Source organism: Manis javanica, chromosome 16 (genome assembly GCF_040802235.1).
Source record: "Manis javanica isolate MJ-LG chromosome 16, MJ_LKY, whole genome shotgun sequence".
Classification (NCBI taxonomy): Eukaryota; Metazoa; Chordata; class Mammalia; order Pholidota; family Manidae; genus Manis; species Manis javanica.
In genome coordinates this window covers 48988554-49098788 of record NC_133171.1, presented here as the reverse complement: position 1 = coordinate 49098788, position 110235 = coordinate 48988554, and the positions used below count along the sequence as shown (strand labels likewise).

The 110235-nt window shown below is 43.3% G+C and overlaps 2 protein-coding genes across 13 annotated transcripts; one reads left to right on the top strand and one right to left on the bottom strand.

Moving 5' to 3' along the window:
* Nucleotides 1-30841: 30841 nt before the first annotated feature.
* On the bottom strand, nt 30842-76872 carry LOC140846882 (anthrax toxin receptor-like). 10 transcript variants are annotated; one of them, XM_073225035.1, is made up of 17 exons: nt 69482-69931; nt 56283-56553; nt 53389-54198; nt 51463-51534; nt 50217-50288; nt 48919-49000; nt 48773-48806; nt 47698-47777; nt 47547-47615; nt 47096-47176; nt 46945-47005; nt 42539-42631; nt 41719-41788; nt 41063-41153; nt 39365-39583; nt 37022-37096; nt 30842-33971 (listed from the first exon to the last, which is right to left on the bottom strand). In XM_073225035.1, exons 3-17 carry the CDS (start codon nt 53586-53588, stop codon nt 33840-33842), a joined length of 1431 nt encoding a protein of 476 aa, XP_073081136.1. In that variant the 5' UTR covers nt 53589-54198; nt 56283-56553; nt 69482-69931; the 3' UTR covers nt 30842-33839. The 10 variants fall into 10 exon arrangements, with proteins under 10 accessions (XP_073081136.1, XP_073081138.1, XP_073081135.1 ...); XM_073225037.1 differs by having other exon boundaries at nt 53389-53723; XM_073225034.1 differs by having other exon boundaries at nt 53389-53577; nt 56288-56553.
* A 34-nt stretch (nt 76873-76906) lies between these two features.
* On the top strand, nt 76907-99201 carry LOC140846883 (ankyrin repeat domain-containing protein 66-like). 3 transcript variants are annotated; one of them, XM_073225045.1, is made up of 4 exons: nt 76907-77139; nt 82844-82920; nt 84641-84869; nt 88899-89471. In XM_073225045.1, the coding sequence occupies exons 1-4, from the start codon at nt 76907-76909 to the stop codon at nt 89095-89097; spliced, it is 738 nt and encodes a 245-aa protein (XP_073081146.1). In that variant the 3' UTR covers nt 89098-89471. The 3 variants fall into 3 exon arrangements, 2 of the variants coding, with proteins under 2 accessions (XP_073081146.1, XP_073081145.1); XM_073225044.1 differs by having other exon boundaries at nt 82841-82920; XR_012126378.1 differs by lacking the exons at nt 84641-84869; nt 88899-89471 and adding an exon at nt 96560-99201 and having other exon boundaries at nt 76999-77139; nt 82841-83014.
* Nucleotides 99202-110235: the final 11034 nt, after the last annotated feature.

Sequence of the window (110235 nt, the reverse complement as noted above, 5' to 3'; positions counted from 1 at the left end):
TCAAGCTACGTAAGACTTTGGGTTGTCTTTCCTGCCATCAGAAAAAGCTCTGGAACTGGTTGGCAATGAGCCAGCAGACATTAGATGAAATTTATTTTTAACAATTTACGTGCCATAAAATGTTTTCATTTTAAGTGTACAATTTGGTGACTTTTAGGAAACTTACAGAGTTGTGCAACTATCACCACTACCCAATTTTAGAACATTTTTATCACACCCAAGAGATCCCTCTTGCACATTAGACAGTCATTCCCCTTTCCCACACTCAGCCCCTGGCAACCATTAATCTACTTTCTTTCTCTGTAGATTTACCTCTTCTAGAAAATGTATACAAGTGGATAGATGGGTTCTTCACAGTAAAATCATATCTCTACTACTCATAAATATGATCAAACACTTAATGAATACATATTAAGCACACGTTGTGTCAGGCATTGTACTAGGAATTTGCCCTAAAGTTAGCAAACAGAATAGTTCTGGTCCAGCTAGGAAGGCAGGAAGTTCAATAACCAAAACCAAGAAAAGGTGGTGGTCTGTGAAAGGGGAGGCCCAGGACTCTCTGGGAACCCTTATCTGGAGCTCATAAAGTAGTCTGAAGAAGTCAAAGGAGGTTTCTGGAGGAAATGGCATTTCAAGGGGAAATTGAAGGGTGGGCTGGAAATAAGCAGGACTGTTGGGGAGAGGACTCTGTAGGCAAGGGAACTGCTTTATGAAGGCCCAGACATAGGAGTGTTGAGTTTGAGGGTCCAAAACAAGGGACCCAAATAAGCTAAAGCTGGAGTGTAGTGTGTGTACAGGAGCAGAGAAGGGCAGGGGAGATGGTAACATGGGGGGTTAATGACCTTGGAGGGTAAATGAAGCCAGGTCACAGTGGGCCATGGCATGATACTTGGATGGTGTCCTGAGGGAAACACGAAGCCTCTGAGAGGCTGTAGGCAGGGTTGGTTGTGGCATAATGGCATTGCAAGCAGATTGGAGCTGGGCAAGAATTCGGACAGGAAGACCAGCTAGAAAAGTGTTGGAGTAACTCAGAAGAGAAATGCTCCTGGGAGGCAGCATAGCTTAGTGGTGAAAACTCAGATTCAACATTTTTCCAAAGACATACAGACAGCCAAGAGGCACATGAAAAGGTGCTCAGCATCACTAATCATCAGGGAAATGCAAATCAAAACCACAATGAGATACCTCCTCACAGAAATCAGAGTGGCTACTGTCCAAAAGACAGAAATAACAAGTCCTGCAGAGGATGGGTGGAGAAAAGAATCCTTATGCAGTGTTGGTGGGAATGTAAATTTGTGCAGCCATTATGGAAAGCAGGATGGAAGTTCCTCAAAGAATTCAAAATGGAACAACCATATGATCCAGCAATTCCATTTCCCAAGGGTGGTCAGGCAGGAAAATTCTCTCTTATTTGGGGGACAGCCTTTTGTCCTCCTCAAGCCTTCAACTGATTGGATGAGGCCCACCATGTTACAGAGAGCAATTTGCTTACTCAGTCTATTGCTTTAAATGCTAATCTCATCTAAAAACACCCTTACAGAAAGACCCAGAATAATGTTCGACCAAACATCTGGACAAATTCACACATAAAATTAACTATCATCTGGGTCAAGAGGAAAGACAATAACTGGGGGTGGGGGAGCCGTTTTAAAAAGTGGAGTGAGGGTGGGAATCTCCGATAGAGGCCATTTGAACACTACTCTAAATGAAGCAAAAGCAAGAAGCTTTGGAGGAGGATCATTGCAAGTGGAGATCCAGCAAGTACAAACCGCTGTACCTGGGATAGGCTCAGGATATCTGAGCTCCAGGAAGAAGCCCTATGGCTGGAGCATGGGGCTGATGGGGGCATGTCAGGGAAGGAGCCGAGGCTAGAGAGGTGGACAGCCGCTGGTTCATGTAGACCTTGTGGGCCAAGGTGAGAACGGGGCATTTCATTTTAAGGGTCACAGAAAATGACTAGGGTGATTTAGCCACATCTCTCTGGCTGCTGAGTAGAACATAGGCTGGAGAGGGGCCGGGTGGAAGCAGGGACACCAGTCATGAAGCTTATTGCTGTCATCAGGCTAGAGACCCTGGTGGCCTGGGCGGCAGTGGCTGCAGGGAAGGTCGTGAGAAGTGGCCAGATTACAGATATTCTGGAGGGAGTGCAGAGGACCCAGTTGTAGGGTGGATAGGTGAGTTACTGGACACATTAATAGAATATAGACAAATGCGCAGGCTTTGTTGTGCCCCATCAACCCTTTCCACAGACCCTGATGATGCCTGATGACAAGCCAGCTTTCACAGAGGGACCCTTTTGCTGACGTGGTCTTTGTCAGATGCCTGTTTTTCTGAATGGCTACGGGTGTGCCCACTCTTCTGGAAAGTTGCTCTTGGTTTATTCATCACTGTGTGCTTCTGTCTGTGTGCCAGGGAAGGCATCTCTGTCCATGCTGCCTTCATATTTCTTGGTAGCTCCACTTGGCTTTGTGATTTCTTTGTGGCTAGTTAAACATCATGGTTTTATTTGTTTTGTTTTCTCTTATTTTAACAAAGGACTACAGTGTTATTAGGATATAATTTACATACATCAAATGCACAAAGCTTAATTGAACAGCTTAATCTGTTTACCTGTGAAATCTACATCCTAAACAGGATTAGAGCATTCCCATTGCCCAGGAGAGTTCCCCCAGGCCCCTTTCCAGTCCATCTTTACCACTCTAGTTCCTGTTCCCCCAACCTCTGTTTTGATTTCTGTCACCGTAACTTAGTTTGGCCTATTCTTGAATTGCATATAAACAAATCATTAGTATGCTTTATTTTGAATCTGGTTTCTTTTACTCAACATGACGTATTTGAGATTCATCTATGTTACTGATTTTGTTGGTAGTTTGTCCACTGGATGAATATAACACAATTTGTTTATTAATTCACCACTTGATGGACATTTGCGTTGCTTACAGTTTGAAGTGATTATACTTAAACTGCAGTGAAACATTATTCACAATAGCCAAGATGAGGAAATAACCTAAATGTCCATCAACAGATAAATGGATAAAGAAAATGTGGTCTGTATACACAATGGAATATTATTCAGTCTTAAAAAGGAAGAAAATCCTGCCATTTGTGACAACATGCATGGACCTGGAGACATGGTGCTAAGCGAAATAAGCCAGTCACAGAAGGACAGATACTGCATGATTGCGCTCATGTGAGGGGCTAAACTAGCTGAACTCACAGAAACAGAGAGTAGAATGGTGACTGCCAGGGGCTGGGGCGAGAGGGAAATGCGAGTTGCTGTTCAATGGGAATAAAGTTTCAGTTATGCAAGATGAAAAGTTCTGGAGATCTGCTGTACAACGTGACAGTTGTGATTAACAATATTGTATTTTACACTTAAAATTTTATTTAATGTTCCTAAGGTCAGTCCAAACCATATTGAAAAAGCTCATGTTTTTTCTACTAATTCTACAACCTCATATAAGAAGTCCTTGTGGACCTCATTTTTCATGTTTTATCAGGATGCCCTGACCAGCCTGCTAGGTGGCTGCTTTGTTTTTTATGAGACATTTTGGGTGTCCTCATCATGTTCTGTCTGCTTGACAGCTGCCCTACGGTGTCTGAAGTGCTGACCTAATGTCTGTGTGGGTGTCCCTACAAGGTCTCTTTGGTATTCATTTGTTTGTCCCGCCTCCATCTCTACCCTCCCAGAGTCTCCCAACTCCTTTCTCTCCCCTTCCCTTGTCCCTGTAACTTTGCCCCCACTTCACATCACCACTATCTCCATCACCAAACCCCATCAAAATTTACCTAACCCTCATCAGTGTGCATCCCTGAATCAACTTCTCTCCATGGTTAGAAGTACCTTCCCTCAAAACTACCTAGTTGCTCTCCAAAATATTCAACCTATTTTTGGAGATACTCTTTCTTTAAAATTAAAATAAAAAAGGTACTAACAATGATCTTTTGAACTATCTAAACAAGTTATAAATGTAGTTTAAATTGTTTACAATCCTGTGATCCCTGAAATGTCTCTGAAATTTAAGTGACGATTTCTGTAAAACCAAAACTGTCGTGTGCAGTTTTTTAGAAAGTGGCTGCCCTCTTGTGGACCATATCATACCAAAGACAGATTTCAGTCAGGAAGTATTAAACAGTCTAAACACAGCAGAGCTCACCAATGTACACACGGAATTCCTAGTATTGAATTATAAAAGCAAATGAAATCTTAGAGGTAGATAGTAAGGCTACTCATGACCTCAAAGAACTTAGAATTTGAGGTGGTACATCATCAAGGTGTGACATCATTTTACAGATAAGGAAACCAAAGCTCAAAGTGAAGTGGCTTGTCCTCAAACCATAAAACAATACAAATCTGAGGTCCTGCCAAGAATTTAAGACCTTTCATGAAAACAATGTTAACCCGCTGAGTAATCACATAGGGCTACATGTCGAGATAAATACATAGTATGGCAAATACATAGACTTTTAGTAATACCTGTTCTGCATTCCTTAAGCATTCTTGAAGTTTCTTGCCTCTGGAGAGTGACTTTGTGGGGAGGCTAGTTAGGCTCGTTAGGAGGCTGATGCCACAGAAGGGAGTGGCGTTACAGATCTGAGATGGGGCACTACTGGGAAGTGGGGGAGCAGATGGTTTTGCCAGTTGGTTATGAAGTGAACCCACAGACCTTCCTGAGATTAATTGCTGTGAGAGGGAAAAGGCAAGGACAGCTCCTAAATTTCTAGTTTGGATGGCAACTGAGAGTGAGTAAGTGATGGCTGAACAAGTGAATAGCTGGAGTGTCTACATGCTTTTTTAGGATTCAGCCACAGAGTTGGAAAGCTTGTGAGTGTGCATGTCCACATGGGTGTTTAACCGATAGCGGGGGAATTAGAGAGGCCATGGCTGGCTTGGGAGTATTAATGAGAGGCTGCTGCTGTTACTTAATAAAAGGCATGTAAACATTTTAGAAGTGACTAACCACTCTAATCTCCAAGCTTTCTGGTTTTAATAATCCCCAGTTTTCTGGGTTAAAGCTGTTGTGAAAAATAGAGGAGTAATGTATTTGTGAAATGCGTAACACTGTGCCTAGCACAGAGCAAGCACCGCATAAACATTAGTGATCTTATTGTTTTTGTCATAATGGATTCACAGAATTCAAAGTAATTTAAGTTTAATTTTCATTTATTGGTTTCTTTCATACTTACAGTGTAAGTGGTTATAACACAAAGTATATATATATCTCATGAAAAATCCTATAGATGTATTTCATTCTTTGGTATGATATTCTGTAGTACAGCCTTAATTTTAAATGAAAATACTGGTTTAATAGATATCTAGTATAACATGGTGAAATCACCACATTTTATGTTTACGGTGTGAGAAAATGTGTGTGTGATTTAAAAAAAAGATCTTCTCCTAGTCTTCTGCTTAACTAGGCCATTGAAATTTACTTATGAAATAGAAGGCAACAGAATCTTTTATTTCCTTCTTAGCCCATGTTAAAAAAATATGTGGGTCTAAAAACTCAGTATGAACACTGGTGGAAAACGGTAGTGATACATTAAAAATGAAGTTAAATTGTTCCTGAATGTTCAAACTGAATTCTGTCCCCAAATCTTAAACATTGGATTAGCTTCAGCAAAATTGAAATTCGTCTTTATTTCAATAAGGAGTTGAAGTACCTGTGATTAAAAATGCCTCATTTCTTCAGAGTAAAAAAATTAAATAAATGTTATTTAGTAGTATTGTCAGTAGGGAGTTTTAGCTGGGGCATTAAAAACCTGATTTTCTAGGCCCATAGATTATAGATCTATTGGATGCAGCTTTTTACACATGTGGCTTTACCCTTAAATCCTGGAAAATAATGCAAATAAAAATGTGTGTTTGAGTCTGTTTACAAAATGGAATCCTTAATAAAACAAAGCGTGTCAATGGAGGTAATTCCACTATAGCTTTCTACTCCCTGTATTCAGGAGGGAGATACTTAGCGTTCACATACTCCTTTTTTCCTAAAGCAATTTTGCTCTCCAGTGTTAAGCAGCGTTGTCTGTAATGACTCTTGCTATACTAACTATAGCAAACAAACAAAAACATTTGCTACCATCTTTAAGTACTAAAAACCTCAAGTGTTTCAGTGATAAGAATAATGGTAAACTCTTGTGTAAGTCCTTATTAAGTTGTAAATGATGCTACCGTATGTCTAGGGTCCACACGTAAAGAATCACAGATCCAGGACACTTGGGATGCTGATTGCCAGGGCCTTGTTTTTTAGATTATACTATGCTACCTTCTTGTTCTTGAAGAGAGAAGCAATTATTGGCAGTGGCCTCAAGAACAAAATCTACTTTGTAGAGCTTTATTATTCTTGCCTAATTTTCCATAACTCCTACCTATTGCTGTTGGCAGAACCAACTGTACAACATATAATCAATAAAAAAAACCTTACAACTGTTTTATTTGTTGTCTGTAGCCTTGTTTTTTTCTTATACAGAAGAGGATTAATACCTACTTCACTGTTTTGAGGATATAATCACAAAATCATGTATGTAAGTGTCCAATACAGTACTTGGAACAAAAAATGGTATCTAGTTAATCTCATGATTTTAGCAAAAACACATTTTTAACAATTTTAATTGATTCGTGTTATCTAATACATTTTAGTAAAAAAAAAAATCTAAGGAATACGTACCATGGAATTATCTTTTGTGGATTTGTGTGTTTTTATTTCTGGAATGTTTTTCTCAAGAAATGATAGAAACCACTTTTTGGATTTTGTCCAGTTTCTAGTGAGAAAAAAATTTGTATATAAAGTAATCTGAAAGCACTTGAGGAGTAATAAGTCACAGCATAAAAATAGGAATGCTTATATAATTATTTCTGCAAATTTCTTCATTTTCAGCTAGAACTTTAACTGACTTACTAGTTCACCAGGAAAATTGAGGGGGCAGAGCAGCCACATTTTAGTTGCTCCTGCAAGTAAATCTTTGGCCGCCTGTAGGATTAGCATTGAATAAGAAAACAGGACCCACGGCTTGCTTGGTCTATTTTTACTCTGGCTGTTGTTAGTTGTAGGAAGATAAAAAACTAGCACAGTGACCCATTGCTGGGTTAAGCCAGGTAAAGCAAACTGGCTATGATCTTTCTAATCTTCTCAGATCAGTCAGCACTGTAGACCAACTGCTGCTTATAAATGAAAAAATTATGTGTTACTTTGCATTTGAACCATTTTATGAACATTTATCTGAGCCAGTGATGAGAAATACATTTGGCCAAACCTACTTTGTCTCAGAGGGAATAAGGACAACCATGTCTGATTCTGAGACGGGTGACTTGATGATTTAGCACAGTTCCAGACTGTCACAATCAATGTGATAAGAATAAGCTATGAATGGAATAAAAGGCCTCAAAATAAATTTATTTCATTTTAATTTTCTCTCTCTCATTTTTGCTCCTCAAAATAAGTAAAAAAGGAAATAATGTACCTCTCTTCTTCTTCCTCCCTCAATTCCCACACATACCAAAAACAAAGTGGTCATAAGAAATAGCTTCTGTCTCTTCCACTTAAATTATTGTTATATTTACCTAAAACAGAGAAATAAGAGAAATGTATGAGTTGCAGAGAGGAGCTTGGTCAAAGAATTAATTATAAGAAACAACTTTCTACCTTAGGAGATATTCTGGTATCTGGGATGCATACTCAAAACCTTCATCATAAACTTGAAAATGTTGATGGAACTCCCTGATTTTCTTTTCATTTATGGGAAACAAACCTTTTTTAAAGAGTGCATTCACTGTGACTGGATAAAGGAGATGTCTGCAAAGAGAAACACATAAAAATTCCGACCCAATGACCAAAGAAGAGAGGCACAGGGTACAGAAGAGGGCATTATTAGTAGTCATGTATTAGATGTAGGTAAGGCCATGTGACATATATTCTTTTGGGAAAAAGTCACTCTTAAGAGGTTTTAATATTTGCTTACTGTGGACAAGTGTGAGATGACACACAGAAATATATTGATTCAATATAATTTCAACAAGGATTTATTTAGCAAATAGTAACAACCAGAACTAAGATGAAGACTATGCCTTTAGACAGCAACAAAAAATGATCAAAGAATCAAGGGTAATATTACTCACCAAATTTCCTAATATCTCACAGGACCCTATAAGCCTGAACTATCATGTATTTTTTATTGAAGTATTATCGATATTGTACTATTGCATATTGAAATATAGTGCCTATCATCAATAAGTATGTGACTAAAATGATCACTGTGGTATATTTAAGTAAAAGAGTATTAAAGAATGTTAATATGCTCTAGATTAGTAACACTAATACTGTTTATTTCATTTTTATTTACCATCCCTTCCTCACTAGAAAGTTTTCAGGATGTCCTTCCCCCAAAGACATCCGAGAACTTGCTGCATTTTGCTGTACGCTGGGCATGCTAACAGTTTAGTTGCTTGTTTGTTTTCATTTTTGCGTTTTCCTCTCTTTCTGGACCTCTAACAACACATTCAATGTAGTTCTGTTTTATGAGTCTGAACCGTGAAACCCTGCTTTCAGCGGCCCAGTATCCCACTGACATGGATCAGTTTACCAAACCTCCTTCTGCATATGGAGTTTTTTTCAGTGCTCTATGCCCAGCCCTTACCTTTGCCAGAAAGCCTCAGAAGGTGGCAGAGTGCTCCCAGGATCCCTCCACTGCGCTTGCCTGTCTCACCTGTCTCTCGGCATCTGCCTCTAGGAGGATGCTGGCTCAGTCTTGAGGCCCACACTGACGTGAGTTAGCCGCCTTGTCAAGTCTTACGAACACCACCTGGCCCCTTGTTATCTACGTTATGATACTTTCCTCACCGATGCCCTTTCAATGTCCATTTGTCCTAATAATCACAGATTACACAGAACTGTGATATTGAACACAATATAAAATTCTGACAGATGCTTGACAATTGAGAGGTAAATCTGTGTAAAGCTTACACAATTGTATGGAGTGACTAAGGAGAAATTACTGTAAATGTATTAAAATGATTGCCTTGGTGTATTTGCTTGCTTTAAAATTGGAGTGCTAACTGAAAATTGTCCATTTATTAGAATTTAAAAGATCAATATAATCTTTCAATTGCCTAGTTAGGTAGACCTCATTAATCCACTAGATAATTTTTGCAATCCAAGGTACAGGCCTTAAGTTTTTTATTCCATAAAAACCCAAAAAAACAAAAAAATAGAGGTCAAATAATATGAATTGTACCTATTTACCTTACTAAATTGTTCAGGTCCATCGTCCCATGAGCACCTAAATTCTCCAGTTGTTCATGTAATCCTTCAGACAGTTGTTCAGTGAATTGATATAGGTTGAAAGCCCCCATTTTCCCTTTCATCACAATATAAAGTTTTTCATGCAGTTTTAAAAATGTATTTTTTGGAATTGATGCTGTAAACAGAGAAAGTTATTTTCAAAAGAAGCGACAATTCTTTAGAACAAAGAGTCAATATACCTTTACTGTTACTTAGTCAGTAGAGACTACAGCCAAAGTCCTTCTAGTACATAAAATCACCTCCTGCAAAAAAGCAGGTGAAGATTCAACCTATACTGTGAGCTACTAAAAATCTGTAGAATGATTCACTTTAAGGGATGATCTATAAGTGGATGACAAAGAGGGCCTCTGGGAAACACAAATCTAGTGATCTTATTTCCATATTTAAAAACCTTCCACGGCTTCTTACCTCTAACAGTTTACAAGGCCTTCTACCATCTTTCTAGATCTCCAATGACATTTCCAGTCCCTTTTCCCTCCCCTCCAAATCTATACTCCATACATGTTTGAAAATACAATCTTTTATATATCCCAGCGTTTTATTGAGCTGTTTTATCTGCTCAGGGCATTCTCTACTTGACCAACCTCACTCCTCCCCCTATACACCCACATCTGAAAGCTATACATTTCTCCTGCTAATTGTTATTTCTCCTTCAAGTGTCTTCTCAAATATCACTTCTACCAGGAGATCTTTCCTAACACCATGAATACCTTTGGTTCCAGAGTTTCTTTTATATTTGTGTTCATGTTCCTTCCAAGATACACATTCCTTGTTGGGTTTAAGGTGGTAAGAGCATATATGAGTTTATAAACCCATTACTCCTTTATATATTTTTTCCATTCTGTTTTATTGTCTTCAAAGCAACTTTTTCAAAAATAATTTTTAATTTTATATTTCATTATCTTATTATGTTGTAGGTTATATTTTGTGTAAGTTAATTAAAAATAGTTTCTACATTTCCTGAGCATACATCTTCTCTGTGGTAGGGGAATATATGAGAGGAATGTGGAGCTACCTTGAGTAAATCCTAACATATTTCATCTGTTAAATCTGTTAAATAGAAATGTTTAAACATGAAAATGCCTAGACAAGTAGAGGTAATGAAACTTAATCACTTCCATATGCCTCTGATAGATGAATAAGTTGGTGTATTTTTATGAAGAGATATGTGAACTTACAGATAAAAAGCCTTCAAAATATTTATATCTTTGGATGTGGGACTCGACGATTATCAAGAAGCACTAGTTAAAGAATTAACCAACATGCTGTGACTTCCATGTAAACAAAAAGAAATAATCGTGTTATTGATCACTGACAGCTTTTATTTTTATCTATTTTTTTTATTAAGGTATCACTGATACACACTCTTATGAAGGTTTCACAAGAAAAACAATGTGGTTACTACATTCACCCTTATTATTGTGTCCTCCCCCTCATACGCCATTGCAGTCACTGTCCATCAGTGTAGTAAGATGTCACAGAGTCCAAACTTGTCTTCTCTGGATCACTGACAGCTTTTAAAACAAACTTTCTGTCTTAATGGCAAGAAAGGCATGAGAGGCTACATGAAAAAGAAACTAAGACAGAAGCAAAAAAAGAAAATAAAGAGGAAGAAGCCATAGGCCATAGAAGCAAGCACAGATACTGTGAAAGCAGAGAAAAGAACCAAGCACAAAATGAACTGCCTCTGCCTCCTCAGGAGGACAAATGGCATCAGCACTCACGTTTGCAGCCTGGGAAGAAATAAAGGCAGACAGACAGTCACACTGGAAGCATGCTGAGGGGTGCAATCCAGCAGTGTCTGAGGATGGAGAATGAAAGGGCATATGAAGCCAAGCCCCACTTACCTTAATAGCCCTCTGGAATATGTCAGAAAAGGCCATGTTAAAGAGCTCACTGAGCAGTGGAATTCTACTTTCAGGGAGCAGAGTAGCAACATGTGATTAAGACAAGAGCTAAAGCCTGTAGAACATGGTACACAAAGCAGCATGACACAGTTAACCACATCTTGGGAGCTATAACAGGATACAGATTTCAAATACTTTCCAGTAAACATCAGTAAGGTAACCTCATCTCTAATACGTGTCTACTTGAGATTTAAATGTATTAGGCTGCCAATAATTTGACCTTCAATAACCAAACTCATCATACACTCTTCTCTCCTATCTCTACTCTAAAGAATAAAATAATGGGCCCTCATCATTCTTGATAAGTGAGACTGTAATTACTACCTAAACTACTCTTGGATTCCAATGTTGTATTTCAAATGAACTATCTGAAACACTCTTTACCTGTACGGTAGACAGGATTTTGCACTGCTAGTTCAAAATCTACATCTTTGGATTTGAGAAGCATGTTAATTCCCTCTTCTTCAGTAACAAAGGTCATTCAGATACCCATAGCAAAGACAGTGAATATTGGTCCATACTGAAAGAAAACACATAAATATAGATTAGCAAGCATTTCTGATGTTACTGGGCCATGGGTTATGCCAGAACACTAATACTGAAATTACAGTCAAGATACAAATTATTATGGTTATATATCTTAATTACAAATGTTGACTGATACTGCCAAATCTAAATTATAGAAATCCTTATTTATTCTGTCCTAAATACTTCCTTAAGTATCATGCCATGGCCCACTGTGACCTGGCTTCATTTACCCTCCAAGGTCATTAACCCCCCATGTTACCATCTCCCCTGCCCTTCTCTGCTCCTGTACACACACTACACTCCAGCTATAGCTTGTTTGGGTCCCTTGCTCTGGACCCTCAAACTCAACACTCCTATGTCTGGGCCTTCATACAGCAGTTCCCTTGCCTACAGAGTCCTCTCCCCAACAGTCCTGCTTATTTCCAGCCCACCCTTCAATTTCCCCTTGAAATGCCATTTCCTCCAGAAACCTCCTTTGACTTCTTCAGACTACTTTATGAGCTCCAGATAAGGGTTCCCAGAGAGTCCTGGGCCTCCCCTTTCACAGACCACCACCTTTTCTTGGTTTTGGTTGTTGAACCTCCTGCCTTCCTAGCTGGACCAGAACTATTCTGTTTGCTAACTTTAGGGCAAATCCCTAGTACAATGCCTGATACAACATGTGCTTAATATGTATTCATTAAGTGTTTGATCATATTTATGAGTAGTAGACATATGATTTTACTGTGAAGAACCCATCTATCCACTTGTATACATTTTTTAGAAGAGGTAAATCTACAGAGAAAGAAAGTAGATTAATGGTTGCCAGAGGCTGAGGGAATGACTGCCTAACGCGCAAGAGGATCTCTTTGGTGTGTAAAAATGTTCTAAAATTGGGTAGTGGTGATAGTTGCACAACTCTGTAAGTTTCAACATTTTTCCAAAGACATACAGACAGTCAAGAGGCTGTGAAGAGCAGCAGGTGCTCCCAGAGGACGCTGGTGAAAGTATAAATTGATACAAGTTCTAGTGATCAAGTCTAGACTATCATATTTAAACACACATCTGAACTGATCATTTAATTGCAGTTTAATTCTGACCACAGGGGAATAAAAACAGCATAGATGCTGTAGTCAATCTAATACTTTTCTAGCTGGTCTTGCCCAGCTCCAATCTGCTTGCAATGCCATTATGCCACAACCAACCCTGCCTACAGCCTCTCAGGACACCATTCATAGGACTTTGTAACTGATTATATGTAGAGGGTGAAGGTGGGAAAGAAGGAAAAAGGGCTTTTATGTTTCTCGTGTGGGAGACGATGAGGATGGGTGAGAGCACTGATGAAGAATAAAATCAGGGCCAGGAAGGGTGACGCGCAGGGAGATCATCCAAGCACAAGGGAATACTGAGACCAATTCTCTTTATACATGGGAATCAGGAAGTGTAAATGACAAAAAAAAAGTACTTAATATGTGACAAATGCTATGTTAAACTCTTTACACACATTTTTGAAGTCTTACAAGAACTTAGTAAAACAGGTGGTGTCATCATTTTTCACATGATAAAAATATGGCTCGAAGTATAAGAAACTTGCTCAAGTTCATAGAGTGGCAGAGCTGGGAAATCTGGCCAGATCTGGTCCATTCTAAACCCTGTTCCTGACTAATAATGAATTGTCTTCCTCAAGATCCTGCAGTAAGTTATAAAAATGTTAAAAAGAAAAGAGACAGTGTATGGTGATGGGGAGATGTTACCAGAGAAAGGCTGGCTAACCATCAAAGATCACCAGGGTGGCATTGCCTTGTTGATTAGCCACAGTACAGGACCCTGAGCTAAGAAGCCTGGCTCATGGGCACTTTCAAGCAAAGTGGCCTTGCAAATGCCAGCCTCTCCTCAGCTGAATTCACTGAAATTAATGATTGGACAACATTATCGGTTCATTCACATTGAGAAATACACTTGGCAAGTGATCCAGATGCTGAAGTCCTCTCGTCAGCATGCTTCCTCCTGAACTCAAGCTACAGGGGAACTAAATTATTATCAGAACGTTGCTTGCTGAACACAGAATAATAACAGGAAGAGCTTGTTTGTAAACTTAATATTTAAGAATATGAACCCAAGAGCCTTTATGTGTTTAGCTCGACAGTAGTAGGCATGGAGAAGGACTCTTTCCAGCAGTTATGGCAACAGGCAGACCAGAGAAGACAACATGGGTTCACATATACTTGAATGATTCCAGTGGTACAACTATGCCAGTGAGGAAAAAACAAGTCAGCATTCAGTGCCCACACATGCTCCTGCCCAGAGGCTCAGCATATCCCATCTCAGTATATGATATGCTACCCATGTCATACAGCTGTATGATCTCCCCCTTTAACTTCTATTCAAAACCCAGCTAAATTCAGTCCCAATCCCTTCTGCTGGGTAGGGTTAGTATGGCCTTTACTTTGTTCAGTCACTGACTAACACGTATTCCACTTGCATATGGTTTGGTTGGCTACGTCATTAACATGAGGAAAACGTCTGGCTGCCAGATCAATTAGAAATGAGTCCATCGTCCCTTCTTAACTAAGACCTCTGCTCCCTCTTCTTACTGCAGTTATATCATTAGCTTCTTTATTTTTGTTTTCACAAGAATATGGCATGGTCATAGTTTCATATTCTTTATTTTGTCTGTGTCTTCACACATTTAATGGACCATGATGTGTTCTCCTGAATCCACTAGTAGATTCTCAGTCTGCCAATATAACATGCTCAGTATTTGCAAACACATATGACATAAATACCGCTTCACAGACTCTCTAACCAAATGCATGTTACACTCTAATTGCTTAAGCTTATTTCTCTAGTCTGATAGAGTTACTGATCATTATTACCCATCTCCTGTAAACCAAGCCAGACAGGAACTGGATCCAAGCCACCCTTTCTTTGATGGTTACTTCCAGTGTTCCCTCTGTGACTTCCCTCTGTGATTTGTTAGCATTTGTATCTTCCATTGCTGATTAACTCTCATCACTTTGGTATTCTTTTTGGTACTGTTACACCTTCATTCAAGTTACTCAGGTCCTTCCGAGCTAGAAGCTCTTTTCTCCATTTAATGTGAAATTTTATGATACATCAGGTATCATACATCTTACGACCTAACTCTCAAAGGACAATCTTTCATCATCACTTTCAAGTTCTTACATGCCGCCTTGTCATACTCCACATACAAACTACACATAAAGGGACCCAGAATTCAGGCATGCTGAGTCCCAACCTTTTAGTTAGTAATGGTTCAGTACAAATGGGAGCCAGAAGCCTGTGGTCTAGCTTCACAACATGCTAGTAGGCATTTGGTTGTAAGCTTCAGTGTCCTCATCTATAAAATATGGGTATCAGTACCTTTCCTTTCTATTATAAATTATTCAGAGAAATCTGTGAGACATAAGACATAAAATGTTTTGTATGTTACAAAGTGCTCTGCAGGGATCAAATACCAAAATACTTGTTTCAGCCTAAGTGGATTCAAAATGATGCTCATTCAAAGATGTGTATGCATATATGTAGAATATTTATATAATTGCTTTGAAATATGTACTACCTTCTTTGGTTAATCTTTCAGACCCCTTGGTCACTGGTATTCTGGCTTACTTATGAAAAAATCAGAGAGATGAGTGGAGTCAGTCTATTTTAAGCCCTTACAGATGCAGCCCTTAAAGATACAGTGTTCAGTATCATTGAAAAATGGTCATCTGCAACACACACCCCCTATCATTCCTACCTCGTTAGGAAGACCTTACTTCACAGAGACTGTGATTTATAGGGAGCAGCACTTTATTTGTCTCTGGAAACCCAAGTTCTTTTTGACTCCTCTTTTTGTTCAAAAGCAATCTGATTGGATCACAGAAGGCCACCAAGTGAGACCCAACACTGCACTTTCTAAAGAAGAATTGATCCTGATCACTTACTTTGGGCAAGAAGATTCGACCTTCTAGATGCTATTCTATTCTGAGGAGCCTGCTTAGAGGAGACTTGCCAGGAGGGAGACAGCATCTCAGATCTGAAGTAGACAATAGGGATGTGGAAGAATATATACATTCATAGTGATTAAGAAATGTATTTAGCCTGTAATGTCTATTTTCAATTGAAATTTGATAATTCATTTTTTCTGTTGTGGAAGTGTAAATACTGTAAATTATAGGGAAGTAAATGAAAATCCACGAATAAACAGTTTGAATTTCCCTTGTGTTGAAGGAAGTTGATATACCTTTTCTTGCCAAGAGAATGAAAAAAATCAAGTTGAGATGATATTTGGATTTTAAGGAAGGAAGCTTCTTTCTGTCAGTTTCCCATTGTTAGATTTATGTGAATTGGTTAGCATTTCACTGCACATGCTGAGGACCTCCAGACAGCCACAGACTGAATCTTGACAAAAACAGAGAAGTGTTTGCTTTGTTACATATCGCATTGCAACTTGAATTTGTTGCTAGCTCTCAAGAATCTCAATATGTTTTTAAAAATTCTAACTTATTTGATTAAAGCTCAGATGGATAGGTCCTTTTTATTAAGTGACTTCTGTTACCAGCCTTTCGGTGGCATTTTAAAAACAAGGCTGAGATGAAGTTGGCCCATTCTGACATGCATCCTTTCTTATCTCTTTTCTAGCACTAAAGGCTCTAAAGAGAGAGAGAGAACTCAGAAATCACACTAAAGTTGTCTCTAGCCTGAATCTTGATCAGTTTGACAAAACTTCCTCCCTTTAAAAAGTGATAAATATAAACTGCCTGTGGTATAGTTATGTCTCCAGTCGCTGAATCCAATCCCTTTTCTTATTTTAGAAAGGTGAGAGATTTCAGATTCACCTGTGTACTACCTGCCCCAAACTCTGGACCGGAGGCATTTCTGGATGGATGCCACAGTTATGGATAGAGGCTGTAACTGTCAAAATAGGAAAACTCAAAAACCTCAGACCCAAGAAAGACCTTAGAGCTGACCAAACAGAATTTGTCATCATGGACATGAATGATGTTGAACAGAAAAACATTTACAAGTGCTCTGTGATTGCACTGATGTTTAATCACTTCCATTTAGGAGGGGAAATATACTTCAATATATATTTTAATATGATGTACTAATACGCAGTGGCTCATTGTTTTCCTATAGAATTTGTAAAATGTGGGGTTTAATCTCTTAAAAATCTTTAGGCAACCTAAGACAGGCACAGTCGCAGGGGGGCCATCAGGTGAGAAATTGGGGATCAACAGAGGTGAGGCTCAGAACCTCACCCCCCCCCCTGTTTTGAGAGAAATCTTCTGCATCCGTGGATGTTTTGTTGCCCTTGTCTAGCCTGGATTAATACTTAGTCTATAGGCACAGACCTGATCATCTACATTTGCCCTCTTACAGCACTAAATCATGTTTTCTACCTTTATCTTGCATCTACCTACCACTTTAGCATTTCATTAAAAAAAAGGGGGGAGAAATGTGGGATTCACATATAAATCAAGTATAAGAATCAAATGAATAATCATATCTGACTTGATTGTTTATAGTTCATGATGCGTGATCAAAACTGAAAGTTTCTGTGATGACTGCCCTTGCACTGTTCACCATGTAAGAACTTACTCACTATGTAAGAACTTGTTCACCATCTAAGAACTTGTTCGTTATGCTTCAGAAGATTGGAGACTGTTGAGAATTAGGCTTGGGGTTGATTAATGATTGTGCATTGAGTCCCCCTATACAGAATTTTATTGTTGTTAACAACCATTTGATCAATAAATATGAGAGATGCCCTCTCAGAAAACTAAATTAATTAATTAATTAATTTAAAAAAATCTTTAGGTGGTCTGTTTTTCCATTGTGTTTGTGTGTCTGTATGAATTGAGTTGTTAAATATGTTTAAACTATGTACTTAAGAGTCCCAAGTGTTCTGCATTGGAACCACTGTAAGGAACTTCTGCTTTTTATGTTTTATAATTTTTTAATTAAGTAAAGACTCTATCAGAATACTTAACATTCATGCTGGACCACGAAAAAAAATATTAAGTTTTATTCTTTGAGGGGCTTGGAGTGAGAACATTGCTTAAGTATTAAAACTGTTCTTGGTATCTGGACTCAATATGAATAATTGGAAGTTTTTAACCTGAAATGAATGACCCCTTTGGATCACCTAGTTTAACCCTCTCATTTTACATATTAGGAAACTGATAAGCTTCTTAGTAGCAGAGCCAGGATACAAAAATACAGGTTTCCTACTTACTATTACAGTTGACAGTTATTGTACACCAATCAGGTACTGAGTAAATGCTTTATGTCATTTTCACAACAACCCAGTCCAGTGATCTTGAATCTTCCAAAAACAGATTTTTTCTTTATGGCATTTTTGTCTTATACATTTTAAATTAATTTGAGCACAAATTTTAGAATGGGCTCACCATGCATTAGCTGAACATTAAGACCCTGCATAGTCTGATCAAAGCCTGTTACCCAACACATATATCCCATCACATTCATACTATCCCAGTGAAATCATATTCATTCATGTACCTTGGAACTTTCATTTATTTTTAACAACTTAAATCACCTTGTTCCTCTCCAAAACAGTCCACAGTAAATAGGAATTAAAATTTCATAAGTTTGTGTCCATACTAAGAGACTTAACTGTTTGAAGCTCATTTTCTTACTATACTACTGTTATATGTGGTATTTATCTTCAGCTCAGCATTGATAATACTTAGATCAACTTCTCTTTTGCTTAACTTCCACATTTTTTCTTTTCCCAAATGACTTTTTTCTTATTGAAATTTCTTTTTGGTTCTATACAGTTCTTTGCTGTTTACATGCAGAAGTGAATTAGCAGGTATATCTAAATAGAGATAACACTTTTAAAATATGTTTTTAGTGCAAAATAGTCTATCTTTATCAAGTACTCCAAATCCTATTTGATTATAAGCCACTAATGGGAGGACTGTATCTTGTTTTTATTATAAATCTCTACTTTCAGTAGCATTTCTTTGCTGTTAGGTACTCAACAAAAGTTGATTATAGTTACATGTAATGTGAATCAATTAATTTTGTCTTCATTATTTTAATCTGTGATCATCGTAAAACTAGTCTGAAATTTCACTTTGCTAAGAAAAAAGGCAACAAATTCAGGGAGATTTTAAATATAAAAAAGAATTTGCTGTCTGTCATCTTCAAATTTTTAAGCACAACCATTTATTTAAATTGAAATACATGTTCTTCCCTTAATTATACATGTAATTCTCTTAACAGTTAGTGAAAACAGATTTCCTCAGGACCTCCACTGGAAAATGTTTTATTTTAATGCTTGATGGTTCAAAAAATTAGGGGAGTCTTCAATTCTCTTCTCCTTAATGAAACCATGACTCTTTAAGAATGATTACCAAATATATATCATTTTTAATGCCAGGTAATGTGGATGAAAGACTGAACCTGGATTCTAAAGACCTTTATCCAGTTTGGGTTCTACTTCTGGAAGAGTGGTATTATAAGCAAGTCCTTCTGCTTCTCCTGGTTTCCATTATTCCATTTCCTTTAAAAGATGAGGTGATTAAACTCTTGAATCTTAACTTGCATTTACTTGAAGGAGGCCATTATACTTTATGTCCTGTGAAAACAATAGGATTTTTAAAAATTTTTACTGGGATTTGTGTTTTCCTGTATTTAATTAGTATCTTACATTTCAAGATCAGGAAAGGCTTATTCAGGCCTTAAAGTATAATACAAACTTTATATGGCTGGAGGTCTTACACAGAAACCTTCCTTCCGAGTAGCAGATTCATCTGCCTTCAGACAACTCTGAGCATGTTACTCCTATTCTAACCTTCAAATGACCCTTTATACACACGAATACTGTATCTAAGACCCGTCAATCTGACTCCAACCTGTTTTTCTAACCTCTGCATTTCACCGCATACCTGCATTCCACCTCCTTGCAAATGTATGGCTCCACTTATTTTTCTGGAGATGCTCTTCACTTGGCTGCTTCTCATGCAGTGTTCCTGCTGTGCTTCTGCCCAACTTTCCTCCCACTGCCACCACTCATTCTTCATTTTCATTGTTTAAATCCTACTTTAATATGTAGAATGATCTCTGAAGACTTCAACATTTCTACACCTCCACGTCTCATTCCTTGTCCCACTGTGGCTGTATTTCTGTATGTGGTATGCCTGCTGCTCCTATACAGAATGAGCTGCTTGCAAGGAAGGACCATGTAACACATCTTGGTTCCTCTTATAAACTTCAAATAGAGGCCAGTTAGGTATTTGTTGAATTCAGAGATGTTTTGGGGGATGGAGAGAGAAAAACATTTGTGCACACATGATTTAAGTCGTTATGTTCTTTTTCTGCTACTTTCAGAATAATTACGTTGGGTCAGTAACACGATTTCATGAGATTATCATGTTAAGTGCTTACCTGCATTTTCAAAAGACTGTGTTTCAACATATGCAGTTATAATTTTTTGAGAAGTACTCATCAGTTTAACAGCTATTCCACAAAAGTCTAGAATTTGGTAGTTCTAAATAATATAAAATATTTGATTAGTTGATTAATAATGGTTAATAAGTAAGTGATGAGTTTGTATTCTCCATTTTAGAGTGTGTATGGAAATTGCATCACTATTTTGGCCATCATCAACACCCTACAAATGCACATTTTACCCACTCAAGTATTTTATTATTTCTGAATTTTGAAGAATACATGATTATTTTTCTCTCCCCATACTTTACCCCCAACAGGCTGCTGTGATAGTCAACAGCAGCAGGAGCCACTTTGAAGGTTTGATAAAAGCAGATGAAGATGCTTAAAGATGTCTGTTTGCTGAAAATATCTCGTAACAGGAATATATGTGAGTAAATATAGTGTGTTATTTTGCTTTTTTTTTTTTTTGAGAGGGCATCTCTCATATTTATTGATCAAATGGTTGTTAACAACAATAAAATTCTGTATAGGGGGGTCAATGCTCAATGCACAATCATTAATCCATCTCAAGCCTAATTCTCGTCAGTCTCCAATCTTCTGAAGCATAAAGAACAAGTTCTTACATGGTGAACGAATTCTTACATAGTGAATAAGGTCTTACATGGTGAACAGTACAAGGGCAGTCATCACAGAAACTTTCAGTTTTGATCACGCATTATGAACTATAAACAATCTGGTCAAATATGAATATTCGTTTGATTTTTATACTTGATTTATATGTGGATCCCACATTTCTCAGTTTACTATTATTATTATTATTATTATTATTTTTAATAAAATGCTGAAGTGGTAGGTAGATGCAAGATAAAGGTAGAAAACATAGTTTAGTGCTGTAAGAGGGCAAATGTAGATGATCTGGTGTGTGCCTATGAACTAAGTATTAATCCAAGCTAGACAAGGGCAGCAAAACATCCATGGATGCAGAAGATTTCTCTCAAAACAGGGGGGGTGAGGTCCTGAGCCTCACCTCTGTTGATCCCCAATTTCTCACCTGATGGTCCCCCTGCGACTGTGCCTGTCTTAGGTTGTTCCTCCCTTGAGGAATCTTACCCGTCTCTGGCTAACCAGTCATCTTCCGGGGCCATACAGGGAAATGTAAAGTTGGTAAGTGAGAGAGAAGCCATATTGTTTGAAAAGGTTAGCTTTTTACTTCTTTGCAGATTTATGCCCTGTGGCTTCTATGCCCAGCACTTGTCTCGAGGTATCTTTACCACCTGGAGGAATTATGATACTCGGTAACTTCGATATGAGGCACGAATTCTATTTAAGGGTTGTAATTAGGAAGGAAGAAGAAAAGCTATAGAGGTAGCATATGGAAGAAAACATGGGAGGATTATTTCTTTGACATATCTTCTTGTAGAGTACCTTAAGCATGTATAGGTTTTAAACTACTAACTAACTTGCGCACACATATTAACATAATAGGAATATGGTGACATAAACTAAGCAAATCTATAATTACCAGTCATCTCCAGTGAAGCCAAGAAACCCAGTTATGCATCCTAGGCATTTGTGAAAATTTGTCTATGATATGATGGATATTGTCCAACTGTACTTGAACAGTCTGAGAGAAATCAGACAAATTAAAGCAACCCATTTCTGGGATCTGTTCACATCCCATATGTTCTTTTAACCGTAGATAGTCTATAGTCATAAGATTTTGGAGCGCTACAACTTGCACCCCTCCCAACTCCTGATTGAGTTCCAACAGTACAGATCCGGTCAAATTCGTTGTCTCACTGTATGCACATGCCAGCCTAGACATCTCCCTCCTCATTCCAATGGCAAGTCCAGGAAACGGTGGGGTGGATGCAGCCACAACTGCAGCATCGTCCGGATCCCTGTGGAGGCTTTTTGATGATCGTCCCACGGCACAAGTCCTCCAGAGAGTGCTGATGCCGGAAGCTCCTCCTCATATCGTATCTTAGTTCATTTTCTGGGTAGCCAAGCTAGGCCTTGATCTTCTGCATAGAAACAAACAGACCCTTTGCCCACACTTTGACATGCCCTCTATACCACTGTGCAGAACTCATTGGAGGTCAGCACACAGGAACAGATTTTTTTTTTTTTATTAAGAGAAAGGAATATTATCAGAAAAGAGTACCTCCATAGCTGATCATCTGACACCCTTTAAGTGATCAACATTAAGGATGTTTAAAGCATGCGTTGATCTTTGATTTACCAATAGTTTTATCCTATGAAGGAGTAATCCCCCTTTTCTTTCTTCCTTTCTTTTTTTTTTAATCTTTAATCTACGCTTACATGAAGGATACTATGTTTACTATGCTCTCCCCTATATCAGGTCCCCCCTAAAAACCACATTATGGTTACTGTCCATCAGCTTAGCAAAATGTTGTAGAATCCCTACTTGTCCTCTCTGTGTTGTACAGCCCACCCTCCCCTTTCTCCCTCCTCCCCATCCATGCTAATCTTAATACCCCCCTTCTTCTTCCCCCCTTATCCCTCCCTGCCCACCCATCCTCCCCAGTTCCTTTCCCTTTGGTACCTGTTAGTCCATTTTTGGGTTCTGTAGTTCCGCTGCTGTTTTGTTCCTTCAGTTTTTCCTTTGTTCTTATACTCCTCAGATGAGTGAAATCATTTGGTATTTCTCTTTCTTCGCTTGGCTTATTTCACTGAGCATAATACTCTCCAGCTCCATCCATGTTGCTGCAAATGGTTGGATTTTTCCACTTCTTATGGCTGCGTAGTATTCCGTTGTGTATATGTACCACATCTTCTTTATCCATTCATCTATCAATGGACATTTAGGTTGCTTCCAATTCTTGGCTATTGTAAATAGTGCTGCGATAAACATAGGGGTGCATCTGTCTTTCTCAAACTTGATTGCTGCATTCTTAGGGTAAATTCCTAGGAGTGGAATTCCTGGGTCAAATGGTAGGTCTGTTTTGAGCATTTTGATGAACCTCCATACTGCTTTCCACAATGGTTGAACTAATTTACATTCCCACCAGCAGTGTAGGAGGGTTCCCCTTTCTCCACAGCCTCGCCAACATTTGTTGTTGTTTGTCTTTTGGATGGCAGCTATCCTTACTGGTGTGAGGTGATACCTCATTGTAGTTTTAATTTGCATTTCTCTGATAATTAGCGATGTGGAGCATCTTTTCATGTGTCTCTTGGCCATCTGTATTTCTTTTTTAGAGAACTGTCTGTTCAGTTCCTCTGCCCATTTTTTAATTGGGTTATTTGTTTTTTGTTTGTTGGGGCGTGTGAGCTCTTTATATATTCTGGACGTCAAGTCTTTATCGGATCTGTCATTTTCAAATATATTCTCCCATACTGTAGGGTTCCTTTTTGTTCTATTGATGGTGTCTTTCGCCGTACAGAAGCTTTTCAGCTTAATGTAGTCCCACTTGCTCATTTTTGCTGTTGTTTTCCTTGCCCGGGGAGATATGTTCAAGAAGAGGTCACTCATGTTTATGTCTAAGAGGTTTTTGCCTATGTTTTTTTCCAAGAGTTTAATGGTTTCATGACTTACATTCAGGTCTTTGATCCATTTTGAGTTTACCTTTGTATATGGGGTTAGACAATGGTCCAGTTTCATTCTCCTACATGTAGCTGTACAGTTTTGCCAGCACCATCTGTTGAAGAGACTGTCATTTTGCCATTGTATGTCCATGGCTCCTTTATCAAATATTAATTGGCCTTATATGTTTGGGTTAATTTCTGGAGTCTCTAATCTGTTCCACTGGTCTATGGCTCTGTTCTTGTGCCAGTACCAAATTGTCTTGATTACTATGGCTTTGTAGTAGAGCTTGAAGTTGGGGAGTGAGATCCCCCCTACTTCATTCTTCTTTCTCAGGATTGCTTTGGCTATTCGGGGTCTTTGGTGTTTCCATATGAATTTTTGAATTATTTGTTCCAATTCATTGAAGAATGTTGCTGGTAATTTGAGAGGGATTGCATCAAATCTGTATATTGCTTTGGGCAGGATGGCCATTTTGACGATATTAATTCTTCCTAGCCATGAGCATGGGATGAGTTTCCATTTATTAGTGTCCCCTTTAGTTTCTCTTAAGAGTGACTTGTAGTTTTCAGAGTATAAGTCTTTCACTTCTTTGGTTAGGTTTATTCCTAGGTATTTTATTCTTTTTGATGCAATGGTGAATGGAATTGTTTTCCTGATTTCTCTTTCTATTGGTTCATTGTTAGTGTATAGGAAAGCTACAGGTTTCTGTGTGTTAATTTTGTATCCTGCAACTTTGCTGTATTCCAATATCAGTTCTAGTAGTTTTGGAGTGGAGTCTTTAGGGCTTTTTATATACAGTATCATATCATCTGCAAATAGTGACAGTTTAACTTCTTCTTTACCAATCTGGATTCCTTGTATTTCTTTGTTGTCTGATTGCCGTGGCTAGGACCTCCAGTACTATGTTAAATAACAGTGGGGAGAGTGGGCATCCCTGTCTGGTTCCCGATCTCAGAGGAAATGCTTTCAGCTTCTCGCTGTTCAGTATAATGCTGGCTGTGGGTTTATCATATATGGCCTTTATTATGTTGAGGTACTTGCCCTCTATTCCCATTTTGCTGAGAGTTTTTATCATGAATGGATGTTGCATTTTGTCAAATGCTTTTTCAGCATCTATGGAGATGATCATGTGGTTTTTGTCTTTCTTTTTGTTGATGTGGTGGATGATGTTGATCGATTTTCAAATGTTGTACCATCCTTACATCCCTGGGATGAATCCCACTTGGTCATGGTGTATGATCCTTTTGATATACTGTTGAATTCTGTTTGCTAATATTTTATTGAGTATTTTTGCATCTACATTCATCAGGGATATTGGTCTGTAGTTTTCTTTTTTGGTGGGGTCTTTGCCTGGTTTTGGTATTAGGCTGATGTTGGCTTCATAGAATGAGTTTGGGAGTATTCCCTCTTCTTCTATTTTTTGGAACACTTTAAGGAGAATGGGTATTATGTCTTCTCTGTGTGTCTGATAAAATTCCGAGGTAAATCCGTCCAGCCCCGGGGTTTTGTTCTTGGGTAGTTTTTTTATTACCATTTCAATTTCTTTGCTCGTAATTGGTTTGTTTAACTTTTGTGTTTCTTCCTTGGTCAGTCTTGGGAGGTTGTATTTTTCTAGGAAGTTGTCCATTTCTTCTAGGTTTTCCAGCTTGTTGACATATAGGTTTTCATAGTAGTCTTTAATAATTCTTTGTATTTCTGTCGAGTCTGTCGTGATTTTTCCATTCTCACTTCTGATTATGTTGATTTGTGTTGATTCTCTTTTTCTCTTAATAAGTTTGGCTAGAGGCTTATCTATTTTGTTTATTTTCTCAAAGATCCAGCTCTTGGTTTCATTGATTTTTGCTATTGTTTTATTTTCTCAATTTTGTTTATTTCTTCTCTGATCTTTATTATGTCCCTCCTTCTGCTGACTTTAGGCCTCATTTGTTCTTCTTTTTCCAGTTTTGATAATTGTGATATTAGACTATTTATTTGGGATTGTTCTCCCTTCTTCAAGTGTGCCTGGATTGCTATATACTTTCCTCTTAAGACTGCTTTTGCTGCATCCCACAGAAGTTGGGGCTTTGTGTCGTTGTTGTCATTTGTTTCTATATATTCCTTGATCTCTATTTTGATTTGTTCATTGATCCATTGATTATTTAGTAGCATGTTGTTAAGCCTCCATGTGTTTGTGAGCCTTTTTGTTTTCTTTGTAGAATTTATTTCTACTTTTATACCTTTGTGGTCTGAAAAATGGGTTGGTAGAATTTCAATATTTTGGAATTTACTGAGGCTCTTTTTGTGAGCTAGTATGTGGTCTATTCTGGAGAATGCACTTGAGAAGAATGTATATCCTGTTGCTTTTGGATGTAGAGTTCTATAGATGTCTATTAGGTCCATCTGTTCTAGTGTGTTGTTCAGTGCCTGTGTGTCCTTACTTATTTTCTGCCCGGTGGATCTATCCTTCGGGGTGAGTGGTGTGTTGAAGTCTCCTAAAATGAATGCATTGCAGTCTATTTCCCTCTTTAGATCTGTTAGTATTTGTTTCACGTATGCTGGTGCTCCTGTATTGGGTGCACATATATTTAGAATGGTTATATCCTCTTGTTGGACTGAGCCCTTAATCATTATGTAGTGGCTTTCTTTATCTCTTGTTACTTTCTTTGTTTTGAAGTCTATTTTGTCTGATATTAGTACTGCAACCCCTGCTTTCTTCTCACTGTTGTTTGCCTGAAATATGTTTTTCCATCCCTTAACTTTTAGTCTGTGCTTGTCTTTGGGTTTAAGGTGAGTTTCTTGTAAGCAGCATATAGATGGGTCTTGCTTTTTTATCCATTCTATTACTCTGTGTCATTTGATTGGTGCATTAAGTCCATTTACATTTAGGGTGACTATTGAGAGATATGTACTTATTGCCATTGCAGGCTTTAGATTCATGGTTACCAAAGGTTCAAGGTTAGCTTCTTTAGTATCTTACTGCCTAACTTAGCTCGCTTATTGAGCTGTTATATACACTGTCTAGAGATTCTTTTCTTCTCTCCCTTCTTATTCCTCCTTCTCTATTCTTCATATGTTGGGTGTTTTGTTCTGTGCTCTTTTTAGGAGTGCTCCCATCTAGAGCAGTCCCTGTAGGATGCCCTGTAGAGGTGGTTTGTGGGAAACAAATTCCCTCAGCTTTTGCTTGTCTGGGAATTGTTTAATCCCGCCATCATATTTAAATGATAGTCGTGCTGGATACAGTATCCTCGGTTCAAGGCCCTACTGTTTCATTGCATTAAATATGTCATGCCATTCTCTTCTGGCCTGTAGGGTTTCGGTCAAGAAGTCTGATGTTAGCCTGATGGGTTTTCCTTTATAGGTGACCTTTTTCTCTCTAGCTGCCTTTAAAACTCTTTCCTTGTCCTTGATCCTTGCCATTTTAATTATTATGTGTCTTGGTGTTTTCCTCCTTGGATCCTTTCTGTTGGGGGTTCTGTGTAATTCTGTGGTCTGTTCGATTATTTCCTCCCCCAGTTTGGGGAAGTTTTCAGCAATTATTTCTTCTCTATCCCTTTTCCTCTTTCTTCTTCTTCTGGTATCCCTATAATATGAATATTATTCCTTTTGGATTGGTCACATAGTTCTCTTAGTGTTGTTTCATTCCTGGAGATCCTTTTATCTCTCTCTATGTCAGCTTCTATATGTTCCTGTTCTCTGGTTTCTATTCCTTCAATGGCCTCTTGCATCTTATCCATTCTGCTTATAAATCCTTCCAGGGATTGTTTCACTTCTGTGATCTCCTTCCTGTCATCTTTGATCTCCCTCCGGACTTCATCCCACTGCTCTTACATTTTTCACTGCATCTCAACCCATTGCTCTTGCATTTTTCTCTGCATCTCTGTCAGCATGTTCATGATTTTTATTTTGAATTCTTTTTCAGGAGGACTGGTTAGGTCTGTCTCCTTCTCAGGTGTTGTCTCTGTGATCTTTGTCTGCCTGTAGTTTTGCCTTTTCATGGTGATAGAGATAGTTTGCAGAGCTGGTACGAGTGACCGCTGGAAGAGCTTCCCTTCTTGTTGGTTTGTGGCCTTCCTCTCCTGGGAGAATAGCGACCTCTAATGGCTTATGCTTGTCAGCTGTGCGCAGACAGGGCTTCTGCTACCTGCCAGTTTGCTATGGAGTTTATCTCCGCTGTTGCTGTGGGCGTGGCCTGGCTGGGGCTGCTCCTCCAAAGTGGTGGAGCCCCGTTGGAGGGGGAGCGGCCGGGAAGCTATTTATCTCCGTAAGGGGCCTCTGTGCTCCCTGTTGCCCAGGGGGTTAGAGTGCCCAGAGATCCCCAGATTCCCTGCCTCTGGTCTAAGTGTCCTGTCCTGCCCCTAAGACTTCCAAAAAGCACTCTCCAAACCAAAACAACAACAGCAACAACAAAAGAGAAAAAGGAAAAACGCACGATTTTCTTTGTCCTCAGGCGCCAGTCCCAGGCACCTGCTCACCGGTCCTGCTGCCCTGCCTCCCTAGCACCGGGGTCCCTGTCGCTTCAAGGCTTCCAAAAAGCACCCGCCAAAAAAAAAAAGTGAAAAACGCGCGATATTGTTTGTCCTCAGGGGCCGGTCCCAGGCACCCGCCCACCGGTCCTGCCGCCCTGCCTCCCTAGCACTGGGGTCCCCGTCCCTCCAAGGTCTCCAAAAAGCACTCACCAAAAAAAAGAGGGAAAAACGCGTGACCCTCTCCGTCCCCAGGCGCCGGTCCCAGGCACCCGCTCACCGGCCCTGCCGCCCTGCCTCCCTGGCACTTGGGTCTCTGTCCCCCTAAGGCATCCAAAAAGTACTCGCCAAAAGAAAAAAAAAAGGGAGAAACGCGCGATTTTCTTTATCCTCAGGTGCGGTCCCAGGCACCCGCCCACTGGTCTTGCTGCCCTGCCTCCCTGGTATTGAGGTCCCTGTCCCTCCAAGGCTTCCAAAAACACTCGCCAAAAAAAAAGGTGAAAATGCACGATTTTCTTTGTCCTCAGGCGCCGGCCCCAGGCCCCCGCCCACTGGTCCCACCACCCTGCTCCCGAGTATTGGGAAAAATGCGCGATTTTCTTTGTCCCCAGGCACCGGTCTCAGGCACCCATTCACCAGTCTTGCTGCCCTGTTTCGCTGGTATTGGGGTCCCTGTCCCTTTAAGGCTTCCAAAAAGCACTCGCCAAAAAGAAAAAAAAGGGGGGGGGAAACGCGCGATTTTCTACATCCTCAGGCGCCAGTCTCAGGCACCCACCAACCAGTCCCGCCACCCTGCCTCCCTGGCATCCAGGTCCCTGTCCCTTTAAGGCTTCCAAAAAGCACTCGCCAAAAAAAAAAAAAAAAAGGGAAAAACGCGTGATATTCTTTGTCCTCAGGAGCTGATCCCAGGCACCCGCTCACCAGTCCTGCTGCCCTGCTTCCCTAGCACTGGGGTCCCTGTCCCTTTAAGGCTTCCAAGAAGCACTCGCCAAAAAAACAAAAACCGCTCCGGTTTCTTTCCAACAGCCGGGAGCTGGGGGGAGGGTCGCTCGGGTCCGGCCGGGCCAGGGCTTGTATCTTTCCCCCTTCGCAAGGCGATGGGTTCTTGCAGGTGTGGATGTGGTCTGGATGTTGTCCTGTGTCCTCTGGTCTCTATTTTAGGAAGAGTTTTCTGTTATATTTTCATAGATCTATGTGTTTTGGGGAGGAGATTTCCACTGCTCTACTCACGCCGCCATCCTGGCTCTGCCCCTCTATTTTGCTTTTTAAAATAAATGTTTTAAAACATCTAATTGGTTAAGGGTTTTGTTTTCTGTTGCATTTTTTTAAATGATGGCAAATGTAGAGATGAGTTTTAAATCTTAATCTTTTCACAACTGAAATAGAAACAGGCTTAATTTAGGATGTCAGATTTGAAAAATTTATTTTAGCAAAAAAATGCTCATACCTTGTTTCTGTAAATATACTTATTTATAATAAACCCAGTTCTGCTATTAATCCCATTTTCCCTATTAATCCAGTTTTGCTCTGACTAAAAGAAATAGATAACTAATAATTAGAGTGGTGAACATGTTCACTGGCTGAGGATAGAACAGGAAAATAAAATGGAGTTTTTTAAACACTGACAAATTATTCTTTTTTTTTAACACCATGTTCTATTTGATTTCCATGATACTATTTATTCCTTCCTGTCACTTATATTTTTTCAGTCTCTATTCACTGTTTCTTTGCTAACAAAAAATAGAATACTGATTATCCGTCCTTCAAATTTTGTGTTCTTCAAAGTTCTGTTCTTGACCCTCTTCTCAATTTTTGCTTTTTCTAGGAAGAACCACACATTCTGTGATTTCAGTTACTACATTTAGGTTGGTAATTCCCAAGCATGGAATAGGCTCTCAATAAATAAATGGTGGATCTTACCACTATCTGTTTCTGCTCCTACTCATTTCTCAAACATTAGTCATGTTTTTTCAATTGCTTACTGTATATTTCCACCAAGATGACCCACAGTCTTTGTGAGCTCAAATTCCCCAACATTAAATCAGTATATTTTGTCTGAATCCTTCCTATTTTGCTTGTAAAATCTGCTCTTCCTCCAGGATTCTGTGTTGCACTGCACACCCACTATTGCAGCCAAGAAATCACAGGTCATCCTTGACTTCCCATTTCTTTCCTTATTATCAAAATGCTTAAATCCTTTTATAAAAAAGAAACTACAGACTAATGTATCTTATGAACATAGATGCAAAAATCCATGAGCACCACTTCATACTCATCAGGATGACTGTTATTAAAAAAAGGATTAATAAGTGTTTGTGAGGATGTGGAGAAATTAGAACCCTTGTGCATTGCTGGTGAGAATATAAAATGGCTAAACTACTAAATGAAACAGTATGGAGGTTCCTTAAAAAAATAAGCATAGAATTATCATATGATCCAGCAATTCCCCTTCTAGGTATATACCCAAAGAATTGAAGCAAGGACTTGAGTAGATATTTGTACACCAATGTCCGTAGGGTTTTTACATAGCCAAAAGTGGAAACAATCCCATTACCCATTGACAGATGAATGTATGAATGGATAAATAAAATGTGGTATGTACACACCATGTAATATTATTCAGCCTTAAAAAGGAAGGAAATTCTGAGACATGCTACAACATGGATGAATTTTGAAAACATCATGCGAAGTAAAATAAGGCAGACACAAGTGGGCACATATTTTATGATTCTACTTACATGAAATACCTAGAATAATCAAGTTCATAAAAAGAGGAAGCAGAATACTGGTTACCAGGGACTAGAGTGGAAGAGAATGAGAAATTAGTTTTTAATGGGTGCAGACTTTCAGTTTGGGATGATGAAGAAGTTCTAGAGATGGACAATGGTGATGGTTGCACAACAATGTGAATGTACTTGATGCCACTGAGCTATGCACTTAGAAATTGTTAAAATGGTAAGTCATGAATATTTTACTACCACAAAAAAATATGAAAAAAATGTCCATGGGTACAGATGTGAAAAAATTTAACAAATTGAATTAAGCATTATAAAAAGAATATACCTAAGTGGGTTTTTTTCTTCCAGAAATAAAAGATGGATTCAACATTCAAATATCAGTCACTATAATTCACCTTATTAATGAACAAAAAATCATCTCAATGGAATATGGAAGAGCATATGATAAAATACAATATCTATTCATGACAAAGGTCTCAACAAACTAGGAAATGAAGGGAATTTGCTCAACCTGGTAAAGATCTAAGTAAAACCCATGGCTAACATTAAACTGGTGAAAAACTGATGAATTTCTCCCTAAATCAGGAGCAAGACAAGGCTATCCATTCTCACCATTTCTATTCAAAGCTGTACTGGAGTTCTTCCCCATTATAGAGAGGCAAGAAGAGAAATAAAAGGCATATATATTAGTAAGGAAGGCATAAGACATGATACCATGTAGAAAATCTAAAGGAATCCATAGATGCAGATTTTTTACATGCACGTGTGTGTGTGTGTGTGTGTGTGTGTGTGTGTGTGTGTGTGTGTGTGTGTAGTTCTATGCAATTTTATCACCTTTGTGAGCATCTGTAATCACCACCACATTCAAGATCCAGAACAGTCTGATCACGAGGCTGGGTTCCCTGGAAGTAGCTTGAATGGACTCACCAACTTACTGAATTCTCATCAAAATTCTGAAAAAGAGCAGACGCCATTTGCTGCTGGCATCTCCATGAGTTGATGAAGCAGATGAATTGGCCCAGCTATGCTGGCAAGAAGGAAAGCCTGACTCTGATGTGGCCCAATGGTTAAAAAAATGTTTGTTGCATCTAGTGGAAAAGACAATGTGGGCTGTAGCCCTTCAGCAGGGCCTGGACTGATGAGCCCAGCTGGAGTGCACTGTCTGCTCTAAAAGGGACTTAACACCAAGGGAAACAAAAGCAAAAATGAACACATGGAACTACAGCAAGCTAAAAAGATTCTGTACAGCAAAGGACACCATCAGCAGAACAGAAAGGCATCCTACAGTATGGGAGAATATATTTGTAAATGACAGAAGGGGTTAACATCCAAAATATATAAAGAACTCACATGCCTCATCAAACAAAAGCAAATAACCCAATTAAAAAATGAGGAAAGGATCTGAACAGACACTTCTCCAAGGAAGAAATCCAGATGGCCAGCAGGCACATGAAAAGATGCTCCACATTGCTCACTATGAGAGAAATGCAAATTAAAACCACAATGAGGTATCACCTCACACCAGTTAGGATGGCCACCACAGAAAAGACTAAGAAGAAGAAATGCTGGTGAGGATGCGGAGAAAGGGGAACTCCTACACTGCTTGTGGGGATGTAAGCTAGTTCAATGACTGTGGAAAGCAATATGGAGGTTCCTCAATAAACTAAAAATATAAATATCCCACTTCTAGAAATTTTCCCAAAGAAAACAAGTTCTCAGATTCAAAAAGAGATACGCACGCCTACGTTTATCACAGCACTATTTACAACAGCCAAGATGTGGAAGCATCGTGTCCATCAGTAGATGAATGGATAAAGAAGAGGTGGTACATATACACAATGGAATATTATTCAGCCATGAGAAAGAAGCAAATCCTACCATTTGCACCAACATGGATGGAGTTGGAGGATATTATGCTCAGTGAAATAAGCCAGGCGGAGGACAAGTACCAAATGATTTCCCTCATCTGTGGGGCATAACAACGAAACAAAACTGAAGGAACAAAATAGCAGCAGACTCACAGCTCCAAGAAGGGACTAGTGGTTACCAAAGGGGAGGGGTGGGGGCGGGTGGATGGGGAGGGAGGGAGATGATTGAGGGCTATCATGATTGGCACACGTAGTGTGGGGGGGATCATGGGGTAGACAGTGGAGCACAGAGAAGGCAAATAGTGACTCTGTGGCATCTTACTACACTGACAGCCAGTGACGGCAATGGAGTATAGGGGGGACTCGATAATAGGGGTGAATGTAGTAACCACACTGTTTTTCATGTGAAACCTTCACAAGAGTGTATGTATCAATCATACCTTCATAAAAATATAAAATAAAATAAATAAAAGGGACTTACACCAAGTCCCACTGCAACATGGGATGATACCTCAAGTGGCGGGTAACAAATCCTACCATTTGCAACAACATGGAGGAGCTAGAGGGTGTTCTGCTCAGTGAAATAAGCAAGCTAGAGAAAGTAGAAGTATGAAATGATTTCACGCATCTGTGGAGTATAAGAACAAAGCAAGAACTGAAGGAACAAAACAGCAGCAGAATCACAGAACCCAAGAATGGACTAACAGTTGCCAAAGGGAAAGGGACTGGGGAGGATGGGTGGGAAGAGAGGGAGAAGGGGGAAAAGGAGCATTACGATCAGCACACATAATGTAGGGGGTGGGCATGGGGAAGGCAGTACATCACAGAGAAGACAAGCAGTGACTCCATAGCATATTACTATGCTGATGGACAGTGACAGTAATGGGGTATGTGGTGCGGACTTGATAATGGGGGGGAATCTAGTAACCACAATGTTGCTCATTTAAGTGTATATGAATCATACCAAAATTTAAAACAATAACACACAATCGAAAAACAATATTGGAGTTTTGGTGCTGTACAGATCGTGTTATGGGGTGAGAGTTGCAGAGTGGCTTTCCAGAGCGTCCAGGCTGCAGCAGGTATGAGTGGCATCATTCATCTGGTCCGGTTGGGCACCCTGGCACCATGAGCAGGTGCTGAGGATGAAGCAATGGCAGCTGGGTTGATGCTGTGTGCGGCAGGATGATCCACGACGGGCGTCAGTAGGGGGACAGCAGAATCACCTGTCTGTGGGGAAGAGGAGAGAGGGAGAAAGTCACTGAGAAGGTCTCCCTCAGCCCAGCCTGGGGTATCAGCACCTGTCTAGGGCCCTTCTCACCTGCGCTGTCGTTTCGCCTTTCTTACAACACAACATAATCACCGTAAGGCACTTCTTTCCCAGTGACCCCGGAATCTACTCCGCAACTTCCAGCGGGGGCTGAAGGCTGTAGTTTCCCTCACTCATGGGGTTGGCCAAGTTCCTTGTCTTCTCAAGCCCACCCTTGTCCTGCTGGCCTGAATCCCACTGATCCCCCTGTCAGGTCTACCTAGGGGCACCATGGAGCGTGCTAACATCAGGCTTCCGAGAACCTGTCTTTCCTGCATCAAGCCTCAGAGCACACTCTGCCCATATCCTGTCCTAGGCTCCTCCGTCTCTGGCAGGAAGTCCACTCTCACCTTCCTGTGTATCTACTTCCTGGCCAGGCCCTTGGCCTCCCTTCTCAGACCTACTCGAGTGTCTCCTCTCCCCTGGGCACCTGGCTCTGATCCACCCTATTGCAGGCCTCACAAAATCACCTTCCCCGAGAAGCAGCTCCTGCCAGCTGCCACCTTCAGCTGTGCTTCCCCTCTGCCTGGGAATCCAGCTCCAGGGCCCAGCTGCCTTGCTAGACTCCTCACCGCCAAGCCCCTCACTGGTCACCAGCCTGGCCTGCATGCATGCAAAGCCTGTGACCTGCCCTGTGTGTCCCTAAGTTCCCACTCTGCCCCTGGTGCTTTTCCGCTTGAGAGCTGTCCACTCCCCTGGCCTAGCCCCTGACCTTTTTGCGAGAGCAGAACAAACAAGGCTGCCTATGTTAGTGCATGAAAGGCCACAAGGGGCCCGGTGACACCCCGACCTCTCAAGCCCACTGCACATTTGCAGACTCTACTCACCCCCCCCACTACCTTGTCCGTCATGCCACATTCCTAAGGCCAAACTGGGGCACTCTGGCCCTACAGCCCCAGAACACTGGACCTGGATCTCCCTTCTCAGCACTGACGTCAGCCTTCTTGTGCCCACGGGGAGGTCCCAAAGAGATTAACTGTTTCTCTTGGGCATATTCTTAACTGTCTATTTTTTCAAGTCAACTTCAGAATCATTCTGATCAAATTCCCTAAATGTGTGTAAGCAACAACTTATACAATGACACCCATTTTGTCTAAAAAGGACCTCGAGAGGGGGTGGCATGGGTCACCCTTGCTGGGAGCCCTTCTGTTGCCTGGGGCGCCCATTCAGTGAGAGGGTAAGATTCCATCCTGAACCTGACTCTCATGATGGATCCACGAGGGTCGTTTCCCATGAACTGTGGGCCGCCGTGGGCTCAGGCAATGGGGAAGAGAATCGCGCACGCGCGCGCGCGTGTGTGTGTGTGTGTGTCTAGGAGGGTGTATGTGTGTGTGTGTGTCTAGGAGGGTGTGTGTGTGTGTGTGTGTGTGTGTGTGTATGTCTAGGAGGGTGTGTGTGTGTGTGTGTGTGTCTAGGAGGGATGCTCTATAAGGGAGCATTAGGAGAGAAACGCCTCTGGGATTTGAAGGCAGTGGGGCAGAGACACAGCCTGTTTGCCAGAGCAGAAGTGAACAAGGCTGCCGCTGTTAGTAGGTACAAGGCCACAAGGCCACTCCTTGGTAACATGCCCCCAGGCACACTGGGCTGGCTGGCTGGCACTGAGATCAGGCTGGGATGGGGCCCTTCCTGCTCTGCAGAAACTGCAGGGCCCAGTGACACCGAAGCCTCTCAGCCCATCATTACCTTGAGGCCTAGACTCTAACACTGAAGGCTTAAAGAGCAGGAGCCAAAACCCCAGCACCTGTGAGAGGGTCCGGATGTCCAGCTGGAACACTACAGTCCTGGGGTCTCTAGTGCTGTGGCAGGGGAGATGGGGGGAGCCCATGCACAGGGCACAGCTCTCCTCAGCACGAGCTCAGGTCATTTAAGAAATCCTGTGTGCTGCCACGTACTGTTGGGGTGACCTCGCCCACTTTCCTGACCTCTGGGAAAGAAGTGATCACCTGGGGCTCACAGCACTGCTGGGACGACTTCAGAGGTGGTCCTGAGGGGCCTGGCCAATCCCTGGGCAGCTGTACATGCCCAGAACCCATCACTCTGCTACCCTCCTCGCCTGAGCTGGGCCCTTGGAAAGGTGACCATTTCAGACAGTTGCTCAGGGTCCACACCCTCACCTTGCTGGGCACGAAGGCCATCCTAGCAGCTTGCTCTTCTCCACCCTCTGGTCGCTTGCCTCCCCTTGCTTGAACTCTCTATCTGGCCCTGTTGTACCTGCCCCTGTCCCTGCATGGTGTCTCCGGGTTGTGACTCCACTGGTCAGAACCTAGAGCCCACCTTCCACAGGAGACCTGAACCTCTGATGCCAGGCAGTGGCCCTGCTGGTCTCATCAGCCATGTGCAGAGGCTTCTGGGGCTTCCCAGAACTTCTTCCTGGGGGATGGGGGTCCTTCAGGCCCCTCCTCCAGGTGCCTGTCACCCTTTCCCAGTGGGTCACAGGGACCCTGCAGTTCTCTCCCTCACTCTGTGGAGGGGACCTCTGCAAGAGCAGCAGCTGACACTCACATTTCCGGGGAGTGTTAATGGCAGAAAGAACTTGGCACAGACCTTCCCCGGCTGTCCCTGCCCTGTGCGGGCTCGTGCCGTTCAGTTTGTTCTCCCAGATCCACCTGAGGGCCACTGAAGCCCAAGCTTTGCTGGGGCGGACAACAAGCTCTGCCAGAACCGCGGACTGGCACCTGTCGAGCAGCCACCCGCACCCAGAAGCCTGCGCCCGTGCCAAGGGGGAGCCCCGGGGGCTGGGACCAGCCTGGTTGGGGGGAATATGAGCCCTCGTGCCTTTTCTCTCTCCCAGGCCTCTAGGCCGGGACGGTGTCTTGTACTGTGGCGCCAGGTGATCGAAGCCCAGCACCCATAACCTCACCACCACAGAAGCCCGGCCTTCTGGGCCCGTGTCTGTGGGGCAGGAGCCGGCTGCCCCTGTCCTCCCTCAGCCCAGCCTGGGGTATCAGCACCTGTCTAGGGCCCTTCTCACCTGCGCTGTCGTTTCGCCTTTCTTACAACACGACATAATCACCGTAAGGCACTTCTTTCCCAGTGACCCCGGAATCTAGAAAGGGAAAACAGTGTCTGCTTCCTTGCAGGCAGCTCCTGGGGCAGGGACGCTGTAGCTGCTGCCCTGCACCTGTCACTTCCTGGCCACTCTGCAATGTTTGCTGGCAGAACTCAAGGACCAAGGAGTCGCACCCTGTCCCTTAGGAGAGAGCCGTCCTAGGGAAAAGCCAGCAAGCTCTTAGTTTGCAAATACGGCTGTTCCCCAAAAGGGCAAGAAATTCTGTCACATCCCCTTCACTCCCTGAGGCAGCTCCCTTAGACAGACCTGGTCCTGGGAGTCTGTGACTTAGAGGGTGGCCAGGGTTTGCAAGGACAGGGCTGTGCTCACGTGACCCTGGTAGATTGGTCTCCCCAGGCCACCTGCGTCCATACAGGGTTCTGACCCGGACAGGGAGGCCCACCTTCCACTAACCCCAGGCCCTCATTTCCTGCCCCGGGACACCCACCTGAGGTGAGCCATGCCTGCTCACCTGATACTTGGGCTCTGTGCACACCTGGGCTGTGCCTCCCTCACAGCCTAATGCACATAAGATGCCCTCCACTCTCCCTAGCCCTGCTGCCCTGAAAGGCCAACCCTACCAGAGCCCCTCTCTCAGTCAGGATTCAGGGATGAAGGCCTGTGAAATGCAGCGCCACATACATGAGAGCCCAGAGGAGGGGACCAGGTCGTGAAACCCAAGCCTCTTAACCATAACTCAGCGAGTCCTATGGAAGAGCCTCCTACACACAGGCCCTTGGGGATTGAACAAATGCCTCTTTGTTTCAGTGGGAATCATAGCAGTTGTTGAAACAGGCCCGAGTTGCTAATTCAGTGACAGAGGCCTTTGGTCAGGCTCTGATGGGAGCACGAGAAGGGTATCCTCTGTGTGTCACTGTGAGTCCCACATCTTACAGGGGGCCCCTCTCTCTCTGCTCAGGGCATGAGAGCTGCAGGGTGCGGGGGGATCTCCCTAGGCTGAGGGGGACCTCATTGTGAAGGCCAGTGTGCCCTCAGGCTCTGGCAACACCACAACCAAACATGACCTACCGTGTCTGGTTTTGGTGGCGGCTTCTGGGAAATAGAAAGATGGAGTGCTAAACACAGGGTGAGAAGGGCTCTGGCTCAGCCATGCACCCAGGAGGGGACCTGCTCTGCAGCACAGGGACAGAACAGGGCTTTGGGTGTCCATCTGGGTGCTCGCTGCGTGCGGGTCTGTGGCCAGCTGGCTCCACCTGCCTGAGCTGAGCCCACACTTCCCTGTGCGTCCCCGGGGGGACATTCAGCCTGGGATGCCTGGTGCTGGTACAGGTGTCTAACCAGGTGGTTTTCATCAGCAGCCTTTAGGTCGTATGAAGACAAGAGCTCCTCCCCTTCCCCTCCTGCTCCTCCCTCCCCTTCCTTTGCACACCCTGAACCGCCCCTGTGCCCAGAACTCAGGGAAATCCACCCAGCACCCTGGCTTCCTGTCCTCATGCTCCCACTTTGCAGATCTCAGACCTGCAGGTGTCTTGCTGGTGCTGCCCTCTCACACCTCTGGGGGTCCCTCCTCCCCAAGAGCCCCCACACCTGTCCTGGGGAGCCCAGCTAGCCAGGCCTCTGCGCCCGCCCTCCCCGGGGCCCGCCTCTGCCCTTTGCTGTTGCTCTCATTAGGCAGGACACTGGCCACATGCCATGAAGGTGACATTTTTTCCCCCAGTACCCCAGGGACCAAGGCCAGTCGAGACACCAGACGTGGAGCTGCCATGGCAGGACTGGGGCCACTTCATTTCTGCCCCCTGCCCAGCACGGGGCCCAGCACAACATGGTCCTGAGTAGTGACTGGGAGGGAAGGACAGGGCTCCAGAGATGGGCAGAGGCCATGTCTGTTTGTAAAGGCACAGCTGCCCCCGGAGAGGAATCCTGGGGCACCTGGCCCTCCCTGTGGGGTCATCATTGCAGGAGGAATCTGTGTTTTCTCCAATCCACAGTAGAGGTCTCTCCCTGGCCTTTGTCCCTTTGAGTCCTTCAGAAGCCTGAGTCAGGGCCTGGGGTCACTTCTCCTCAGGGGGAGGGCAGTCCACAGGTCCCCTCTCTGAGGGAAGCCTGAGGCACAAAGCTCCTTAGAGGCCAGGCTGTGTGCCCAGGAATGGGAGGGCAGCTCTGAGCCTCCATATGCTCAGTTGATGACCTCGGAACTGATGGGACCTTCCCACAGGTGGAATTCTGGGGCAGCCAGGAATCCCAATACTTTGGGGGGCTGGGGAGGGCCTGGGCCACAGGGCTGTGTAGTCAGGGGTCACTCACACATGCAGTGCACCGTCGCCCGATACAACAGCAGAGCAGCACGAGAAAGGGCAGCACCATGAGAGGCACAGCCCAGTAGAGAGGTTTGAAACTGAAGACTGGACTGGAAGACTTTTCATCCGGGTTAATATGTCGTATGACAACCGGCACAGCATGTGGAATGGTATGTCGTTGGGCAGCTGGTGATACGGCATCCAGTAGGGCATGTGGGGTCCTCTCCTGAAGAAAGCACACGTTAAGTCCTCGGTGCACCTGTGGTGCCTATCACTTGGCATCCCACCCCACACATCCAAATCCACCTTTACACTCAGATTGTCCCACTCTGAGAGGGCCCAGCGGGCCAAGGAGCCCAGGGCTGGACCCTGAGGGCCCCTGAAGAGCCCTGGGCCACAGACCCTGCTCAGAGGCTCTTCCCCAGAGCCTTGTCAGGGAGTCCGGCATCCTCCGTGCTGGGCCACAGGCAGCCCCCACTGCACGCCTGGGCTGACAGCACAGGGGCCTGGGGAGGAGCACACCAGTGAAGGCACACAGGGGGTGCAGGGGGCGCTGCTGAGGCCAGGATGAAGGGGTCTGCAGGATCAGGGCAGGACCCTGGGTCTATCTCCCCATACCCTTGCCCTCACTGCCCCCTTCCACAGAGCCACTCAGCCCCTCTGAAACTGCACTTCCACATCTGTAGGAGCGAGTGAGTGGACACCTGTGAGGTTTAGAGTTCATAGCCTGTCCTAGAACAGGGCAGACCCATAAGGAATGGGGGCTCCTGTCCTGTTGTTACTCATGGCCAAGGAGAAGCTCACTGCATCTGTGCACTCAGGTGCTGCAAGTGCTGAACCGTTGAACCAAGTGAGATGCTTCAGAGAAGTGTGAGAGGGACAGGGCGAGACTGACTCAGTGCCCAGGAGGCACGGCAGAGGAAAGGAGAGGCCAGGCCAAGGCTGGGGGAGAAGCCACTGTGCTGGGAGTAGACACCAGCTGGCTCCTGAGTTCTTTTCCCAATGTGCCTGTTGAAGGGCGGTTGTCACTGGGTGGCACTCCTGATGGGCAAATGGGTCAGTTCTGTCTGCTGATCTGTGAGCAGACACCCAGGGATAAGTATAAACAGACATGCACAGGAGTGTCAGGGCTGTTGGAAGCCAGGCTTGGGGGCAGGGGCTGTACCCACAGCTGGGCCGGAGCACCAGTGCTGTGGAAATTCACCTCAACTATGCAGGGCCAAAGGTGGTCCCAGCCTCCAGGGCTCCTGGGTCTGGGACCCCAGTTTTGAGGGCCTGGACTCTAGCTCCCTGCACACAGCCTCCAGCCTACACCCCTCACCTAAGCCAGACCCAGATGGAGCTCTGAACTCCCCACCAGGAGAACCAGGCCAGGGAGGTGGCAAGGTGGGAGTCAGGGGGCCGGTCTCAGCATTGTTCCGGAGTCCGCTTGGAGTTCCAAGTGGTCGGTGCCATGTGCCTTCAGGGTGGACAGCCCCAGACACTTTTACAGAGGGACTCCCAGGGCACTTCTGAGAGTCGGGGCACAGCTCCCCAGTGAAGGGCTAAGGGGCTGTAGTGGCTGTGACGTGCTGCACAGGTGCCCAGCTGCACAGGCTGCTTGCTGGGCCTGCCTTGGGCATTCCTCCTGCCTTGTGCTTCCCAGTGTGTCTGTCCGTCCAGTGAATGGACTGAGCATAGTCCCAGAGGGAGGCTGCAGTCTTACCCTGGAAGTCACACAGCTCCTATTGCTGACATCGAAATCGGTCTTGATAAAGGACAAGCCATTATTCAGGCTGATATCAATGAAGACGGCCCTAAAGCACAGAAAGGGCAGACGGTGACCAGCAGCCCAGATGGCACAGTGCGTGCACTTGGCTCAACCTGCAGCCTGACAGTGGTCCTCGTTGTAATGGCTCTGATCAGTGGGCATTCAGGACACCAGATAGGAGGCAGCACGGGACAGGAGAGCCCACCCCAGGCAAGATGAGGTGAACCTCTGCAATGAAGGCTGAGCGGGCCGTGAGGAGCCCTGCATGGCCCAGATGCCCTCGTGGCCATGGGCTCAGTGGCCGGGCGGGCTGTTTGCTGTCCCCTTCCAAACTCTTTCCTATGAACAGGGTATGCTGGCTTGGCCCTGAAAGGCTGCCTGGGCCAAAGGTACCATCCCTGGGGCCTATCCCCTCCTGCATCCTGTCCTCCTTAACAGAACCTGGGTGACAGGGGATCACAGCCCCTCAGGGGACCACCCGCACAGGTGGGTGCAGAGGAAGCTCTGAGCCCTCCCGGAACAGGTGTGAGCAGCTTGGCCAGAGGAGGCACCCCCCCCGCTGGTCTCGCCATAGTGCCAAATCTGACCCGTTCCCTGAGCTTTTCACTTACTGGCCCTGATTATTTAACTTCGGTCCTGGGCATGTAATGGAGGTGTCTTGCACAGATAGAGCCTCTATTCCTGGAAGAAATTTACATGCAAATAATGTGAATGGACATGTCCCCACATCCCCGTCTCCCCTCCTGTGGCCCTTGGCAAGCAGAGCCCACCCTTTGGCAGATGTCGGCTTCTGTTCTCTGCCTTCCTCAGAGCACCTACCTCACACCAAGTACCGTGCTGCTGACTCAACTGTCAGATTAGCTACGACCTTCTGAACATTCTTACCCCTTTGTTGGAGCTCATAATGAAAACTAAACGCTAAGTATGGTTGTGGGAAACATTTCTGTGTACTAGTTTTGTATACTGCAACTTTGCTGAATTCAGATACTAGTTCTGGTAGTTTTGGAGTGGATTCTTTAGGATTTTTTATGGCATCATCTTTCAATCTCAAGTGAACACACCATGCAGGGAGACCTGGCAGAGACTCAGAGCCCTGGGGCTGCCTCGACTTCCCTCCCACAGACTAATGGACTCGAGTCCTTGCCTCTCAAGGGAAGTGAGAGCCCAGGAAAGGGAGGGGGATGCAGCTCTTAGGGCACACCCCACCCCACACCCAGCCTGCAGGAGAGGCTGCTCCCAGGTGTGTGATGGTTCTGGGGATCGATTAAGTCCTGGGCACGAGTGGCAGGTGCTCAGGCTCCCAACCACTTACCCCTTCAACTGTCCATGTTGCTTATTTTTACTGTGTACATAGCAAATGGTCAGCACGGGCTTTGAAGGTTTGGTTTGCTGTGGGACAGCTGTCACTGGAGGAAAGGAGGGGCTACTTACTTGCCGTTTCCTTTCCAAGTCGAAACTGACACACAACTTCATCCTTCTGTATGTTTTTAAAACCTTTTCCAATAACCTTGACTTCATTTGTATCTGCAAGAGTAATATCCAAATGTCTCTGTGAGGAAGCGCTGAGGTATTTTCCTCAGATCACAACTATGGCAGGCCGCCCCAAAACAGAATCCCCATGAACTCTAGGTGGGAGGATGCAGCTGTAGCTGAACCAACATCTGGGCAAACCCCTGGCCAAATCCTCTCCTTTTGCTCACTGAGGGCCCACGCTCAGGAGCCTGGGCTGGGCCTAGAGCACTCAGGGGCCCCTCCCCACTTCCCATGACCCACGAAGTCCATCCATTAAAGTCACCCAGCCTAGTTCCCTCTATAGGGGTAAACCCAGCCACAGGTTTCTGCTCTGAAATACCAAGGTGCCCCGAATGGGCACAGGCAGGGACCAGGCAACCCTTATATAATTGAGAGAGGAGCCAACACATCCTGGTGAGTCAGCCCTGTGTCATGTCTGAGCTGTACATGCACACCTAGGGGCCTGGGGACTTTCTGCCACCTGGAGTCAATTCTCTATTGACCCCCCCCCTCTTTCTGGGGGCCTATGGAAGAATGGAAACCAGAGAAGTCAGGCCCATTCTTGTGGAAACAGAATGTGGGGTTTCAATAGGATACGTGGCTTTCCCCAACACCTGGCTGTCAGAGGGTCAGGATCTGCTGTCAGTGCCCAATCCAGGACCATAGAGGATGCCACCTCTGCTCTAGACCCAGCTGAAAAGCTATCACGCAGCTCCTCTGGAACACCCTGGGCTCTGGTTTTCAACTCATGGTGCTATGACTGCTGAGCCTGCAACCCTAGAGGGGACCTAGCTGGCCTGAGCCTTGTGGGAAAATTTGGCAACAGCCTCTACTCCCGTGTCTGTGACACGCAGGGAGTGTGGCAGCTCCGGGCAGGGCTGAGAGCCCAGAGCATGGCAGGTGCCGGCATCCCTGGGAACGGTGCACAGCACCCCTCTGCACCATGCGTCGTACCCTGCCTTGTGTCCCTGCTGCCCTTCAGGCCCTGCTCTTGGCCACTTGCCCTCTTGCAGGAACTACAGCTCTCAGGGGTCTGATTTACTCTGGGAATTGTAGACATGTGGAGCCAGTATGAGGTTTCAGGGTTTTGAGCAGAAGAGATGTTGAGTTAAAGGACTGTGCTCTGCCCAGACAGCTGCCCCTTTTACGTTCTACCTGCCCTCACCCTGTTCCTCCAACAGCAAAAACCCCAAGAAGAAAGTGAATCCAAGAGTGAGCACAGCCAGCTTGCAGGGAGCTGTACTTTCCCCGCTACACTCCCGCTGCCCACCAGCTCTGAGAGCGCAGAGGGACCTTCAGTCCCAGGACGGGAGACAGATCCTTTGTGGAAGAGAGGGCATTCTTTCTGGGAGAAAAGTTATACACCACTCTACCCGGGATCCAAGGATAGGGGGTGGAAGGCAGCTTCCTGGGAAGGCCAGGTGGAACTGGGCGGTGAGGAAGGGTGGCTGACCGCCAGGACTGGCAGGGGCACAGCGGGAGCTGACTGCCCTGGGGCGGCCAGGTAGGGGCTGGGATACCACGTGCTGCCCGGCACAGTCTCGTGGAGAGAATTCCCACACTGCTCACCCACTGTTCACCTGTATGTCCCCTGCCTGCAGCTATTCTACTGCTGGTACTGATCCCAGGAGAACCCTGCCCCATGCCCACAGAGAGGGATGCTTGGGAAGACCCCACAGGGAGGCTTGTAGTAGCATCTCCTTCAGAACAATCTTACTGTTGAACAAGGGAGACTAATTAAATTAATTTGGTCCTTCAATGCTGTGCAGATGGCTGGAAAATATTATGTAGTGCATGATCCCAATAATATGGAAATATCCTTTTCAAGTTTGCTGAGATAGATGTGCACACGTGTAATCAAGTTCTCATTATACAGGTATGTAACATATGTATAGTTAAGTAGTCACAGTAGTTCTCTCTGGGAGAGAGTGGGATGGGACCAACGGGGACTCTCAACATAGTGGAGGGACAGTGGCTACCCAGGCTGGTGGCAGGAGGGTCCCTTACTGCACAGAAGGCCCTGCAATGGCCAGTCTCATAAGGAAAACAATTCGAGGCCCCTCCTCCAGCATGGCCCCCTGAGGGTGAAAAGCCCCAGCATCCCCAGCAAATACACAGGCAGGATGAATGTCAGACCGCTGTGCCCAGTGCACCAGGCCAGAGCCAGCATTCAAAGCACATGGGCCCACCGAGGAGAAGTGCAAAGCAGAGGACTGCCTGGAGGAAATGCCAGGAGGGAGCTGCTCCCAGGGGCGGGGCTGGAGGCAATTGCCTGGGAGGGCATCCAGGGGGGTTTCCTGAGCAGCGCTAAATTCTGTATGTCCGTCTGACTCACACAGGGTCCTGTGCAATTCCCAGCCTTGTCAGATGGCACCGTTACCATTTCTGCATTTCAGAAAGAGAACTCTCAACGATCATTAGTCCCTAGTTTGAGATATGCAGACTGAAGGGTTTCATGGGAGGTAGCCTGATGTCGGTATTTCACTGTGACATGCTTCAGAAATCAGATGGATCACTGAAGGAGAGAGCGAGAGCCAGCAAGGACTGGTTCCACACGTGACCAGACAATATGGTCACACAGGAATTCTGAGGACCAGTTAGCGGAGATGGGGGCTCGTCGTACAATTGTTTCCAATGCTGAACATTTTAAGCTTTGCATAACACAAGATTGGAAACAGAAAGCTGCATGATAGAAATAATATCATGGACAGAGCCCAGCAGAAGTCATTGTGCAGCTTGGATGACAAGTGCCTAATGAGAGGCAGAGACCAAAGGCAGAGGGAGGCAGAGGGGGCGGCCCACCAGGAGCAGCTTTGAGGGTGAGACTCCTGTGCGGTGGGCCTCAGAGGATGGGTGGGAAACTGAGGCAGGGCTTACAGTAGCCTAGCTGCCCAACCCCACCTCTGCAGCAAATGAGGTTTAGAGCAGAGGGGTGCTTGCCTTGCAGGGTGTCAGCCAGTGACCTCAGATTCCGTGGTCAGCCTGGGGTGGGTAAGTCCCCTTTCTGAGCACTTGTACCTGTGACAGGCTGGGGCACAGGCTTAGGGGCAGGGAGGAGCCCTTGAGACTCATGCCCAGCCCCTGCCTGCTTCCTCAGGGCAGCCTGTTCTTCTACTTCCTTTGGGGGGCCAGGTTTCTGCTTTGTACTTTCAAGTGACTGTCACTCTCTGTAGTGGCCTTTGACAAGAAGGCAGCAGTATAACAGATCAGAGCCACAACTCTGGGCCACACTGGTAGAAGGCATGTGGCAGGCACCTGTCACTTCATCTTGGCTGCCATGGGGGATGAATGGTGACTGGCACCCTCACTGGTCACTGACAATTGTGGCTTGTCATGTTAGTCAGATACCATGGCCTGTGTGTACAGCAGACATAATCACAGAAATGTAGATGTCAAACTGGCTGCACAGATGGGCGCTTAACCCAGGAGGAGCAGGGAGGGCCCTCATGTGTGGGGTTGCTAGGCCACCTCCACACTTTGGCAACCTTTGGGTTCTTCCTACAGAACTGTCACTTCTACCAGATGGTACACCTTTGCCCTGAAAGGCAAGTCCAGCAATTTCACAGGATAAGCATCAGCCTTCCAGATGAGCAAAAGCAGGAGTGGGCACACCTACTGTGCAAGACTCCCGCAGGTCCATGGAGGCCTGTTCCAGCACGATGATGGGGAGTCAGACAGCTGCCCCCAACAGCTGGCTCCGTTGGAAGCCATCATCCCGGAGGTCCCTTACCCACTCAAATTACATTTCAAATACTAATCAGACTTGGATTTCTGGGGTGGTTTCTAAATAGTTTGACGTATTGTCCTGGTTATATGTGGTTGGGTCCCATTTGGTAGTGTCATTTAGGTTTTTTAAAACAGTTTTTTATATTTCCTAATTAATCTTCTGGTTGTGAGATTAAAGAAAGTAATTACACTAAACTTATGTGGCAGTCATTTTGCAGTACGGTCACCCAGCCACTGTTCAGTGCGCTCTAAAGTGATAGGGAGCCCATTACAAACCTGAGCAAAGATGCCGTCACATGCCCAACCCCAGCACACCCCAGGCACCATACCTCACACACACTTACATACGTACCTGACACAAACGTTCTATGGATCCAATGCACATTCCAAACCACAATCCCCCCACAGACAGCACATTCACACACACACAGCACATTATACACATTCACATCACACTCAACACACACACACACACACAGTACACTCAAACACACCGCACAGACTGGAACCACGTACACCACTCCCACCACACACATGGCACATTCACAAAAAATACACACACGCACTTCTGTGTTTACAACAGTGACTCCAGTAATTACCTCTGTTGCAGATAGCGGAGAAATCCACAGACGTAATCTGCACACATGACCTTGCTATGAGCTGAAATAGAGTGAGGGGAGTGGCAGAGTCATGGGAGTGAACAAGGGTGGGGGGCATGGCGTGCAGCCCCCTTCATCCAACCTCACTCACTGGGTCAACGATGTCTTCCAGTCCAGGGTATCCACTGTCCACTTGAAACAGATGATCCTCTTCACCAGCAATTTCCAACAGCTGAAAGGGATAGGAGATGACCTGAGCCCACAGCCAGGGGTGATGACCCAGAGGTCCCCATCCCAGGAGACAGACACCGGGGGCTAGACCCTGGCATCCACCAGCAGCCCACCCTCAGGGAAGGGAAAGCTCTTCCACCCTTGCCTCTGCTGTGCAGGTCTTACACAACACTTGTTATTCATTCTGAACGGCCACCTTGCACATCTTTCAACTCCCTGGGCCCAGTCTAAGTGGAGAGGGCCCCAACCCCACTCCCCAGGCACATTTTGGTGGGTACAGGCCCATCCTCTGGGTGACCCTGAGAGAGCCATCTTTGAAGCTTTCCCCAGCTAGACTCACAAGTGACCCCTCGTTACCTGCTCAGAATTACCTGGGATAGCTGATAATTTTGCACACCTACGAAATACAGAGTTGCCCCCAACTGCTTGGATTTTGCAGCCTGAGAAAGAGGAAGTGTTGGGTATAATAAATTTGGTCCAAATATGTGGACCAAAAGGCTGGTAACAATGGGCTTGACTCACTTCAACTTGTGTCTCTGCAAACGATTCTGGCAGCAGTTGTTCACCTGTCAGCACGATGATGAGGCTGGGTACCTTTGCTCCTGTGGGAGAGGCAGGGCATGTCTGGGTCTATGAGAGCAACTGTCACAGGCTTCCAAGACCCGAGCACTGCTCGCCACACCTCACCCTCCTGGGGAAAGGCCACCCCGACCTGAGCACCTGCCTCCCACATGCCTGGAAGGCTTTGCAGCTTATCATGCAACAAGAAGGGCCCCTAGCCCAGGACCCACTTTGCAGATGAGGAAATTAGGCCCAGCTTAGGGTTCTTCCTACAGAACTGTCACTTCTACCAGACAGTACAACCTTTGCCCTGAAAGGCAAGTCCAGCAATTTCACAGGATAAGCATCAGCCTTCCAGATGAGCAAAGGCAGGAGTGGGCACACCTACTGTGCAAGACTCCCGCAGGTCCATGCAGGCCTGTTCCAGCTCTGGACCTCACGCACAGCTCTCCCACGGGCACTTGTAGACCCAGCCTCAGGGCTTGAGGTCAGAGGCAGGTGAGCAGTAGACCCCCTCCCCAGCTCAATGCCTCTCCCTGGGCCCCACATCTTTCCTAGACCCTACAGCCAAGATGCAGATGTTTCTGGCAAGCACAAGACTTTTACACTACGGGAGACACAGAGCAGGAGCATCAACCCAAGGGAAGGAGCTGAAGGGAGAAGGAGTCAGGGAGGAATGTGTGCTCAGCAAGGGGGAAGGTCAGGCTCCCTTCTTACACGGAGGCCCCGCCACTCTGGGACCCGCTGGGTTTCCCCCTTTCTTCTTCAGGCAGCCCAGCTCCAGGGCCAGTGCCTCACATTTCCTAGAACCGCGAAGTCGCACACGCGACCCTTTGCTGTGCAGCGGAACATCACGGGGTGGTTTTCATCCCCACTGCTCGGAGCAGGAGGCTGCCGCTCAGAGAGGGCACGCAGCTGGCTCCACGAGTCAGAGCTTGGATGCGGCCAGGGACGGTCTGCACCGACCTCACTGAGGCCCAGGCCTGGCTCTTTCCCCGGACACCATCGCCAAGAAGGCAGGAAGCAGCTCACTTACCTGCAGCTCGTGTTCTTTCGATCTGCTCATTGGCCTGCAACAAAATGAAGGAAAAAGTGTTTCGGGGGTACAGTGAGATGACCCAATGATGACCCTCTGAGAACTTGATAAAGCACAGCCACATCTCAGAAATCTAGGTTCTGTACCTTTTCCAATCCGTGCTGCATATTTATGGCTCCGGAAGGTCGTATATTGAGCAATTCAACAAGCGCATTGTTTATTTTTTTTCTGGGAAAAAAAAAAAAGTCAGAGGAGGTGGGAGATGGAATGAGGGGTTGCCTATTACAAGCAGCCCCAGGCTGTCCTTGTCCATCTGCACTGCATGCAGCCCTGCCGGGACGGGAGACGGCCAAGCCAAGGAGCCCTGCCCCGGCCCTCTGTCCTGTGCCTTTGGCATTGGCTGGCCTGCTTCCCACCTTCCCAGTCCCTATCGGGTGAGCAGGGTGGTGAGGGGACGCTGCTTTCCAGGCCCGTAGGTGAGGCCTGGCCTTCTCTGTGCTCAGATCTGTCTAAGCCGTGCAGAACTGTGGGCCTCCCCCAGGGGTCCACCCTGACTGCCATGGTGAGTACGGGGTGATCCCAGCTGCGATTCATCACAGTGTGACTGGCAGCACGACCGCCCCCCGGGGGCCCTGCTGAGGGCACCTGTACGCGCACACTTAAGGCAGAGCTTGGCAAGGTCACCGTGCTCACCCTGGCCCCTCCTGTCCACAGGCCCTGGGACCCTCCAGTGCAGGGTCCTCAGGCTCTGTCTGGTGCTCCTCCCACTCTCAGGGGGGTTCCAGTCATTTTCCTCCATGAGAATCTTAACCTACCTGCTACTCAGAAGCTCCATAACATCCCACCTCCCACCTAGACCCTCCTGGGATGCAGGCCCACGGGGCCTTCCTCCAGCACCCTGTCTCAGCCTGGTGTTCAGGACCCACTCCTGGGCTCACGTGACCAGACTCTCTGGGAATGTGCTCCCCTCCTGAAGCACCCACACTTGGATGATACCCATCCCTTCCTCCCTGCTTCTGATTGTCTCCCTCTTTCCCCAGCGGCCCAGGACAGAAACTGACAAACAACAGCAGGTGCCAGGCTCTGTCCTAAAAGGCCCCCCACATCTGCTCCACCTGATTAGGGAATCTCCAGTCAGCCTGTTCTAGGGAAAGCATAGAGCATGGAGGGAAGGACTAGGGTCAGGTGGCAGGATGGGCTCTGAGGGGAGGAGTCTGTCTACTAGCACAGGATCCAGCCAGTGCCAGTGCCAGTGCAGAAGTGGCAGTGGGGCCCAGGGGGGCCAGGGCTGAAGGTCACGGAGGGCAGTGAGGGGAGGGTCCAGGGCAGCCGTGCCTGCACACCAGTGGGTTCCTCAGTGTGGGCTCAGGGGCCCCCTCTGCTCCCTGGCCCTCCCTGTGGCCTGATTGCTGGGTCGGCTCTGGGGGATCAATGAAACACTTACCTGTTCGAGGTCAGCTTCATGTTGATGCGGCCGTGTGTCGAGTAGGTAATGAACGACATACGCTGTTTGGGGCTTGGGAGGAAACATGGGCTTGTGAGCAACTATACACACAGGCTGAAAGTGATGCTATATGCAACAGGGAGGGGGTGCCCACCAAGCTCCCTGTTCTCCATTCTGTCTCTTTTAGTGTGGAGTCTATTTCCTGGACTCCAGAAGTTCTCATCACTTTAGTGAAGGATTATGAGGCCTGGAAGGCGTGCAGCCCTCTTGTCAGAGTGCGGCATAGCACCCTGTAGACCCAAATCCCAAAAGTCTTGTTTGCTCTCTCTGCCTCTCTCTCTCTCACACACACACATGCACACAGGGCTGCTGCATGCACAAGGAGACAGACAGCTTCATACTCTTCCACGAGGGCCCTCCCAAGCTGGCCTCTCCTCTCCTGTCAAATTCTTGGTACTTTCACTTCTCCTCCTCCCTGGACCATCTTCCCCAACTCCCTCCCCCTCATCTCAAAGAAATTATCCTCCCTCATCAGCCATTCATATTCTCCTCTCCCTTTTCACCTTCTGGCCCCTCTCTTCTGATCGCCTGGCCCTCATTATCCTTTAGTTACATTGTTCCCACAGGTCCCTATATGAGCTCCCCACTGGTCCTGGCTCTTGCCCACAATTATGAGACTTCTCTGCCTGGAGTACAGCTGGAGTCCTGCCTTTCTGGAGTCCCACCAGCGTCTCTGATCACGCATCATCCAGAGCTCCCTATGGCTCACAGCAGGAAATCCAAGCCCTGCTTCCTGGCATTATTGGCCTCTTTTGCCTTGGTCACAAGTTGACCTCTCGCTTCATCTCCCAGCCTTCCCATGTTAATCATGTTCAGCCAAACAGACCTCTTACTGCTCAAATGACCTTCATGGTTCTTGTTACCCTGTATTTCTCATCCTTCAAGATCTAGATAAAATTTCCACATCCAGATGTTTAGTTACAGTGTTAAGTAGTTTGCCTAGTTCCTAATCTATGAGGTCCTCCAGGGAAGACTGTGCCCCTGAAAACAAGGCCTGACTCCCAGGAAGGAACCAAGCAAGGCTGCAGAGATCTTAGAAAACAAATGGGATCTGTCCTTCTCTCCTGCTTCAGAACACTGCCCTGAGCTTTGCGACCTGAGGTAGTCCCATGTCCACTGCATCTAAATACCAATGTACTCAGTTAGAGAGGAAAACGCCCTGCAACACAGAGCTGAAAAGCCATACTTTTTAAATCTGTTCACCAAATCCTGCACAAAGCTCTGTGTGAACTCCCAGTTGTCATTTACACTGCGTGATCTGAAAAAGAAGAAGACATGAGTCAGAGATGGAGGTGCATGTATCACGTGAGCATGGTTTCTGCCTTCCCTGCCTTCCTGCAGGCCCTTAGCAAGCTCCTCCACGAGAGCCCCCAGCTCCTGAAATAGCTAAAGCCAGCACAGCTCCTGGAGTGAGGTCAGCGGGTTACCTTCGTGGTGACTTTAGTCAGTGTGAGTGGCAGCAACTGACTCATTAGACCTGTGTGGTAGGGGATGGGGGACTTCTCCGATGAGGGGCTTTCGGTGGCAAACACGGATGGTTGATCATGCTACATGGGAATGTTAGGAAATGAGGTAGGATGCATTGGTCTGTAAAGCCTCCCGAAATTCTGATACGCTGTCTCTCCTGGTCCCCCATTTTCCCTTGGGAATCACCATTCCCAGCTCTCTGCTCCTCTTCCAGCCCTCGAACACGGAGGTGGGTCATGGCTCTCCGCTCTTCCTCCCCACCATTCCTTCTGCCTACAAGGCTACATCTAAAACCGTCAGCAAACAGTGAGGAAACTAAGGACAGATGACCCCAATATCAAGATTATCCAGGGAGAACGTGTCTATCAGGCACTTTACGTACATGATTTCTGATTCCAGAACAACCCTATGATAGTACAATTATTCCCACTTTTCAGATGAGAAAACAGGATTCCACAGGTCATAGAATGTGACACAATTTCAATAGCTAGCATGGATGTGAACCCAGCTCTGGCTGCAAAGCCCACACTCTACCCATCGCACTTGGCAGGTCAGGGTGACACTGAGGCAGACAACTGCTGGGTAGCAAAGTCCTTCCCCGAGACAGTGAGGAGGGACTTTTCCTCCTTGGCAGGGGAGGCTCCCAGCTCTGCGGGTTCAGCTGGGCTTGCATCCCCCTATCAGCAGTCTCCATGGAGACTAGGGGGAGTCAGAGGCAGTCCCCCCTGGGATGGAATGAGGCAGCTCAGGGATCCTGGGTCCTGCAGCCCCTCCAGCCTCCAGGAGCTGCCCTCCTTTTCAGGAGACTGCACATCACATGCCTGCCCTGCTCTCCCTCCAGGATGGTTTTAAAGACAACAGAAAGGCCAAGAAAGCCCTTGGACACCAGAGACTCCTTTAAATATATTGACAGTCATACCACTGTCAACACTGAATAAGTAGCATTTATTCCCAGCCCACACAGGAGGTGAAAATGGAAGCAAGGTCACCTCCCCCAAAGACTGACACCCCCAAACCCCTTCCTTCTTTGAGGGCTTGCAGGGGCCTAACCCACAGCCTAGCTCCCCTGGGCTCTGGACAAACCAAAGTGTCCTGGAAGTGCACACACACACTGCAACTTGGGTCTCCAAGGTGTCCGAGAAAGAAGCAAAACACTGGCAGCAAGAAAGCCAAGGGCTTTCTAAGTAGTGACACTGGGGATGCCCAAAAGCCACCTGGCCATCTCCCTGGGGCCCATTTACACAATAGTCATCGGTGTGAAAAACAAAATAAAACAAAACATGCCAACAGACAAAAACCAAAAGCCAAAGCCAGAGGGCGCTAACTGCTGAGAAGTTTGCTCCCAGTAATTTCCTCGCCAGCTGACTAAGGGGCCTGCAGGTCACAGATCTGGGCCATGTGGTCGGAGGGACTGAGTCATCTAGAAACCAGATGGGGGCCTTTAATCCTTTTTAGGAGAAAAAGTCCCAGGGAACAAATGCCTGGGGCATTCTTTCTGCCCCAGGAACAGGGAGGCCACAGAGAGTCTGTTCCTTGAATGTGACCAAGACAGTCCCTGCTTCCCTCTCTCAGAGCCTGGCGCCCCGTACTGACCCCAGGGACAGCACTGTTCTATGGCACTGACTAGAGCAGGAGGGCCACTCACGAGTCCAAGACGAAGTACAGGTCGTCAGTGCTCCAGCAGGATTCCCCATCTGCTGGGCTCTCCTGGAGCCTGGAGCTGGGGTGGTGACCTTGGTCCTGGGTGAAGTAGCGGTGGAGGGTGCTCCGGGTGGTCAGGAACAGAGATGGCAGCAGCAGCAGCAGGAGGATGACAAACATGGGTCCCAGCATCCTGGGGCCCATAAACTTCAGGCCACCTCAAGCCAACACCTCCTCTGCTTCCTCCCGTGCTCAGGGTCCTCGGCACTCCCAACCTCAGCTCTACTCACGCTCTGATCAATATACCTTGCACCTGCAAGCAGCCACCTGATACCTGCCCTGTGGGTCCAAGTAGCAAGTGGTTGGCTGTGGGGTGATGGCCCCACTACTTATGCACCTTCACCCCACCCTGCTGAGGTATGTCCATTATGATGGACAACAGGTTGCCATGGTGACCTTGTGACCTGCAGCTCTGCTCAGTGTTCTCCCTGTGGGCAACCCCAGGCAGGAGTTTGAAGGGGTGGTCAGATGAGGCCTCTATTTGTCCCTTATCCAAAACCCTCCCAGGGTCTTTACAATTTCAAGGAAACCCAGCCCTTTGGTAAACTGACAGAGGGCAGCTGAGGGGGCCTACATAAGGACATCACTGAGTGTGAGCAGGTGGAGACAAGAGTGCTGTAAAGTTTATCTGTGGGGACACTGAAGTCACCCAAGGAATAGAAGGATCTGGAAGACGGTTGTGAAAGCAGGCTAGTGTCCTTTGCGAATGAGGGACATTCCAGTTATCTGCTCTGTGTATTGAACCATCCCAGTCCTAAGGACAAAAAACACAACAATTCCATATGCTCACAGGTTCTGCGGATTAGAAATTCAGAGATGTCTGAGCGGGCATGGGCTGACTTTCCTCCATGGAAACCCACTTGCCCTTTCATGTAAATTTTGGAATCATATCAGAAACTCTCCACCACCTAAACCTCTCTTAATATTTTACCAAAATAAAGTTAAATATGTAGATACATTTGGAGGGATTTGAATCTGCTATCTGGATTCTCCTACCAGTGCACATCAGGCACCAGGCCTACTTCCCTCCTTAGGGGCAAAACCACCCATGGGTTTCTGATCTGAAATGCCAAGGTGCCCCCTAATGGGTGCAGGCAGGGGCACGCAGAGGGGGACACAGCTCTGAGGGCACACCCTGCCTCAAACCCAGCGTGGGCTGCAGGAAAGGCTACTCCCAGGTGCGTGGTGGTGCTGGGGATGGATTAATTCCTGGGTGTCACCAGCAGGTGTCCAGGCTGGGCTCACTGTGGGGAGGCAGCCTGATGTGGGACGGTTGTCACTGGAGGAAAGGAGGGCCTACTTACATGGGGATTTCTTGTTACCCAATCTGAATTGACAAATAACTTCCTCTGTGTTGTCTACATTTTGAAAGCCTTTTCTAATAACCTTCAATTTCTTCTTAACTGCGAGAGTATCATCAATATGTCTGTGTGAGGAAGGGCTGAGGTATTTTCCTCAGATCACAACTATGGCAGGCCGCCCCCAAAACAGAATCCCCATGAACTCTTGGGAGGAGGCAGCTGTAGCTGAACCAACATTTGGGCAACGTCCTCGCCAGATTCTCCCCAGGGGTCACTGACGGCCCACTCTCAGGAGCATGGGCTGGGCCTAGCCTTAGGTGCTGCTCCCCACCTCCAGTGACCCACGAAGTCCATTCATTAAAGGCACCCAGCCTAGTTCCCTCTATAGGGGAAAACCAGCCATGGGTTTCTGCTCTGAAATACCAAGGTGCCCCCTAATGGGCACAGGCAGGGACCAGGCAACCCTTACGTAGTTGAGAGAGGAGCCAACACATCCTGGTGAGTCAGCCCTGTGTCATGTCCGAGCTGCACACATACACCTTGGTGCCTGTGGGACTTTCTGGAACCTGGAGTCAATTCTCTATCGCCCGCCCCCCTTCCTGGGGGCTTATCACAGAATGAAAACCAGAGAAGCCAGGCCCGTTCTTATGGAAACAGATTGTGGGGTTTCAATAGGGTACGTGGCTTCCCCCAACACCTGGCAGTCAGAGGGTCAGGATCTGCTGTCAGTACCCAATCCAGGACCACAGAGGATGCCACCTCTGCTCTAGACCCAGCCGAATAGCTATCATGCAGCTCCTCTGGAACACTCTGGGCTCTGGTTTTCAACTCATGGGGCTGTGAATGCTGAGCCTGAAACCCTAGAGGGGACCTAGCTGGCCTGAGCCTTGTGGGGAAATTTGGCAACAGCCTCTACTTCCATGTCTGTGACACGCAGGGAGTGTGGAGCCCAGGGCAGGGCTGAGAGCCCGGAGCACGGCAGGTGCCGGCACCCCTGGGAACGGTGCACAGCGCCCCTCTGCACCATGTGTCGTACCCTGCCTTGTGTCCCTGCTGCCCTTCAGGCCCTGCTCTTGGCCACTTGTCCTCTTGCAGGAACTACAGCTCTCAGGGGTCTGCTTCACTCTGGGAATTGTAGGCATGTGGAGCCAGGATGAGGTTTCAGGGTTTTGAGCAGAAGAGATGTTGAGTTAAAGGACTGTGCTCTGCCCAGACTGCTGCTCCATTTACATTCTATCTGTCCTCACCCTGTTCCTCCAACAGCAAAAACCCCAAGAAGAAAGTGAATCCAAGAGTGAGCACAGCCAGCTTGCAGGCAGCTGTACTACCCCCGCTACACTCCCGCTGCCCACCAGCTCTGAGAGCGCAGAGGGACCTGCAGCCCCAGGACGGGAGGCAGATCCTTTCTGGAAGGGAGGGCATTCTTTCTGGGAGAAAAGTTATACGCCAGGCTTCCTGGGATCCAAGGACAGGGGATGGAAGGCAGGCACCTCCCTGGGAAGATTTTTTAACAAATCTTTTACTTCCTCCACAGCACCTTACAGCTTGCATTCTCGAGCTGCCTCCTCTCGTATCAATGCCATTTTATTCTTCAGTAAATCCACAGTCCTTCACAGTTCAAGTTCTTGTGCTGCCATTTCTCATGTCTCTTGCAGAAGCACATTCCTCTCATCTGTAGATATTTTGAATACTGTGAGAAACAGCCAAACCATGGTTCCCACTGCCCAATGGCCACTCTTTTTTCTTCAAGAAGCTCCTTAATATGCTGTGGGCTCCACCTTCCTCAAGTCCTGGGACAGGGTTGAGTCCTGTAGCAGACAAGCCACCTCAGATCAGATGCCCACTGGGGGCCACTCAAATGTCTCCCCTTTATAGGGGTATCCCGCTGAAGTAACCCTCCTATGAGGGTAGCCTTTTCCATTCTTTGGTCTACAATGAATCCTGCTGGCTAAGCCAGTTGTCTTGACTGAGTGTTTCAGTCCCATACAAGCTCACAATGGATTCAGTGAGACCAAGAAATGACAATGGAACATTCTTGGGATAAAAGGGTTACACCCAGCTCTATTCTCCTGGTGATAGGTTGAGCACTAGAATCACATCTGCATCCAACTGTCTCCAGGTCCATAATCCTCCTCCATCTCTGCCTCCACCCAGGGCACGGGGCAGAGCTCTTTAGATCATGACTCAGTCAATATTAGCTCATTGCCTATGGATGCGCAAGCACTAGCCTAGCAGTAGGCCAATTAGATCAAGAAGTTTGGGGCCGGTGAGCATCTTGGCCACAGGAGCTTGCATTTCCCCACACTGAGATCGTGTTCCTGAGAGACACTGTGGAGAAGGTAAAGGATGTAGCAGAGGACATGCTCTGTGGAGCAAAACAGCTGCCGTCAGCTCCAGAAATGGAGGAGGGTACACTGAAGGGGAATGAGGAGGTAGAGGTGGTGCTGGAGGCCCCAACGCTCCTCTGTTGAAAGCCTGCCCAGCTGTAAGTCAAGTAAATAAAGAGATAGCAACTGCAGGTTCCTCCAGGAGAGGTACAGCCCGCTCTCCAGGGCACAGTGCACTCTATGTTCCCCTAAACACAGGCAGAGCTGGTGGATTTGGGCTTCCAGTCTCAGCAGAAACCCTCAGAATCCATATCAGCCTGGCTCCTGTTCATAGAGGTGGAGAGTATCCTCCTGTCTGAATCAGAGATGGGAAAGCTGGCTTCCCTGACAACTCATCCTGTCTTGCAACAGCCAGTGCAGAATGAACACCAGACCCCTGGGACCCATTCCCTACTCAAATGGCTGATGGCCACACTTCTCACTGTACAGCCCAATCCGGTGACTTACCATCTTCCCCACTAGATGGCAGCTGCATGCCAAGCTCTTAACAGGTGTTAACAGAATTTGGGCATGAAAAATACCATTTATAACCCAGTAAATTATGACCCAAACGGGGAGCTGTTTACAGTGGAGATAAGGGTATGGTGCTGCAAATGGCTCCCTGAACCCTCTTTGGGCCCTTAGTAGCCATTCTTGCCCCTCATGTAGGGCAGCCAATAAATGAGGTTACCCATATTGTGGCAGATTTGGAGGAAGCTGAAGTGCTGAAGGCACAGAAGGGAGTGCAGTCCCCTACTGAGAGGAAGGGCTTAAAGGGCCCCGTGAAGGTCATGAGGACCCAAATATGGATTGATTTGAGAGGGGCAGGAGCGGACAGAGAGAACTTGGATGGGAAGTTCAACAGAATTTTATTGGAGCTGTGGTAACAACTGAAGCCAGAGCAGTGGTTCCAGCAGCTGGGGATCAAGAAATGGAGACAAAGCCACAGTCTTGGCCTGTGAGCCTGCAAGACTTCCTGCTGGACAGTGAGCCATCCTCACCTGAACGCACACACGAAGGTGAGTGGGCTATAGTTTTACTGAGTGGAGGGTCAAGGCACCCACCCGCCTTGGGGCACCAGGTGGGGACCAGAGGCCACATGCTCAAACATCAATTCATTGGTACCCAGTGAATGTTCAACACATGCCAGCTCTGGCAGACACAGGAGCTGAATGTTCACTGACTTATGGCAACCCTGAGCGGTTTCAGGGACCCCCAATGTTATAGTTGGATACAGAGGTAAGGCCACCAGACTTAAACAAGCCTGAATCCCGTTGGGAATAGGGCATCTATACCCAAAGAAATATACTCTGTACATCTCTCCAATCTTTAAATATATTTTGGAGATTGATATCCTCCGGGGCCTATGGTTGCAGACCACTGCAGCTGAGTTCAGACTGAGCATATGTGTGGTAAAGGCAGTTCTGAGTGGACATGCTAAGCACCTGCCTGTATCTATTCTTGTGCATCAGCACGTGTCTAATGCCAAGCAATACAAATTCCCTGGAGGGCATAGAGGAATTGGAGAACCCCTCCCAGGAACTGAAAAGTGGGCATTATAAAACCTACTCAAAGCCCTTTTAATCCCCTGGTGTGGCTGGTAAAAAATCTAGATGGCTGCTGGCATATGACCGTGGGTTACAGAGTACTGAGTAAGTCACACCCCCTCTGCAGGCTGCTGTCCCCTCTAGTACAGCCCTCATGAATACCCTAAGTCATGAACTAGGGACATATTATGTTGTGGATCTTGCTAATGCTTTCTTCTCCATAAACATACCACAGGACAGTCAGGAACAGTTTTCCTTCACCGGGGAAGGATGGCACTGGCCTGTCACTGTCCTTCCACGAGAGCACCTCCACAGTCCCACTGTCTGTCATGGACTTGGAGCCCAGGGTTTGCAGCATGGGAGAACCTGCCAATGGTGCAGCTGTACCATTATATTGATGATATCATGCTTACTGTTTATTTTCTTACCAGAAGTCCTGCATGCAACAAACATTGTGCAGCACCTAGACTGCTGCAACACGTACAGGAGAAAGGGTGGGCTGTGAACAGCACCAAGTTTCAGGGTCCTGGTTTGTCAGTCAAATTCCTGGGGGTTTTCTGGTCGGGTAAGACTGAAGTTACCCCAGAAGCAGTGATTATAGATGAAGTTCAGGCTTTTCCTACCCCCAGAACTGTCACACTATTGCAAGAGTTTTTGGGTCCTTTAGGCTACTGGAGAGTGTTTATCCCACACTTGGCACTAATGATGAAGCCCTTATACCATGTGTTATGAGTGGGCATCAGGTGGGCCTAGGAGGAGACGTGCATTTTCTTTCACTGCTGAAAAATGGGCCAAGGCCTTCTAGGCCTTGAGTGTGATAGACCTGTCAAGACCCTGTAACATGGGTGTCCATGTGACCATAGACAGTTATGGCTGGGTTCCCTGGAAGTAGCTTGAATGGACTCACCAACTTACTGAATTCTCGTGAAAATTCTGAAAAAGAGCAGACGCCATTTGCTGCTGGCATCTCCATGAGTTGATGAAGCAGATCTAATTGGCCCAGGTATGTTGGCTGGAAGGAAAGCGTGACTCTGATGTGACCCGATGGTTACAAAAATGTTTGTTGCATCTGGGCCAAAAGACAATGTGGGTTGTTGCCCTTCAGCAGGGCCTGGACTTTAACCTTTGAGGAAGTCATCAGAGCCCTGCAGGAGTGCACTGTATGCTCTGAAAGGGACTTAACACCAAGGGAAACAAAAGCGAAAAGGAACAAATGGGACTACATCAAGCTAAAAAGATTCTGTACAGCAAAGGACACCATCAGCAGAACAAAAATACATCCTACAGTATGGGAGAATGTATTTATTTGTAAATGACATATCTGACAAGGAGGTAACATCCAAAATACATAAAGAACTCACACACCTCATCAACCAAAAAGGAAATAACCCAATTAAAAAATGGGCAGAGGATCTGAACAGACACTTCTCCAAAGAAAAAATTCAGATGACCAGCAGGCACATGAAAAGATGCTCCACATCGCTAATCACAATGGAAATGTAAATTAAAACCACAATGAGATATCACCTCACACCAGTTAGGATGGCCACCATAGAAAAGACTAAGAACAAGAAATGCTGGCGAGGATGTGGAGAAAGGGGAACCCTCCTACATTGCTGGTGGGAATGTAAACTAGTTCAACCATTGTGGAAAGCAATATAGAGGTTCCTCAAAAAACTAAAAATAGAAATACAATTTGACCCGGGAATCCCACTTCTAGGAATTTGCCCAGGAAAACAAGTTCTCAGATTCAAAAAGAGATATGCACCCCTTTTTTTATCACAGCACTATTTACAATAGCCAAGACTGGAAGCATCGAGTAGATGAGTGGATAAAGAAGAGGTCGTACATATACACAATGGAATATTATTCAGCCATAGGAAAGAAACAAATCCTACCATTTGCAACAACATGGATGGAGCTGGAGGATATTATGCTCAGTAAAATAAGCTAGGCGAAGAAGGACACGTACCAAATGAGTTCCCTCATTTGTGGGCTATAACAACAAAGCAAAACTGAAGGATCAAAACAGCAGCAGACCACAGCTCCAAGAAGGGACTAGTGGTTACCAAGGGGAGGTGTGGGGGCGGGTGGATGGGGAGGGAGGGAGAAGAGGCTGAGGGGTATTATGATTGGCACACATGATGTGGGGAGGATCACGGGGTAGACAGTATAGCACAGAGAAGGCAAATAGTGACTCTGTGGCATCTTACTTCACTGATAGACAGTAACTGCAATGGAGTATGGGGGGCTCGATAATATGGGTGAATGTAGTAACCAAAATGTTTTTCATGTGAAACCTTCATAAGAGTGTATATCAATCATACCTTAATAAAAATATAAAATAAAAAAATAAATGGGACTCAGACCAAGTCGCACAGCAACCTGGGATGATACCTAAGGGACTGATACTCCTCAAGTGGCAGGTAACAAATCCTACCATTTACAACAACATGGATGGAGTTAGAGGGTGTTACATTCAGTGAAATAAGCCAGGCAGAGAAAGCCAAGTATCAAATGATTTCACTCATCTGTGGAGTATAAGAACAAAGCAAAAACTGAAGGAACAAAACAGCAGGAGAATCACAGAACCCAAGAATGGACTAACAATTACCAAAGGGAAAAGGACTGGGGAGGAAAGGTGGGAAGGGAGGGAGAAGGGGAATAAGGGGCATTACGATTAGCACACATAATGTGTGTGGGGGGCACGGGGAAGGCAGTATAGCACAGAGAAGACAAGCAGTGACTCTATAGCATCTTACTACGCTGATGGACAGTGACTGTAATGGGGTATGTGGGGGGGACTTGATAATGGGGGGAATCTAGTAACCACAATGTTGTTCATGTAAGTGTATATTAATGATACCAAAAAATAAAAATAAATAAATAAATAAGAAGGAACAAGCTAGAACTAGTACTCCTAAATCACGTGATGTCACCAATACTGATCTAGGAACATGGCCTCGGGTACACACACCATCCATAACACTGGGCATGGATACTCTTCCTGTCACTAAAACTGCAGACACAGCCCATCAACTCACTGAACACAAGGGCCCTAAAATACCACCATCAGGACTACTGGTGGCTATGCCCAGATGTGGGATGAGTTTATGTGGCTTACCCCAGGTTATGGACATTTGAGCCCTGGGTCACCCTTATGTTAGATGTTCAAAAATTAAAAAATCACTCTAAACAAAACCGGCACAACTGTACCAAGAATCTGGGATGGATATCGCTGAACCTAGGCAGTCATTCTGCCACATTAAGGTATGGCAACTGGTTTGGGGCTGACTCATTGTACTGCCCAGGTATATACTAGGTAGCCCCAAACGGGACCCATGGTTATGTGGCACAGATCTTTGCCCGTGGCCTCCACCCAGGTGGTTCGGCTGCTGTACCCTGGGTTTTCCCTGGGCATAGGGGAGAATCAACCCCAGTGTAACCACACCTGCCCAAGTCCCTCTCTTTTAAGCTAGATGAGCACAATCCATCTTTCACTGGTATGTATGATCATTTGGCCTCTTTGCCCCACACATTGGCCTGGAGTATGTTATAGCATATATAAAAGCTCTTATGAAATTTATTCAACAAGCCTTAAGTGAGAGCCAAGAAGGCCTGTCCTTATTGAACACCGATGTGTCCCTAAGAGATAAGCTGTCCTCCAAAATGGGATGGATTTGCATATTATTAGGGCATCCCAAGGAGACACCTGTGCCATTATCCAAGCAGAATGTTATGTATTTATACCTGATGAGTCTACTTTATCATCTTTATTAAGGACATTTACTGAGGACACAGTTGAATGACCTAAGTGATCCAACACCCAGCCTAAGGGATTTAATAGATCAGTAGTTTGGATTATGGGGCTCCAAGTGGAAAAAATCGTAGTTGATTTTGGGAGTCATTGTCCTAATCTGGGTTTTCTTCTTGCACACACCCGTGCTGTTGCTGCAGCATATGTCTCCAATACAGCCAGACGGCTGTCAAAGGAGCCCCCTCTGTGCTGGTGAAACTCTTTGTTGACCACTCAGGGCACAATGCAAGGGGCAGGGGAGGGGAGGGAGCATATGAGATTATAACAACCAATCACAAGGGATGGAGGGTAGAAGGAAATCATCAAGAAGACATGACCACCAATTGACCTGTGACCCAAGCAACTGGAGGCTCCTCACCCCTGCCCTGTCCTTAAAATGTGGGCTCTGCCTGCCTTCTCTGCTCCTAGAAGCTGCCTGAGGCTATAACCTTGAGATAGCAATGCGGGTTTGATACCATCTGGACTGTATACATGACCAAACCCAGTTACAGCTTCTGTGTAAACTTTAAGATTTGGTGGGTGGGTATGAAGATCTACTCATTTTGTGGCTGCCCAAGACAAGTCTCATCTGTAAATTCCTTTGCTTACTAACTTTGCTACCTATCATTCTGGAATGGCCTGCGTCTTTGTAGGTCTTTCCCTGCCCTCCAAGTATGGGACCATTTTCAGATTATACCTGAGAAGATCCCAAAGAGCTTGTGAACCAGCATACTTATGTGTGGAATCAAAACAAAAAACAAAAAGCAGAACTCATACATACAGAGAACAGGTTGGTGGTTGCCAGAGACAAGGATGGAGGGGGCAGTGAAATGGGTGAAGGTGGGCAATAGGCATAAATTTCCAGCTATTTATAAATAAGTCCTGGGGGGTAATGTACAGCATAGTGACTATAGTTAACAATATTGTATTATATATTTGAAAGTCACAAAGAAAGTAAATCTTAAAAATTCTCATCATCAAAAAAAATTGTAACTCTGTGTGGTGATAGATGTTAATTAACTTACTAAAGTAATGATTTATAGAGAGAGAGAAAGAGATACTATATCGTAAATATACATTATGTATACAGTAAAAAATATGTGCATGTATATATATCTACCCACTATATACATATATATATATATCATCATTATGTTGTACATCGGAAACTAATACAATGTTATAGGTTAACTATGTCTCAATAAAAATCTCCCAACAAAGAAAAGTTCTGGATCTTACTGCTTCACTGGTAAATGCTACCAAACATTTAAACAAAAGCTAATACCAAACCTTCTCAGATTCTTCCAAAAAAAGTAAAAAAGGAACTCTTCCTAACTCATTGTCTGAAGCCAGCACAACACTAATACCAAAGCTAGATAAAAACACCACAAAAAACTACACACCAATATCTCTTATGAACCCTGATGCAAAAGCCTCAAAAAATACTAGCATACAGAATTCAACAGTATATTTAAAGGATTATACACCATGAGCAAGTGGGATTTATTCAGGAATGCAAGGATGGCTGAACATATGAAAAGTGATCAATATAATATGCCACATTAACAAAATGAAGGAAAATAACCTCATGACCATCTCAGTTAATGTAGGAAAAAGTGTCAGTGCCTCCCTGCTTCTGACCCGCAGGTAAGGGAGGAGATACGATGAGTTATGGAAGATCTGAAAGGACCAGCCAGGGGACTCGAGACTTAACAGCGCAAGAGTGGTGCCGAGAGGGCACCCTTCATATTTACTGAGCAAATACATGTTAACAACAGTAGAATTCTTTGGGGGAAGTTAGTACACAATCATTAACTAACTCGAAACTTAATCCTCAGCAGTCTCCAGTCTCCTGGAGTGCGACGTCTTACATGTTATTGAAACAATAGCAAGGGCAATTAGGTCACAGAAACTGTTTTGGTCCTGTTTGTTCTGTTCTTGATTACATATCAGGAATTGCAGGAAAAATAATCAAGTCATATATGATTATACATTTGATTTTTATACTTGATTTCTATATTAACCCCACATCTCCCCCTTATTTTGTGATAAAATGTTTAAGTAGTAGGTAGACATAATAAAGATTACAGTTTCTAATAGAAAGCTTTTTAACACAGTTTACCTTTTCATAAAAGATAACCTATCTTTTAAATCTTGTGATGTAAAATAAAGATGGTAAGTAGAGTTTAGTGCAGTAGGAAGGCAAGTGTAGGTGGTCAGGTGCCTACAGACTAGGTATTGATCTGAGTTAGACAAGGGCAACAAAACAGCCATGGGTGCAGAAGATTTCTCTCAAAACTGGGGGGGTGAGGTTCTAAGCCTCACCTCTGTTGACCGCCAATTTCTCACCTGATGGCCCCTCTGTGACTGTGCCTGTCTTAGGCTGTTCCTCCCTTGAGGAATCTTACCCGTCTCTGGCTAACCAGCCATCTTCCAGGGCCATACAAGGAGATGTAAATTAAAGTTGGTAAGGGAGAGAGAAGCAATATTCTTTGAAAAGGTTAGCTTTTTACTTCTCTGCAGATTTATGCCCCAGGGCTCCTATGCCTAGCACTTGTCTAGAGGTATCTTTACCAGCTGGAAGGATTAAGATACACGGTAATTTTAAATATGAGGTATGAATTATAGTAAAGGGCTGTATTTAGGAAGGAAAAAGAAAAGCTTTAGAAGCAGCAAAGGAAGAAAATATGAGAAGATTGATTATTTCTGACATAACTTCTTGTAGAGTAATGTAAGCATGTACAGTTTTAACAAATTACTAATTAAATTATGTACACACCTTAACAGAACAGGAATACAGATACATAACAAAAGCAGACCTACAATTACTGGCCATATCCAATGAAACCAAGAAAACCAGTTAGGTAACCCAGGCATTTGTGAAAACTTATTAATAATATGATGAATATTGTCCAATTGATTTTGAATAGTTTGAGAAAAATCAGACAAATTACAACAACACATTCCTGGAAACTGTTCACATCCCACATTTTCTTTTAACAGCACAATTAGGGAGCAACTTGCACTTCTTCTAGCTCTTGATTGAGTTCAGATAATATAGAAGCAGTCAGATTTGTTGTCTTACTATATGCACAGGCCAGCTTACATATCTCTTTTTGCATTCCACTGACCAAGTCCAGGAACTGGCAGGATGAATGCCGCTGCAACTGCAACAGAGGTGGGACCTACAAGTTTCAAGCTGTCGTCACAATCAGACGGCAGAGCTTGGAGAAATCTTTTGTGACTATTTCCGGGATAATCCATTAGAGTAGGAAGGATGCATCCCACGCCACACATACTTTGATAATGTGAGGAGAGGGCTTAGGGTGTGGACTTGTACCACCTGCCCGACCCCTCAGGTGGGCTGGGTTGTGTCTGTTTGCTAGGGTTGTTTACAGTGAGGTCACGGGTTATGCTGAGCTACCCTTCTTTATTTGCGGAACACTCAAACATTCCAGGCCAAGTTTCTCCTGGCCTTTTGAGCTTTAACTGATCTCACTGAAAAATGACTCTAGAGCTTAATGTTTAACACAGAGTTTTGGTAGGGGGTTTCCTTGCATGTAGTTATTACAATTGCTCTGACTGCAAATATCCTGCCTTGCTTTTTCCGGAGGCCCTCACCTTATTCTGTCTAAGCTCACGGTCCCTGTCTCATTCCCCCCTCTACAGATAGAGACCCTAGCTGCTGCTAGGGAAAAGAGGCCATGACTGCTCTGGTTGCTTCATGCTGAGAGGGGGCGCAGTAAGGGGTGCAGCTAGGTCTCCATCACTGGTCAGTTGAGAGGGCCTCGGAAGATTGGCGCTTCTATTTCGGGTTCCATTTCTATTACTATTTGCAGTTTTATGGCTTCTAGGCAAGATACAACAAATCGTGTTATTAGGTTAAGTAGCAACATCTGAAGCTGGATTTTCTTTTTTGGAACAACTTGACAAGATTAAGAATGCATGGCTGAATATGAGAACTAGAAATAGTAAAACTTTAACTGAAATGATGGGAGAAAACTAAAACATCTGGAGAATCATAGCTAGATATTTTGGGGAAACTAGAATTCTGGATCTAGTCTACGTCTCAATGACTAGTATTAGGATTTAGTATAAATAAGGCTGCATTATTGAAACAATACTTTTCTCTAAAATCACCCCCATTTTTATTAGAAGTAACTAGATTAAGAAAATAATTAACACTTGGCTTGACTATTTGCATAAGTGCATCAAGAAGACCAACTGATTACATAGGATCCTTTAAATGTGCTTTGAAGGAACTTTTTATAAGGAATTTCAGATTGGACATTTAAAGGCCTCTGGAGGCTAGAAAGCCAAGCCAGACTTGCCTTCAGGTTTTGCCTGCAGTACCTGTACATTTGGGTGAATTCTTCTCTTCCCAAGGTCCCCAAGCCATCGTGAGGTTCTTGCACTTGCCAGGAAGTGACCTTCCTTACGCACCTGGTAAGGCTGCTGGGAACCCTGTAACCAAGGTACCAGGCCAGTTCTTCGATGGAGCTTTGTTGGCTCCATAAAGTCAACCTTAGTTCCTTAAAGCTGCTCATACCTGAGTTTATGCACGTGTCTCTCAGGCATGACATTCCAGTCAAAGCCTTGGTAATATAACCTGTGTTTTTAATTGATCCTCTTACAAGGAAAGCAGACTCTTAATGAACTTATGCAAATAAACATACTGCTGTAAAATATGAAAATAGTCACTGAGAGTTTTTAAATTCTGGAGGGATTAGGTAGAGAGAAAGATAAATGTTTCGATCCTGCCTATAAAGATATTGTCATTTACTAAACTGTTGTCAGTTTAAGAGAAAAAGCTTAAAACACTTTATCAGCAACATTTGAAACATAAAGCCACAAAATCATTTTCCTTAGTTTATTTAATCCTATGTAACCAATACCTGTTCTTCTGAAATCTAGTTCTTTACTAGTTTAGGAGTAATAAAACAGTTACTATAAGTGACAAAAGATTTACAAATGACAATGGTGAAAGATCTGATGAGAGCTTACTATAAGACAGTTGACATAAGAAAATTTGGATATTTCTGTAACACAAAACATTCAGTAACAAAGTTTAGCATCATTCCCTTTGACAGTGCTTTCCAGGTAAATATTTATCAGTTAAATAAGCCAAATTAGCCAACTATTTTCCCCGATGAGGAGAAAAAATTCCTCTGACATGTTCCAGGGGCCCTCTACAAAATATCAGAGTTAACTAGAGGTAAAAGCACCTTTCTGAATTTGATTTTGGGAAGTTGTCAAAAGAAACTCTCTTTGGCACTTGCTTACATAAGATTATAGGATGACATGAAGTAATACTTATCCATTTAACTAGAATGACAACAAAACACTTCAAAGGCAGACACAGAAGGGTACACAGTTGTTAGCAAAGTTTAGCTTTTAGTCCTTCTAATATTGAGATCTCATTTTCTTAAATACTCAGACAATTCATTGAGACTTTAAGCATGAGAAATTGCTTTGATAAAACAATTAGAAAACTTCCTACAATTTTTCAGCATTAACTGCAGACTAAGAGTTTAAGAAAACTTGTCCTTTTCACTGAAAACAAAATTCTAATTTGCTGTTAATGCTGAAAAATTGGATTCTACAATTTTTTTTTACATTTAGAGTTCTTCCTCTTTAAATAAACAGCTGTACGTTAGAACAATTACTTTCTTTTACCCTCAACAAAACAAATTTCCATTCCTTATACTTTCTCTTATTAAAACACACATCTTCATTTTTCTTCTCAAGAGGCGGCATGAGTAGAGCGGCGGAAATCTCCTCCTGAAACCATATATATTTTGAAAATACAGCAAATACAAAGGTGGGGGAATGACAGCCTCTTCAACAGCTGGTGTTGGCTAAACTTGGACAGCTACGTGTAAGAGAATGAAACTGGACCATTGTCTAACCCCACACACAACAGTACACTCGAAATGGATCAAAGACCTGAACGTAAGTCATGAAACCATAAAACTCTTAGAAAAAAACATAGGCAAAAATCTCTTGGACATAAACATGAGCGACTTCTTCATGAACATATCTCCCCGGGGCAAGGGAAACAAAAGTAAAAATGAACAAGTGGGACTATATCAAGCAGAAAAGCTTCTGTACAGCAAAGGACACCATCAATAGAACAAAAAGGCATCCTACAGTATGGGAGAATATATTCATAAATGACGGATCCGATAAGGGGTTGAGATCCAAATTATATACACAGTTCACGCAGCACAACAAACAAAAAGCAAATAATTCAATTAAAAACTGGGCAGAGTATCTGAACAGACACTTTTCCAAAGAAGAAATTCAGACGGTCCACAGGCACATGAAAAGATGCTCCACCTCGCTAATTATCAGGGAAATTAAAATTAAAACCACAATGAGGTATCACCTCATGCCAGTTAGGATGGTCAACATCCAAAAGACTAGGAACAACAAATGCTGGCAAGGATGCGAAGAAAAGGGAGCCCTCCTACACTGCTGGTGGGGATGTAAACTAGTTCAACCATTGTGGAAAGCAGTATGGAGGTTCCTCAAAAAACTAAAAATAGAAATACTATTTGACCCGGGAATTCCACTCCTAGGAATCTGCCCAAAGAAAACTTCTGAGATTCAAAAAGACATGTGCACCCGTATGTTTACTGCAGCACTATTTACAAGAGCGAGATATGGAAGCAACCCAAGTTTCCATCAGTAGATGAATGAATGAAGAAGAGGTGGTACATATACAGAATGTAATACTATCCAGCCATAAGAAACAAATCCTATCATTTGCAACAACATGCATGGAGCTGGAGGGTATGATGCTCAGTGAAATAAGCCAGGCAGAGACAGACAAGTACCGAATGATTTCCCTCATTTGTGAAGTATAACAACAAAGAAAAAATGAAGGAACAAAGCAGCAGCAGACTCACAGAAACCCCCGCCTGGCGGCCACGTCCCAGTAAACCCACCAGCCCGCACCTCAGGGGACTCCTGCGCACCACCGGCCCGCTCCTCAGGGGAACCCCGCGCCCGCGCCCCGTCCTACCTTGAACCAGCGCCTGGTGCAGGTGCAGCTGGAGCGTCAGGGGCGGCCGCCAACCGCGCCGCCAGCCTGCGCTCAACTTTGGAGTCGGCAGCCCTCCGCGCAGCCCCGCGTCCTGGCCGGGGCTCTCGGGAGCCGCGCGGACTCCGCGGTGCAGACGCCGCTGCCGCCACAGCTCGGGGCAGAGCAGGGCGCGGGCCACACTGAGGGGCCGCCCCCGCCTGCCCCCGCCCTGGGGCCCTCACGCGCTCGCAGAGCGGCCCATTAACGGGAGGCGGCGGGTCTTGAGGGGCACGGTGGCGGCGGTGAGATTGTCAGCACGGAAATGCCCGTCAGACCGCCTTCAGCGGCCCCGCAGCCAGAGCGCCCGGGCCGCGGCAGCTCCCGAGGAGTCCGGCTGGAGCTGAGGAGACGCCACTTCCAACTTCCTCACCACCCGGCGCAGACGAGAAAGTGCGGCCCCACAGGCGCCCGCTGCGGCCGCCGATTGGCCGAAGGGAGGGGCTCGTGGGCCGCCGCGCCCCGCCCCCACCCCCGCGCCCGTTTTCCAACTTTGTGCTTTTTCGGACAGACCTGCGAGCCCAGGCGGCTTCCCGCACCGCCTCGCCCCCTAGGGACGTGCAGCACGCCCTGCAGGTAGTGCTGCCCTTGAATCTATGGTAACCACAAATCCAAACCCTGCAATACGCGTTAGCATTAGTAAGTACGCATCTAACGATAATCACCCTAAATGTAAATGAACTGAATCCACCAACCAAAAGACAGAGTTACAGAGTGGATAAAAAAGCAAGACCCATCTATATGCTGCCTACAAGAGACTCACTTCAAACCCAAAACATACAGACCAAAAGTGAAGGGATGGAAAAAGATATTTCTGTGGGACCCCCAGAAAGTCAGCTTGACCTAACTCACTCCATTTTGTAAAGCCTAGCCTAACTAACTCCATTTTGTATTAAAACCCCATCCTAAGCAAATAGGAAAGAGGAAGTACCCTGCTCCTGGAAAAATAACAAGCTAGAAATAATCAGCAATGAGCTTAAAAGTTTTAATAAACTTGGGAAAGCCCCTAAACTGTTTTACTACATCTGCTAACTGTTTTGATACATCTGCTAACTGCTTTTACTGCATGTGCTACATTCTAAAAGTATAAAAGCAAAAAGGGAACTTTGTTCAGGGTCTCAGATTGTGTCCTGTGTTCTGACGGGCTGCTGAGACCCTAGTTCGAACTAGCAATAAAGACTTGTTTTGTTTTTGCATCTCGCGACTGAGCTTGGTGACTGCAACTCCGCACAGGGACTCAAGGAAATGGGGCACATTTCATGCAAACAATAGGGAGAAAACAATCAGGTGTTCGAGTACCTGTATCAGACAAAATAGACTTCAAAACAAAGAAAGTAACAAGAGATAAAGAAGGACATAACATAATGATAAAGGAGTCAGTCCAACAAGAGGATATAACCATTATAAATATATATGCACCCAGCACAGGAGCACCTACATATGTGAAATAAATACTAACAGAATTAAAAGGGGAAATCGAATGCAATGCATTCATTTTAGGAGACTTCAACACACCACTCAAACAACAGATCAACCAGACAGAAAATAAGTAAGGACACAGAGGTACTGAATGACACCCTAGACTAAAACAGATGGATCTAACACACATCTACAGAACTCTACACCCAAAACTGCAGGATACACATTCTTCTCAAGTGCACATGGAACATTGTCAAGAATACATCGTATAGTAGGCAACAAAAAGAGTAAATTCAAAAAGATTGAACTTGTACCAACCACCTTCTCAGACCACAAAGGTATGAAACAAGAAATAAATTATGCAAAGAAAACGAAAAAGCCCACAAATACATGGAGGCTTAACAACATGCTCCTAAATAACCAATGAATCAATGACCAAATAAAAACAGAGAACAAGCAATATATGGAGACAAATGACAACAATTCAACAATGCAAAAATCTGTGGGATACAGTGAGGGCTGTGCTAAGAGGGAAGTATACTGTAATACAGTCATACCTCAGGAAAAAACAATAATCCCTTATGAACAGTCTAAACTCACAATTAATGAAACTAAAAGAGAAGAAAAATTGAGGCCCAAAGTCACAAGAAGGAGGGACATGATAAAGATTAGAGCAGAAAAAAATAAAATCGAGAAAAATAAAACAATAGAAAGTAATCGATGAAAGCAGGAGCTAGTTCTTTGATAAAATAAATAAAGTCCTAGCCAGACTTCTCAAGAAAAAAAGAGAGTCTACACACATACACAAAATCAGAAATGAGAAATGAAAAATCACTACAGATGCCACAGAAAAAAAATTATTAGAGAATACTATGAAAAATTATATGCTAACAAACTGCATATCCTAGGAGAAATGAACAACTTTCTAGAAAAATACACCCTAGCAAGGCTGGCCCAGGGAGAAACAGAAAATCTGAACAGACCAATTACCAGCAATGAAATTGAATTCGCACTCAACACACTACCTAAGAACAAAGCTCCTGGACCACATGGTTTCACTGCTGAAGTTTATCAAACATTTAGTGAAGACCCGAATACCCACCCTGCTTAAAGTTTTCCAAAAAGTAGAAGAGGAGGGACTTACACTCATTCTATGAGGCCAGCATCACTCTAATGCTAAAACCAGGCAAAGACACCACAAAAAAAAAAAATCACAGGCCAATATCCCTGATGAATATAGATGCAAAAATACTCAACAAAATACTCCAAACCAAATTCAAAAATACATCAGAAAGATCATCCATCATGATCAAGTAGGATTTATTCCAGGGATGCAAGGATGGTACATTTGAAAACCTATCATCATCATCAAACACCACATCCACAAAAAGGACAAAAACCACATGATCATCTCCATAGATGCTGAAAAACTATTCAACAAAATTCAACATCCATTTATGATAAAAACTCTCAACAAAATGGGAATAGAGGGCAAGTACCTCAACATAATAAAGGCCATATAGGACAAACCCACAGCCAACATCATACTTAACAGAGAGAAGCTGAAAGCTTTTCCTTTAAGATAGGAAATAAGACAAGGATGCCCACTCTCCCCCCTTTTATTCAACATAGTTCTCGAGTTCCTAGCCATGGCAATCAGACAACACAAAGAAATAAAACGTATCCAGACTGGTAAGGAAGAAGTTAAACTGTCACTGTTTGCAGATGACATGATATTGTACATAAAAATTTGTTGTGAATTTGTTTCCCACAGGAACTTCCTAGAGGCAGTTAAGCCAGAGGCAGAAGGTCCACAGAAGATGATGGAAAAGATGAAATGTCTGGGCAAAGGCTGCTAGGTGGAAGGGGTACCAGGTACCAAAACAGTGATACAGAGCCTGTGTATAAGCTCCATCCAAAAATCAGCATGTCAGAGAGTTACACAGACCCACATTCAAGTTGCATAGCACCCAGTAGAAGCTGAGAGGAACACCACAGCTGTGTCTATGAAGGACACAAGATGGCAAAATGACACCTTAGAGAAAATACAGCCAATCTGAACGTCCTTATTCACCCGAACAAGATTTTGCACCTCATGCTGGATTGGCACACATCTCCAGCTTGTGCAGATCAGCAGCGATGCTGGAATCCTAGACCCAACACATTATTCTTGTTCAGTCTGATCCCAGGGATGGCTTATGATTTTAACCAAGGTCTTCCTTCCTAAGAGGGTCCCTGAAAGCTCCTATGAGATGGGTGTAGACAGAAGGGGACAAAGGAATTAGCAGCCACAATTGGAACCCAATTCTCATCTTCCTTGTCCCAGAGGCAGGGAAGCCTGGAGCTTCCCAGGGATAGGGGCCCTGGTAATCACACCATCAGGTACAGAGGGCTCTCTGCTCTCACTGTCGACTCTGAAGAGGAGGCAGACAGATTTGGCCTACAGATGCTTAAGCCCTCTGAGCCTCAGTTTCCTTGCTTGCAAACTACATTCAGACTTGGTATTGGGAATGATGAGGCAATATTTACAAAACATCTAGAACAATTCCTGATGCACAAAGGCATTCAGCAAATATCTCATTTCCTTCTTGCCCCTGTCAGTTCTCAGGTCACCATTCTGTCCCCCTTGCTGCATTGCCTCTTTTACAAGTATTGTTTTGAAATAGAAACTGCATCATTTCCCAGGTAGGGAAGCCTTAACTTCAATAAATTTTGCATGTGACTTTGACTTACCATCTCGGGATAAGATGTAGCAGAGTAGGTAAGAACATGACTACGGCAACCAAATCACTGGGTTGTCCGACTGGCTTTGTAACCCTAGACAAGTTTTTTGATTACCATGTGCCTGAGTTTGCTTTTCTGTAAAGATGGCATCATTATGGTACCTGCCCCATACAAACTTGGTAATGTATGTTACAGCACGGAAAACAAAGCCTATATAGGTTTGTTGCGATCATCTTTCTCAGAATTGGAGGGTGGTAGAAGAGAATCAAATCACAGTGTTGGGAGCAAGGGACAACAGTAAGCGGTAAACATGCAACGAAGCGGCACAGGGCCCAGCCCACACTTGAACTTAAGGTCACTGTGCGTCTCCTTTATATACTGAGCTTGGCCAGCATGGGGTAGATAGTTGGAGAGGAATTAAAACACTGCAGTGTGACTCATTAAATGAGTTAATGTCAGTGGGTCTCAACATTCTCATCTATAAAATGAGTTTTTGACTGATGATTTCCAGAGTCCCTTCCTTATCTAAAAATGGCTGTGAGTCTCTGGAGAATTGCTTCATGGAAGCCACCTCAGTCAGAAATTTTAGTTCCAATGCTTGAGCCAGGGTGACCAAAGGGCAATGACTGACCCACAGATATTGCCCAGAGGCCTCTGTGGCCTATCACCACATGGGCAAAAGACTCTCAAGGGTAGATTTTTGACATTGACCCCGAATGAAATACTCATTCAGTCACAAGGGCACATTGGCATCACTGGAAAGCCCTTACCACACAAATTCAGTATTCCATTTGCAGATGCTACAACTTGTACTGTACAAAGAGTTAGTATATCTGTAAGGATTTAACTTTGTCTTATCTTTATATGGCCTTGTGTGCTATTTGTGTCAGATATTTAATTTTTTAAAAATATATCCTTTGTGGTTACTTCTTCCTTTTGCTTAAATGTAACAGAAGTATCTCCCTTCACTCTTGACTTATGAGAAATCTTGGGGGCTCCTCCCTTTGGTTGCCTCACTCCCTGGCCAGCTCATGGCCTGTCAAAAAGTTAGGTGTCAGAAACCTATTATCAGAGGAAGGAAACATGTAGTTGGGGATATGGCCCCAGACACAAGCAGTTTGCTAATGGTAACAGCTACAACTTCTTACCTACTATCCCCTAGTAGATGACAAGGATGGCAGGGCTCTGTCCTTGTACACATACGTCACTCAAGGCATATTAGCTACTTATCAAATGTATGGTAGATGGAATTGAGCTGACCTGGAACTGTTATGAAACTCAGAAAGCTCCATGTGACCCTGAGCTCTTTGAGGGTGGGCCTGGGATTGCATGTGAGTCTTTGTCAGCCTGTAATGGACCACCACGACACCCTGCCTTCTTTGGTTGACCGTCATCCCTAGCCACATGCTTCCCCTTTAGCTTCTGTGAGGCTGTGTTCTCCTGGTTTCCTCCTACCTTTCTGGAAGGGCTTCTTAATCTCCTTTAAAATTCTTCCTAGTCTACCAGATCTCAGAAGGATAGTAGGCCTCAGAGCAGGGGTCTCCTCTGTACCTGCAGTCCCAAGTGTGTAACTCTATAGCTCTAAACCTTCAATATTTATTTGATGTTTAGCCCTAGTCTCGTATTCGATAACTTGGATGTTTTACAGAACTTAACACATTCAAAACAGAACATGTGATTGAACTACCCTCCTACGACACAAACCCGCCCCGCCCTTGGTCACCACCACACCACTGCATGTCACCATCCTCCCAACAAGCCAATCAAACCAGAAACTCAACCATCACCTTTGAGTCTTCCATTTCCCTCACTATTCATGTGTAATCCACTGACAAATCCTGTTAACATTTTCACCTAAATAATTCTTGATTTCATTTGCCTCTCTATATCTCCACTGCCAAATATACCCAGCCACGAGCGCTTCTCGACTGGGCTCCAGCAACAGCCTCCTTGGTGGTCTTCCTGCTCTCGATCTCCTCTCCCTCCCTTCAGTCCATTTTCCATGAAGAAGCCAAAGTGACCTTCAGAAACTATGTAAATTGACCATCTTGTTCCTTGCTTAAAACCTTTCATTCAGTACTTAGCACACATAACGTCGGGGGGTCACAGGGAAGGCAGTACAGCACAGAGAAGACAAGTAGGGACTCTATAGCATCTTACTATACTGATGGACAGTGACTACAACGGGGTGTGTTTTGGGGGACTTGATAATATGGGTGAATGTAATAACCACAATGTTGCTCATGAGAAACCTTTATAAGATTGTATATCAATGATACCTTAATTAAAAAATAAATAAATAAAACCTTGCATTCAGTGACTTCTCTTTGTACTTGGAATAAAATCCAAACTCCCCACCATGTCCTGGAAGACTGCATGACCTTGCCCTTGCCTATACTAAACGAATCTTTTCTTCTTGTCCCACACCCCTTGCTGCATCCTCCTCTTCTTTATTCTCACTTCAGCCGAGCTCTTTGCCTCCCTCCGCTTGGACACCTCCCCCAGCTCCTCAGACGCTCCTCTTATGCCAGGTCTCACCTGCCACTGCCTCAGGGCATCCATGACCACCCCCTTCTCCCATTATTCTCTGTCCCTGTACCTTGTCTGTTCATGGTACTTACACACGCTACACTTTCACAAATATACATTTATTTGTCTTCTTCCTTATTGCCTTTTTCTTCGGACTCTAAGCGCAAACGAGTGCCTTGTTCTCCACAAGCCCAGTACAGTGTCTGGCAGATAAAGGCATTAAATAAATACACGTGGGAAGAAAGGTAGGCGAGAAATGGAAGGAAAAACAGAACTGGGAGGAGGAGGAGGAGGAGGAGAAGGAAGGAAGAGAGAGGACAGAGTGAGAGACGGAGGAAGGTCTTTGAGATGAGCATCTTCATAAAACAGCAGGAGCTTAGAGTGAGGGAGCAGAGGGGAGGCGAGGAGAGAGCACCTGAAGTTTTCCTCCCTCCCTTCTGTGCTCTCTCCTGTTCATGTACTTTGTAGGTTGTCCTCGCTAGTCGTCTTGCATAGCCCTTTGAGAAAGGCGTCAAAGCTTCACTTACTGGTGAGAAGAAAGAGGCTCAGCCAAGTGAAGGGCCACCGCTCCCCACCCGCAAGATCTCATAGCTGGTTCTGCATGTGGGCGGTGGGGCGCGGCTCCTTTTCTTCCCTCCTCCACAGTGGCTTACGTCCTTCGCAGTGTCTGTGGACTGGCAATGTTTTTTTGATCAAATGCTATCTGAAGAAAACCTCGGAAGGACCACACTTGGAAGCGGACTGGACCTGCCGCACAGCTTCTGTGCGTTGCAGACCGACAGTAAGCCCGCCACCAGCCCACAGCCTGTGAGGCTGACGGTGACTGGCAGCCTCGCTAAGGGAGGCGGGCTCAGTCTCCATGGTGTGCGGCGCACAACAAGACTAGCAGCAGCCTGCCTGCCGGCTCCCAGCGCCTCAGATCTCAGACAGTGAGTATTTTTATATTACCCCTGTCTTCAGATGTATTTATTAGAATTTACATTTACTGGCTACTTTTTTACATTGAGACACCTCTACCAGAAAGACAGAAATTCAACTTCACTAATCAGATTTACAAGGATTCATGTAAAGGGAAATTTGCTGAAGTCATTCAAAGGCTAGTGAATTGTAAGTTTTCCATAAATACATTTTTGGTTTTCTTAAGAAAGCCTCTAATAGTATCATTTATTTATTTGAACAGCTTTATTGAGATTATTCACATACCATAAATCCATCTATTTAAGGTACACAATTCTGTGATTTTTAAATATATTAGAAGTTGTGAAAGCATCACCCTCCACTAATTCTAGAACATTCATCACCCTCAAAAAGAAATCCTATAGTTATTAACAGTCACTTACAGCCATCCACCTCTCCCCAATCCCAGACAACCAATAATCTACTTTCTGTTTCTGTGGATTTGCCTATTCTGGACATTTCACATACGTGGCATCATATAATATGTGGTCTTTTGTGATTGGCTTCTTCCACTTAACATGTTTTCAAGGTTCATCCATGTTGTACCAGGTGTCAGTACTTTGCTCCTTTTTTATTGGCAAATAACACTCTATTGAATGAATATTCCACATTTATTTATGCATTCATCCATTAGTGGACATGGGATGTTTCCACTTTCTGGCTACTAGAATAATGCTGCCACAAACATTTGTGTACAAGTTTTTGTATGGACATGTTTTTATTTCTTTTAAGTAAAAACCTAGGACTGGAGTTATAGGTTATGTGATAACTCTAAATGTAACCATTTAAAGAACAACCACACTGCTTTCCAAAGTGGCTGCACCATTTTATATTCCACCACAGTGTATGAGGTTCCAAGTTCTCCACATCCTCACCAACACTTGTTTTTGTTTGTTTGTTTTCTTTTTTTAATTTTAATATCATTAATATACAATCACATGAGCAACACTGTGGTTACTAGATTCCCCCCATTATCAAGTCCCCACCGCAAACCACATTACAGTCACTGTCCATCAGTGTAGAAAGATGCTATAGAGTCACTGCTTGTCTTCTCTGTGCTATACTGCCTTCCCCATGCCCCCCCCCAGGTTATGTGTGCTAATCGTAATGCCCCTTATTCCCCTTCTCCCTCCCTTCCCACCAATCCTCCTCAGTCTCTTTCCCTTTGGCAACTGTTAGTCCATTCTTCAGTTCTGTGAATCTGCTGCTGTTTTGTTCCTTCCATTTTTGCTTTGTTCTTATGCTCCACAGATGAGTGAAATCATTTGGTACTTGTCTTTCTCCACCTGGCTTATTTCACTGAGCATAACACCCTCTAGCTCCATCCATGTTGTTGCAAATGGTAGGATTTGTTTTCTTCTTATGGCTGAATAATATTCCATTGTGTATATGTACCATATCTTCTTTATCCATTCATCCACTGATGGACACTTAGATTGCTTCCATTTCTTGCCTATTGTAAATAGTGCTGCAATAAACATAGGGGTGCATATGTTGTTTTGAAACAGGGCTCCTGCATTCTTAGGGTAAATTCGTAGGAGTGGAATTCCTGGGTCAAATGGTATTTCTAATTTTAGTTTTTTGAGAAACCTCCATACTGCTTTCCACAATGGTTGAACTAGTTTACATTCCCACCAGCAGTGTAGGAGGGTTCCCCTTTCTCCACATCCTCACCAGCATTTGTTGTTCCTAGTCTTTTCTATGTTAGCCATCCTAACTGGCATGAGGTGATATCTCATTGTGGTTTTAATTTGCATTTCCCTGATAATTAGCGATGTGGGGCATCTTTTCATGTGCCTGTTGGCCATCTGAATTTCTTCTTTGAAGAAGTGTCTGTTCATATCCTCTGTCCATTTTTTAATAGGGTTATTTGCTTTCTGGGTGTTGAGGTGTGTGAGTACTTTATATATTTTGGATGTTAACCGCTTGTCGGATATGTCATTTACAAACATATTCTCCCATACTGTAGGATGCCTTCTTATTCTGCTGATAGTGTCCTTTGCTGTACCGAAGCTTTTTAGCATGATACACTCTGATTTGTTCATTTCTGATTTTGTATCCCTTGCCTGAGGAGATGCTTTCAGGAAAAAGCTGCTCATGTTTATATTCAGGAGATTTTTGCCTGTCTTTTCTTTTAAGAGTTTTATGGTTTCATGACTTACATTCAGGTCTTTGATCCATTTTGAGTTTACTTTTGTGTATGGGTTTAGACGATATCCCAGTTTCATTCTCTTGCGTGCAGCTGTCCAGTTTTGCCAATACCAGTTGTTGAAGAGGCTGTCATTTCCCCATTGTATATCCACGGCTCCTGTATCATATATTAATTGACTATATATGCTTGGTTTTATATCTGTTGTTTGTCTTTTTAATTATAGTTATCCTAGAGGGTGTGAAGTGGTGTTTGGCTATTTGCATATGTTTTTGAGAAACTTTCGTATGTTTTATTTTTATTTGGCTCTTTTTAACTGAATTTTTTATTATTCAGTTGTAATGTATGTGTGTGTGTATATATATATATATATACAAGTTCTTTATCAGATATATGATTTGTAAATATTTTCTCCTATTCCATGGTTGTTTTTTTCATTTTCTCAAAGGTATCATTTACAGAAAAAAGTTTTTAATTTTGCTGCAATCCAATTTATCTAATTTTTTCTTTTGTTGCTTATGCTTTTGTTGTTATATCCATGAACCATTGCCTGCCCCAATGTGATGTGCTGCCATTATTGTCTTCTGGGAGTTTACTTTGAGGTCTTATAGATTGGTTGGCCAACTGTGTCACTACCACTAAAAAAAAAACCTGTTCATTACCTACTTAATTTTCCTGATACCTTTGTTGAACATCAATTGACTATAAATGTAAGGTTTATTTCTAGACTCTCAATTCTTTTCCATTGCTCTGTCTACCTTTATCCCACACTTTCTGCCACCTTGTTCTCTTTGTATATGCACATAATATACTTTGTACCACACTGTCTTGATTACTGTAGCTTTGTAGTAAGTTTAGAAATCAGGAATGGTGAGTCTTCCTACTTTGTTCTTCTTTTTCAAGATTGGTTTGGCTCTCTGAGTCCCCTGCATGTCTATATGAGATTTTAGGATCATTTCCTCAATTCCTCTGCAAATAAATTTAGCCACCCATTGAACACACCTACTTGAATTATAATTCATCTGTGAGAAGTTGTGGAGTTTCCTTGGTATGAACTCATACGTGGAACAAATGGAGTGGGTCTAAGTGAAACCCACTGAAAAGTCTGTGTGAAAGGCAAGCAAAAAGGCTTCCAGCCACTGATTCTAAAAACGGTTTGGTTTTTCATGATACCTGCACGTTGGAAACCCTCTTCTACTTCTGTTTACTATTTTATTTTGTCATTGATCAAATGCTCCAGTGTAAAGGTATTCTACCAAAACAAACAAGCCCAAAAGACAAAATGCATCCTGTGCCATCTTGTCTCCTAACATGTACTGAGCACCCACTTAATGCAGAAAGGCATGCGTGTCCTACACATTCAGAGGTTCTGGGACCCATTTGGGCCTCTCCCGTGGTCCTTCAACAGGAAACAACCTCCACATCCTTACTGCCTTACATCACATCCCCAGTCTCGCTCACTGCTGTCTGTCCCCTGCCTTACAGCCAAAGGGAGAGATTGCTACTCAAATTGTGGTCTGTGAACCAGTGGTTGCTATGGGGACTTTTGTACAAATGCAGAATCTCAAGCCCCATCCCAGACCTACTGAATCACAATCTGCAATTTAACAAGATTGCAAATGCTTTATATATACCAGAGATTGGTAAACTATGGTTACTGGCCAAAACTGGCTTGCTCCCTGCTTTTGTAGGCCTTGGAGAACCTCACAGCTGTGCCTAGCTGTTACCCAGGGCCCTGCTGGTCACCACCTACACTTTAGGGACTCTGCTGTTGGCAACTGCTGGGCACTGAGCAGTAGAATCCCAGTCCAGTCAAATCACCTTGCTTCCCACCAGCTGTCAACTTGAGATGGCTGGACTCTTGGAGAGGAAAGAGGCCAGGCTGGGATGTAGGCATCCCCAGGGCAGAGTGAAAGTGACCATCCCACAGCTCAGGCCTGCTCAGTCACGTTGCTCTTTGTTCTAAGAATGTCTGCAGCTGAGGGCTACTGGGCAGAAAGCATGCTCACCCACTCCCGCCAACCATTCCCTCTGTCCCCAGAAAATCTCCACCTTCATAGCACCCAGGGCACTGCCTGTTCATTACGTTACTCACTCCTCTCCTACTCTCGGATTGTCATCATAGTCCGCGTGTATCAGACCCATGTGGAGGGCTTACTACATACAGATGGCTGGCTCCCCCTCCACCCCAGTTTCTAATTCGGTGGTCTGATTTTGGGCCCAATAATTTGCATTTCTCATAAATTCCTGGCTGATATTGCAGCTGCTGGGGCTCAGTTTGTATGATTGACTCCACATTCTTCCTGAGATCTCAACTTAAATATTGAGATCAAAGAGACATTCCCACTGACCCCACCTTAAGTGGCTCTCTCCTCATCCTTTGTCTGTGTGTGTGTGTGTGTGTGTGTGGTCTATCTCAGCCCCTTCTTGTTGACTAGAATCTGAAACAATCTAAATGTACTTTTCATGCTATTTTGAAAGGATCTCTTTACTCATGCATGATTTTGTAACATCATACACTTGTCACATGGAAAATATTGGTTCATGAAATTATTCAGACTTCCCAAATGTTGACACGTCTCATTATACGATATTTTATGATCATTTTTATTAAGTCGTATAATCAAGGATTGTAATTTAATACAAATAATTCCTACTTCTTTAGTTTCTTTTGTGAAACTAGTTTAGGTATTATTTATTTACTTATTTATTTATTCTTACTATGCATGTGTGGTGGTGAAGAATGTCAGAATCCCATGACTGCAATATCCAGTATGGTGTCACTGCCCACAGCTTGCTTCTTGCTAAGGCACCAGCAGTTTCTACATCATTACTTTTGAACCATCAGAACAATTGTCAGGACAGCGAACAAGGCCAATGACATTGTAATATTTTAATGAAGATACTTTGGCCTCATGGATCCCCTGAAAGAAACCTAGGAATTCCTAAGCATATGTAGACTATAGTTAGAGAACTGCTTGTCTTAATATTAAAAAGAACTGTCGGCATTTTATTCATATGTTACATCTTGTCCACCTCCTAAGCTGGTGTAGTGTAAATATTTAATTTCCTTGGAACATCTGCTCTGTATCCAATACAAACTTTTCCCATGGATTGTCACTGTATCCTCACAACAATCCTGGCAAATTAGATCCATTCTATGGATGAGAAAGGTAAAGCACAGCATACACAACTAACTCAGGGTCACACTACTAGCACTTTGGAGCAAGAGTAGGAAAAAGCACTGGAAAATGGGTTAAGGCCAAATAGCAAATGCCAGCCTGTGACTTTAGCCTATAATCCTGTAGTCAGAGGGGAAACATTGATAGTTTTGGGGTAGGGGACTGGCATACACTAACCAGAGGAGCGAAGATCCAAATACACTCAGCAGAGCGCACACACAAAGCAACGCTGGGTGCAAATATACGGGATGAGCAGGAAAATAGATGACAAAGAAGCCTGTGGAATCACTCACTAGCAATACAGTTGTAGAGAATTTCCTAAGCGGCATGTTTTTCCTACAGTAGTTGTTGTCATGGAGTTGACCAGAATGTCAGACCTGACAAAGCTCCACCAAGCAGTGGCTGCAGGAGACGGCAATTCGGTGAGAAAGATTTTGAAAAGAGGTCTCTGTGACCCGAACTATAAGGACATGACCTGGAATGACAGAACCCCACTTCACTAGGCTGCGATTTAAGGTGAGTGGGAAATGCCTAGGGAAGAATCCAGCCCTTTGTGTCCATTTGTGAAATCACCGGTCAGTCGTCTGTATGGGGGAGCAGAAAGACCATCTCATGAGAGCTGAATGGGACATTTCATTCCCGGCACCACCACTGGCTCATTGTAGCACCATAAATGAGTTATTTAACATCCTTAGGCCTTAGTTTATTCATCTATGTAACGGGAATCTTGTGGTGAGGATTCAGTAAGATAATGGGTGCATCGTGGCTAACACACAGTCTGCTCTCAGTTAATATTAGCCCTCTTCCCTCTTGACCTCTGGCAGGAATGGAGTATCATTCCTGTGGTGGGACAAGGACTGTGTCTTGTCCATTGCTGGGTCCCCCTTGCCTAACACAGCTCTGTTATGTGATGGGAGGGCAACAGGGGCAAAAATTCAGCCAGTGGTCGTATCAAGGCCTTTGGCAATAGAACACCAATGAAGAATGTCAAGTAAGAAAGTGCTCTAGTAAGCTTCACTTTTTAAAAATTTGTTTTTATTCCACTATGGAGGATGGATTGGAAGGAAGCAAGACTGGCTGCAGAGAAATCAGTTAGGAGAATTTTAAAGAAATTTAAGTACAAAGTGATGGTAGCTGTATCAAAGCAGCTTTTAATGAACATTTGCTATATGCTGGACACTATGCTGTGTACTTGATGTCTGCAATTTTATTTGCACCTCAAAAAAACTCAGGAAGCCATGATAATACCCTTAATTAAGCAATGAGGACACTGAGCCTCAGATGGTTGTTCTTGTCAGGGGTGCCACAGTTAGCCAGTGGCATTTATTGTCAGGTCTGAAGCCATATCTATTGGACTGGAAAGCCTGTGCCCTTAGTCTGTGCTAACTGTAATGTAAGTGGGACTTAAAATATTTTTTATTGAGATATTATTGACATACAGCATCCTATCAGTTTCAGGTGTACAATACAGTATTATTAGCTATAGTTTCCATGCTGTACATTACATCTCCAGGACTTATTTAGCTTATAACTGGAAGTTTGTACCTTTGACCCCCTTCACCTAATTCATCCTCCACCTCCACCTCCAGCCTCTGCCTATGGCAACCCTCAATCTGTTCTCTGTATCTATGAATTTGGTTTTTGTTTTTTAAGATTCCACATATAGGTGAGATCATACAGTATTTGTATTTCTCTGTCTGACTCATTTCACTGAGCATCATGCCCTCAAGTTCTATCCATGTTGTCACAATATACTTGCTTTTTAAAGCAGCACTGAGACTGCCTGAAGCCGAGTAAGCCTTGCCAGCCAGCAAAGGCAAGTGTAGAGTGACTTGGGAGAGAAAACAAGATTCCCAGGAATGGCCTGCGGGAATGGGCGGGGCCGAGGGGTGTTCTAGAAGAAGTCTAGGGAATAGTGGATGGCTTCCAACCCCAGGTGGGAGCAAGGCTCACAGGGCGAGGATGGAGCACTGAGTCCCCGGAAGGGGAGCGGGAGAAGAAGGGAGGAGGGGTTGCTGCTAAGGAATTGGCTGGGCCTGCCAATGTCTCCCCTCCTTTGTGCTATCTAGATGAGCCCTGGCCTTAGTCCAGCAGAGACGTTTCAATCTTAACCTCCTCCTGTTTCTTCTTGATAAACTGAAGGGCATTTGGACGTGATGCAGCTCTTAATAGAATATGGAGCCAGGCCCTGCCTGGTAACTGATGTGGGCTGGACCCCAGCTCACTTTGCAGCTGAGTCAGGCCATCTGAATGTGCTCAAAATTCTCCATGCACTGCATGCCGCCATCGACGCCCCCGACTTCTTTGGAGACACACCAAAGAGGATTGCGCAGATCTATGGGCAGAAAGCCTGTGTGGCATTCCTGGAGAAGTAAGTTTCATTTATTTCCAGCCACAGAAAGGACAGAAACAGGAGCCTGTGATCAAGGTCTTTTCCAACTCAGCGGTCTCAGGTCAATGAAAATGAAATGAGAAAATCCAGCCAAATGTTGTTGGAGTTGTTTTTCATTCAATTTTCACTGAGGTGACTAGTTTGGGGTATAAACTGCATTGTTTTAGATTATGTAAAATCTATTGTTTTTAAATTACACAAATTGTAATAATTGTAACACACATAATTATTATAATTTTGATTATATAATTGTTATAATTATTGTTTTAAATTATACAAAAATTATATCAGATAAGAGAGGTGGGACACCAGGTTTGAAAATGGAACATGGGACAAGATTTGTATATTCACATTAACTGTGTGACCTTGGACAAGTTAAGTCTCCTGTCTGATCCTCAGGTTCCTCATATTTAAAATGAGACAGGTGAATTAGGCTATCATCCTTAAGGGCCCTTCTACCTTTTAAAACTTCTATTCATCTGTGAATCTCTACTCACACACTCACCAAAGATAAGAACTTCCCTAATATTTGTTAATATTTTGTCAGCTAAGAATTCAAATAGAATTAAGTATCCATTATGTACCTGAGAAGTACAGCTCTAGAAAGGATGGAAATAAAATTTAGGAATTTGTGACTTGGTTAATAAGTAATTTGTGCAACAGACAGTAAAGTAGCAAAGTGAAGGCAGCACTGCTTGAAAACTGAACTGAGATCGATAGCGAATCGATCCATAGGGCAGTTCTTGGTGAGCAGGGGGAGTGACAGTGAGATGCCTTTCTAAGAACTTGAAAATAAAATTATTTTCAGAAACTTAGACTATCAAATCTTTGCCTGCAATGAGTTAGTCATCTGTAGGAGTAACTAAGGAGACCGTCTCTGGAAAGCCGTGTCCTACATGTAAAATATTCAAAATCATAATCGAGGTGATTTGTGGAACCAACAAGCAGAACCTTGACCCCGACTCAAAGACTCTTTCTTCTCCCCCATCCTGCTCTCACTGCCTGCATTCAGGGACCTCCTCCATGCGGCTCAGCAACATTGTTCTCCAAACTTTTTAAAGCTCTAATATACCACTAGGCAACCATTGCTCCCTTTCTTCATTTACCAGCTCCTGGATCATCACACAGGTATTTGAGGGCATCGGGACCTCTTCTCATCCAACTTCTTTCCCTCGCAAACTGTCACCTCCCTCTAGGCTCACCGCCTGCATGTGGACGCCACCCCTTCCCCTCTCTTCCTGATATTCTTAAATTTCCATCTCCTGTCCTTCTGTAGTGTCTAAACCAGGGTTTACAAACTTGAATCGGTCCCTGTCTTCTCCATTCCAAACCTTAGTCTGCTGGAGAAAAGCCCACAGGTAAGTAGATGGGTGGGTACCACCAGAACTTCTAGGATTTTTATCTTCAGCTGAGCCCCCAGAATAGCTTGGCTATTTACCTAAAAGTTAGGTTGGCTGTCTATTGACAATCGACAATTCCAAGTCCCCTTCACATTCAGCATCTCCTGCAGAAGGTATAGTTTCTACTTCACAGAGAACACTGAAGCCTGGGTATACATTTTAAACCTCTATTACCTATATATTGTATATACATGTACATCTTTCCCTTCTTACCTTGCTGCCCATCATTCTATAAGAAGTCTCATCCCCCATCCAGACCCTTGATCCAGTCCTTTGTCTCCTTTCGGATCATCATTCCTACATTCTTCATTGCTTCTTTCATCCTCTCTTCTATATTTTTAGTTTTTTTCCAATTCCCTCTGTTCAGTTATTTTTGGCCTATGGACATGCTCCAATTGATCTTATTAAAAAACACACAAGTGATTAGAGGTCATTCTCATGTCTGCGATGACTTTCTTCTCTCCTTTTCTAAGGAACTCGAAAGTTAATCTATATCATTGTCTCTACTCCCTCACCCACTTTTCAGACTTCTTCCGCTGTCATTGTACTGCATCAGCTCTCATCCAGGGATATTCTTGTTGCTAAATCAATGGCATCTTACCTCTTCTTAATTCACATCTTCCCTCCACTTAATCTGGTTTTTGACAACTCTTCTCTCCTGATTTGTCTGACACCGCTCTAGTCTAGATCTCCTTCAGTCTGTCTGACCATGTCTTCTCATGATTTCTCTGAGCTCCTGTACTTGAAGCCTTTTGGATGCTGAAATTCCTCAGGGTCCTGGCCTTGGCTGCCCTCTGCTGACTTTCTCTGAGTAGTCTCAGCCCCTCCCTAGTGATAAGTGGGTGGATGAACATGACCCATGACCCCAGCATAACTGAAGTGAAGGAGGAGTAGTTCCTCCAAATGGTGGAGAGTGTTACTACCAGGAAAAGTGGGCAAGCAGTGCTGAGCCGACAAAAGCAACGGAGGTCACCTGCATCATGAGCAAGTCATTACTGACCATCATTAGCTCCCATGAGGGACTTCCCTTTTGACAGAGAGAAGGAATTCTGGTTAAGGGGAAATTAATCTGAACCTTAAAAGACAGCTAAGATCTGACTAATGGGGGATAGAGGAAGATCCTCGTTTTGGAGGGAAGGCAGAAAGTTGGAAATGTGCATAAGGTGTGTGTATATGGGAGAAAGTGGGAAGATAAATGGCCTGGCTAAGTAGAGAATTCATGATGAAGAGAAGTAGAGAATAAGCTTGGGTGAGTGAGTGACCACAGACAGCTGGGCAGGCAGATGAGTATGAATTCATCAGGGAGGAGCAAGATGCAACAGATGCTAGCGAGGTTCTCTTGTAGTGGAAGAGGTGGTGCTGTGCAGGTAGGATTGGAGGCAAGGAGATCACTTACAGAATTTCTTAACACTCATATTGCAAGTAGGTGGGCTCCTAGGTTAGGATGGTAAAGAGAAAAGATATAAGAGAATTTCCTAAAGAAGCCTAGACAGTATTTGAAAGTTTTCTGAAGATCCTAGGGATCTTAGTAGAACAATTCAACTTTAAGTTTAGCCTAAGTAGTAAATTTCTCATACAAAAAATATTTTTGAGTCCTACTATGTGCATGGCATCAAACTAGATGCTAAAAAGGATTTAAAGATAAATCAGATACAGTGCTAGACATTAAGAAGTTACCTGCCTGGGAAAAGACATAACTTGTTTACATAAATTATACTAATATAAGATAGAAAGTGATACTGGTTAAAAGAACAGGGCGGAAGAGGGACACTATGTGGTCTGAATATGAAGAGATCATATCTAGCTTGTTGGGGGCATGGGACCTGAAGGACAAGCAGGTTTGTTAACTTCTAAGTGAACTGTACTTTTTAAAATGCTTTGCAGTTAAAATGTTTGCCCTGCCTGTACCATCACCCCTCAGATTCCATCCATGCTCATATTGGCTCAGATTTGGTCTATGTGAAGTGGCTTCACCAACGACTTTAAGCAAGCCACATGCTTACTTAAATACAAATACCTCAGACACAAAAGTTACTTTTGTATGCTTCCTATTGTCCAGGTGTGTATGATGACCTATTCATCTAGTTCTCCATTTATCATCTGTTCTGTTATTCTATATCTGTCATCTACATATTATATATAATTGAACTATTATTTACATAAATCCATCTATACCTATAGCACATATGCAATTATGAGTAGTTTTTAACATGTTTCTGCACTTCAAAATTTTATACAGTGAACAAACATGGCTTTATAATTAGGAAAAAATACAAAATAAATGAAGGAAAACAGCCTCCCAATAATACACTGGTTACTTTATAAATGTCAACAAATAAAAATTAGCAGCACCTTCTTCAAGCTAAGCACCTGCCTTCAATCCTCCTAGCATCCAACTTTGCCATTTTTTTGCCTTCTCAAAGTAGTTTCTTTCAGATCTGAGCCCTCCCTAAGAGTGTACTTGGAAATGCTCTAAGTTGCCCTCCTTCCTTCTCGATGGGATCACTGAAGTGCCCGGCTGTGTGTGGAGGGCGGGAAGAGGCCCACCCCCCAGCCAGGCCAGGCTCTGGGGTCTGCGTGCTGAGGGCTGCCGTCTCCCCTCCCCCAGGGCTGAGCCTGAGTGCCAGGCCCACCGCCTCACCGCCAGGCGGAAGGGGCTGCCATTGGACCAGCAGGATGAAGACTGGGATGCCAAGAAAAGGGAACTGGAGCTGTCTCTTCCCTCCCGGAATCAAAACACTAATAAGAAAAAGAAGAAAAGTCGAGGCCCCACCAGGGTCGGCCATACCAAGGAGAGGAGAGCGTGAGAAAGCCCGTGCCCAAGAGGCTAGACCTGCTTTCTGGTGGAAACCTTTCCCTGGTGGCAGAGTCAACTTATTAGGTGTGTGTTGTCTTTACATGATTTTTCCTCATGGACCATTCCCAGACAGCTCCTGAACGTCAAGACTTGTCAATGGCAAGACTTGCCAATTGAGCGAATATCATTATATACCCAGGAGGAGCAACCTGGACAGTAGACTGGCTCAGTGGAAATAACTGGAAATCCTGACACGAATTAATTTCATCCCACCTAACTAGTGAGAGAGAGCATGAGGTAATGGAACATGTGATTATAGCTCTGCTTGTCAACTATTTAGGAAATGTAAATAAATACAGATGAGGCATTTCCAGTGAAAATATTACATGCAAATTAAGATGTGAGGTAGATGTAAAACACATACCGGATTTTGAAGACTTAGAACAGAAAATGTGAAATAGCTCATTAATAGTATTTAATATCGATTACATGCTGAAATGATAATATTTTGGATATTGGGCCAAATAAAATAGATACCAAATAGGAATTTTACCGTTTTCCTTTCACTAGAATGTTTAAAATTATATAGGTGGCTTGCCTTGCTTTTCTTCCCTATCAGATGACACCACAGTAGAAACCAGAAAGCCATGGGAGCCCCCACCAGGCAGCTGGCTTGGTGCACTTTAACTGGCTACCCTACATTTTAGGTTTACTAATTTCTCTCCCTAAGTCAATAACTTTAGGCACCTAACATTCTTTACTACATATTACTCAATAAATGCTACTATTAATACAGGCTAAGTTCGGTTTGAATTTCCCAAAATGAATAAATACTTGGACCCCTCTGTTGGGCTAGGGACCCCAAATTCTTGCTAAATTTGCAGGAGAGAAATCAAAGACCTTCTGCCCCCTAGGAATCATGCAAGTGTTTCTCAACTTTACATCAAGGAGTTCAGGAACTGGGGAATCAGCTGGTACCCTCTGTATCACATTCCCATCTCTGGCCTGCTCACACTGAGGCATTTCTCTGGCCTTATCTACCACATGCACTCATTGCACTAGTCTTTGAGCAAACTAATCCACAAAGATTTCTTTTTTAATGTTCAGTGCAGAAATTTTCATGGCCATGTGACTCTGTGCCTCCTTATCAGTTGCCATGAAACTTGATGATTGCAGCCTATGAAAAATCTAAAGTCATAAAATACCTCTCACTGAGAAGTTAAGGTTGCATATGAAGCAGTGAAATTTGAGGTCTGGATATTATCGCTCTTACAAAAACGTCAAGCTACGTAAGACTTTGGGTTGTCTTTCCTGCCATCAGAAAAAGCTCTGGAACTGGTTGGCAATGAGCCAGCAGACATTAGATGAAATTTATTTTTAACAATTTACGTGCCATAAAATGTTTTCATTTTAAGTGTACAATTTGGTGACTTTTAGGAAACTTACAGAGTTGTGCAACTATCACCACTACCCAATTTTAGAACATTTTTATCACACCAAAGAGATCCCTCTTGCGCATTAGACAGTCATTCCCCTTTCCCACCCTCAGCCCCTGGCATCCATTAATGTACTTTCTTTCTCTGTAGATTTACCTCTTCTAGAAAATGTATACAAGTGGATAGATGAGTTCTTCACAGTAAAATCATATCTCTACTGCTCATAAATATGATCAAACACTTAATGAATACATATTAAGCACACGTTGTGTCAGGCATTGTACTAGGGATTTGCCTTAAAGTTAGCAAACAGAATAGTTCAGGTCCAGCTAGGAAGGCAGGAAGTTCAACAACCAAAACCAAGAAAAGGTGGTGGTCTGTGAAAGGGGAGGCCCAGGACTCTCTGGGAACCCTTATCTGGAGCTCATAAAGTAGTTTGAAGAAGTCAAAGGAGGTTTCTGGAGGAAATGGCATTTCAAGGGGAAATTGAAGGGTGGGCTGGAAATAAGCAGGACTGTTGGGGAGAGGACTCTGTAGGCTAGGGAACTGCTATATGAAGGCCCAGACATAGGAGTGTTGAGTTTGAGGGTCCAAAGCAAGGGACCCAAACAAGCTAAAGCTGGAGTGTAGAGTGTGTACAGGAGCAGAGAAGAGCAGGGGAGATGGTAACATGGGGGTTTAATGACCTTGGAGGGTAAATGAAGCCAGGTTGCAGTGGGCCATGGTATGATACTTGGATGGTGTCCTGAGGGCAACACAACACCTCTGAGAGGCTGTAGGCAGGGTTGGTTGTGGCATAATGGCATTGCAAGCAGATTGGAGCTGGGCAAGAATTCGGACAGGAAGACCAGCTAGAAAAGTGTTGGAGTAACTCAGAAGAGAAATGCTCCTGGGAGGCAGCATAGCTTAGTGGTGAAAACTCAGATTCAACATTTTTCCAAAGACATACAGACAGCCAAGAGGCACATGAAAAGGTGCTCGGCATCACTAATCATCAGGGAAATGCAAATCAAAACCACAATGAGATACCTCCTCACAGAAATCAGAGTGGCTACTGTCCAAAAGACAGAAATAACAAGTCCTGGAGAGGATGGGTGGAGAAAAGAATCCTTATGCAGTGTTGGTGGGAATGTAAATTTGTGCAGCCATGATGGAAAGCAGGATGGATGTTCCTCAAATAATTAAAAATGGAACAACCATATGATCCAGCAATTCCATTTCCAAAGGGTGGTCAGGCAGGAAAATTCTCTCTTATTTGGGGGACAGCCTTTTGTCCTCCTCAAGCCTTCAACTGATTGGATGAGGCCCACCATGTTACAGAGAGCAATTTGCTTACTCAGTCTATTGATTTAAATGCTAATCTCATCTAAAAACACCCTTACAGAAAGACCCAGAATAATGTTCGACCAAACATCTGGACAAATTCACACATAAAATTAACTATCATCTGGGTCAAGAGGAAAGACAATAACTGGGGGTGGGGGAGCCATTTTATAAAGTGGAGTGAGGGTGGGAATCTCTGATAGAGGCCATTTGAACACTACTCTAAATGAAGCAAAAGCAAGAAGCTTTGGAGGAGGATCATTGCAAGTGGAGATCCAGCAAGTACAAACCGCTGTACCTGGGATAGGCTCAGGATATCTGAGCTCCAGGAAGAAGCCCTATGGCTGGAGCATGGGGCTGATGGGGGCATGTCAGGGAAGGAGCCGAGGCTAGAGAGGTGGACAGCCGCTGGTTCATGTAGACCTTGTGGGCCAAGGTGAGAACGGGGCATTTCATTTTAAGGGTCACGGAAAACGACTAGGGTGTTTTAGCCACATCTCTCTGGCTGCTGAGTAGAACATAGGCTGGAGAGGGGCCGGGTGGAAGCAGGGACACCAGTCATGAAGCTTATTGCTGTCATCAGGCTAGAGACCCTGGTGGCCTGGGCGGCAGTGGCTGCAGGGAAGGTCGTGAGAAGTGGCCAGATTACAGATATTCTGGAGGGAGTGCAGAGGACCCAGTTGTAGGGTGGATAGGTGAGTTACTGGACACATTAATAGAATATAGACAAATGCGCAGGCTTTGTTGTGCCCCATCAACCCTTTCCACAGACCCTGATGATGCCTGATGACAAGCCAGCTTTCACAGAGGGACCCTTTTGCTGACGTGGTCTTTGTCAGATGCCTGTTTTTCTGAATGGCTACGGGTGTGCCCACTCTTCTGGAAAGTTGCTCTTGGTTTATTCATCACTATGTGCTTCTGTCTGTTTGCCAGGGAAGGCATCTCTGTCCATGCTGCCTTCATATTTCTTGGTAGCTCCACTTTGCTTTGCGATTTCTTTGTGGCTAGTTAAACATCATGGTTTTATTTGTTTTGTTTTCTCTTATTTTTCCAAAGGACTACAGTGTTATTAGGATATAATTTACATACATCAAATGCACAAAGCTTAATTGAACAGCTTAATCTGTTTACCTGTGAAATCTACATCCTAAAGAGGATTAGAACATTCCCATTGCCCAGGAGAGTTCCCCCAGGCCCCTTTCCAGTCCATCTTTACCACTCTAGTTCCTGTTCCCCCAACCTCTGTTTTGATTTCTGTCACCGTAACTTAGTTTGGCCTATTCTTGAATTGCATATAAACAAATCATTAGTATGCCTTATTTTGAATCTGGTTTCTTTTACTCAACATGACGTATTTGAGATTCATCTATGTTACTGATTTTGTTGGTAGTTTGTCCACTGGATGAATATAACACAATTTGTTTATTAATTCACCACTTGATGGACATTTGCGTTGCTTACAGTTTGAGGTGATTATACTTAAACTGCAGTGAAACATTATTCACAATAGCCAAGATGAGGAAATAACCTAAATGTCCATCAACAGATAAATGGATAAAGAAAATGTGGTCTGTATACACAATGGAATATTATTCAGTCTTAAAAAGGAAGAAAATCCTGCCATTTGTGACAACATGCATGGACCTGGAGACATGGTGCTAAGTGAAATAAGCCAGTCACAGAAGGACAGATACTGCATGATTGCGCTCATGTGAGGGGCTAAACTAGCTGAACTCACAGAAACAGAGAGTAGAATGGTGACTGCCAGGGGCTGGGGCGAGAGGGAAATGCGAGTTGCTGTTCAATGGGAATAAAGTTTCAGTTATGCAAGATGAAAAGTTCTAGAGATCTGCTGTACAACGTGGCAGTTGTGATTAACAATATTGTATTTTACACTTAAAATTTTATTTAGTGTTCCTAAGGCCAGTCCAAACCATATTGAAAAAGCTCATGTTTTTTCTACTAATTCTACAACCTCATATAAGAAGTCCTTGTGGACCTCATTTTTCATGTTTTATCAGGATGCCCTGACCAGCCTGCTAGGTGGCTGCTTTGCTTTTTATGAGACATTTTGGGTGTCCTCGTCATGTTCTGTTTGCTTGACAGCTGCCCTACGGTGTCTGAAGTGCTGACCTAATCTGAAGTCTGTGTGGGTGTCCCTACAAGGTCTCTTTGGTATTCATTTGTTTGTCCCCCTCCACCTCTACCCTCCCAGAGTCTCCCAACTCCTTTCTCTCCCCTTCCCTTGTCCCTGTAACTTTGCCCCCACTTCACATCCCCACTATCTCCATCACCAAACCCCATCAAAATTTACCTAACCCTCATCAGTGTGCATCCCTGAATCAACTTCTCTCCATGGTTAGAAGTATCTTCCCTCAAAACTACCTAGTTGCTTTCCAAAATATTCAACCTATTTGTGGAGATACTCTTTCTTTAAAATTAAAATAAAAAAGGTAGTAACAATGATCTTTTGAACTATCTAAACTAGTTATAAATGTAGTTTAAATTGTTTACAATCCTGTGATCCCTGATATGTCTCTGAAATTTAAGTGACGATTTCTGTAAAACCAAAACTGTCGTGTGCAGTTTTTTAGAAAGTGGCTGCCCTCTTGTGGACCATATCATACCAAAGACAGATTTCAGTCAGGAAGTATTAAACACTCTAAACACAGCAGAGCTCACCAATGTACACACGGAATTCCTAGTATTGAATTATAAAAGCAAATGAAATCTTAGAAGTAGATAGTAAGGCTATTCATGACCTCAAAGAACTTAGAATTTGAGGTGGTACATCATCAAGGTGTGACATCATTTTACAGATAAGGAAACCAAAGCTCAAAGTGAAGTGGCTTGTCCTCAAACCATAAAACAATACAAATCTGAGGTCCTGCCAAGAATTTAAGACCTTTCATGAAAACAATGTTAACCCGCTGAGTAATCACATAGGGCTACATGTCGAGATAAATACATAGTATGGCAAATACATAGACTTTTAGTAATACCTGTTCTGCATTCCTTAAGCATTCTTGAAGTTTCTTGCCTCTGGAGAGTGACTTTGTGGGGAGGCTAGTTAGACTCGTTAGGAGGCTGATGCCACAGAAGGGAGTGGCCATACTGATCTGATATGGGGCACTACTGGGAAGTGGGGGAGCAGACGGTTTTGCCAGTTGGTTATGAAGTGAACCCACAGACCTTCCTGAGATTAATTGCTGTGAGAGGGAAAAGGCAAGGACAGCTCCTAAATTTCTAGTTTGGATGGCAACTGAGAGTGAGTAAGTGATGGCTGAACAAGTGAATAGCTGGAGTGTCTACATGCTTTTTTAGGATTCAGCCACAGAGTTGGAAAGCTTTTGTGAGTGTGCATGTCCACATGGGTGTTTAACCGATAGCGGGGGAATTAGAGAGGCCATGGCTGGCTTGGGAGTATTAATGAGAGGCTGCTGCTGTTACTTAATAAAAGGCATGTAAACATTTTAGAAGTGACTAACCACTCTAATCTCCAAGCTTTCTGGTTTTAATAATCCCCAGTTTTCTGGGTTAAAGCTGTTGTGAAAAATAGAGGAGTAATGTATTTGTGAAATGCATAACACTGTGCCTAGCACAGAGCAAGCACCGCATAAACATTAGTGATCTTATTGTTTTTGTCATAATGGATTCACAGAATTCAAAGTAATTTAAGTTTAATTTTCATTTATTGGTTTCTTTCATACTTACAGTATAAGTGGTTATAACACAAAGTATATATATATCTCATGAAAAATCCTATAGATGTATTTCATTCTTTGATATGATATTCTGTAGTACAGCCTTAATTTTAAATGAAAATACTGGTTTAATAGATATCTAGTATAACATGGTGAAATCACCACATTTTATGTTTACGGTGTGAGAAAATGTGTGTGTGATTTTAAAAAAAGATCTTCTCCTAGTCTTCTGCTTAACTAGGCCATTGAAATTTACTTATGAAATAGAAGGCAACGGAATCTTTTATTTCCTTCTTAGCCCATGTTAAAAAAATATGTGGGTCTAAAAACTCAGTATGAACACTGATGGAAAACGGTAGTGATACATTAAAAATGAAGTTAAATTGTTCCTGAATGTTCAAACTGAATTCTGTCCCCAAATCTTAAACATTGGATTAGCTTCAGCAAAATTGAAATTCGTCTTTATTTCAATAAGGAGTTGAAGTACCTGTGATTAAAAATGCCTCATTTCTTCAGAGTAAAAAAATAAAATAAATGTTATTTAGTAGTATTGTCAGTAGGGAGTTTTAGCTGGGGCATTAAAAACCTGATTTTCTAGGCCCATAAATTATAGATCTATTGGATGCAGATTTTTACACATGTGGCTTTACCCTTAAATCCTGGAAAATAATGCAAATAAAAATGTGTGTTTGAGTCTGTTTACAAAATGGAATCCTTAATAAAACAAAGCGTGTCAATGGAGGTAATTCCACTATAGCTTTCTACTCCCTGTATTCAGGAGGGAGATACTTAGCGTTCACATACTCCTTTTTTCCTAAAGCAATTTTGCTCTCCAGTGTTAAGCAGCATTGTCTGTAATGACTCTTGCTATACTAACTATAGCAAACAAACAAAAACATTTGCTACCATCTTTAAGTACTAAAAACCTCAAGTGTTTCAGTGATAAGAATAATGGTAAACTCTTGTGTAAGTCCTTATTAAGTTGTAAATGATGCTACCGTATGTCTAGGGTCCCCACGTGAAGAATCACAGATCCAGGACACTTGGGATGCTGATTGCCAGGGCCTTGTTTTTTAGATTACACTATGCTACCTTCTTGTTCTTGAAGAGAGAAGCAATTATTGGCAGTGGCCTCAAGAACAAAATCTACTTTGTAGAGCTTTATTATTCTTGCCTAATTTGCCATAACTCCCACCTATTGCTGTTGGCACAACCAACTGTACAACATATAATCAATAAAAAAAACCTTACAACCGTTTTATTTGTTGTCTGTAGCTTTGTTTTTTTCTTATACAGAAGAGGATTAATACCTAACTCACTGTTTTGAGGGTATAATCACAAAATCATGTATGTAAGTGTCCAATACAGTACTTGGAACAAAAAATGGTATCTAGTTAATCTCATGATTTTAGGAAAAATATATTTTTAACAACTTTAATTGATTCATGTTATCTAATACATTTTAGTAAAAAAAAAATCTAAGGAATACGTACCATGGAATTATCTTTTGTGGATTTGTGTGTTTTTATTTCTGGAATGTTTTTCTCAAGAAATGCTAGAAACCACTTTTTGGATTTTGGCCAGTTTCTAGTGAGAAAAAAAATTGTATATAAAGTAATCTGAAAGCACTTGAGGAGTAATAAGTCACAGCATAAAAATAGGAATGCTTATATAATTATTTCTGCAAATTTCTTCATTTTCAGCTAGAACTTTAACTGACTTACTAGTTCACCAGGAAAATTGAGGGGGCAGAGCAGCCACAGTTTAGTTGCTCCTGCAAGTAAATCTTTGGCCGCCTGTAGGATTAGCATTGAATAAGAAAACAGGACCCACGGCTTGCTTGGTCTATTTTTACTCTGGCTGTTGTTAGTTGTAGGAAGATAAAAAACTAGCACAGTGACCCATTGCTGGGTTAAGCCAGGTAAAGCAAACTGGCTATGATCTTTCTAATCTTCTCAGATCAGTCAGCACTGTAGACCAACTGCTGCTTATAAATGAAAAAATTATGTGTTACTTTGCATTTGAACCATTTTATGAACATTTATCTGAGCCAGTGATGAGAAATACATTTGGCCAAACCTACTTTGTCTCAGAGGGAATAAGGACAACCATGTCTGATTCTGAGACGGGTGACTTGATGATTTAGCACAGTTCCAGACTGTCACAATCAATGTGATAAGAATAAGCTATGAATGGAATAAAAGGCCTCAAAATAAATTTATTTCATTTTAATTTTCTCTCTCTCATTTTTGCTCCTCAAAATAAGTAAAAAAGGAAATAATGTACCTCTCTTCTTCTTCCTCCCTCAATTCCCACACATACCAAAAACAAAGTGGTCATAAGAAATAGCTTCTGTCTCTTCCACTTAAATTATTGTTATATTTACCTAAAACAGAGAAATAAGAGAAATGTATGAGTTGCAGAGAGGAGCTTGGTCAAAGAATTAATTATAAGAAACAACTTTCTACCTTAGGAGATATTCTGGTATCTGGGATGCATACTCAAAACCTTCATCATAAACTTGAAAATGTTGATGGAACTCCCTGATTTTCTTTTCATTATTGGGAAACAAACCTTTTTTAAAGAGTGCGTTCACTGTGGCTGGATAAAGGAGATGTCTGCAAAGAGAAACACATAAAAATTCCGACCCAATGACCAAAGAAGAGAGGCACAGGGTACAGAAGAGGGCATTATTAGTAGTCATGTATTAGATGTAGGTAAGGCCATGTGACATATATTCTTTTGGGAAAAAGTCACTCTTAAGAGGTTTTAATATTTGCTTACTGTGGACAAGTGTGAGATGACACACAGAAATATATTGATTCAATATAATTTCAACAAGGATTTATTTAGCAAATAGTAACAACCAGAACTAAGATGAAGACTATGCCTTTAGACAGCAACAAAAAATGATCAAAGAATCAAGGGTAATATTAGTCACCAAATTTCCTAATATCTCACAGGACCCTATAAGCCTGAACTATCATGTATTTTTTATTGAAGTATTATCGATATTGAACTATTGCATATTGAAATATAGTGCCTATCATCAATAAGTATGTGACTAAAATGATCACTGTGGTATATTTAAGTAAAAGAGTATTAAAGAATGTTAATATGCGCTAGATTAGTAACACTAATACTGTTTATTTCATTTTTATTTACCATCCCTTCCTCACTAGAAAGTTTTCAGGATGTCCTTCCCCCAAAGACATCCGAGAACTTGCTGCATTTTGCTGTACGCTGGGCATGCTAACAGTTTAGTTGCTTGTTTGTTTTCATTTTTGCTTTTTCCTCTCTTTCTGGACCTCTAACAACACATTCAATGTAGTTCTGTTGTATGAGTCTGAACTGTGAAACCCTGCTTTCAGCGGCCCAGTATCCCACTGACATGGATCAGTTTACCAAACCTCCTTCTGCATATGGAGTTTTTTCACTGCTCTATGCCCAGCCCTTACCTTTGCCAGAAAGCCTCAGAAGTTGGCAGAGTGCTCCCAGGATCCCTCCACTGTGCCTCCCTGTCTCACCTGTCTCTCGGCATCTGCCTCTAGGAGGACGCTGGCTCAGTCTTGAGTCCCACACTGACGTGAGTTAGCCGCCTTGTCAAGTCTTACGAACACCACCTGGCCCCTTGTTATCTACGTTATGATACTTTCCTCACCGATGCCCTTTCAATGTCCACTTGTCCTAATAATCACAGATTACACAGAACTGTGATATTGAACACAATATAAAATTCTGACAGATGCTTGACAATTGAGAGGTAAATCTGTGTAAAGCTTACACAATTGTATGGAATGACTAAGGAGAAATTACTGTAAATGTATTAAAATGATTGCCTTGGTGTATTTGCTTGCTTTAAAATTGGAGTGCTAACTGAAAATTGTCCATTTATTAGAATTTAAAAGATCAATATAATCTTTCAATTGCCTAGTTAGGTAGACCTCATTAATCCACTAGATAATTTTTGCAATCCAAGGTACAGGCCTTAAGTTTTTTATTCCATAAAAACCCAAAAAAACAAAAAAATAGAGGTCAAATAATATGAATTGTACCTATTTACCTTACTAAATTGTTCAGGTCCATCGTCCCATGAGCACCTAAATTCTCCAGTTGTTCATGTAATCCTTCAGACAGTTGTTCAGTGAATTGATATAGGTTGAAAGCCCCCATTTTCCCTTTCATCACAATATAAAGTTTTTCATGCAGTTTTAAAAATGTATTTTTTGGAATTGATGCTGTAAACAGAGAAAGTTATTTTCAAAAGAAGCGACAATTCTTTAGAACAAAGAGTCAATATACCTTTACTGTTACTTAGTCAGTAGAGACTACAGCCAAAGTCCTTCTAGTACATAAAATCACCTCCTGCAAAAAAGCAGGTGAAGATTCAACCTATACTGTGAGCTACTAAAAATCTGTAGAATGATTCACTTTAAGGGATGATCTATAAGTGGATGACAAAGAGGGCCTCTGGGAAACACAAATCTAGTGATCTTATTTCCATATTTAAAAACCTTCCACGGCTTCTTACCTCTAACAGTTTACAAGGCCTTCTACCATCTTTCTAGATCTCCAATGACATTTCCAGTCCCTTTTCCCTCCCCTCCAAATCTATACTCCATACATGTTTGAAAATACAATCTTTTATATATCCCAGCGTTTTATTGAGCTGTTTTATCTGCTCAGGGCATTCTCTACTTGACCAACCTCACTCCTCCCCCTATACACCCACATCTGAAAGCTATACATTTCTCCTGCTAATTGTTATTTCTCCTTCAAGTGTCTTCTCAAATATCACTTCTACCAGGAGATCTTTCCTAACACCATGAATACCTTTGGTTCCAGAGTTTCTTTTATATTTGTGTTCATGTTGCTTCCAAGATACACATTCCTTGTTGGGTTTAAGGTGGTAAGAGCATATATGAGTTTTTAAACCCATTACTCCTTTATATATTTTTTCCATTCTGTTTTATGGTCTTCAAAGCAACTTTTTCAAAAATAATTTTTAATTTTATATTTCATCATCTTATTATGTTGTAGGTTATATTTTGTGTAAGTTAATTAAAAATAGTTTCTACATTTCCTGAGCATACATCTTCTCTGTGGTAGGGGAATATATGAGAGGAATGTGGAGCTACCTTGAGTAAATCCTAACATATTTCATCTGTTAAATTTGTTAAATAGAAATGTTTAAACATGAAAATGCCTAGACAAGTAGAGGTAATGAAACTTAATCACTTCCATATGCCTCTGATAGATGAATAAGTTGGTGTATTTTTATGAAGAGATATGTGAACTTACAGATAAAAAGCCTTCAAAATATTTATATCTTTGGATGTGGGACTCTACGATTATCAAGAAGCACTAGTTAAAGAATTAACCAACATGCTGTGACTTCCATGTAAACAAAAAGAAATAATCGTGTTATTGACCACTGACAGCTTTTATTTTTATCTATTTTTTTTATTAAGGTATCACTGATACACACTCTTATGAAGGTTTCACAAGAAAAACAATGTGGTTACTACATTCACCCTTATTATTGTGTCCTCCCCCTCATACGCCATTGCAGTCACTGTCCATCAGTGTAGTAAGATGTCACAGAGTCCAAACTTGTCTTCTCTGGATCACTGACAGCTTTTAAAACAAACTTTCTGTCTTAATGGCAAGAATGGCATGAGAGGCTACATGAAAAAGAAACTAAGAAAGAAGCAAAAAAAGAAAATAAAGAGGAAGAAGCCATAGGCCACAGAAGCAAGCACAGATACTGTGAAAGCAGAGAAAAGAACCAAGCACAAAATGAACTGGCTCTGCCTCCTCGGGAGGACAAATGGCATCAGCACTCACGTTTGCAGCCTGGGAAGAAATAAAGGCAGACAGACAGTCACACTGGAAGCATGCTGAGGGGTGCAATCCAGCAGTGTCTGAGGATGGAGAATGAAAGGGCATATGAAGCCAAGCCCCACTTACCATAATAGCCCTATGGAATATGTCAGAAAAGGCCATGTTAAAGAGCTCACTGAGCAGTGGAATTCTACTTTCAGGGAGCAGAGTAGCAACATGTGATTAAGACAAGAGCTAAAGCCTGTAGAACATGGTACACAAAGCAGCATGACACAGTTAACCACATCTTGGGAGCTATAACAGGATACAGATTTCAAATACTTTCCAGTAAACATCAGTAAGGTAACCTCATCTCTAATACGTGTCTACTTGAGATTTAAATGTATTAGGCTGCCAATAATTTGATCTTCAATAACCAAACTCATCATACACTCTTCTCTCCTATCTCTACTCTAAAGAATAAAATAATGGGCCCTCATCATTCTTGATAAGTGAGACTGTAATTACTACCTAAACTACTCTTGGATTCCAATGTTGTATTTCAAATGAACTATCTGAAACACTCTTTACCTGTACGGTAGACAGGATTTTGCACTGCTAGTTCAAAATCTACATCTTTGGATTTGAGAAGCATGTTAATTCCCTCTTCTTCAGTAACAAAGGTCATTCAGATACCCATAGCAAAGACAGTGAATATTGGTCCATACTGAAAGAAAACACATAAATATAGATTAGCAAGCATTTCTGATAAGTTACTGGGCCATGGGTTATGCCAGAACACTAATACTGAAATTACAGTCAAGATACAAATTATTATGGTTATATATCTTAATTACAAATGTTGACTGATACTGCCAAATCTAAATTATAGAAATCCTTATTTATTCTGTCCTAAATACTTCCTTAAGTATCATGCCATGGCCCACTGTGACCTGGCTTCATTTACCCTCCAAGGTCATTAACCCCCCATGTTACCATCTCCCCTGCCCTTCTCTGCTCCTGTACACACACTACACTCCAGCTTTAGCTTGTTTGGGTCCCTTGCTCTGGACCCTCAAACTCAACACTCCTATGTCTGGGCCTTCATACAGCAGTTCCCTTGCCTACAGAGTCCTCTCCCCAACAGTCCTGCTTATTTCCAGCCCACCCTTCAATTTCCCCTTGAAATGCCATTTCCTGCAGAAACCTCCTTTGACTTCTTCAGACTACTTTATGAGCTCCAGATAAGGGTTCCCAGAGAGTCCTGGGCCTCCCCTTTCACAGACCACCACCTTTTCTTGGTTTTGGTTGTTGAACTTCCTGCCTTCCTAGCTGGACCAGAACTATTCTGTTTGCTAACTTTAGGGCAAATCCCTAGTACAATGCCTGATACAACATGTGCTTAATATGTATTCATTAAGTGTTTGATCATATTTATGAGTAGTAGGGATATGATTTTACTGTGAAGAACCCATCTATCCACTTGTATACATTTTCTAGAAGAGGTAAATCTACAGAGAAAGAAAGTAGATTAATGGTTGCCAGGGGCTGAGGGAATGACTGCCTAACGTGCAAGAGGATCTCTTTGGTGTGTAAAAATGTTCTAAAATTGGGTAGTGGTGATAGTTGCACAACTCTGTAAGTTTCAACATTTTTCCAAAGACATACAGACAGTCAAGAGGCTGTGAGGAGCAGCAGGTGCTCCCATAGGACGCTGGTGAAAGTATAAATTGATACAAGTTCTAGTGATCAAGTCTAGACTATCATATTTAAACACACATCTGAACTGATCATTTAATTGCAGTTTAATTCTGACCACAGGGGAATAAAAACAGCATAGATGCTGTAGTCAATCTAATACTTTTCTAGCTGGTCTTGCCCAGCTCCAATCTGCTTGCAATGCCATTATGCCACAACCAACCCTGCCTACAGCCTCTCAGGACACCATTCATAGGACTTTGTAACTGATTATATGTAGAGGGTGAAGGTGGGAAAGAAGGAAAAAGGGCTTTTATGTTTCTCGTGTGGGAGACGATGAGGATGGGTGAGAGCACTGATGAAGAATAAAATCAGGGCCAGGAAGGGTGACGCGCAGGGAGATCATCCAAGCACAAGGGAATACTGAGACCAATTCTCTTTATACATGGGAATCAGGAAGTGTAAATGACAAAAAAAAGTACTTAATATGTGACAAATGCTATGTTAAACTCTTTACACACATTTTTGAAGTCTTACAAGAACTTAGTAAAACAGGTGGTGTCATCATTTTTCACATGATAAAAATATGGCTCGAAGTATAAGAAACTTGCTCAAGTTCATAGAGTGGCAGAGCTGGGAAATCTGGCCAGATCTGGTCCATTCTAAACCCTGTTCCTGACTAATAATGAATTGTCTTCCTCAAGATCCTGCAGTAAGTTATAAAAATGTTAAAAAGAAAAGAGATAGTGTATGATGATGGGGAGATGTTACCAGAGAAAGGCTGGCTAACCATCAAAGATCACCAGGGTGGCATTGCCTTGTTGATTAGCCACAGTACAGGACCCTGAGCTAAGAAGCCTGGCTCATGGGCACTTTCAAGCAAAGTGGCCTTGCAAATGCCAGCCTCTCCTCAGCTGAATTCACTGAAATTAATGATTGGACAACATTATCGGTTCATTCACATTGAGAAATACACTTGGCAAGTGATCCAGATGCTGAAGTCCTCTCGTCAGCATGCTTCCTCCTGAACTCAAGCTACAGGGGAACTAAATTATTATCAGAACGTTGCTTGCTGAACACAGAATAATAACAGGAAGAGCTTGTTTGTAAACTTAATATTTAAGAATATGAACCCAAGAGCCTTTATGTGTTTAGCTCGACAGTAGTAGGCATGGAGAAGGACTCTTTCCAGCAGTTATGGCAACAGGCAGACCAGAGAAGACAACATGGGTTCACATATACTTGAATGATTCCAGTGGTACAACTATGCCAGTGAGGAAAAAACAAGTCAGCATTCAGTGCCCACACATGCTCCTGCCCAGAGGCTCAGCATATCCCATCTCAGTATGTGATATGCTACCCATGTCATACAGCTGTATGATCTCCCCCTTTAACTTCTATTCAAAACCCAGCTAAATTCAGTCCCAATCCCTTCTGCTGGGTAGGGTTAGTATGGCCTTTACTTTGTTCAGTCCCCGACTAACACGTATTTCATTTGCATATGGTTTGGTTGCCTACGTCATTAACATGAGGAAAACGTCTGGCTGCCAGATCAATTAGAAATGAATCCATCATCCCTTCTTAACTAAGACCTCTGCTCCCTCTTCTAACTGCAGTTATATCATAACTTCTTTATTTTTGGTTTCACAAGAATATGGCATGGTCATAGTTTCATATTCTTTATTTTGTCTGTATCTTCACACATTTAATGGACCATGATGTGTTCTCCTGAATCCACTAGTAGATTCTCAGTCTGCCAATATAACATGCTCAATATTTGCAAACACATATGACATAAATACCGCTTCACAGACTCTCTAACCAAATGCATCTTACACTCTAATTGCTTAAGCTTATTTCTCTAGTCTGATAGAGTTACTGATCATTATTACCCATCTCCTGTAAGCCAAGCCAGACAGGAACTGGATCCAAGCCACCCTTTCTTTGATGGTTACTTCCAGTGTTCCCTCTGTGACTTCCCTCTGTGATTTGTTAGCATTTGTATCTTCCATTGCTGATTAACTCTCATCACTTTGGTATTCTTTTTGGTACTGTTACACCTTCATTCAAGTTACTCAGGTCCTTCCAAGCTAGAAGCTCTTTTCTCCATTTAATGTGAAATTTTATGATACATCAGGTATCATACATCTTATGACCTAACTCTCAAAGGACAATCTTTCATCATCACTTTCAAGTTCTTACATGCCGCCTTGTCATACTCCACATACAAACTACACATAAAGGGACCCAGAATTCAGGCATGCTGAGTCCCAACCTTTTAGTTAGTAATGGTTCAGTACAAAGAATCCTGAAATAGGAGCCAGAAGCGTGTGGTCTAGCTTCACAACATGCTAGTAGGCATTTGGTTGTAAGCTTCAGTGTCCTCATCTATAAAATATGGGTATCAGTACCTTTCCTTTCTATTATAAATTATTCAGAGAAATCTGTGAGACATAAGACATAAAATGTTTTGTATGTTACAAAGTGCTCTGCAGGGATCAAATACCAAAATACTTGTTTCAGCCTAAGTGGATTCAAAATGATGCTCATTCAAAGATGTGTATGCATATATGTAGAATATTTATATAATTGCTTGAAATATGTACTAACTTCTTTGGTTAATCTTTCAGACCCCTTGGTCACTGGTGTTCTGGCTTACTTATGAAAAAATCAGAGAGATGAGTGGAGTCAGTCTATTTTAAGCCCTTACAGATGCAGCCCTTAAAGATACAGTGTTCAGTATCATTGAAAAATGGTCATCTGCAACACACCCCCCCTATCATTCCTACCTCGTTAGGAAGACCTTACTTCACAGAGACTGTGATTTATAGGGGGCAGCACTTTATTTGTCTCTGGAAACCCAAGTTCTTTTTGACTCCTCTTTTTGTTCAAAAGCAATCTGATTGGATCACAGAAGGCCACCAAGTGAGACCCAACACTGCACTTTCTAAAGAAGAATTGATCCTGATCACTTACTTTGGGCAAGAAGATTCGACCTTCTAGATGCTATTCTATTCTGAGGAGCCTGCTTAGAGGAGACTTGCCAGGAGGAAGACAGCATCTCAGATCTGAAGTAGACAATAGGAATGTGGAAGAATATATACATTCATAGTGATTAAGAAATGTATTTAGCCTGTAATGTCTATTTTCAATTGAAATTTGATAATTCATTTTTTCTGTTGTGGAAGTGTATATACTGTAAATTATAGGGAAGTAAATGAAAATCCATGAAAGAACAGTTTGAATTTCCCTTGTGTTGAAGGAAGTTGATATACCTTTTCTTGTCAGGAGAATGAAAAAAATCAAGTTGAGATGATATTTGGATTTCAAGGAAGGAAGCTTCTTTCTGTCAGTTTCCCATTGTTAGATTTATGTGAATTGGTTAGCATTTCACTGCACATGCTGAGGACCTCCAGACAGCCACAGACTGAATCTTGACAAAAACAGAGAAGTGTTTGCTTTGTTACATATCGCATTGCAACTTGAATTTGTTGCTAGCTCTCAAGAATCTCAATATGTTTTTAAAAACTCTGACTTATTTGATTAAAGCTCAGATGGATAGGTCCTTTTTATTAAGTGACTTCTGTTACCAGCCTTTCGGTGGCATTTTAAAAACAAGGCTGAGATGAAGTTGGCCCATTCTGACATGCATCCTTTCTTATCTCTTTTCTAGCACTAAAGGCTCTAAAAAGAGAGAGAGAACTCAGAAATCACACTAAAGTTGTCTCTAACCTGAATCTTGATCAGTTTGACAAAACTTCCTCCCTTTAAAAAGTGATAAATATAAACTGCCTGTGGTATAGTTATGTCTCCAGTCGCTGAATCCAATCCCTTTTCTTATTTTAGAAAGGTGAGAGATTTCAGATTCACCTGTGTACTACCTGCCCCAAACTCTGGACCGGAGGCATTTCTGGATGGATGCCACAGTTATGGATAGAGGCTGTAACTGTCAAAAGAGGAAAACTCAAAAACCTCTCAGACCCAAGAAAGACCTTACAGCTGACCAAACAGAATTTCTCATCATGGACATGAATGATGTTGAACAGAAAAACATTTACAAGTGCTCTGTGATTGCACTAATGTTTAATCACTGCCACTTAGGAGGGGAAATATACTTCAATATATATTTTAATATGATGTACTAATATGCAGTGGCTCATTGTTTTCCTATAGAATTTGTAAAATGTGGGGTTTAATCTCTTAAAAATCTTTAGGCAACCTAAGACAGGCACAGTCACAAGGGGGCCATCAGGTGAGAAATTGGGGATCAACAGAGGTGAGGCTTAGAACCTCACCTCCGTGTTTTGAGAGAAATCTGCATCCGTGGATGTTTTGTTGCCCTTGTCTAGCTTGGATTAATACTTAGTCTATAGGCACAGACCTGATCATCTACATTTGTCCTCTTACAGCACTAAATTATGCTTTCTATCTTATCTTGCATCTACCTACCACTTCAGCATTTCATTAAAAAAAAAAGGAAGAAATGTGGGATTCACATATAAATCAAGTATAAAAATCAAATGAATAATCATATCTGACTTGATTGTTTATAGTTCATGATGCGTGATCAAAACTGAAAGTTTCTGTGATGACTGCCCTTGCACTGTTCACCATGTAAGAACTTACTATGTAAGAACTTGTTCACCATGTAAGAACTTGTTCGTTATGCTTCAGAAGATTGGAGACTGTTGAGAATTAGGCTTGGGGTCGATTAATGATTGTGCATTGAGTCCCCTATACAGAATTTTATTGTTGTTAACAACCATTTGATCAATAAATATGAGAGATGCCCTCTCAGAAAACTAAATAAATAAATTAATTAATTTAAAAAAAATCGTTAGGTGGTCTGTTTTTCCATTGTGTTTGTGTGTCTGTATGAATTGAGTTGTTAAATATGTTTAAACTATGTACTTAAGAGTCCCAAGTGTTCTGCATTGGAACCACTGTAAGGAATTTCTGCTTTTTATGTTTTATAATTTTTTAATTAAGTAAAGACTCTATCAGAATACTTAACATTCAAGGTGGACCACGAAAAAAAATATTAAGTTTTATTCTTTGAGGGGCTTGGAGTGAGAACATTGCTTAAGTATTAAAACTGTTCTTGGTATCTGGACTCAATATGAATAATTAGAAGTTTTTAACCTGAAATGAATGACCCCTTTGGATCACCTAGTTTAACCCTCTCATTTTACATATTAGGAAACTGATAAGCTTCTTAGTAGCAGAGCCAGGATACAAAAATACAGGTTTCCTACTTACTATTACAGTTGACAGTTATTGTACACCAATCAGGTACTGAGTAAATGCTTTATGTCATTTTCACAACAACCCAGTCCAGTGATCTTGAATCTTCCAAAAACAGATTTTTTCTTTATGGCATTTTTGTCTTATACATTTTAAATTAATTTGAGCACAAATTTTAGAATGGGCTCACCATGCATTAGCTGAACATTAAGACCCTGCATAGTCTGATCAAAGCCTGTTACCCAACACATATATCCCATCACATTCATACTATCCCAGTGAAATCATATTCATTCATGTACCTTGGAACTTTCATTTATTTTTAACAACTTAAATCACCTTGTTCCTCTCCAAAACAGTCCACAGTAAATAGGAATTAAAATTTCATAAGTTTGTGTCTATACTAAGAGACTTAACTGTTTGAAGCTCATTTTCTTACTATACTACTGTTATATGTGGTATTTATCTTCAGCTCAGCATTGATAATACTTAGCATCGACTTCTCTTTTGCTTAACTTTCACATTTTTTCTTTTCCCAAATGACTTTCTTCTTATTGAAATTTCTTTTTGGTTCTATACAGTTCTTTGCTGTTTATATGCAGAGGTGAATTAGCAGGTATATCTAAATAGAGATAACACTTTTTAAATATGTTTTTAGTGCAAAATAGTGTATCTTTATCAAGTACTCCAAATCCTATTTGATTATAAGCCACTAATGGGAGGACTGTATCTTGTTTTTATTATAAATCTCTACTTTCAGTAGCATTTCTTTGCTGTTAGGTACTCAACAAAAGTTGATTATAGTTACATGTAATGTGAATCAATTAATTTTGTCTTCATTATTTTAATCTGTGATCATCGTAAAACTAGTCTGAAATTTCACTTTGCTAAGAAAAAAGGCAACAAATTCAGGGAGATTTTAAATATAAAAAAGAATTTGCTGTCTGTCATCTTCAAATTTTTAAGCACAACCATTTATTTAAATTGAAATACATGTTCTTCCCTTAATTATACATGTAATTCTCTTAACAGTTAGTGAAAACAGATTTCCTCCGGACCTCCAGTGGAAAATGTTTTATTTTAATGCTTGATGGTTCAAAAAATTAGGGGAGTCTTCAATTCTCTTCTCCTTAATGAAACCATGACTCTTCAAGAATGATTACCAAATATATATCATTTTTAATGCCAGGTAATGTGGATGAAAGACTGAACCTGGATTCTAAAGACCTTTATCCAGTTTGGGTTCTACTTCTGGAAGAGTGGTATTATAAGCAAGTCCTTCTGCTTCTCCTGGTTTCCATTATTCCATTTCCTTTAAAAGATGAGGTGATTAAACTCTTGAATCTTAACTTGCATTTACTTGAAGGAGGCCATTATACTTTATGTCCTGTGAAAACATTAGGATTTTTTAAAATTTTTATTGGGATTTGTGTTTTCCTGTATTTAATTAGTATCTCACATTTCAAGATCAGGAAAGGCTTATTCAGGCCTTAAAGTATAATACAAACTTTATATGGCTGGAGGTGTTACACAGAAACCTTCCTTCCGAGTAGCAGATTCATCTGCCTTCAGACAACTGAGCATGTTACTCCTATTCTAACCTTCAAATGACCCTTTATACACACGAATACTGTATCTAAGACCCGTCAGTCTGACTCCAACCTGTTTTTCTAACCTCTGCATTTCACCGCATACCTGCATTCCACCTCCTTGCAAATGTATGGCTCCACTTATTTTTCTGGAGATGCTCTTCACTTGGCTGCTTCTCATGCAGTGTTCCTGCTGTGCTTCTGCCCAACTTTCCTCCCACTGCCACCACTCATTCTTCATTTTCATTGTTTAAATCCTACTTTAATATGTAGAATGATCTCTGAAGACTTCAACATTTCTACACCTCCACGTCTCATTCCTTGTCCCACT

Bases quoted from the DNA above. Each gene is read 5' to 3' on its own strand.
- LOC140846882 (XM_073225034.1), bottom strand. From the start codon at position 56,328: ATGGCATTGATACGAGAGGAGGCAGCTCGAGAATGCAAGCT. The intron at 41,789-42,538 runs GTAAGTAGCCCC...AATTTCTTCCAG, and splicing joins ACTTGGAAAGGAAACGGCAA to GAATAGAGGCTCTATCTGTG. The intron at 39,584-41,062 runs GTAAGACTGCAG...TGCTTTCTTCAG, and splicing joins GGAGCTGTGTGACTTCCAGG to GAGAGGACCCCACATGCCCT.
- LOC140846883 (XM_073225044.1), top strand. From the start codon at position 76,907: ATGCTATCTGAAGAAAACCTCGGAAGGACCACACTTGGAAGCGGACTG. The intron at 82,921-84,640 runs GTGAGAAAGATT...GATAAACTGAAG, and splicing joins CTGCAGGAGACGGCAATTCG to GGCATTTGGACGTGATGCAG. The intron at 84,870-88,898 runs GTAAGTTTCATT...CCCCTCCCCCAG, and splicing joins TGTGTGGCATTCCTGGAGAA to GGCTGAGCCTGAGTGCCAGG.